Source organism: Chlamydotis macqueenii, chromosome Z (assembly GCF_036417535.1).
Source record: "Chlamydotis macqueenii isolate bChlMac1 chromosome Z, bChlMac1.mat, whole genome shotgun sequence".
Classification (NCBI taxonomy): domain Eukaryota; kingdom Metazoa; phylum Chordata; class Aves; order Otidiformes; family Otididae; genus Chlamydotis; species Chlamydotis macqueenii.
In genome coordinates this window covers 24,602,912-24,747,090 of record NC_141593.1, presented here as the reverse complement: position 1 = coordinate 24,747,090, position 144,179 = coordinate 24,602,912, and the positions used below count along the sequence as shown (strand labels likewise).

General features: G+C 41.0%; 2 protein-coding genes across 4 annotated transcripts; one reads left to right on the top strand and one right to left on the bottom strand.

Annotated features, from left to right (window-relative positions):
* The first annotated feature begins 27,182 nt into the window (after positions 1-27,182).
* On the top strand, positions 27,183-104,014 carry PDE8B (phosphodiesterase 8B). Its single transcript, XM_086770562.1, has 22 exons — positions 27,183-27,497; positions 58,625-58,684; positions 65,085-65,275; positions 66,586-66,645; positions 68,605-68,662; positions 73,036-73,124; positions 78,615-78,693; positions 79,219-79,359; positions 81,047-81,135; positions 81,809-81,869; positions 86,636-86,687; positions 89,627-89,704; positions 90,600-90,676; positions 91,898-92,062; positions 92,861-92,906; positions 93,338-93,473; positions 95,259-95,457; positions 96,415-96,632; positions 98,155-98,290; positions 101,394-101,561; positions 103,126-103,255; positions 103,789-104,014. The coding sequence occupies exons 1-22, from the start codon at positions 27,183-27,185 to the stop codon at positions 103,902-103,904; spliced, it is 2,664 nt and encodes an 887-aa protein (XP_086626688.1). The 3' UTR covers positions 103,905-104,014.
* WDR41 (WD repeat domain 41) lies at positions 102,877-132,899 on the bottom strand. Of its 3 annotated transcripts, XM_086770565.1 has the most exons (14): positions 132,735-132,899; positions 128,946-129,061; positions 124,350-124,398; positions 122,382-122,513; positions 122,003-122,065; positions 121,380-121,491; positions 119,930-119,992; positions 118,592-118,702; positions 117,080-117,264; positions 114,020-114,141; positions 112,940-113,028; positions 111,052-111,185; positions 109,022-109,222; positions 102,877-102,941 (listed from the first exon to the last, which is right to left on the bottom strand). In XM_086770565.1, the coding sequence occupies exons 1-13, from the start codon at positions 132,783-132,785 to the stop codon at positions 109,070-109,072; spliced, it is 1,380 nt and encodes a 459-aa protein (XP_086626691.1). In that variant the 5' UTR covers positions 132,786-132,899; the 3' UTR covers positions 102,877-102,941; positions 109,022-109,069. The 3 variants fall into 3 exon arrangements, with proteins under 3 accessions (XP_086626691.1, XP_086626689.1, XP_086626692.1); XM_086770563.1 differs by lacking the exon at positions 102,877-102,941 and having other exon boundaries at positions 107,995-109,222; XM_086770566.1 differs by lacking the exons at positions 102,877-102,941; positions 122,003-122,065; positions 122,382-122,513 and having other exon boundaries at positions 107,995-109,222.
* Positions 132,900-144,179: the final 11,280 nt, after the last annotated feature.

The window sequence follows — 144,179 nt, the reverse complement described above, 5'->3', positions numbered from 1 at the left end:
GAGCGTCCTTCCATGAAATGTTAACCCTTTTGTAAAGTCCTATTTACACATCAAAAACCCCAAAGGCATTTTTAGCTGATCTAAATTAGCATAGGCCTAGCTATGTGGTTTTGCACCACCTATTCTGTTTTACACTAAGCGCTCTCCTTCATATTAGCCATCTTACCTCTGGCTATTTAGAACTAGAATCTGTAGGTCTGTGGATTGGCACCTGTGGACGTGGCCAAACAATCCTCAGCGGCTCCAAAGCTCTGGAGGAAGATTTTCTTTTTAAGCGGGCCACTTTCTGCAGACCTACCCTTTAACATTGCTCAGTTTTGATGATTAGTCTCTTAAGATTTCTCAGGGTGAATAAATTGAACAAATTTATCTTCTAATAAAGCTGCCAGGACTCATGTTGCTGAGGTCCTCCAAAAACCTAACATCCCTTCAGACTGTTTACAGAAAATTGGGAGGAAGTGAATTGCAAGCAGGGATTTTGCACCTATGGTAGCCTGGATTCCATCACCTCCACAATACCTGGGAGCAAGTCCTGTCTGCCCTTAATTGAAGTGGGTTAGTTAGAGCACTGTAAGCCTGTATACAGACCTTACTTTGGGCTGAATGGCATATTTCAGCGTAAGTCTGCTTGTCTGACATCAACCTAATGAAAATAAGATGGGTTTAAACTAAGGGAACACTGATTTTTCACTGGCTTTTGCACTAAATCAGCTACATAGGTTTTAAATCACACTTTGAAAGAAGACTTTACAACTCTGCATGCAGGCAAGCCTTTAAGCTTCAATTTATTTGTGCAATGTACAGACCAGAGAGTACAAAGGGCATTGTTGTTCTCTCCCCAGCTCTGATCCACACATCTCTTTCTTTCTTCACTTGTTATTTTCTGCTGGACCCATGAGGTCATCTCTGTTTGACTGTTCATTTGTGACTGCAATAATAATTTTTTAGAAGATGTCACATGTGGTGAAAATACCTGTCCTAATACTGTTAACAGCATGGTGAAAGACAGGCTGATCTTCACCCAGCCAGGGCTGGAAGCAGACCCTGGAAGTGCTATTTTCTTTATCTGGGACTGATTTGAGTCTCAAGCCTATTTGCCAGCATGACATGCCATCAGGTTTCCAAAATACTCAGAGGAAGTGTTTGTACTTACAGCTGCACACTGATGAGTACCCTCTCTGATTCCCCTCCCCCAGCTCATTAACATGCATGTCTTCTCTTATTAGTGTTCGTCATTATGTGAACAGCTGGTAACTGTTCTGTTTTCCTTCTCATCAAAAAGAGGGCTTCACAGCCATGAGGAAAATTATTATTAGGTACAAGCAATTTTTAATACTGACTCCAGGTCCATTAATTTTTTCATTATCGTTATCATCATCATCATGGCAAGGGTGGGCAGGTAGGCTGTGGGCCTGATTCTTATCTCAATCGGAGAAGTATAAAGGGAGGGAAACTCTTCTGAAGGCAGCAGGATTACACCAATGCAAACCAGAGTAAGTGTGGATCAGAGTCAGACTGTCATTATATTTTTTTCATGGCTGCCTTTAAAATATGAGCAGTTTCTCTTACAAATCCATTTTAACTGTAATTAACTGTAATGAGGATTTTCTTTTTCTGCTTATATTTCTCAAATATATGCTCCACCAAAGATTTTAAATGACCCCTCTAGCTGCATATCTTATGATCAAGGTAAAAATTATTTCTCTCACGTATGTAAGGAGAAAATGAAAAAGTAAGAGATAATTGGAAACTAGACATATTTGCTAGGTTCCTCACTTTGATTTTTTCCTCGGTAGATGACTTGTTAAGATGGAATATGCATATTTAGTGGATCATGGCTATTCAGGACTCTGAGCAATAGTCAGGTCACAAGACTTTGTGAACTGTCTGAAATATTCCAGAATTTAGATCTCCACCTTCCAGATTGAAGACAGTTTTGGAGTGATATTTTACACTGGATTTTTCAGTTACTTAGGAGAGTAATTGTCTTCCATTCCTTTCATCCGGGATATAAAATCTTTTCCATTTTTCCTTCTCAAGCAGTAACCCAGAGAACACATTTATTTTCCACAAGAATCAATAGCAATATACTCAACAACAATTTTTTCCCTAGTGTAGGAAACTGAATTAGGTAAGGTGTGCTGGAGATGGATTGTGTTTTCCATACTCCCTATGGAGGAATAGAAAAGAGAGGGTGGAGGCAAGAGCCCTGGCACTAAGGAGGACAAGGCCTACTGAGGGTAACAGATGTCTTCAGCTGTATGATTTAACAGAGATGTGCCTCCATTCACATGTCCTCACACAGGCCAGGAGCCCTTCAGGATGTAGTCTGACAGAGCTGCCTTTGCCCTTCTGTGAAGCCACCGGTTTTTGTTAGTGCTGGCCAAATCCGGTCTTGCAGCAAGACAGGTTCCAAAGACAGGTACCTCAGCTTCAGGAAGCCTTGTCTTTCTTCAAGGAGCCCAGGCCTTGTCTTGATGCTCTCGTGTGTTAAGCCTACCCATAGTTATAGATATCTGTCTTCCTTGAAGCTGTTCTGTTTGTGTAGTCTGGTGCTGCCATGGAGGAGATTGCCCACAGTCCCTGAGGTAGGAGAATGTAAGAGCTGAAATTTTGTCTGGCACAACCTGTTTGGCTCTTGCTGATGACAAATGCCTTCTCTATGGGAAAGTCTTCAGGAGTAGTGCCTGGTAGTTCTGGAAATGTTGTAAGTATAGGAGATTTCCATAGGAAACAAAATCTCACACTATCTGGAATGAATGATTTTTTTTTCTACAGTAAAAATAATTGTAGCACCATACTTCTTGTATGTTGAACCCAACTGATAACAGACTGTAAGTAAAAAAAAAATTATTAAAAAGAGCAAACATGAAGCATATTTTATGCATATATAAAATTAATTTTAAAATTTTCCTGAAAAATATTGAATTATAAAGCTGTAATATGTGATCACTGTATGATTAGACCAGTTTTCACTCCTTTCCCAGGTTAAATAAAAGTGCAAAATAGTGAATAGCCTTGTCTTCAAACCAAACATGTTCAGTATGTATTGAGAGTTAAAATATACCATGGCACCACAGAGACTGGAAATCCGTTGGATTGACTTCTGTTCCCTCCATATCTTCCCTCTGTACTTTTATACAGGCTTATTATTCTTTGTTTGACTCTAATCTCCTATTCTTAAGAAAATGAGTTTAAAACAAATTGATAAAATACTTGTAAATGAACAGAAGCCTTTAACCAGTCAGATGACATTAAAATTAAGGAAATGCTGGGAACACAATGCCAGGAGATAAATAACTAAATTGTTTTTGACTGTTGAGTTACTTCCCTGTCTTCAAAATGGAAATGCACATACAGTGATTAATTGTTCAAACAAAGTCAATGACACATTACGTCTTCTGCTTATTTTTTTCCCTGTAGGATCACATTTTAATCTCTGAAGCTGTTTATTTTCAACCATGTACCACTAGAGGGTGCTCAGATAGCAGTATTACTGGGAATTTATAAATCATCCTTTCTGGGATTTTTGGCTTTTATGCAGTTAGTTGTGGCTTTAATTCTCATCTTCCTACTTGCTCTGGCTGATTTGCTTGCTTGCTTGCTTGTTTTCTCTCTGTCTCTTTATTCAGAGCTTCTGCAAGCTGAAAGACTCTTGCTGAATGAGTTAGTAGTTCATCATCTTGATGCTATTTTAATGGCATTTGTCATCATGGCACAAATAGTCTCAGTGCGTTGCTCCTCATATCATGGCCAAACATGGCTTACCACACTGCAAACGTGACACCAGCATTAAACAACAGCTTCCAAGTGATTAAAATACATGTGGTAGAATCCAGGAATCCTGGACCATTTCAGGCTAAGAAAACCTGTAGTACTTGGCTCTCTCCCTCCTCTCCCCCTTCCCAAACTAAGCATATTTGTATTCTCCAGACTTAACAATTTCCATTTCCTATTGTCCTGGTTGACTGGGAATGAGTGGCAAAAGCACCCCATAGTGACTGGCCCAGATGCTCCGTGCATTCTTGGCATAGATTACCTCAGGAGTGGGTATTTCAAAGACCCAAAAGGGCACTGGTGGGCTTTTGGTATAGCCACCGTGGAGATAGAGAAAAATAAACAGCTGTCCATCTTGCCCAGACTTTCAAAGGACCCTTCCATTGTGGGAAAGCTGAAGGTTGAAGAACAAAAAGTACCAATTGCTACTACCACGGTGCACCGGCGGCAATATCACACCAACCGAGACTCCATAATCCCTATCCTCAGGTTGATTCGTCAACTGGAGAGCCAGGGAGTGATCAGTAAGTCCCGCTCACCCTTTAACAGTCCCATATGGCCAGTGCGAAAATCTAATGGAGAATGGAGACTAACAGTGGACTACCGTGGCCTAAATGAGGTTACACCACCAATGAGTGCTGCTGTGCCAGACATGCTAGAACTTCAGTATGAACTTGAGTCAAAAGCAGCCAAGTGGTATGCCACCATCGATATTGCCAATGCGTTCTTCTCCGTTCCTTTGGCACCAGAATGCAGGCCACAGTTTGCTTTCACTTGGAGGGGTGTCCAGTACACCTGGAATCGACTGCCCCAGGGGTGGAAACAGCCCCACCATTTGCCATGGACTGATCCAGACTGTACTAGAAAAGGGTGGAGCTCCAGAACATCTGCAATATATTGATGACATCATCATATGGGGCAACACAGCAGAAGAAGTTTTTGAGAAAAGGGAGAAAATATTCCAAATCCTTCTGAAAGCTGGTTTTGCCATAAAACAAAGCAAAGTGAAAGGGCCTGCACAAGAGATCCAGTTTTTAGGAGTAAAATGGCAAGATGGACGTCATCACATTCCAAGGGATGTGGTCAACAAAATAACAGCTATGGCTCCACCGACTAACAAAAAGGAAACACAAGCCTTCTTCGGCATTGTGGGTTTCTGGAGGATGCATATTCCAAATTACAGTATGATTCTAAGCCCTCTCTCTGAAGTGACTTGAAAGAAGAACGATTTTAAATGGGGCCCTGAACAGCGACAAGCCTTTGAACAAATTAAACAGGAGATTGTTCATGCAGTAGCCCTTGGGCCAGTCTGAACAGGACAAGATGTGAAAAACATCCTCTACACCGCAGCCGGGGAGAATGGCCCTACCTGGAGTCTCTGGCAAAGAAGAGGAGAGACTCGAGGTCGACCCCTAGGCTTTTGGAGCCAGGGATATAGAGGATCCGAGGACCGCTATACTGCAACTGAAAAAGAGATACTGGCAGCATATGAAGGAGTTCGAGCTGCTTCAGAAGTGATTGGTACTGAAGCACAGCTCCTCCTGGCACCCCGACTGCCAGTGCTGGGCTGGATGTTCAAAGGGAAGGTCCCCTCTACACATCATGCAACTGATGCCACGTGGAGTAAATGGGTCGCGCTGATCACACAGCGAGCCCAAATAGGAAACCCCAATCGCCCAGGAATCTTGGAAGTAATCACAGATTGGCCAGAAGGCAAAGATTTTGGAATGCCGCCAGAGGAAGAGGTGACACGTGCTGGAAGAAGTCCCACCATACAACAACCTCCCAGAAAATGAGAGGCGATATGCTCTGTTCACTGATGGATCATGTCGTATTGTAGGAAAACATCGGAAGTGGAAAGCTGCTGTGTGGAGTCCTACACGACGAGCGGCAGAAGCCACTGAAGGCCAAGGTGAATCGAGTCAGTTTACAGAGGTGAAAGCCATCCAGCTGGCTTTAGACATTGCTGAACAGGAAAAATGGCCAAAGCTCTATCTCTACACTGATTCATGGATGGTCACAAATGCCCTGTGGGGGTGGTTAAAGCAATGGAAGCAGAGCAACTGGCAGCGTAGAGGCAAACCCATCTGGGCTGCCGCACTGTGGCAAGATATTGCCCGGTTAGAGAAGCTGGTTGTAAAAGTACGTCACGTAGATGCCCATGTACCCAAGAGTCGAGCCACTGAAGAACATCAAAACAACGAGCAAGTGGATCAGGCTGCTAAGATTAAAGTTTCCCAAGTGGACTTAGACTGGCAACACAGGGGTGAACTATTTTTAGCTCGGTGGGCCCATGACACCTCAGGCCATCAAGGAAGAGATGCAACATACAAATGGGCTCGTGATCGAGGGGTGGATTTAACCATGGACACTATTGCACAGGTTATCCACGACTGTGAGACATGCGCTGCAATTAAGCAAGCCAAGCGGCTAAAGCCTCTGTGGTATGGAGGACGATGGCTGAAATACAAGTATGGAGAGGCCTGGCAGATTGATTACATCACAGTCCCACAAACTCGTCAAGGTAAGCGCCATGTGCTTACAATGGTAGAAGCAACCACTGGGTGGCTAGAGACATATTCTGTACCCCATGCCACCGCCCAAAACACCATTCTGGGCCTTGAGAAGCAAGTTCTCTGGTGACATGGCACTCCAGACAGAATAGGGTCAGACAATGGGACTCATTTCTGAAACAACCTCATAGACACCTGGGCCAAAGAGCACGGCATTGAGTGGGTATATCACATCCCCTATCATGCACCAGCCTCTGGAAAGATTGAACGGTACAATGCACTGCTGAAAACTACACTGAAAGCAATGGGTGGTGGAACCTTCAAAAACTGGGACAAACATTTAGCAAAAGCTACTTGGTTAGTCAACACTCGGGGATCCATCAATCGAGCTGGCCCTGCCCAATCTGAAGTTTTACATACTGTAGATGCTGATAAAGTTCCTGTGGTGCATGTAAGGAATATGTTGGGGAAAACAGTCTGGGTTATTCCTCCTCTGGGCAAAGGCAAACCCATCTGTGGGATTGCTTTCGCTCAAGGACCTGGATGTACTTGGTGGGTGATGCGGGAGGATGGGGAAGTCCGATGTGTACTTCAAGGAGATTTGATTCTAGGTGAAAATAGCCAATAATTTGAACCGTATATAATCATGTCTGTAGTCCTTTTATGTTCTATCAGAGGTATTGCAGCAAGAATCACTCTCATCAGTGAAGAACAAGCTTTGATGAAACCGAGCGACGTGCAGCAGTGATGGAGTCAGAACTGGCGACCAACAACTTCCTCAAGATCAACATCTTCGACTTGCAGACCATGGACGTGATACACCAGCCGCGCCAGAGGTACCAGCTACGAGTTCCAGATGCAGTATGTAACAACTTCACACTACATACCATCTCTCCTGCCCTGAGAGACTGCTATCACAGATGGGGCCCAAAGTCATGGACTAAATGAACTCAACAGACTTTGGAGGGATAGCTCATAGATTGAGATAGTTATATCTGTGTGTATATCTATAAGCATGACATAAATGGTATGGAATAAGGGGTGGATACTGTCCTGGTTTCAGCAGGGATGGAGTTAATTTTCTTCTCAGTAGCCGGTGTGTTTTGGATTTTGCGTGTGAAGAATGTTGATAAAAACATTCTGATGATACGAGTTGTTGTGAATGAGACCAAGGACACTGTCTGGCTTTCTAAGTCTCGTTAACGTGCAGATGTGGGAAGCTGGGTGAAAGACAGACAGAATAATTGATCCAAACTGGCCAAAGAGAGTATTCCATGCCATAAACGTCATGCTCAGTATATAAGTGGGGGTTGCCCCTGGGAGGGGGTATTCCTTTTCTGTTCGGACATTCTTGTCGGGTATCCGTTCGGGCACCCTTGGCACCCTTTTCTTCTCTCTTGCTTGCTGGCATCGTTCCCTCTACCTTGCTAGCTCTCCCCCCACTTTGCTTGCTGCTCGGTGTCATTCCTGTGATTGCTGCTCAGGACGGGCTGCGTCGCTCATTCAGACATCGGGTGGTGAGAAATTGTACATTGTTCATTTTGTATACTTTGTATATATTAATATCCTTATATCCTGTTAGCTTTGTAGTTTTTAGTATTTTTAGTAAACTGTTTTTATCTCAACCCACGAGTTTTCCTTTCTTCCCAATTTCTCTCCCCCGTCCCACTGGGTAGGGGGAGGGTGAATAAGAAACTGTGTGGTGATCCGGGCTAAACCACCACACCTATACAAGCAGACATTCCATGTCCTAAAATTACTCACTTTGTCACCCATACTAAAAAGCCTAAGCAAACATACAGCACTTGCGTAAACCTCATGCATGAGGAGTGTTGCCGCTCTTCCAGTAAGTACATTTCACTGTGCTGTGTAATAGCACCATCCTGTGTTGAAAAACCTCTACCAGGTGGGAGCCTTTGAGGTGACTCTAAAAACCTTGCATGTAGACTGTTTATACACTCTCCAGGGTCAAGGAGAGGAAATTTTCTGTAATCAGGAGAGCTGAAATAGCTATCAACCAGCCTCACAGGTTGAACAAGGCTTTAGCAGTAATTAAGTAATCTGTGGAACACCACATACCTACACAGTGCCGACAAAACCCAAACAATGTTACATTTTTCCGTTTCTGCACCTGTCTACAGGATAGGTCAAGATGTGGTAAAGAACAATTATTTAATTAAAGGTAGGTTTGAGAGATTATAGCTTAAAAAATCCAAGCCAAACTTTCAGGGGATTCCTGGAATTAATGGATTGGAAGGAAAGAGAGCACCAGATGGACAAGAAGAAATGCATATGTGTGTAAGCAATTCACAACTTTCAGAGATGAATGGAACAAAGGAGATAAAGTCTCTGTAAAGAAAGGGGACAGGAGAAGAGCCTGACCACGCTGTGGATACAGAACTAAATGCCTTTGCTGTATACAGATCTGCAGAACTGTTGTGGATTAAATTGCTCCAGAGTAAACTGGAGTTTTTGCTTACTTGAACTAAGAATGCAATCTTTCAGGGATAAAGACAAGGAGTTTTCTTAGAGTTTCAGAGAAGTCCCTCCTGTTGATACTAGACTGTACCTCTGATCCTTTTCTCCATTGCCTCTCTGTAGGGCAGGGTATCACATTTTTTCAGGGAGGTTTTGTTGACCTTCTGCTGAAGCAAGCGTATCTGTGTAATGGTGGTCTTATTAACTACTAGCTGATGCTAAACTACTCCTTGTAGAAAGGATGATGAGAAGGCAATCTATCTGCCTTTGGTGTTTCCTATCAGTCTAATTTCAGAGCCATGTAAGTAAAACAGCAGCAATCACTGCAGGTGATTACCTTCTCACAATGAACAGGAGTATCATATGACTGCTGCTAGATTAATTTCAGATTGATCAGCCTGCTGCTCTTGGCCATGAGATAGGATGAGCATGCGATGATGGTGACAGATAGGAAGAATTGCTTTGGCGTAATTTTGCTTGTTTGGTTGTATTTGAGCATTCCTTGCTTCCAATTGATCTTTCTTGTACTGGTTGTGCTCAGGAGACCAAGCAAACCCAATTGCCTTGTGAGTGAGTGGTTGCTGTCACTATTTGCTCTTCCCACAGCATGTGGTACTCAGATAAATGGAGAACATAATCAGCCTTTAGAAGAACAATTTGGTGGAAGACAAAGAAGGCATAAGCCAGAGAGGTGATTTAAGGAGTCACCATTTAGTTATAGGAAAAATAGGTAGAGAAAGCAAACAGCATAGTCCAAATCTTGGAGGTGAGAGAAGGACAGTGAGAGAAGGCAGTAGTCTGAAAATCAGTTATTGCTGAGGAAAAGGAGTATTTTTTGAATGGAAGACCAAGATGTATCCCTGTAGGCAGGTGGAGGGAAAAGGCAAAAACTGTAAGAGAAACTGCTTAAAAAGAGAAGAGGAAAAAGATATAAAGGAAGGGAGAAGTAATGGGATTAATTTGGAAGTTGGAAGGGAAACTCAGGCAGGATAGTCTCTGCGAAAGCACATCTCTGGTACTGTCATAAGTCTAAGGCAATGTGATTTTTTTCCTTGAGTTTGTTTCCTTCTTTAGCTGAAGTTGTGGTATTCATTACAATCTGAAATTACCCACTATGGAAAAATTATCACTCTCATACAATGTACTGAGAAACCCACTATGTCATTCTAAAGGTCAGATTTTAAAACATATTTGAACTTGGTTTATTGATATGAGCCTGGAAACCTTACACACAGTGATTTCTGACTGCAAATAAAGAATATTTTACCTTCCTGACTTGTGGGTGAAAACAGTCTGGGTCAGCAAACAAGCTGCGAATAGCTATATTTTATTGCAAATGGTCTTGTACTGTAGATTACAATGGAGAATGAAAAAGCTTGGTTTTTCACATTTGGAGTTAATTACATTTTCCAGATGTTTTCCACAAGTTGGTAGGACTGCCCTCTGACTTGCGATTTTGTGTGCTCATTCTGTTATGGGAAAAGAGTTGAGGAGGAGTCATTAGCTTTCTTATCCTTTGTTCCTACATTGGAACCCTTCGCTCAACTGAATAGTGGCTTTCCCTTTGCCTACAACTTCTGTCAACAGTGTTTTGCTTTGGACATCTCACAGTCTGTGTGGTTTAGGGTATATAGGCTATAACATTTCCAACCCTAAGGGGTCTGTGAGCAGATCAACTGTCTGCCTCTCCTAAAGGAGGACATGCAATTGCTGCAACCTGAGCAGCTAGTAGACCTCAGGATGCTCTGCCATCTTCGCAGGAAGGAAGCAGATGTATACCTCTACTACACAGCCATGTAGAGCACACACAGGAGCACAAAACTCAGCACAATGGTAAAGAAGGAAGCAAGGTAGGTAGGAGCTGGTTGCCGCCACTCCAGCAATTCATCCACACCCCTGTGGAGTCTACAGGCTGGAGGAGCTCCAGGCTGCAACCAGCCTGGGAGCCCTTGGTTTGGCACAACAGCTACGGATATCACGTTGCCGCTTCATGAGTAGAACTGTTGGTATGTTCATTGATCCCCATCTCCCAGGCTTATGAATTTCAAGCCGCCTTCAGAACTGAGGGACCAAGGTGCTGTGCATGGGGTGTCTGTGCCTCTTTGTTGCTGCAACTCCAGCACTGTTCCTTGAACCCACAACAGCCTTTTGCACTCTCATTTGTCCTATGTGAAAGACTCCTCTGCCCTTTGTACAGGTGTAACACTACCTACTACCACAGCTGGGAAGAGAGACTAAGCTGTAGTGAAGACTCTTGGATGCTTCTTGGAGGGCAATACAAGTCATCTTCATTGCTTGTGGAAAAGAGCAGATTGCAGCTCTTGTGCCTCAGACAGGGCTGTGCAGCTCAGAGAAAAATGTGTAGTTCTGCCACTATGTCCCTTTAGGAACTGGTATGTTTTATTATGATTTTTTTTTAATGTTGCTGCTTTTCTATTCCTGCTCTGGAAATTGTTTTTCTCCAAGCCATATGTAACTACAGCAAACTTTGTAGGCATCATAAGATAAACGTAGGTATTACAATGAAGGATATACAATTTTATTGAGACACGAAGGAGAACAGTTAAGTGATTTTTTTTTTTCTGTCAGCTGCTGGATGTAGCAGATCATCACTATAAAATTTGCTAAAATTAAATTGCTCTAGACATTCCTAGAGTAACAGAATATTACCCTTTCTTGTATATGCTTACACTAATCCATCCACGTGTATAATAGAAAGCAAAAGGGGCCAAGAAGAGAGTCAAACTTTCTAAGCTAAGACTGTTTGTAGATAGCCATGACTTGCAGATCTGAATACCAGTATTTTGATGCAATGGCTCTGGATTAGACACTGTGGCATGGAAAAGAAAGGATTCTTCTGCTGCGTCTCTCTCCTTAGTTGTTCAGGCGCAATTGTGTTTGTGGGGGTTCATTGCACTATTGCAAAGAGATCAAAAGATCAGATTATTTCTGTACAATGAGCTGGGTAGTGGTTTTTCATAGGTATAACATTATAGAGATTTAAAATGCACCTGTTAAAATATTTGTATTCTAGCAGGTGCAGAAGCATCCATTTGTAAACATCATATTAACATGTGTTTTGCACAGGCATGCTGTCTTTCGTCCCATAACCCAAAGGAACTTTACAAATGTTAATGACTCATGTGAAGTTTGTATTCATCATAGCTGCCTTGGCATGAGCCCTTGCCTGTCCATCCATGCACAGGTGTTGCACAAGTATGCAGTCTGTGATGTAATCATCATATTTGACAAAGCATTGCTTACAATATAGTCCTTCCATGGAGTGCTTTAAAATAGTGGAATTTATGTTTGTGTGTTTGAAGTGTTACCCTGAGCATTTATAGGCACAAAGTAATTAATATTGTTTCATTCTTTTGTGCCCTGGCCAAGAAATGGGGTTCTGCCAAGTATTGTAGCTTCTGAAACCCATGCTCCTGTCTTTCCAGGAGCAAAGGTATCTTCAGTAAGTACACAGCCTGCCAAAATTAGTAGAAGAGGATGGCTAAGATGAATACTCCTAAAACTATTTTATAGCAAAATTTGTGTCAATGGATGCTCAACAGCAAATCCCCAATGCTATTAGTTAGTGTATGTTTGTGGGACACAGTAAAAAGAGTAGAGAACTTTGCTAGAGTTAGAGAATATTTTTATTTCATACTGATTTTAATACAAGTTTACTCTTCAATGCCTTATTTTTTTGAAGACACAGAAGTATAAGTCAGGAATTACAGGGTTTCTTCAACCTATTTTCCAATTAAAGAATGCCTCCTTCAGCTGATATTATTAGTGGCACAGTTTATTCCAGAATCAGGAGAGGACTATAGGATTCACCAGAGCCTTGTGTTGCCTAAGAGAAAAAGACCATGTCTTCATGTGAGCATCACAGACAAAAGGACCTGCACTTAGGTGTCCTAAGGGAGAAAAGATTTCATCTGAAGTACATAGTGAGGATCCATGTTCTAGATACAAATGTCTTTGTTCTGCTAAACTGGCTCCTTGAGTTGAACGTTTCAGTATCTTTAGTTCTTCACCAGCATGGTGTAGTGTTCTCTTCTGATTTGTTTAAAGTCTAGAGAGAAGTGATATCCATCATGAGTGTTTGCTTTGTGTGATGTTTGCGGCTTTCTGGCTTGTAGTTTATAAATTTTCCTGTGCTATTTCTATACTATTTTTGTAGTGCATTACTTTTTATTTATTTCATAAGAACATAAGGGTTCAATCAGACTACTGGTTGAGGACACTTTTAACAATACATTGATTGTCTACCAACCAAATTAACCACTCCAAGGCAAGACAAGAAGCTACTTGCAATTCATAGCATCAGCTGATATGTACTTAAAATATTATGGCATTGACTGTATACAAAGATTACACTATAAAAGATTAACTAGGGGCAATTAAATAAATGATACACTCTGAAGCTTATAGATAGCAACAGAATTAATGAAGGATCCTGCAGCCTTATACTCATGCTAGTAGTACCAACAAAGTCAAAAGCTATCAGGATTATCTGAAGCCTGCTGGAAACTCTTTGAACTGAGGCCTCTCACTCTTAAGTAACCAGTGACCATTTTGTGCCATCCCTTTGTTTCTGCAGGTCAGGATCCAGAATTGGGACTGGGAGTGACTCAACTCTCTTCTGATTTTTTTTTTTTTTTTTTTTTTAGTCAAAAAGTCCATGGAAATGTGTGGCAGTGTGAGACAGAATTAGCCCTTCATTTCCCCTGAAGGCTTTTGAGACAACATCAAGCAGGGGAAGAGGCTGGAAATACAATGTGTGTTCAAGAACCAGGCACCTAAAATGCAGCATAAATCCCACAGCTTTATCTTTTATATAAAACGGCAGTGAATTATTCAGGAATGCAAATCTATTACTATTGCTATTATTATTTATTACCATCATTATTATTGAATGACACTTCCTTCTCTGAAGAATGGTTCTTTCTTAGCCAGTGACAAAAGCAATCCTTTTTTGAGTACACATCACATGACAAATCTCCGTCAGGCAGTGTCCCATTCACCCAGCTGTGCTCTGCCAGAGAGTATTGTTAGATATCTATTTGCCTCAGCTTCTAACATCAACATCTAATGATTTTTTTTTTCTGTTTGTCCTTGTGATGACCTGAAAACCTGAGGAGAGATTAAACTTAAGCTAGTGTACAAGAACTGGATTAAAAAATTAATTAAACCATGCTATGTACTCCAATTTGGCTTGCAGTTTGGCAAATCATGGCCTTTTCAAGATTAATATTTGAACCTACATGTAGGTTATGTATGCTCAGAGACAAATATGGTTTGCTCATTTTAAACACAGCTGATTTTAGATTATTTCTTATCTGTTGAGATCTAGCAGCATTTTCAATGCTGGCCAAACAGAAATGAAAAAGAAAAAAAACTTCTGTCTCAGTGGCAAAGACACTACTACTTCTGCCTACCGTGAGATCAGAGGAGGAAGTTCTGATGAAATGAGAAATGAGAGAGGATGCCATTCATGGGGCTGAGTCTGTCTGCAAGACTAAGAATGTTTTATCATGTGCTTTGCTAATGCCAAACAAATGAATGGTTAGAGTTGGAAGGGATCTTCAAAGGTCATCTAGTCCAACCCCCCTGCAAGAAGCAGGGACATCTCCAACCAGATCAGATTGCTCAGAGCCTCATCCAGCCTGGCGTTGAACATTTCCAGAGATGGGGCATCCACCACCTCGCTGGGCAACCTGTTCCAGTGTTCTACAACTCGCATGGTAGAAGTTTTTTTTCCCTAATATCCAATCTAAATCTACCTCCCTCTATTTTAAAACCATTACCCCTCGTGCTATCATAACAGGCCCTACTGAACAGTCTCTCCCTGTCTTTCTTGTGGGCCCCCTTGAGGTACTGGAAGACCGCTATAAGGTTTCCCCAGAGCCTCCTCTTCTCCAGGCTGAACAGCCCCAACTCTCTTAGCCTGTCCTCATAGGAAAGGTGCTCCAGCCCTCTTATCATCTTTCCGGCCCTCCTCTGGACCTTCTCCAACTGGTCCATGTCCTTCTTGTGTTGGGGGCTCCAGAACTGGACACAGTACTCCAGGTGGGGTCTCACCAGGGCAGAGTACAGGGGAAGAATCACCTCCTTCAACCTGCTGGCCATGCCCCTCTTGATGCAGCCCAGTATGCGGTTGAGCGCATTGCCAGCTCATGTTGAGCTTCTCATCCACCAGCACTCCCAATGGTCAAGTGCAAACTTAATCTGAACTCTGGAGTCTACCTGAGCCTAGGACGACCAAGATCCGGTCCTTGCAGTTGGGGCAGTAAAGAATGTCTGGGCAAGAATGCCTCAGCCTGACCACCAGCAGGTACCTAGAGCTTGTCTTTTCATAAACTACATGTGGATGCTGTGAGCTGGAGCTACAGCCAGCCTGCAACCAGCTAAGGAGTCAGAAGTAGAGTATGGACTTTGCTGTACCTAGACGTACTGGTCTGCTGCTGGAGTTTGTCATTTGCTTCCATAGACTGGGGAATTCACTCAACAAAAGCAGTATTCTGGGTCTTATCTGAGGCATGTCTTCAATACCTCTTTCAAAATTCACAGAATCCGTGGAATGGGCATTTCACTTGTGTAAGAAACATGAACTCTGTTGCTATCATGGTGCAATTCAAGCACAGATGATGTATTAGGGACATGCACTCAGAGGGATATGCAAGCATCCACTTCCTTACTATTTATTTACTCACTACAAGAAAGACATTGAAGCCCTGGAACGTGTCCAGAGAAGGGCAACTGTCGTAGTTCAGCCCCGATCGGACCAGACTACGCAGTCTCTCTCTCACTCCCCCCACACTCCGAGAGAACAGGGAGAGAAAATATAAGGAAAAATGGCTCAAGGTTTGAGATAAGGACAGGGAGAAATCCTTAAAGTTACCGTCACAGGCAAAACAGACTCAACTTGGGGAAAACTATTCATTTATTACTACAAACAGCAGGATAATGAGACAGAGAACAAGATAACCTCCCCCCACCCCTCCCTCTTCCCAAGCTTAACATTATCTCTACTACCTTCCCCCCCCGAGCGGCACAGGGGGGAAGAGGGAATGGGGGTTGCAGTCAGTTCATCATATGTTGTTTTACGCCGCTGCTTCATGATCGGGGGAAGAACTCCTCACATTCCTCCCCTGCTCCATTGTGGGGTCCCTCCCACGGGCCACAGTCCTTTGTGGAACTGCTCTGGCGTGGGTCATCTCTTCCACGGGTGCAGTCTCTCCAGAACAGCTGTCCCAGCGGGCCCTCCACGGGCCACAGCTGCCTTCAGGCATCCACCTCCCCCGGTGCGGGGTCCTTCACGGGCTCCAAGTGGATCTCTGCTCCTCCGTGGACCTCCATGGGCTGCAGGGGGACAACCTGCTCCACCATGGTCGTCACCACAGGCTGCAGGGGAATCTTGGCCAGGAGCCGCATTACTCCTCCCCCTCCTTCTGAACTGACCTTGGTGTCTGCAGCCGTTCCTCACAACAGGCTGGTAGGTGTCTCTCAGGATCTTTTTTTTACATCTAATTCACTTCTCATCTCCTCTCCACTTCTTGCAGCCGGGCTGGACCGAGTCGGGCCCAGTCGGCTGCCTGGCGAGAGGCCAGAGGGTGAGGCCTGCAAGGCCCATGAGGCCTGCGCCTCCCCCTCTGCGCCTCTGCCCCCGCTCAGCTTCTTCACATCTTCTCTTCTCTCTCCTTTTTTTCTGTTTTCCCATTCTTAAATACGTTATCGCAGAGGCGTTATCACGGGACATTCTGCTACCAATCGGCTTGGCCTTGGCCAGCAGCAGGTCCGCCCTAGGCCCGGCCGAGTCCACTGAACAAAGGGGAGCGACTTCTAGCAGTTTCCTACAGAAGCTACCACCTTAGGCCCCCCCTCACTAACAAAACCACGACAGCAACAAAGCTGGTGAGGGGTCTGGAGCACAAGTCTTATGAGGAGCGGCTGAGAGAGTTGGGATTGTTTAGTCTGAAGAAGAGGAGGCTCAGGGGAGACCTCATTGCACTCTATAGCTTCCTGAAGGCAGGTTGTGATGAACAGGGGTTTGGCCTCTTCTTCCAGGCAACAAGCAGGACCCGAGGAAATGGCCACAAGTTGTACCAGAGGAGGTTTAGATTGGACTTGAGGAAAAACTTTTTCTCTCAAATAGTGGTCAGGCACTGGAACGGCCTGCCCAGGGAGGTGCTGGAGTCTGCGTCCCTGGCAGTGTTCAAGAGGCGGCTTGATGAGAAGCTACAGGATATGGTTTAGTAGCTGTGGCAGCAATGGTAGTGGGAAGACGGTTGGACTAGATGATCTTATAGGTCCCATCCAACCATGTGATTCTATGATTCTATGATTCTATATGATTGCAATAATGTGTCAGGAACAGGCTCCTCACAGACAGGTTTGCGGATGAGATAAATTTTAATGGCAGATTTATGCACAGCAAAGAAAATCGCAGAGGCAAAATGTCTGGAAAACGCCAAATGTTCAGAACCCAGCTGACTGTGTGCAAGAAAGAGCAAAGTGAACAGTGTAGGAAAGAAACAAGGGACTTCCAGAGTGATAAAAAATGTTGAAAATAACCTCCTTGACACTAACAGAAGAACATCCCAAGAAATTAGCATGAAAATGCAACCTGAAGGAGAGTTGAAGTCAATATACAGTACCCACTAGGAGGCACAATGTTTGCGTACTAGAATTTAAAGATGTTATTCAGGATGCTGGAGTGTACTTATGATGTTCTCAGACCACAGCAGAAGCAAATTAAGAATGATGAAATAGATTAATTTAAAAAAGAATAAAAAACTATAAAGTTCAAATGAAGGGCCTAATTCCATCCCTATTAAAATATAAACAGCCATATTGCCATTAAGGTCAGTGGGAGTAGAGTACCGAGCCTGAAGTGGGGTCCTCAGTGCATGCTACAATCTACATGCATGCAAAATGTACTAAAAAAACCCCAGACAATTTACTTTTCATTTTCCTTCTACATCTAAAAGAAAAGCAGGCAGAATAATCCCCTCGTTTGGGCTGTTTCTCCAGAAATAAAGACTGAGTTACTTTTTATCTTCTAAAGTTCTGCAGTTAGTGCCAGCAGCCCTGACGCAGGTCACAGGTGAATAAAAAGTGAGTGGGTCTGTGCCTGTGCTCTTTGCTCTGGAAAAGCCTTGCTGGCAGCACTGTAGCTGCAGGATGATGTCCTCCTTTCGGAGTGCATGCAAAATGCCGTTGTTGTGGTTTTGTTTAGCAAGGGGGAGCCTAAGGTGGTAGCTTCTGTAGGAAACTGCTAGAAGTCGCTCCTCTTTGTTCAGTGGACTTGACCGGGCCTAGGGCGGACCTGCTGCTGGCCAAGGCCAAGCCAATTGGTAGCAGAATGTCCCGTGATAACGCCTCTGCGATAATGTATTTAAGAAGAGGAAAACAGAAAAAAAAAAAAAAAGACAAGAGACAATGTGAAGAATCTGAGCAGGGGCAGAGGTGCAGAGGAGGAGGCGCAGGCCTCATGGGCCTTGCAGGCCTCACCCTCTGGCCTCTTGCCAGGCGGCTGGCTGGGCCTAACTCGGTCCGGCCTGGCTGCAAGAAGTGGAGAAGAGATGAGATGGATGATGTGAAAAGATTCTGAGAGGTGTCTGCCAGCCTGTTATGGAGAACTTTTCTTGTGAGAGGAACAGCTGCAGACGCCAAGGTCAGTTCAAAAGGAGGGGGAGGAGTAATGCAGCTCCTGGCCAAGATTCCCCTGCAGCCTGTGGTGAAGACCATGGTGGAGCAGGTTGTCCCCCTGCAGCCCATGGAGGTCCACGGAGGAGCAGAGATCCACTTGGAACCTGTGAAGGACCCCACATCAGGGGAGGTGGATGCCTGAAGGCAGCTGTGGGCTGTGGAGGGCCCACTGGGGCAGCCGTTCTGGAGAGACTGCACTCCGTGGAAGAGATGACCCACGCCGGAGCAGTTTCACGAAGGACTGTGGTGTATGGGTGGGACTCCACAACGGAGCAGGGGAGGAATGTGAGGAGTTCTTCCCCCGACCATGAAGCAGCGGCGTAAAACAACGCATGATGAACTGACTGCAACCCCCATTCCCTCTTCCCCCCTGTGCCACTCGGCGGGGGGAAGGTAGTAGAGATAATGTTAAGTTTGGGAAGAGGGAGGAGTGAGGGGAGGTTATCTTGTTCCCTGTCTCATAATCCTGCTGTTTGTAGTAATAAATGAATAGTTTTCCCCAAGTTGAGTCTCTTTTGCCCGTAACGGTAACTTTAAGGATTTTCTCCCTGTCCTTATCTCAAACCTCGAGCCGTTTTTCCTTAAATTATCTCTCCCTATTCTCTCGGAGGGTGGGGGAGTGAGAGAGACACTACGTAGTCTGGTCCCAATCGGGGCTGAACTACGACAGCCATTTGTCTGCCACATACAGAGTGTGGCTGTTAGTGATCAGACTGAGCCTTCTGCATTTCCTATGTCAGCTTCTCAGTGCTTGCAAAAAAAAAAAATGATGCTCTGGCTGGTCTCAGCATTCCTCTAGTGAATTTTCAAAAGCCACATCAGCTCGAAGGGCACAGTGCAAGGAGAAGTGCTGGGAAAGGTCTGTATGGGAACTGCAAAAAGTCTGTGTGGCTATATCCAAAACTAGTGCTGTGGGCACTTCTGAGCCATTGTGTGTGGATGAGTACCTTGCCCTAATCGCTATGCCGTGTCTGCATGAGATACTTCCTCCTCCTCTTGGGTCTTTGTTAGGAAGGCAGCTGCACAGAATGACAGGAGTAAGAGGCATGCTTTGATTAGTCCCTAATTGGTCAGCCTGGGGAAAGCAGGGTCCCAGGGCAGGCTGTGGTGCTCGCTTGTCTGATAATCCTTTGAAATAACTAGGCAAAGCTGGTTCTGAGGTTTGCTGTTAAAGGCTGGTTGACACCTGGGACTTGTGCAGAGGTGCTGAAGAGGAAAGGTTGTACCTCCTCTGAGACCATACCAGGCCTGCAGTCCCAGTCCAAGAACATGGCTATGTGCAGTTGAGGCTGTAGAAAATCTTCTGTCCACCTCATCCAAGCAGGACCCCAACCTTTGAAAGAGTGCCAAGGACATGAGCTCTCAGACAGCAGCTCTTGCAGATGTATGGCCACGAAAGGGGGGACGTTCTGACCTTCTGTTGAGAACATTTCCATATGTGTGCTCTCTAGGGTTTCTGGGGAGCTCAAGAAGCATTGTGTTTGCTGACTGTGTATCTTCTCCCCTAGAAGTAGGCCAGCTCTTCGCAGTCCCTGGCCTCAATCTGACATAACTTGCTGACCCACACTGGTTCTTCTTCTCCTCTCTAGAACTGATTTTCTGCACATGTTCAGTACTTTGAGTTTATTTTGTGTTGTGGTCTGTGGTTTTGTGGTTTTTTGGCTTGGCAGCTGCTGTAACTTGACCACTGCTTGTCCCACAGGTCCCAGTCATCTTTAATATTGCTCTACTTCTGTGACATTCACATGCTCTCCACTGTCTTGTGTGCAAGCCTTTGACTTTTTTTTGGGTAGGGATTGTTTTTCTTTGTTTGCTGAGTATCTTGTACAGCTTCCTTGTTGAGGCCTTGGGCACCACTACAGAGCAATGAGAGTTTTCAGAATATTAATGAACTCCCAAGAAATAGCAGTGCTCCAGAAGGAAAAACAGCAATAAATGTTGTTAAACCATGAAGGACAGAGCAACAAAGTGAGGTAATCAAGTCCAGTCAAGCCCAAAGGTGTAGTTCCCAAGATGACGTATTCCACCTGCCTGGTACTTGCGGTAAACTAGAATATCTCAAAGATGAAAATAAGTTGTTCGGAGCATGTCTCTGGTCCTACCTCTGGCCGTTGAGACTTGCTCCAGATCAGGGTCTTGCTGACCTCTTTCAACCCCAGGCAGTTTGTCTCCCCTCTCCTCGACCAAGGACCCAAAAGGTGCCAGTGATGAGCTATCTGCTCCCGGGGTGGGTTTACCACTCTCTGCAGGGGGATGTGAGGGTTTGCTTTTTCCCACAGGCTGTGCAACTGTCAGCACCTTGAGCCGCCCCAGGTTCACCTGACTTTCCCCGGGCAGTTTTTTCTCCTTTTCTAAATTTTCCCGACCGCGGCAGAAAATGACCTGCCGGGGGCACAGGCGGGGGCAGAGCCCGGGCGGCCGGGACAACTCGGGGAAACCGTTTCGCCCTCCTTCCCCAGCGGAGCCCAGGAGGCGCAACTCGTTCCCCGGGCGCGGGGCGGAGGGGCAGCTTCCGGGGGGGCGGACCCCGGGAGGCGGCGGGGGAGCTCCGGGGGGGCGGACCGGGAGGAGGGGTGGTGGCGGCGCCCGGTCCCGCCACGCTCACCTGGGCAGCGGCGCCGGAGCGCCAGTCCCGCTCCCCGCCGCTCCTCGGAGGATGAACGGGCCGGGGAGGGAGGTAAGGGGAGGCCGGCCGGGTCAGGGGAGGGGGGCAGAGGGGCGGCCCCGAGGGCTCCCCACTGTTCCGGGGCCCCCGCAGCTGGGGCTCAGCGGCGTCCGGTGCCGGCCCGCTCCGGGAGATCTCCCGCTCCCGGCGGCACCTCGGGGGCTGGGGGGATGTATCCGACCGCCGCTGCTGCTGCCAAACCTTTATCTGCCTGACTCCGCTCGGCTTTGCCAAGTACCACCCGGAGCGGGGGGCTGGAGTGGGGTGTATTGTGCAGGTATCCAGATATTCCCACGGAAGGGAATCAAGGGAGGAGAGTGGCGTTATTAAAGTAGCAACGAGCAAAGAACAAGCTTCTTGTGAGGAAACTACCTGAGGGACTTTTCAGCGCTGGTAGGAGAATCGCAGTCACTTTTCTATGAATGCTGCGGAGCACTTGGTTCAGTCTTACTCAAAGGTAAGTCAAAGGCTTGGGTGGACAGCAGAAGGCTAAGCCTGTTAAATGTGATGAGAGCACTGTTGTCCTAGGAAATTTGCTCATAACCAGAAGTATCTAGCCACTGTCCTGCCAAATTTGAGCTCCTCAAGGGGAATAATGCTAACATAGGATGCTACTGCTGGTGGCCGAAGCTTGTAGTTACTGTGTGTTTCTATACTTTACTCTTCCTCTTCAGTGCAGTGTAGTAAAGATTTGATGTGCCTCTTAAGAATGTGCTGATACGAACGACAGTGCCAAGTTGTCCCATTCTAGGGAAAATGACTGCAGGTGTCTATCCCCAGGAGGAAATCTGCATCCCTGGGACAGCTCATCACCTGTCAGCTGTAAGCAGCAGAAGCCCAGGGCTGCATCTTCTCCTGCCCCTGGGGAGACAGAAACAGCTGCAGGCAGAGGAGAGCGGGAGCCGCAGCTCTTCCTTGCTCGCACGCAAAGGGGTGGAGAAGGTAGAGAGTGGAGGAAGGCCCTTGCCCCTCCATGCACTCTCAACAAAATTTATGCCTCACTGCATGTACAGCAGCACAAACTGCTAGCGGAAAGGGTACCAGACTGAGTTCCCTCTTCAGCTCCGCACCCTTGAGTGAGCTTGGAAACAGGCTTCTCTGTGACTCAGTTTCCCCACTTGCAAAATATCCATAATGCAAAGTATTTTGTGAGCTTCTGGGGAAAGCTGAGATAGATGGCATTGTCCAAGCCAGTCAAAATGTGACTGCAAAAGAAGGAAAGAAGGCCAAAGTCAGTTTCTATGATGTGATTAGCAAGCAATCTCAGCAAACCCATTCTGTCTGAGCAATACCTACCTGAGGGTGTCTTATTGTAGATTGTTGCTATTGGGAGGCTGTTACTCACAGCACTCGCAGTATTTAGCATGCAAACACAGTATCACAAACCCATGGTAAGTTAAAACACAGTTTTGCTGCAACAACTGATTTTTCAAAGTTATGAAATGAAAGGAGTCTTGGGCAGGGGAAAAAAATAGGACTTGGTTTTGCTTTTTCATTGGGTAGGAGAAAGGTCATTGCTTTCACTGAAGTTACTCTTGATTCCATTGGTGAGAGAGTCAACAGGTTTGTGGACTGAAAAATACATTCTGCCTTCCTCAGGAAAAAGAAATAATCTTAATCTCTTGTATTTAATATCCTTCTGTTTGCCAAGCACCATCATTTTTTGTATTGTTGATGAGTAAAAGCACAAGGGTAGCATTTGATAATCTATTGTAGATTATCAGATTACTATAAAGGTGCATTTTTTTTTAGAGTCATACAGAGAAGACCTCTATTCTAGCTGCCATGATTATTATTTTTCTTATATCTATTTTAAGTTAAAAACATAGCATGTAGTCTGGGTAATTTAAATAATTTTTAGGTATTTGCTTTGCTCTAATCTGAGTATGCAGCATGTTAGTTTTTACTGTAGTTTAGAAATCTGTTGGACCGACATGAAAGGACTGAGAAACTGTTGAGCCTCCTCAAAGCCTAGTAAATTTTTTTTTTGTACGGGCTTATTTATACATTCTTAAACTGGTTTTACAGTAAATGAACCATGAATAGAGGTAACTGTCTTCAGTACTTGCTTGTCAAGTACCAGATTTTTAAGTCTCTGTAAAATGTGACCTCTGAAGTAGTATATTCTTACTGCAATGAACTGAGATTTACAGATGTTACTTCCAATAATGCCAACATAAACTTACTAATCTACTCCTAGCACAGAGTCTTAGTATTCAGGTCAGAATGAAGCCTATCACTGGCTTTGGAAGGGATATAAAGTTTGGAGGAGTATATTTTGCTCATTGTGGAGGGATTTGCAGGTGTAAACACCATAGAGAATGTGTATCCACTGTTTTTTACTGGGAAAAAAAAAATATGAGATGCTTCAAGGTTCCACTGGCAGCTTCCAGAATCCCTTAAATTCATCAAGCTGAAATTAGTCATTTGTAAGAATTTGGTTTCCTGTGAGCATAAAATTTGTTAGGATTTATACAGTTGCAACTCAAGCCACTGAAGGCTCTTTAGCAGTGGAAAAACTGGTGCATGTGAATATCTTCCAGAGGTCAGATGCACTGGCTTGATTCTGAGGCCATATTAAATACGCATTTCTGATGGCAGAGTCTGCTTCATGACCTCAGCTGTCCCTCCTGCAAGTCCGTGGTTGAACTAGTACATGCTGCTCACAGTAAAGCCTCCCACTTTAGCGGGCATCAGCCTGGGCAGACTACAGGAAGATGACTGCAGGAGCATGACCTGAGCATGCCGTAAGAGGTGGTGAAAATGTGCGTGCCTGTCTTATAAATAATCCCTTTTCCTTGCTGTCCAGTAAACCCATGGTTGTCTTCTCACAGGCAAGATGCAGGAAGAGTATCAATGTTAGGAAAATGGATCTTTAACTTTCCATTTCTTCACTTCCCATTTCAATGGCAGATGGTGATCCTTCCCCTCTGCACCCACCCTGTCCCACTCCAGCTTCTGCTCGTGCTCATCGTCACTTGCTTGTTCCATCTCTCTGAGTTGTCTCTGAGCACCATGCCTATGAGGAGAGGCTGAGAGAGCTGGCACTGCTCAGCCCAGAGAAGAGAAGGCTCAGGGGGGATCTCATCAAGGTGTATAAATACCTGAAGGGAGGGTGCAAAGAGGATGGAGCCAGGCTCTTTTCAGTGGTGCCCAGTGGCAGGTCCAGAGGCAGTGGGCACAGACTGAAACATGAGAGGTTTCCTCTGAACATCAGGAGTGAGATATGAGCATGACTGAGCACTGTAATAGGTTGCGCAAAGGGATGGTGGAATCTCCATCCTCGGAGATATTAAAAAACCATCTGGATATGTGCCCATCCTGAGCAATCGGCTCTAGGTGGCCCTTCTTGAGCCAGGGGAGTTGAACCAGATGAACCTTCCAGCCTCAACAATCCTATGATTCTGTGATTCTGCTGTCAGATAAAGCATTAAGTTACTTTCCCCGCTTCTCTTGCTTTTGAGCAGTCCATGTTTTTCCCCATCCTGCAGCCTTCACTCTTCTCAAGCACTCTGGCACTTTGCACAGGCAGCCTCATCCTCTTCAGTGGTGATCCTTCCCCATTATCCCAAAATCAATAGCACAGGGAGAGTTACTTGAGAGCTGCATTTAGCAAAGGTTCTCCAGAGCTGTGACTTCTTATTCCTACAACTTATTCTCTGACATCAACTCAAATGTTATATGTAAGCAAGGGAAATCCATGTGAGAATGGCCAGATACCTGCAATGCTGTCTGAAATTGATTGCAAAGTGGTCACAGAATTCAGAAGAAACAGGGCTTGGGTACTGGAATGTTAAGGAAACCCAGGTACTAACTGACTGATGAAATAACTTACCACTGGTACTGATTCAGATAAATGGACTGTGAAGAGCTAGCAACACAGTTTAGGGTGTGATGTGACATTTTTGCCAAGCTCAGTCTGCAAGGTCAAAATATTGTTTATGTTCACATCCTTTGTTAAAATTCTAGATGCTGCTGATACCTGGGGTGAGTAAATTCCTTTGAACAAAGTCTTGAAGTAGATATTCAACAACTCTTAGAGGTCTTCTGGGGCAACATCATTTACAGCTATGTATGGGTTCTGAGTGGCATTCCTGAGCTCCTGACTCTGCTGCAAATCACAGATGTGGCCTAGGGCAGGCAACTCAAATGCCCAACTTTGGTTTCCCAACTGTTAACAGAAATGAAGAGGGGCTTCAAAGTATTGCAAGGAATACATAGAACTGATTGCTCTTTTGTCATTAAATGCGGTTTAGGACATGTTCATCTGCAACTAAGTGCAGTATGCTGTGGGAGATTGAAAGGTCTCATCCGGAACTGCAGAGTAAGCAACAAGAAAGGCTGCACTGTTGGGTGATGAAGCATAGTCTGCTTCACTTTGCTCACACTGAACCTGTCTTTAAGATGTTCCTCAAAGGCAGCCACCAGTGGAGCAGTGTGGCAGCATGGAAACATGCAGCACATGCAGGATACAAGCTACAACTTAGTTTGTGAACATTGACAGCTAGTGGGGAAAAAATTACCCCAAGAAATTAGATTACTAGGGCCAACACAGGCTCTCTCTGGTAACTGCAAAACCATAGTTTGCCAAATAGGTTGGTGATCCAGCTCTTGATGGAGGAGTGAATGTCCATATTGCCATAATTACAATGACCCATGGACTGGATCAGCAGAGACCAGAGGCTAAAGGCTCAAACAGGTGTTGTTCCCCATCCTGCAGCCTTCACTCCTCTCAAGCACTCTTCACAGGCAGCCTCATCCTCTTCAGTGATGGTTCTTCCCCATTACCCCACAATCAACAGCACAGGGAGAGCTGATTTAAACTGAGGTGTTTTAGCTGTGAAGCCATCACTTCTGAATAAACTGGTCTCTAATCCATGAAAGCACTTCAGGAGTATTAGGAGCCAAAATAGCATGTTCAGAGCACTTTGTCTTTCAGCATCACGTTCCTTGCGCCAACTGTGCTTCGCATTTCTAGTGTTTTTACATTACTGACTGAAAACTAGGTGGAGAAACAGTGATCAAACATCAGGTAACACTCCAAGGAGAAGAAAAGGTGTATACGGCAGTGTTTGCTGGTAACTGGGTATCAGATAAATGCTTCATTAGGCAGGCAGCATACCGCTTCGATGACATTACCAATTCTTGAAGGATTTATAATGTGCAATTGAAAACAGAGAGATTTGAACTAAAACCTTGCAAAGACTTAAAAACCACATTTAGCTTTACACCTCGTGGATAGTTTCGCTGAGGTCAATGAAACTATTCACTGTGGAAAGTCAAGAAAGTGCGTAAATCTCTGCAGCATTAAACATTTTGCTTGGTTGCTTCCCCAGGGACTGGAAACAGGGATTGGCAGCTATCAGACCTATAGGCTGAAATAGCAGGTTTTTTTCTTTGGATATCGGCCTAATTGAAAAACAGCATTAAAAATCATGGAACAATCCTGGCCTTTTTTCCCAGCTTGCAGTGGGTGCTGTGTGGCTCCAAACTCCTTCCTGCAGTCCCCCCCACAACAACTGGGAGTTGCTTGCCCGTGGCGAAGAAATGTAGGCGCGTTTTGACTGTTGAAATAAGCATTTTAACTGCTTTTAAACAAACAAACAAAAAAAAGGTATTTGGCACAGTTGGGGGTGGATGTCGTGTTGTACCTACAGGAGGCTTGAAAGCAGACCCTCTGCCAGGGTTGGGAGGGGGCTGCACCACCTGTGATGCTTCTCCTCCTCCTCCTCCTCCTCTCTTTCTCCCCCCACCCCGCGGCTGAAGGACCCCGTGGCCGCAGGCGCCTCGTAAGGGGCTGTCGAGGAGGGGAAGGGGCTTAACGGGTCTGGGGTCCCCGGGGGCGGCGCAGGGGGACGGGCAGGGGTGCCAGGGAGGCGCTGCACGGGCGGGCGGGAACGGCCGGGGCAGCGCCGCCGGCGAGGGGTGGTACCGGTGCCGGTGCCGCCGCGGGGTGCGGGGTGCGCGGCGCGGGGGAGGCAGCCCCGCAGTCCGGGCGGGCGACGGTGCGGTGGGGCGGGGTGGGGAAGGGAAGGGAAGGGATGGGCTGCGCCCCCAGCATCCATGTCTCGCAGAGCGGCGTGATTTACTGCCGGGACTCGGACGAGTCCAACTCCCCCCACCAGACCACCACCATCTCGCAGGGCACAGCCACCCTGCACGGCCTCTTCATCAGGACAGACGCCGCCGATTCCATCCCCTCCGTCCTCGCCTACCAGAGCCGCCAGCCGCCGCCGCCGCCTTCCGCTGGCCCCCGCCGTACGGAGCACAGGGAGCCCGGCGCCTCCGCCCGGGCCAGGGCCACCCGCTGCTGCGGCATCGAGGCGGAGACCCAGACCGGCAGCCCCAGCGCCAAGGTACAGCGAGGCCGCCCCTCGGCCCTGGGTCCCCCCTGGCCGGGGCAGAGGGAGGACGGAGCCGCAGCATCCCCCACTCCCGACCCCCCCCCCGCCCCCGCCGCACCCCACTCCAGCGGAGGGAGGCGATAGTCGGCGGGCGGGATGCAGCTGCGGGTCCCCGCTGACTTCACCGCAGCTGCAGGCGGGCACAGCTGCGTGGGGCCGTGCTCAGGGGCCGTCTGGCCTGGAGCCCCCCACCCGAAACCCCAAGTCCCCCCGCCCCGCACCCGAAGCCCTGGGGTAGGTCCGAGGTGCCCCTGTGCTGAGACCGCTCCTGGGGTCGCAGCCTCGCGGGACAGGGTTCGTTTCCAGCTTCGTGGCTGACAGCAGGAAGGGGGCGTCTGGGAGAGGTGGTGGTGCGCCGGAATGAAGTCCCCCCCCACCACGCCCGCTTAAGTCTCAGCAGCAAAAAGCCCGTGCTTGCTGTTGGGTTTTCTTCATCCCCGCATCTGGTTAAAATGAACTGCTGCTGCCAGGCGCGGGTGTTCAGCTGAGAACCGAACCGCAGGGATACTCCCGGGTGGTGGCTGCCTCTGCAGGGTTGTCTCACCCCAAATCTGGAAGGCTTGGGTCACCTCTCAGTGGCTAAGGCAGGCACTGCTACAACCTGCTCATCAACATCTTCACTTAAGTTTAACACTTAAAAGAGGTGATTGCTCTGGATTTTTTTTTCTTTCTTTTTTCTTTTTTCTTTTTTTTTTTTTTCTTTTTAATACTAGGGTAGATTTTTCATTAATTTTCTTGAAAGTTTTTCAATAATTAAATTTTGCATTGTTGTCCTATTCCAAAGTTTATTATCAAAACAAACGGTATCATGATCCCCGCTGCACCTTAGGTTACTTTTCTGTTGTACCATGTCACAAAGTAATTCCATGGGTTTAAATATGTTCTGGTATTTTGCTAGAACATAATTAAGAAATTATAAGATTATATAGTCTTCTTCTGTAATTTAAAAAATCTGGAAATTGTCTGAGGAAAACATAAATGAGAGAGATCACAGAGGAAAAAACCCACCACCACAACCCATAGTTACTTTGTTCAAATGCTGAGAAACTTGCAAAATTGTCTGCAGTTACATTGGCTGTTTTACTCATTCAGAAGCAGAACCTGCATAATTAGTGATAGAGACAAAGTCTGAGCAGGACTGGAGTAAAAAAAATGTTACATTTCTTGTTTGTTTGTTTGTTTTTTTTAACATTTCAGAGTGGAACACTTAAGACAAAATATGATTTTTTTTAAGGTAGAGAAGAGTAAAATACAAATTCTTGCACAATTTTTAACTTGAGGTTTGAAAAAAGATTTTTTTTTAAGTGGTCATGCCCTTTTCTGTTCTTATTAATTGCTTGTTATTTGTTATTACATCATGCGCTTATATGACAATATATTTGTCAGCTTTCTGGTTATTAAAAGTGAAGGTATTTCAGATGTTTTTGAATTTCATAATTGACACTGTACTATTATTTCAGATAGTTTCAGTTCTTTTTGCAATTTTAGAGTCCCGAGCACCAAAGGGAAACAATGGGGTTCTTTTTATTCAACAACTGCTTCAATGATATAATAGAAATGTTTCCATTCTTAGAAGAGTTAAGATTTGTAAAATATTCAATACTCTTCTTAAACTGAGTTAGAGCCTTCATTCTTGTTGCTACTCTTGGCACGGTTTCCTACAGGTTAACATCATACTTGGCTATTTGTGTGACCAAAGCAAGGTTGGAGTATTACGGAACTATCATAAAGGCAAAATACTGCTTGATACCTTGTGGGCTGTAAGAAGTGGGGAAGTACGGAAACATATGCTATTTTACTAAGGTACTTGTGCAGAAACACTAAAGTGTTCCTTGCCCACGTTCCCTCCTTAATAAAATCAAACGCTATCATGAGAGCAAACTATTACTATCTCAAACCCTACATCAGCTTTACATGAAGATACAAGGCATTTAGCTTACATCACTGAAGCGTAACATTGAGCATGAGATGATACCAAGTGTGTAGTGGCTGCTTGACCCACTGCTCAACTATTGCTGCTTCTGAAGTGCAATGGTACCAGCTGTTTAGCAAGAAGTAAACAGCTCCTTGAACACTTCCTTGGGGATTTAAAAATATAATAAAAATTAACCTTACAAATACATCTTTTGATTATGGCCAAATACAAATCTTAAGCAAAAGTGCATGCATAAATATGCTTTTCTTGAATATCTTCGTACTTAAACATTAGCCAAATTTAAACACCAGCAGAACAAACAAGTTCTAAGGCTCTTGTCGATAACACATAGCCTAATGGGACCCCCTTGCCCCTTAGTCTTCTATTAATTGCTTTTTCTTATTTTATTTCTTGAAGTGACAAGACGGACACTGAATGTTATGGTTTCGTTCTTCTTATGCTGTATTCTTTGTGGAAGAGAAAAATCCATTTATGAACCTCTCTTGAAAGTCATTCACACTAGGAACAGTGTTTTCAGGCTTTTCTATAGCAAAATAATTATTAGAAGTGAAGCTCAGGAATAAGAAGGAATACAATGGAGCAGTATCTCTTGCAATGTTGGTCTGTGTTAAGTTCCAAGGTGGAAGCATTGAGGAGAAGTACGTGCCCTGATATGTCAAGTTTTTAGGATTATTTTTTTTTACATCTACGTGAAAGGATGCAGCTGACCAACACCAATACAAACTGCTATAGAGAGCATTGAGAAATCCAGATGCTGAGAGAGTTGCATCAGGTCCACAGGTCCTGGAGAAATGCAACCCTAACATTGCTTTGATTTAAAATACAGTTCTTCTCTTTAAAGCAGTATCACATGTAAGAAAAGTCACTGTACTTCTTGCATTTCTTGGTTTTTTTGAAGTGTACTACTGTTTAACTGGCTGCTAGTATGTTCTGTAGAACACAGAATGTACCAGGTGGATGGTAAACTTGGAAAATAAAGCTCTGTAATTTAGTGTGATGAGCATCCATTTCACAACTCAAAAGGACACCTAAGACATCAGAGTCCCCTTGAACGTACTCTGGGGCTGCAAAGCTGGCAGAAAAAAAATTTAGGCAGGCCAAAAATTGTTGAACTATGTTAAAGTGCAGAGCCTTTTTAATTTAGGCTCGTTGCTCTCTGAGAGGTGCTGGCCTGAATAACTCTTACCTTAAAGAAAATTGCTAGTAGAGAAGTGCTTTTCTTGGAGACTAAGTGCAGACTTCTTAAATGAATACACTAAAAGGACTTTTGCAAATATTTATTGCTCTGTATCTGATCTCTCCTTTTCTCTTTCAAATAGTGCAGGTAATCGTCCACAAGCACTGTGAGTGTGTTCTTAAGCAACACTTAGACAGAAGAAGTATTAGAGAATAGAGAAGTTTATTATTTCTTCAGAAAATAATAAACCACTTGGCAAAGGAAACAGCAGCCTGGTCAATTAAACTTGGTATTGAGTTGCACAACATTCTGTAATTCCAAACCTGTTCTGGGTGATAGGTGTTTATATCATTAAATACAAAATGCATCTTTTGGGGCTTTTTTTTATGCCTCCTTCCCCCACCTCTGCCACCTTAGTTTGTGTAGGAAAAGAGAAGCACTGGAAGCTTGTAAGAGAACAATGAGCCTCAACCATTTCAGGACCGAGAGTCAACAGGTGTCTCAAGACCACTGCACCCCAGTAAGTTCTCCAGTAAAAAGCTTCTTTGGAACATTTGCTTTTAATGTCCAAAATACTAAACAATTTTAGGTAAACACAGTGTTAGTAGCATCCATTTTCTAGTTGGTACCATTTGCTGTGTGTAAAATGAGGCTCTGAGATTTTACCTTCTGAGGAGCTTGATATGGATCTTTTGACAATCTCTAATAGTCCATGATCATACTGAATGCAGAACAGAGGGATTTCAAATAAAACTGGCCATGCAGCTGAAAGATATAATACAAGATCAGACGTTGTGCTGTATACCCTGGGGAATAGTGTATACTCTTGGGGTGCAGGAGATAGGTTTGAATTCTTGCAGCTGAGAATGTTTAATGATCACTGCATCATATAGGGTGTGATACAGAAAATGGGCCTATAGTTTTCCATTCCTCTCATTCAGGTGAGGAATAATCTAGTCATCTATCATGCTTTAAGTAGGGGTTTAGACAGCAGAGTAATTCAGCAGGTTTAGGTTGTGAATGTAAGCATCGCACCTGCTCTGTAGGTAGTCTAAGAGAGAGATAGGGCTACCAAACATCTCTTGTAGACATCTCCTTTCAGCTGGCTGGAGAGCCCCTTCAGCGCCTTGGACATCTATCACATTGATCTGATGAGCTTGCCCTATTTACTGTAATGAGCATTTAAGCACCTGACTAGCAAAAAATTCTTCTTCAACTTCTCAGTGAGTTTGTTACTTCAGACAGGTTGCTGTACCTTTTCTATATCCATGGCTTCCTAGGTGAGGTAGTTGTACCAGGCTGGATCATACAGCATAGGCACCCCTGAAGTAAGGAGTAATGCAAGAGCATGTCTTCAATAACTCAATAATGTCCTGTGAAGTAGTCCTGAATTTTGTGTAATGATACCTGTAGAAGTTAAAAGGAGTATTGTTTTTGAAATGCTGTGTGCTGATGGGTAAGCTTGTCAGATTAATGCAACCAGAGCTGGGGGCATTCATAAGCCTTAGTGCTATAGGCAAAAAAAGAAGAAGCAGAGTTGGGGATTTTGGTTTGTTTTTCTTTTTCTTTTTTTTTTTTTTTTTTTTTACATTAAAATCTTCATAGTACAAGGCAGACATGCTATTGGCATGACTACTCTGTTCTTATTTTGGATTATCTGTGTACTCCCTCAAAAGTGTTGTTGCTTGAAAGTTCAAGTCCAGGAGAGTGGTAAAAGTGTAATAGTCATGTCAAGAGAAAACAAAGACGGAAAAGAAACAATGCTTCTGGTTAAATTTCCCTCTTGCACTGCCTGCACTGCTGCCAGGTCTAGGGCAGCACTTTACTGTCCATGTAAATTACTCCCTGCCTGTATTTCCTGTCTGCCTGTTGGTCACTCTTACTTTTTTGAAAGATTAGAGTCTGTCTTAGTTACAGGGTTCTTCAGTGTAGCCCAAAGTGAAAGATGCATGATGTATGTGATATTTTTAGAATTCTCTTTAATGTACATGTAACTTCTCTAAAATTGCCTTCAGCAAAGGCTATATGTACCTGTGTGGTTGCTAGGAAATAGCATGTGAAGTGTTCTATGGTGTAGCAGAATTTAACTCTTTTTGGGGAGTGTTGTCATGGTAACCAAACTCAGTATTTTCTGGACTTCAAAATAAGTCAATGGTAGCAGGATTATGGCTTCAGAAAATCAACAGTTACATTTACTGATGTAAAGATAAGTGTACGGAGCATTGTGGAATGCAGCATGTGTGTTTGAAGGGCATCATTTGGTGGTTGAGGGCATGAGCTTGCAGTAATGACTGCCACCTGATGATCTCTCGTGTAGTACTGTCTTCCTCTGGCCCAGTCTACTAGATGCATTTCTAGCCCAGTAAGTCACTGGTCCTGCAGGGCAGCAACAGCAGACTGTCCCCTTGCTTGTCTGAAGGCATCTTCTTTGGGGCAGTTCTCACAGGCCACAAAGTACAAAGAGCTCATTCTACAGGAGCTCCCACGACTCCCCCAAACATTGGTGCTTTTGGGTTGTGCAGCTTGAGTCACCTTTCCTTTCGCATGAGGAAGAAGTCATACATTATTAATTCTGAGTAAGATGGCATGCTGCACAGCCTTCTGGAGGTAGTGTCTAATGCAGGTGACTTTCTTCACTTAGGAGGACCATTAGTCCATTTGCTCATGAGCTTCATTTTTCCCTTGCAGGTCAACCATTTGTGTCAACCACTGCCCCAGCCTGCATCCAGTTATTTATAAATGTCTTTCTCACCTGTGTTGTCAGCTATAAGAGAACAAAATGTATTAGAGACATTCTGTTCCTTTGGATTACCTCTGACTCTGTGAACAGACAGTTACTCTGGAGAATTGTTTAAACAATCCCTATATATCTCTACCCACTGCTTTGGCCATCCAATGCCAAATATTTCATATCTTGGATGTAGAAAGGATAGAGTTTAGATTTATGCTGAGAAGCCCCTCAGCTAAATGGTGCTACTTTACAATAAGTCTCAATATTCAGCTCTTAATAATGTGAGTCACTCACTTTGAAAATAGATAACTAATTTTGATGCAGATTTACAATTCATTGATCTCTTGCCCTGGATTCCTACTGCATCTGAAGAGGCAGCTTCCTTTCTAAAAGGACGGGAAAACTGGACCAGTGTCAGTTGGTTTCATAACATGGAAGAGTGGAGCAGGAATTGAAGGTGACCACAAAGATGATCAGAGGGCTGGAGCACCTCTCCTGTGAGGAGAGAGAGAGGAGAAGGAGAGGAGAAGAGGAGGCTCCAGGGAGACCTTATAGTGGCCTTCCAGTACCTAAAGGGGGCCTACAGGAAAGACGGGGAGAAAATCTTCAGCAGGGCCTGTTGAATAGGATGAGAAGTAATGGTTTTGAAAAAGAGGGAGGAAGATTCAGACTAGACATGAGGAAAAAATTTTTTACAATGAGGGTGGTGGAACACTGGAAGAGGTTGCCCAGAGAGGTGGTGGATGCCCCATCCTTGGAAACATTCAAGGCCCGGTTGGACGGGGCTCTGAGCAACTTCATCCAGTTGGAGATGTCCCTGCTTCTTGCAGGGGGGTTGGACTAGCTGACCTTTAAAGGTCCCTTCCAACCCAAACCATTTTATTCTACAATAATTGCAAAGATCTGGGCCACCTGGACTCCAGCACACAGAATTCACAGAGAACGCAGCCAATGTGAGCATGCATCTAGATATCATTAAATTGTGTTTAAATAAGAAATCCAAAGAAATAACAGTTAGCTGAGAGACTTGGCATTAGTAGGGTCAGTAATGTCCACTGCAAGGTAAGGCAATGAGCTGAAATGAGCAGAATGGAGTTTTGAAGCCATGTAGCTATTGGAAAACAAGCTATTCAACAGCTATTTATAAGCCTCAGACAAACTGTGCTCACAGCCACTTTGCATGTAGAGCTATAACCTGTTTGATTTAATTACAATTTGTTTGTTTGTATTTGTAGAGGTGTGGTCTGATTCCTTTCTTGTTTTATGTATGTTTTAATCAAATACACTTACCAGCAGCATATATTTTAGTGCTTTTAAAAAAATCTACTTAATCAAATGTAGAATTTGGCACGAGGTCTCTGAAGCTAGCTTTGGAACTGCTTCCAGTACTCCATTTTTCCTTTGCTCTTAGGTCAGCCATTTCGCCACAGGCACAGCAAAAGAGGCATTCTTCTTCCCCCATTGTAGATTTGGAAGGCTCTCTGAAGACACTGTGAACTTGAATGTTGTCAATTATCATCATTCTTCTGCGATTATGTTTAATAATCATTGTGTCCATTTATGAAATGCAACCTCTCAAGCCATTGTGGTAGCCATAAAACCAGGAAATCTCTTTTAGAAACGGAAGTGGAGGATGAGGCCTTATGTATTGTATGTGTTCATTTCCAACATGAACCAAATTTCTTTTGAAACTTCCTCCTGTCACAAAGAAAGCTGATTCCTAAACAGCTGTTTAATTATATGGGGAAAAATCACACGCTTTCAGAAAAAGGTGGTATATTCCATTTCAGAACAAAACCATTCATATGTGTTAAAAGGTTAGGGCCATGTTTATGTGCCAGGCACCGTTGTGATTTGTGGAAGAGGTGACTAAGTATCATATTGAACACCTTGCCATGGCCTCATTTCAGGCTACTTTCCTTTGCCTCAGATTGCAAAGCCAGGGAGGCAAGACATCAGAAAGTTTTGATTTCTTACATTCTCACAGACATGGTGCGGTGGGTGGTGGACACAGTGCAATGGGCTACAGCTGCTGGACAGCACTTCCATCCCCACAATGCTCTGGACGGCGACTGCAGTGCAGTGGCAAAAACTTGGGAGATGCTTGGCTCTTTGCCCTGGAGGTTTTTGCAGACATAAAAAAGGTCAACTAGAGTACTATGAGGGTGCAGTGGATGGTTAGAGAAAAGATGGATGAAGTGAAGATCTGAGATGGGCTAAGCAGAGTAAGACATCATTTTTCAAGTGAAAATAAAGTAATTAATCTAGCTTAAGTTGGGGTGGTTGTGGAAGAAGCATCTGTTACAGGCCGGAGAAGGCCAGGACAGAAACTTAAGCCAAAGAAATTGGGGCTGAAGGGGCACATGAGTAGAGAGGTGTTCTGGGGAAAGAAAAAAAAAAAAAATTATCTTGATGCCCCAGGATGCCCATGTCACAAAGTCTTGAGGAGATGTGATGTCTGAATCCAGTGATTTCTGTCCAGAACTTACAGCTACACAACAAAAATGTAGCTTGCAACTCAGGGCTAAGAAATTTTGTGGATTTTAGCAATCATCTTGAACGCGCTATTTCTGAAGTTTATTTGTCATAGTCTTTTTTCTCCTTCTCTGGAGTACTGCTCCAGACAAACCATGCTGGTATGTTGTGGTGTCATCATAGTTGGGGGAAGAATGCTGGTAGCTGAATCAGTGCTTTTAGTATAAGACAGGAAAAGGAGCTTCGTGGGAGTGTCTTGTTGTGCTGAAGAGAGCTTTGATAAAAGGGAGGAAAAGACCCCTCCATCCCCAAAACAAAACAAAAACCCACTCAAAACAAACCAAAAAAAAAACCCAACACCAAACCAAAACAAGAAAAATCCCAAACCACCAAGCAGGGTATAGCAATTAAAATTGTGATAATATGGAGTTATGTCTGGTGCAACTTTCTGAAATGACAGCAGGCACTCCTGTATTCCAGGCCTGGATACGATATTGCCAAGAGAGGACTGACACAGTGTATTAGCTCTGTGGGTCTGGTGCATGGGAGTGAATTTAATCTTTAATGGCAGGTGTTTTGTTTTTTAAAAAGAAACTTTGTATAAATGTTTTCACTTTCTTTGGTGCAACAGTTTCTTTGGTGCATTCTGGTGGTTTTGCTCATTTCAGTGTGGCAGAGCTGCCTTTTACCACTCTGGTCCTTCAGGTGGGCTTGGAGTATCAGAGTTTTTCTTTTGGGTATGAAGCCAGATGTTTAAGAAAGTGACATATCATAAAACTATCAATGGCATAAAAACTAGTGGGACTGATCAGTGTTAGACTCAACCAGAAAGTGTGAGGATATTGTAGTGAGATCCTGCAGTGAATTAGATCTGTGTGCTGCTCTGTATGAGGGCTTTGGCCCTCACAAAACTATGTGGAACGCAGTCTTGTATTTTTCAGTGTATTCCTGGGTTTTGTCCTAATACCTACCATTTTGTTCAACACATGCTTGTAGAGTTCAGGAAGGAAAACTAGCAGGTGGTAAGAAACTTTCTTAAAAATAGTTCAAACCAACAGTTTTAGACTTTGGGCTTACATTTGTTTATTTCTTTCCTACCTTACCAATTTGGAAGGTTCCTTTGTTGTCTGTTTGCAGATATGCATTAACTAGAACAGCTGATGCACATACAGATCTTTTTTGGCCCTCTGGCATTTTAGTGGCTTAGGGACCATCCGTACAGTTCAAAGAGTTCAGTAATGAATCATCTTCAAAGAAGGGAATGGTTTTCATGGGTTCCACCAGATTTATACAAGAGGCTATTTATAGATCAAGGATTTGTTTTTTGCCCTTAGAGCTATATGACTGCGGCCTCACCTTAGATTAGAAAAATCTGCTGTGCTGAAAGTAACTCCTTTAAGGCCATCCTTTCATGTTCATTTTATTGTTGTTTTTCATTTGATTGCAAATAGTCTGCAGATAGCTTAAAATTGAAAAGGGCTCTGTACTTTTGTAGCTCATGTGTAAAGTCTTGTCAGAGAACTTTGGTTCCCTGCCTGGTTAATCCAGATGGTTGCCTGAGAAAAGATGACCTTTAATTACCATGCTCATGCTTATTCTCTGGTGTCAATGCAGTTTAACTTTCAAAGTCTGAGATATGTTTATGTTTACAAATTGATATCTTATGATACACATGCGATTTTTGGCATATAGCATGTTAAACGGCAATTGTGTAAAGGCTGTCTTCAACATACCCTTGTTTTATTGAGGAACTCATGTGATATAGCTGCAAAGGATCCACTGGGACAAAATGACGGAAAATGGAGGCAACTTGCTCACAGTTGCAAGGTTTTTCAGTTTGTGTTACTGACGTTGTTAAATTGATACTAGACATGTGTGATCAACTTTGAGTTTGGGCTGGGGAGCTCCTCCTACAAGATCCTGTCATCAGGCAGATTTAGGAATATCTGAGTGGTACAGAGCAGCAATAAGCTTTCACGCATTTCAGAAAACTTTATAAGAAAGATCAAATTAACTGACTGTGGATGCACATTATGAGAACTTTTAACAGAGCTAGCTTCCTAACTGAATGCCAGAACATGAAGAAGAGAAATGAGCTTTTTTTTTTTAAGACTTACCAAGAAGTACTCTGGATTTTTTGTGTATGACTTCTTATCATTGAAGGAAGAACAGCATTTTATTTCAAAATCTAATGAAAGAGCTTAAAATACAAAACAGAATTCAATGACACAACAGTAAAAACTTTGTGCCTTTTTGTATTTCCAGCCTCAGTGCAGAAATGTGTAATTCATACATGTAATCTGGTAAAAATCATCAAATTCACCACTCCATATGTTGGGATGCAAATCTTGCTTCTGGAAAGAGTCTACTGACAGCAGTGAGATGAAGATTTAGCCCTTTTTCAGATAGGAAGATAGCAATGGGCAAAAGGCTATTCAAATTTTCTGAAAATTTCTCTAGGTTTTATTTTTAATTCAATAGAAATAAGTGATTGCACCCTGATATCTCTTCTTTGGTTAGTGGGCTGTGAGAGACCAAAAGAACTGGCATCATATTTCCCACACAGCCCTTAGCTATTTTATCTGTAACTGCTAGCTGGCCTGGGCAGTGCTGCTTCTCTGAATGCCTTGTTCCTAACTCTCCCTGATAAGTATTCAATATTTCTTGATGGGTGACAGAGGTAGTTGTATGACATAGGTGCAACACACCAGATTCACATCACTAGGAGACGTGATGTGATTGCTACCACTCCCTTTTGTTGATCTGCCACTCTCTCTCTTCCAGGACTTTTATTTTTCAGTCATTCTTTCAGCATAGAATCACTGAAGAGGATAGTTTGCCTTCTTTGGATGACGGGTGATAGTTTTTTATGTTTGCATGCATACTTGGTAAGTGCTTGTCTGCAGGTTGAGTGAGCCATCTTCTGGTATCTCCCCTCCAGTTTTGGTTTGTTTTCTTTTTTTCCCTCCATTTGACCAGTTGTGGAGGTGTTGCCATTGCTGAGAATGGGATCAAAGCAGGGTACATTTAAATATGTGGACTTCTTGGTTCATTTTGGTCACAGTTCACACCCTGTGTCTATCAGCTGCCAAGCCTCTTCATTCATTCTTTGATAATCAGTTACTTTTTTTTTTCTCACTCTGGAGGAGAGCAATTCTATCTGTCTATTCCAAGTACTATCAAAAGTGATGAGTATCTGACAACAGCAGGCATATCTTCTTTTCTGCTACCAGCATGTATGTCATGGACTGGAAAAAATCATGGCTCAGATGTGTAACTTAAAACAGTACTTTCATTGCTACTTATCACAAGATTAAGCATAAAACAGGGAAGATAGTCTACTGGGCATCCTTTCTAAACTTCCAAACTTTTGCTGCTTGTCTGCTTAGAAATTTGCTTGGCAACTGACTTGTATGCCAATGGGTAGTTTGTGAGAATTGGATTTCCTGCTTATTTGGAAATGTCATTTCAACAAGATAAATATTTCAAAGATAAAATTCTGGAAAGATGTTTCAGGTCAATCAGAACTTACTATAGTCAATCTCAGATTCTGTTTATATTTTTGTAAAAATATTCACCTGATTTACTGCTTCTTCAAAGGGTTTACTTCTCACAAATGAAAATTATCTGGTGGCTGGGGGGATCCAGCTGGAAAATTTCTAACTGTCTGGCATTGCTGATTTCAGTAACTTCACTTCATGCTGCACTTGGGAGGTCCAAAGACACATTACCATAGAAATACCCACAGTAGTTTTAAACCAACTTTAAATTATTAAAGCTTGAGGGCTAATGATTACAGCAATATGAGCTGTGAAACACACTGGGAGGCTGGATATATGCTTCAGCAGCTGGCTGCACTGACTACAGCTAACTACAGCCCAACGACGTATGCTTTTGAGGTTGGAAGCAGAGGACCAAGATCTTAAAGTTCTTGCTGAGATGCAACCAGTGTTGTATAAGGGGCCTGAGCAGGTACCTAAATACCTCAGCAGTGCCACTGTTGTAAAGGATGAGTAGGTAGCCTAGGACAGCTGGATCAGACCAACAAAGACCTGGTGGCTCCACAGATGGGATTGCAGTGCTTGCTGCTGCTCTCCATCCTCATTTGGTAACTGACTTGATTTTTTTACTTTTTGCAACGACTTATCTTGTGTCTTTGGTAGAGGTTGCCCTGTTAGATCAAAATTCAGGGTCAAAAATAGGTGTGATTATTTACTCTTCTTACCATCAGTCATAACATCATTTGTGTTATTACAGATTTGGCTTCACTGTCTGTGTTTGATGCTTGCAGATGTGTTCAATGAGCACATATGGAAATGGAAAATCATTGCCTTTGAAGGAGAAGATGAAGTGGAGCACTAAGGTGAAGAATTTAGCAAGCTATCTTGAAATAAATATGGTTTCTGACTTGATTTACATCTGAGTCCAAATCAGTCAAAAGAAGACAAGCAAGGTTTTAAATCACACTAGTAGGCTGTTACTCAATCTGTTGTCATTATGTTTCTTTTCATGGCCAACCTAGTCATATGAGGGAGTACATGAATGAAACGCTTACGTTATATTACTGTCAGCAAGAGAAAGGTAAAGCGAACAAGAGTCAATCATGTGTGTTCTGCTCTACGTAAAAATTCATGGAGACTTCTCTATTGCTGTACACATTTCAGTGACAAGCAATAATCTCAGATGGAAGTGTCTGCAGTCTACCTTTCAACAGCAGCATAGATAATCATTAAACCAAACAATCTTAAATAAGACAGACGCTCTTGCAGCTGTTTCATTTTCTCAGAATGAGTCTTTTCACTAGATCTCACTTGTAAATCCTTGCCAAGTTGAGTGTATTTATTCTACTCCTGTACACAGTTGCAGCATCTTCACTAGTCTTCCAAGGATAATAAAATAATTTGTGGCAGGTACCAGTAAAATTACTGTGTTCATAGTATAATCTAGTTACTTGAACCTGTGAAAAATTTCGTTAAAATTTATAGCAAGTGTCTTATGCAACAAAGGAAAAATCAATTAAAGTAACTGGCGTGCACGAGAAATGGAGGAGTAGTTCCTATTTGCTGTGAACATAGGTAAGGTTTCTATTCTGGCATCCTATTTTCACTTTCTTAGTATAGTAACATGATCAGCAGGTACAAAATCTTAAGTTTTCTTACATGTAGAAATAAGGTAATGTTTTTTCTGGTCTGATATAGACAAAGTTGGTTTGAGACTTCTGTGTCCCAGGACCTGAGATAGACTGATGTCTTTAATGCTGTAGCTTTTGCCTCCCCCAAGATGGCTGGCTGCAGAGAGAGTTCCTGCTTTGCGATGAGGATTCCTCATCACACCACCACAAAGGTTGTCTCAGTGTCGCCAAGTGGGAACAAGCTCCTAGTTGACTCCTTCTTGGCTGGAGGAATAGTTTCCAATCCAGAGATGAAGATCTCACTCTGAAGAAAAATAGGAAGTATGCATATAGTTGGTTGTAGTTATCCTCTGAAAACTTCCAAATGTATATTCCTTAGCTGGCTTATGGCAAGTGTTTTGAGGCTATCATATTTTGAACACGGTAAGAGTGACTGAATAATTTTAAAATATTTCTGCATACGTCATGACTGAAATTAAAACACCAGATTAGTGAATTACTTTTTTAATTTTTATTTTTAATGGCAAGGGATATTTGTTTGGGTGTTTTCATAAAGTGAAATATAAAAATGCCAGTTAATGCAAACATATTTAATGAGAACTTTTATGGGAAGAACTGTATCTGCAAATATATGTACCTCTCTAAGCTGTTAGAGGACTTAGAAAACAAGAAACTTCTGAAGCGTGAAATATTAAGTGTAACCCAGCACTCAGGCTGGGGGAATGGTACTTTTTCAGGATTTTTAATGTATTCATTGCACACTTAAAAAAAAATAATTATGATGAAATCATGGAATCATAGAATGGTTTGGGTTGGAAGGGACCTTTAAAGGTCAGCTAGTCCAACCCCCCTGCAAGGAGCAGGGACATCTCCAACCAGATCAGGTTGCTCAGAGCCCCATCCAACCTGGCCTTGAACATTTCAAGGGATGGGGCATCCACCACCTCTCTGGGCAACCTTTTCCAGTGTTCTACCATCCTCATTGTAATGAACTTCTTCCTAATATCTAATCTAAATCTCTCTCCCTCTAAATGGGTCAACAACGCACCTTTCTATAAACTTCTTGCAGTTCTTGTTACTAGCAAAATGACTTCTCACTTTCTTTCTCATCTTACTGCGAACATTTGCGGGGATTCCTTTCCTAAGGTCTCCCTAAAATCAAATCATTCTAATTTAGATCTGAGAAGCAGCATTCTCAGTTTCTGTAGGCAAAAAAAAAAAAAAAAGGCACTGGACAAGATACACCTAAGTAATCTATCACTTTTCTTTTAGAGTACACGAGGCAAACTCCTGCTTCAGAACAGAGCTTTCTGCAACATAAGTTCACCATGCTGACTGCTAAATTGCCTTAAAGGCTATCAAAGCTATTGTCTCAGACTTACTGTAGATTAAGGGATATGTTGATTCACATGAACTTTGAAAATATGACTTTATCTACCTTAATGACTTAAAAACGGCTTTACTTTATTTTCAATGAAAATTTTCTGAGTAATCTATACCTAATATATGGCAGTTTTTGTGAAAAACGTAATGACTGAAAATTACAGAATGTGTCAGACTGTGCCTTGCTTCATAGCTATAAATACAAAATGGAGGTAGTGTTCCATGGAGCATGAAACACCAGTTCACCGGGACACTGAAAAAATAAGTGAAAGAGAGATCTTTTGAGGATTAATAAATCAAAAATGACTTCTCTGTATTTTGGAAATCTCTGAGGACTGTGGTAGGGAATGGATGCAGGAGGTATCACACGTGCTTGCTCTGATCTTGTATGTGTTATCCAGTGCTGACCATTCTCAGAGACATGATGTTAGTCTGGTGGCTTGATCTGATCCAGGTCACTTGTTATATGTTTGCAATCCTGACCTCCGTTGATGCCTGACTTAGTGAAATATTTAAGTGCACAAGTAGAACCATCCAGCTGGACTGGAAAAACCAGAGCACCAGTTTGACTTTACATTTCTGCAGGGTCATTGCACTCAGAAGAAGTCTAAAACAGCCTTGGGGTGGTTGTAACTTGTGTCTGGCAGCTAAATATAGAACAGCTGGTTAGCTCTGTGTCGCTACAAAGGTCTAAAAAAGGAGTACAGGGAAAAGTGCTGTTTCCCCAAGAAGGGCTGCATATGTGAAAATTACTGATAATGTTATCTGAAGACTTGAGGCCAAAATTCTGTAAGGATGACTACTAATATATTTGCGATGTCATAACTGAAATAATCAGTGATGCTCTTGTGTTACTCAGTGCAGAGTAACTGGCTATCCATACTGCCTTATCACTTCATCACAAGGTTTCTGCAGATGTGACCAGTAAGCTAGTCAGACTGTTTTAAGTGTGCCCAGAAATGGGCTTTTTTATGTTCAATGACCATAACAATTACAGACATTTCATTACAAATGTATTTTGTTAGGATAACCCCCAAGCCTAATGTTTCTTATTCACTCTTGGGGAAGCATTTAAAGTTTAATCGTAACTTGCTGTATGAAGGAAAATGCAATTTTGGGAAAGGACTCTTGACTCAGAGAGCTGGCCCCTGCAATTGTAGGAAGCCACCTTCTATAACTGTTTTAATTTCATCAAGCCTTAAAAAATTTTATTTCTAGTCCTCTCTAACTTTACTGACGAGAGTCCTAAGCTGTCATTTCTGCTTTTTTGTTGTATTCAGCTAAGAAGCTTCTAACACATAGCAACATATATAAGTGCATGGTATGGCACTTCATATTTCAATTTCAGCCCATTTCTACAACTCCTGTCCTTGAGGTTCTGTGCTACCCTATCTACCTTACAGTTCTTTTAGTCACTCCATTTTCTGTAACTTTTTAAATAGCTTTGCCTTTGACGTTCTGACAAGTGCCTTTCAGCGGTTTTGAACAGGACAGATTTATTAAGTTTCCTTTCTCTAAAAAGTCACTTTTATTATTTTGTATGTTTTTATCAGTGCTTATACTAGCGTGACCCAGCAAGTTTGGTAAAATGATACTGAATTGCATCTTCTTTTCAATATACCTCAATGCCTTTATTCTTCCATACAATTCTGGCACAGATTAGCAGGAGTGCCAATATGATGGGCCTATGATTGCCCAGATTACTTCCCCTGCTCTCTTGGCAGGTCATTTCCCTCAGCTTATGTTAATAAAATGCTTCTCAACTTCTTTGAAAACTGACTGTGACTCAGCCATAAATTTATAGAAGTTACTACATTCTATATTGTGATATGCACTTGTGAGTAAGTACAATGTTAAGAGGAAATACGATGTGTTTCTGTGCAGAGCTCATCCAAAGACAGTTGTAAAATAAAGAGATATAAAGGGAGATATACAACAGAGAACTCTGGCAATATATTTTTCTGTTGTAATCTCATGGACTGTAGTGTTAGATTGTGAATAATTCATGCATAAGCAGTTCTGCAGTGGAGCTGTATTTGGTACTTGAGTCTAATCCACTAAAATGAAGAGATTGTGCCTTATAAAAGTTTTTTTTGGTAAAAGATTTTTCAGTGAATTCAAACTAAAATCTTTTATGACTTTCAGAGACAGTATTTATAGATAAAGATGATTAGAAAGTGTCAGGCTTTGAAACGTCCATGTGATTTCTTGGAGAGGAGATTAATATTCTCCTACAGTTCATGATATGTATATAGTTCCTGTTTCTTAATAGTTGCTTAATTCTGAAAAATGCTGAGCATTTGGGCCATGCTACCTTTAATTGTACAAGAAGCCTTTTTTGTCTCCAGTGATATCGCTCATAAAACAAAATTAAACTGATTGCTGAATTCAGGCTCTGGTGTACAGAATTTACCTTCCGCAATATAAGATGCATTGAAAATGGGCAGCTGTAACTATTTTTTAGCGAGAGAAAGTGTGGCAGAACTTCTGCTTTTAATTCTTGAGTGCAGAAGTTCATACAGTCCACGTGCAGAAGCCATGAGAGGTTGGCTGCTGAGACATTTGCAAAAGAGTTATGTTTCACTATCTGTGGAGTATATAAGAGTGTAATTTTTTTATCCACTCAGTATTTAGTTGGCAGTTGACAGATGCGTAATACACCCTAGAGATGGACAATCCTAATGGTGGACTAAAATTACTGTATTTTCTTCAAATAGGTGCCAGTATATAAAAAATGTAGTCGCAGTAAGAACTCTCTGTAGATCATTGTCATGACTCTCATAATGCTGGGTCTGGAAAGTGACAAGTTTGATTGTGCTTCTCCTTGCTATTACTGGAACAAAATGTCCCAAAATAGTCTTTTTCCAGAAAGCTTTTAATGATTTCCCTCATACTGTAGAAATAGTGATGAGTAATACAAAAATGCTTCTTGCTTATTGCGTAAGTAATAATGTGCTCTGGTGCAGCAGGCCAGCTGAAGAACTATGTAATGCCTTCTTTCCATACTTTTGCAGAGCATATTTGGATTGGAGATGTATGCAAAAGTCAAATGCTAACATAAGATGCTGATCCTACCAGCATTTGCATAAGTAGAGTAAGGCCAGTGAAATTAATATGATTTTATTCAAATTTTTAAGACTGGTTAATAAGTTTACAGGTTTGCTAGGGCAATTTTTACTTTTGCAAGGTATTAATACTTCAGGTACATCTAACACTCACTACTCTGTTCCTCTGGGTCAGAGCTTTCCCTTCCTCTGACCACTTAATGCATGCTACTATACTCACTGTGTATAAGTACTACTACTCTTCCTCACTCTTCATCTGTACTTGGGTAGGGCTTATAGAATCAGTCAGCCCATGTGCCCCATTATACAAGGTTTTATAAAAGTAAGAACTGATCTTTGCCTCTGAGATTTAGAACCTAGATAGCTAAGACAAGCTTCATAAACACTTTAGTCTTGAATGACAAAATACAGAGGGTAAAAATGCTGGGTTTGGGTAACATCCATGTGGCTCAGTTAGACGACACACCAGTGGGCAAGGCACAGTGCACATCCCAGAAGGTGATATTCAGATGCCAGCATTGAACTCTTACAATCACACTTTACTGCTGCTGTCTGGACTATCTGCAGCAGCTTTGTCAAAATTAACATAGAGACTTAAACTGAATTAAATGTGATAATGAATTATTCAGTCAGCATGAGAGCCACCAAGTTGTTTAGTATGATGAGAATTTGGCTTTCATTTTTGTTGTCTGTATAATTTTTAGTGTGAGACATTGCACAGACTTTCATGTTGATAATTTGTAGCTGCACAATAACAAGTGGTGTTGAGCTGGAAGCTTTGTTACTGGAGTCAGCATCACTCTTGGTACTTGAGATGCTATGGTCTGCTCTGGGAATGATTCCCCTGTCTGTATGTTTCTGATAAAAGGATCAATGGCAAAACAGTTCATTTTATAATATATTTTAATGCTGGTTTTGGATTTTAAAGTCATTATTAGATTGTAATGGAAAAAGTTCATACATATATCTGTTACCCTGAAAGTTTCAAAAGATTTAATTTTTGTTTTGTTGGTGGTTTTACTTTCTATTTGCAACTTGGAGTTGTTGGATTTTGTTTATTTGTTTTTAATAGAGTTTCTAAGTGTAATTCTAAGGCATATCTTGTGGATGCTAAAACTTTAATCAATCTAGTTGGCTTCAGCTGCCTCTCCTCAGACTTGAACAATCAAGACAGAAGAACTGCGAAGCAGGGGAGAGAGAACATTATGTCTTTGAAGAAAGTGAGGAATGTTCTTTATTAGAACTTTTACTAGAGCTTTTTTTTTTTGTTATTTTTTGTAAAATGTAGACCAAAGTTCACAGCTGAGTTTTTTTCTAAGTGAAAGACAATTCATGAAACTTCAAGAAATGACTAGCACTCATCTGAACATCTTTGTTCTGGGTATTTTGTTGTTGTTGTTTCCTGTTTTCCAGCAAGAGGAATACAGTATTGATTTTAGTCTGAGATAATATGTAGATGCCTTACTGTAGCTGACAAAATAAGACATAAATAGACCTCTGGAAGAAAATATTTCCGGCAATGCACACCTGGGATAAGACATAAGAGGAGGTGATACTAAGCCAGAGCTCTGATGGTGGCATCCATCATGCACCTCTGAAGAAGCCTGCCAACCACTCCAGCTTAAGGTTGATATTGATAGCTAGTAATATCTATATTGAATAGTGTGGGAGAAATAGTAGACTAAAAAAAAGTGCATATCTTGGGTCAAAAAATTGTCTTCCTCTTAACCCTTGGAGTAGAGTCCATAATACCTGTGTGTGCACTTGCAAATCAGTATTTGAGGTGCTACTTCCAACAGCTCTTAGATTATTGAGGGCATCATCTTAGTGGTTTTGAAGGCAAGAGAAAACCTGTGAATTCAGCTGAGTCTTGATTTGTTCACTTTCAGTAAAACACTGTAGCTTATGTTAGATAAACAGTGGACAAGACAACTAAATTTTTTTTCTTTCAGACAGAAATCAGGTAGATCATCTACTACTGTAACAGCAATGTTAAATTATTTGAGAACATACTTTTTTTCTTGTCAAAATCTCCCTGAACTAAAATAAGTCTCCAACAAGCACCAGCCAAAGCCAGCAATACATTGAATGAAGAGAAAGGAGAAAAATTGCCCTTTTCTAGTAGAAGTAGACTTGTGGAAAACTCTGAATATTTGCATATTAGAATATTTAACTTCTTCCTTTGCTAATTTCCAGGAGGAATTTCAAATACGATAAATGTCTTCCAGCAAACTGTTACTCATGTGATAGAGCCCTGGATGTATGCTCCCTACAATCCAGCACAGAAGTGGGACTTGAAATTTGTTGTGGCAGCACCTTCCATGTGAGGTGGAAGGAACGGAACAGTCTCTAGAGCAAATACTGACCAGGAAGCCCATCAGGTGTACACAGATAGCATCCAGATGTTTTTTCTTAGTGAGTGTTTGGGAGGCAAAGTTAATGTAACATTTTAAAATAATTGTTTGACAGCAGACTAACAGTATACTTCATTAGTTATGAATATTCACCTAGACCAAGAGCTGATAGAAGATCAGGATTACTTAGCTAGCAGCTTGCTGCAAATTGATGTTCTAGCTGTTTCCATTCATACTTACATGATCGTATTACCTAAATCTTCCAATACTGAAACTCACTTCATATATTTTGTATCAATTTTAATAGCCATGCCCAAGAATTTATCTACTGTATTGAACCATAGGTCTGCCAGTCCATTATCTTGTCTTGGGCAAGAGCAAAAGGCCTTTAAATCTTTCTGTGTCTGTAGTTTTGGATTTTGCTTTCTCCTAAAAAAACAGTGTGTGTATTTCTGAAACATTTCAGACTTAGTTGCTGTGTTTTTCCCTAAGATTGATGTAAGGAGATTTGCCTGGTTACTCCAAGTAATGTGTGTGACTCGTCCTCTTATAAAGTTGAAAATGGACAGTAATGACAACTGGGTTTACAGAAAGAGGTCTCAACATGTTCAGATTCACAAGTCTTGGGCAGATCCTGCTTACTTTGACAGATGTTTGGAAAAGTTTGTTTTCCTCACATCTCTTCACACTGCATGAACACAAATATAACTTATCTGTGAGTACTTAGTGAAGTGAAATGTGTGTGCTAACAAAAAAAAAATACACTTCCAGAGAAACTACTGTTGACAGAGTCAATATTCAAAATAAACCCAGTGTCATTGGGGACTGCATTCTGTAATTTGTTTTCTTTCCATAAGTCTAAAAAGGTTGCTGCTTGTGGCAGGAGTCTGTCTCTATTATCTGTGCGCCACTGGATTAAGATGTGGACATATATTTTTCTCAAAGAAGCCATCATATTTGAGCTTGCCACAACAGTTATACTGACAGTTACTTAAGTTTCATGTCTCTGGAGGAGTCCATAGTGTCTATTCAATGATCCTTTTTAAAAGCATTTTAAAGCTAAATTTGTTTCCATGTTTTCTAGAGAAAATGTGACAATTTGGTCTGAACGTACTTAATATTATAGATAGGGGAAAGGAGTGAAATAAAACAGGGCTACATTATGATGGCAGGTATTTCTTTTACACAGTAGTTCAGAAGTTAAAGCACTTGGCTAGACTAAAGATTTTAATTCCTTTCTTGTCAGTACAGGCTGGAAGGTGACTGCCTGAGCAGCAACCATGCTGAAAAGACCTAAGCAAAGGCGTGGTTGCCCTGATCTAGCATTGTGGTAGCATGACTTGGAGGGACTAGATGACCTTCAGCAGTACCTTCAAGCCAACAGTTTTGTGATTCTTTACTCTTTAGTGTTTTGCTGAGCATCTCTAGACATTAGTCAGGCTCTTCTTCCTATTCAGGTTTTGAGTATCTGGGGCAAGGGAAGGAAGTTCCCTAATGCTGTAGATCTTGAGGCACAGTAGATAGTCAGTGGATAAAAGTATGCTTTTAATTTGTGTGTCCTGCAGCTCTGTGAGCTTGAATACCTAGTCAAAATACTATGGGAGATCAATGAGTTAGATTTTTGCCATGACTTAACACCCTAATTAGGAAAAAATGCTGCAGGGTGGTTTTTTGCTTTTTGGATGTTTGGTGGGGTTTTTTGTTTTGTTTTGGGTTTTTTTCCCTTTTTGAACAAATTAACAGAATCTGTGGATAAGAAGCTGTTATCTTGAAAAGATACCTTGTCATAGCTGATCTGGTGTCTCAAATTTTGTATTGCTATTGTATAGAAATCCAGCCAATTCTAAGCAAGCATACCTCTAAACTTCTACTTAAACACAAGAATAAGGAACCTGCAATACGTAAGAGTAGCTTAGTAAAAAGAGGAATAAATACTTAGCTTTCCAATCAAAAAGTAGGAAATATGCCAATTGTGCTGTATTTTTCTTGTTTCTGTAGACTTGCATGTAAAACATAAACCAGAAAGCCCATTAAGGAATATTTTTTTCCTTACAGTAAAAACTGAATTTAGAGTGAGAAAGACAGGATGTGTCGAAGATATAGTTTCTCCAAATAAAAGTATTTTGCATCAGACTGTGATGCAGCATTCTATAATTTGATGTCTTCCTGGACGTGTATTTTACCTCTTTAAATTAATTTATAACATTTTTGTTATACTTAATTTTTTTTAATGTCACTGGCATAAAAACATCACTGACAGTGAGTACATTGATAATTATAACTATATCTTTTGAGAGTGTGCCCTTCTTAAGAAATGTGAGTAGCAAACAAGTCATCCAAGCCACCTCTCTGCTCACTCTGCTCTTGAAGAAGAGACATGTGAGTAGTAGATCTAGGGATGTGGGCCATTCATTGCTCTGCTGTAATGAGGTGGTGAAGGAGAAGGAAAGATTGCCAGGACCCAAGTTGGTATCTTGACCCAGGAGTTCACAACGAACATAAATCTGAAATTGCTTAACTACTAAGTAAGGTGTGTCACCTGTCCTTTAAACTGATCTCAATGTCAGAGGAGTGAAAATCTAATAATGACAGGTTAGTCTTCCATAGAAGGTATCAAAGATGACCTAGAAACTGCATTCTCTTTCCATACTGGGCCAGACACTATGTTTAGAGATAAAACATGGCACAAGTAGATGTGGTAGGTAATTGGATAATATGATGTGCTGGGGAAGAGTCAGAGTGTCTTTTTCTGTAAGGAAAGCGTAAGCTAAGCTATCAGCATCGAGCTTAGGTGGTATCGGGGACAGTGTCACTCTGTGCTTGCTCTGGTTTTGCGTTTTTCAGTTTATCGTCTGCTATTGGCCACTTCAGGAGACAGGATGTTGGGCCAAGATTGTCTCGTCTGACCAATTTTTGGTTACTCCTCACAGAGTTTCTAAAAAGGACATGGGAATGTATTTAGAAATCTCCCGAGAGATTTGTGGGTTTTTATTAAGGGTCATCCTAATAAACTGTATTCAACCAACTGTAACTTGGATACCAAAACTATATTGTGATAACATCAAGAACCAGGATCATGGTACTGGTGTTAGTAGGACCAATGTGCAGATCATGAGCCTTGAACTAATGTAAGAAAAATGTGTGTGGGGAGAAACTGTATGTACAAACCTGCAGGATTGCTTCCAGATTGTGTTGGAAGCCTTAGTCTGTGAATTATAGGAATAAAAGGGACATGGACTACTCTTTATGCATTGTGGGTTTTTTGTAGCCTACCTTCCTTTGATAGGTGTCAAAGAAGCTGCTGCTGCAAGCAGAATTGAGGACTCATCAACAACGGTAGTTTATATGTCAAATTTTACAAAATGATAGCCAAACTAGTCTCTTTTCTATTTGATTGTTCTACTTCCTATTATGATAATGCACTCATGGTTGATGAAAAGCTCAACATGAGCCAGCAATGTTGGGCTTGCAGCCCAGAAGGTCAAGCACATCCTGGTCTGCATCAAAAGAAGTGTGGTCAGCAGGTCGAGGGAGGTGATTCTGCCCCTCTACTCTGCTCTCATGAGACCTCACCTGGAGTACTGCATCCAGCTCTGGATCCCCCCAGCCTAAGAAGGACATGGACCTATTGGAGCAGGTCCAGAGGAGGGCCATGAAGATAGTCAGAGGGACAGAGCACCTCTCCTGTGAGGACAGGCTGAGAGAGTTGGGGCTGTTCAGCCTGGAGAAGAGAAGGCTCCAGGGAGACATTATGGTGGCCTTCCAGTACCTAAAGAGAGCTTATAAGAAAGATTGGGAGAAATTCTTTAGCAGGGCTTGTTGTGGTGGGACAAGGTGTAATGGTTTTAGACTAGAAGGAGGTAGATTTATACTGGATATAAGGAAGAATTTTTTTACAATGAGGGTGGTGGAACACTGGAACAGGTTACCCAGAGAGGTGATAGATGTCCCATCCCTGGAAACATTCAAGGTCAGGCTGGTTGGGGCTCTAAGCAACCTCATCTAGTTGAAGATGTCCCTGCTTCTTGCAGGGGGATGTAAACTAGATTACTTTTAAAGTTCCCTTCCAAGACGAACTATTCTACGATTCTATGATTTGATGGGTCAGGCTTCTATTATGGATGCTTGCAGAGTTTGCAGTGGCTAAGTCAACAACAATGAAACCTTATTTCTTCTAAATGGTGTGTGTGTTTGATAATTATTTTCAGTTAATAAAATAGCATGATCTTACATTAACCTTGAGGTTGAGCTATCCTACTATTTAATGCTCCTCCTTGAAAAGGTAGCGACTGGCTGGCGTGAGGGGAGCGGCTTCTGAAGCAAAGTTGGCAGCCCTCTAGCGGGAGTAAGGGAAATGTATGGTATCAGCAGGTGGGAAAGCAGAAGCACAAATCAACTGGAAGTCACAGCAAGGGGAGAATAAAAAATATGAACTTGACAACAGAGGTGACAGAGACCGGTAGTCCATGAGAGACCTGGGAAAGTAACTGTATTAGTGGATGGAGAGGACAAACTGAGACAGCTGGTCAAATGAATTGATCAGGGAAGGGTGGTGTCTGGAGAAGCCATGGAGGTCAGACCAAAAGCTATCTAGCTCAGTACCAAGTTTCCAGCAGGAGAAGTGTGTAGTGATCTATCCCATATATTCTCCCAGCCTTTCTCAGCTTATCACTTAGGGGCTACTTCAGTCAGAGGTGTCATCTTTGTGAAAAGAGCTCTTCATTTTTCTTCTGTAAATCTGTTCCTTCTTTAATACAAATAAATTGCTGGGCAGGTCAAGTGATATTCCCTTTAACAGTTGAAGCTAGAAAAGAAGCATGGAGAGACTTTAAACAGAGAAAGAGTGGCCAAGTGTTAAACTATAGAAAAATGCCAGTGGATGAGAGTGGAATGGACCAGAAGTGATAAAAAAGTAAAAGAAGAGGAGGAAGATGGACATATAGTTCTCCTAAGAAAGACAAAACAAAGAAAAGAAGGGGAAGAAGAGAGTAGTGTAACACTGCTGAACAGTAGAATTGGAGCTGGACACTCTGGTCAGGTGTGTTGTAGCACAAAGAGGAGGAGACACCAGCTCCAGGCCAGGGATGCTGGAGAACAGCTGTGGCCTTGTGTCTCTTAAGGGAAGGAGGAGCACCTCCTCCAAGCTCAGCAGAGGTGCATCCCGATGAAAAATAAGTTGGGCAAAAAGGCCAGGAGGCCAGCGTGGATGAGCAAGGAGCTCCTAGACCAACTAAAAGTAAAAAAGGAAGCCTATAGAGGGTGAAAGCGGGGACAGGTAGCCTGGGAGGATTACAAAGAGGCTGTGCGAGTGGCCAGGGATAAGGTAAGGATGGCCAAAGCCCTGGCAGAACTGAATCTGGCCAGGGATATAAAATGCTACAAGAAGAGCTTTTATAGGTACATAGGGGACAAAAGAAAGTCCAGGGAAAATGTAGGCCCCCTCCGGAAGGAAACTGGTGTCCTGGTTACCCAGGACATGGAGAAGGCTGAGGTTCTCAATGACTTTTTTGCCGCAGTCTTCACCAACAAGAGTTCCTGTCCCACCACCCAAGCTGTAGAAGGTGCAAGCAGGGACTGCAAGGATGAAGAAACACCCATTGTACTCAAAGAGCAGGTTCAGGATCATCTGAGGAACCTAAAGGTGCACAAGTCCATGGGACCTGATGAGATCCATCCGTGGGTCCTGAGCGAACTGGCGGATGAAGTTGCCAAGCCACTGGCTATCGTATTTGAGAAGTTGTGGTGGTCTGGTGAGGTCCCCGATGATTGGAAGAGAGGGAACATAACCCCAATTTTTAAAAAGGGGAATAAGGAAGACCCAGGTAACTACAGGCCGGTCAGCCTCACCTCTGTGCCTGGCAAGGTCATGGAGCAGATTCTCCTGGAAACCATGCTAAGGCACATGGAGAGCAAGGAGGTGGTTGGTGACAGCCAACATGGCTTCACCAAGGGCAGATCGTGCCTGACCAATTTGGTGGCCTTCTATGACGGGGTGATGGCATCGATGGACAAGGGACGAGCAACTGACATCATCTACCTGGACTTGTGCAAAGCTTTTGACACTGTCCCGCATGACATCCTTCTCTGTAAACTAGAGAGACATGGGTTTGATGGACGGACCACTCGGTGGATAAGGAGTTGGCTGGATGGCTGCACTCAGAGAGTGGTGGTCAACGGCTCGATGTCCATGTGGAGACTGGTCACGAGTGGCATCCCTCAGGTGTCCGTGCTGGGTCCAGCCCTCTTCAACATCTTTGTCAGCGACATGGACAGTGGGATAGAGCGCACCCTCAGCAAGTTCGCCGATGACACCGAGTTGTGTGGTACCGTTAACACGCTGGAAGGGAGGGATGCCATCCAGAGGCACCTTGACAGGCTGGAGAGGTGGGCCCGTGCCAAACTCATGAAGTTCAACCAAGCCAAGTGCAAGGTCCTGCACCTGGGTCATGGCAATCCCAGGCACAAATACAGGCTGGGCGGGGAATGGATTGAGAGCAGCCCTGAGGAGAAGGACTTAGGAGTGCTGGTGGGTGAGAAGCTTAACATGAGCAGGCAATGTGCCCTTGCGGCCCAGAAGGCCAATCGCATCCTGGGCTGCATCAAGAGGAGCGTGGCCAGCAGGTCGAGGGAGGGGATTCTCCCCCTCTACTCTGCCCTGGTGAGACCCCACCTAGAGTACTGTGTCCAGTTCTGGAGCCCCCAGCACAAGGACATGGACCAGTTGGAGAAGGTCCAGAGGAGGGCCACAAAGATGATAAAAAGGCTGGAGCACCTCTCTTATGAGGACAGGCTGAGAGAGTTGGGGCTGTTCAGCCTGGAGAAGAGGAGGCTCAGGGGAGACCTGATAGCGGTCTTCCAGTACCTCAAGGGGGCCTACAAGAAAGATGGGGAAAGGCTGTTTAGTAGGGCCTGTTGCAATAGGATGAGGGGTAATGGTTTTAAAATAGAGGGGGGCAGATTTAGATTGGAAATTAGGAAAAAATTTTTTACGATGCGAGTTATAGAACACTGGAACAGGTTGCCCAGAAAGGCGGTGAAAGCCCCATCCCTGGAAACGTTCAAGGCCAGGCTGGATGAGGCTCTGAGCAACCTGATCTAGTCGGGGATGTCCCTGCTTCTTGCAGGGGTGTTGGACTAGATGACCTTTGAAGGTCCCTTCCAACCCTAACCATTCTATGATTCTATGATTCTATGATAATTCAAACAAGGCTAAAACCAGTGTTAAGGTCACATGTGATTGTAACTCTTTTCAGGACTGCTGTTTGGCCAGGAAAAAAAAAAAAAAGGAGGGCATTTGATGTTGAAAATAGTGGTATAATCAAATATGGAAATGGTAATAGCCAAAGGATGGGCTGAGGTGCCAACCCTCACCAACAGTGTGGACTGCTTGGTTGGCTCTAGTTGCTGTTGTTTCTCTGGGTCAATGAGAAGTTATTCAAGATTTTGCTGTACTAATTAGTCATAAACTGCAGGGGCTGTAAGTTTGCAGGCATATTGGGGGGTAAAGATCTTTGCACTGGTCATTTAAAAAGGGTGGAACTTGAATAAAATTGTAAGTACATTTTTCTTAATGGTACTGCTATGGTAGTAAGATAATCAATGATCACTTATTTACATAAAAACACGGAATATAAGAAAGTACTACTGACTTTGTCTTTAATTGTTTTATTAATAGTTGATTCATGTGGGGATTGCCTAGGAGGTTAGAATGATACTGGAAATAATACTGAACAGTTTAAAATGTTAAAACAAAAATTTCTTCACTGTTTTTAAGTTTTTATTATTCCCAGATGGTTAGTTTATTTATGATTTCTTTGCTTCCAACCCTGTGTCTGTTCCTCTGCTCACTGAAATAAGGGATTTTCTCACTGACTTCTTTGGAACCAGGCTTGTCTTTACATGTTTTACTAGAAAAGTTTGTCATGAGCTACTGTACTAATTGATTTATGTTGCCGATCTATTAGCAGTCCTTCCTGACAGTCAATAAAATAATGAGATTTATTTAAAATGTAAATCATCAGCAATGAGATATTCACTTGTGTCAGGAAATGAGCAGAGGTATGGTTGTAGTATTACTAATACACAGCATCCACATGGTCAGATTTTTCTGGGAATTAGGAAGACATGGAATTAGTTCCTTCAGGCTGAGAAGAGATCCAGAGGACATTTCTGAAGGCCATGTCATTATTCTTGCTACCTCCTCCAGCTGTGTATTGAAAGAGAAAAGTGAGACAGTCAGTTGTACCCAGAGCAAGATCTAAGGGGCTGATTCAGCTTGTGAAACAAAACTCAGAACTCAAAATCCAAGAAGGTGGATTCCAGACACACTTTTTTCTGTATCTGATGAGAAGGCTTATTAACCCTTCCTATATTCAGGTGCATTACCAGTCTTAGTTTGAGGGTCCCATCTGTTTCCATGCATAGTATAAGTAGTGAAGTTGAACAGCTTAGGGACTACAGGTTATACATGGCAATCTTCATATATAGCAGCACCTTTTCTGCACCCCTGTGTGGTTCTGACCCTATCACGTCTGCACAGAGCAGGACAGGAACAAGTTCACCTACATCGAGGTACTCATGTTTTCTAATCCTCATGAAGCTTTCCTACTGTTAGCAAAGGGAGGAAAAACCTGAAACTGGGAGTAAGGGGAAAAGAAAGACTTTGATTTTCAGGTCCCTCTATTCAGATGTTTTCTATTCATAAGGCTGACACAGAAGCAGCAGGGAGAGAGACCCTGAGTCACAGTTATATTAAATTTTTGTTGTTGTTGTTTTAAAATACTCAGGCTAAGAGAAGTGGCTACCCTATAAAGGAATTTCTGTAAAGGCATTTATAGACTTGCTTACATCAATCTATGTCTCAGACACAGTTATTCCATCTTGGACAAAACAGAGTGATTAAAGCTGGATGTCCTCTGAAATAGTTGAAAAGTGGAAGGTATTCATCTACAATGTCAGTTCCCTGGTAGCATTAATAAATGGATAATAAAATAAATATCTGTGTCCTAACTGTCTTTTGTGAAGGATTCCCGACTGTTCATCAATACATTCTGGGACACTTGGAGCTGTGCATTGTAAAAAAAAGAAGTTTTTGTACTGATACTGCCCCAAGTCTGTTGTGTATTCTTACAGATTTGTCTAATGAAACTACTTAAAAACAAAATCAAGGTGAATCATGATTAAAAAATATTTTAAGAGTTTCCTATATGTGTGAATGTGCTGTCTTTCTTTTTTTGGTGGGGGGAAAGAGGAGTTGGGAGTTTTTCTCTAACCTTACTCATAACTCTTAGTTGATAATGGGTGCTAACTTTAATTTCTATTCTGATACACTTTCTGGCATTAAGTTACATTCAGCTGTGGCAGGAGCTCAAGTGGGAAGTTAAGCTTTTGTGTGAGAAAAGGAGAGGTTAACTACACTTATATTGGGGGCAGGTTTTGCTTCAGGAAACAGTGGCAAGCTTTGTAGTTTAATCTTTGGAGTACTGCCTGTTACCACCTTGACATACATTGTTGGGCTGAGAAGAATCAATGCTCAGTGGCCCATGAAAGTCCAACATGTAGTTGTAGCTATACATAATACCATTCTCTCACATGCAGGCAAGGCTGTTAATACTTAACACAGTATTGTATTTTCAGTATTGTATTTTCTAAGCAAAACTGTTGAATACCAGTAACTTCAGGCATTTTGGGTATTTATACACATTACTTCAAAAAAAATACTAAATTTAAGAATAAGGTAATACCTGGACAAAAGACTTAAACTAACAGGCACTGCAGAGAAAAATGCTGCAGAAATACGACTCCAGAATTCCTGGGTGTCAGGAAATGGTTCTACAATTGTAGTCTGCCTACAATTAGGGTTTTGTTCAAGTCATGTGTCTTGCAGGACAATCGCTTTAACTCGCCTACACCTGGAGTAACTGGCACCAGGAGAGCAGAGAATTTGCCCTTTTGGAGATTGCTAACTTGTAAATAATCCTCCATACGCATGAAGGGAGCAATATTTTAAGGGTTCAGAGACTCTTTTCCTTGACTACTTGCATCTGTGGGAGTACATAGGTATTGTTCCGTTGCTTAACAATCTTCTGTAGCTAATGGTCTGAAGTGAAACAAATCAGTAGTGTACAGGAGAAGTGTATTGAAATGTATTAAGACACAAAAAGTATTAAGGTAGTTCAACTCCTAGGAAACACGTCAACAAAGCAGCCACAGCCAATGTCTGCTGGCTTTCTTGCAGTAGCTTTAAATTATGATGTGCTCTCATGTCTTCTAAAAATGTCATGGCTCACATGGTAGCAATGTTTTTCCCTGCAAACTAGAGGCTATGGTTCTGGAAAACAATTTTAAATCTGCAATGCAAACAAGTTCGCTTATCCGAAAAGTAACTTTTTTCCTAACCAAATTCATTAAAAATTATTATTGAACATATGTCACCTTTAATACAAGTTCCGTATTACATTCAAATGAATAAAGCAATTTTTGGCCAGAAAAAAATAGCTTTCTGTAGTCTGAAGGAAAATATAAGTACTTCTGTGTAACCAAGCTTACCCTGTTGGGGAAAGAGGGGAAAGGAAGTGATGTTTCTTGTTTCCTTATTTAAAACTCTACAGTTTTTAACTTAGAGGCAAATAAAACAACATTAGTAGTTTGGCAAAATATGTTCGTAAAATATACACTTGAAAGCAACTAAATCAAGGCTGCTAAGTCATATGCCTGCCTGCCTTTGAGAGTCTTTCATGGTTCTTTTTTATCTTTCATTCTTGCACGTAAAATGCTATCTTGTTGAGAACTAGCCTGGAAAAAAATACATTTATTACTCTTCTTTAGCAGGCTTCAACTACAGAAGTACAAATTGGGCCCATGAGACTGACACAAGATCCAATTCAGGTAAGACGCTCTTTCAGTTTCTTGATAGAGTCAATTCAGCATTAATGGGTGAAGAAATTACGGTTCAACCCCTACAGTTAGGTGTAATGTTTTCATTTTATGTGTGCAAGGACTGTGAGATGCGTAATTGTTTTGGTTTATCTAATTGCTTGAGAAGAGATCTACAAGTAAATTAAATTGGTAAACAAGGTGCTTAAGTTTCCATCAATATCAAATTGTTCCTTTTATATGTCCTGTCAATAGGAGTGCGTGCATATGTGCATTAGCAGGGGAAAGAACTGCCTCTCTGGAAGTAGAAAACCGTTCAGTTCTGATATAGCACAGCAGAGAGCTCCATTACAAAGTTTAGCTACTTGGCAGGTTTTGCTGAGTTTTGCATGACAGGACAGAGAACTGTGCTTTTACAGGTCACGAGTCCAAGAAATCACACCACTTCCAACAAGACAGGTTGAACTTCAGCTTAAGGAGCAAAAGCTCTCACTCATACTTGCTTCTGTTTCTGTACATTTTGTTCCTGTGCCAGTTAACAGATGCCAAGTGATTTTTTTTTTTTTTTAGCTTATACTGTGCATTGGAGCTCTCAGATGATAGGAAATAATATCACCTTAGTCTTTAACATTGCTCTGGTGATAGAGCATTCACTTGAATTAAATTTTGGGGTCACTTAACTTTGTAAAACACAGAGACATTTAGTCATCTCTCACCTCTTCCAATTAGGGTTTGGTTTGGGGGTTTTTTTGGTACATCTGGCTACGAGAGGGAAAACCTACATGTGAAAGAAATGCTGTTCTCAAGGAAAATAAATAATGTATATATGCATCATAAAGCTTTGTATTTTTATTTCTATATTTGGCATTTAGTCTTAATGATCATTTATGTGATGAAACTGTTTATATTGTAAGACAACTGTGAAACAGTGCCTTCAGTAGTAGATGAGTCTTCTGTTTTGCAAGGAATTTCAACATAAAAGTGTGAAACTCTTCATAGAAAAATGTTTTTCAGACTGTCATCATCTTCAGAAAGATGGTGAAGAAGATACTTAACAAATACAAATACTCTCAATGCTTGTGTCAGGATTTTACTTTGTAGAAGCTGAACTTGATAAATTATCATAGTACCAGTGTTAGCTATTATAAATGAAGATTTTTCATACAAGAAGGGAAAGTGGTACTTTTTTTTGTTTTGTTTTTAAAAGTGTGTTTTGCTTTTATTTAGTGAGGGGTGGGGGCTGTGGTGACAGCTTCTGTAAGAAGCTGCTAGAAGTTGTTTTCCCTTTGTCTAGTGGACTCAGCCAGGCCTAGGGCTGACCCACTGCTGGCCAGGGCCAAGCCAGCTGGTGACAGAATGTTCAGTGGTAATACCTCTGCAATAATGTATTTAAGAAGGGGAAAACAGAAAAAAAAAAAAAAAAAGAAAAAAAGAAAAAAAAAAAGAGACAATTTGAAGAAGCTGAAGCTGAAAAGAGGGGGAGGCGCAAGCCTTGTGGGCCTTGCAGCCCTCACCCTCTGGCCTCCCACCGGGCAGCCGACTGGGCCTGACTGGGCCCAGCCCGGCTGCGAAAAGTGGAGAGGAGATGTGAAGACACCTGAGAGGTGTCTGCCTGAGCTAATTGTGAAGAATTTCTTGTGAGAGGAACGGCTGCAGATGCCAAGCTCAGAGAAGAAGGAGGGGGAGGAGTAATGCTGCTCCTGGCAGAGATTCCCCTGCAGCCCATGGTGCAGCCCATGGTGAGGCCAGCTGTGCCCCTGCAGCCCATGGAGGCCCACGGAGGAGCAGAGATCCACCTGCAGCCCGGGGAGGACCCCATGCCAGGGCAGATGGGTGCCTGAAGGAGGCTGTGGCCTGTGAAGAGTTCACGCTGGGGCAGCCAGTTCCTGAGGGACTGCACCCTGTGGAAAAAACAACCCACGCCGGAGCAGTTCATGAAGAACTGTAGCCCGTGGGAGGGACCCCACGATGGAGCAGGGAAGGAATGTGAGGAGCAGAGTAAAGCGGAAAGTGATGAACTGACCATAACCCCCATTCCCTATTCCCCCCTGTGCCGGTCAGGGGGGAAGGAGGTAGAGATAATGTTAAGCTTGGGAAGAGGGAGGAGTGGGGGGGACGTTATCTTGTTCTCTGTCTCATTATCTTGCTTTGGCTTTAATAATAAATAAATAGTTTTCCCCAAGTTGAGTCTGTTTTGCCCATAATGGTAACTTTAAGGATCTCTCCCTGTCTTTGTCTCAGAGCTCATGCCTTTTTCCTTGTATTATCTCTCCCAGTTTCCTCAGAGGGTGGGGGGAGTGAGAGAGAGACTGCATAGCCTGGTCCTGAGTGGGGCTAAACAGTGACAATGTTTGAGATTATTCTTGGTATCTTGTCAGGTATGGATGTTATTTTGTCCCTACATTACCCAAGTGAGAATCTATGGTGCTACCATGGAAGGCCTTAAGTAAGGCAGAAAGCAGACCTTAATTAAAACCATTAACTGAAGAGTTTTCCATAAAGACAGTACAATACACTAACTGATTTACAGTAAAGGAAAAACACTTTATGTAAACCCACTTCCTTTGTGGAACAAGCAACATTACCTCAGCTAATTTGGCAAATACTGCACATATCCACGCATTTTAAAAATGTGTGTTAATCTTTGATTCCATCTTGACAACAGAGTTATGTGTTTCTCTGTGTAGCGCAAACAGCTACTTGTCGTAGTTCAGCCCCGATCAGGACCAGACTACGCAGTCTCTCTCTCACTCCCCCCACCCTCCAAGAGAACAGGGAGAGAAAATATAAGGAAAAACGGCTCGAGGTTTGAGATAAGGACAGGGAGAAAATCCTTAAAGTTACCGTCACGGGCAAAACAGACTCGACTTGGAGAAAACTATGCATTTATTACTACAAACAGCAGGATAATGAGACAGAGAACAAGATAACCTCCCTCCACCCCTCCCTCTTCCCAAGCTTAACATTATCTCTACTACCTTCCCCTCCCGAGTGGCACGGGGGGGAATAGGGAATGGGGGTTGTGGTCAGTTCATCACATGTTTTACGCCACTGCTTCATGGTCGGGGGAAGAACTCCTCACATTCCTCCCCTGCTCCATCGTGGGGTCCCTCCCACGGGCCACAGTCCTTCGTGGAACTGCTCCGGCGTGGGTCATCACTTCCACGGGTGCAGTCCCTCTAGAACAGCTGTCCCAGCGGGCCCTCCACGGGCCACAGCTGCCTTCAGGCATCCACCTCCCCCGGTACAGGGTCCTTCATGGGCTCCAAGTGGATCTCTGCTCCTCCGTGGACCTCCATGGGCTGCAGGGGGACAACCTGCTCCACCATGGTCGTCACCACAGGCTGCAGGGGAATCTTGGCCAGGAGCCGCATTACTCCTCCCCCTCCTTTTGAACTGACCTTGGCGTCTGCAGCCGTTCCTCACAACAGGCTGGTAGATGTCTCTCAGGATCTTTTTTACATCTTATTCACTTCTCATCTCCTCTCCACTTCTTGCAGCCGGGCTGGACTGAGTCGGGCCCAGTCGGGTGCCTGGCAAGAGGCCAGAGGGTGAGGCCTGCAAGGCCCATGAGGCCTGCGCCTCCCCCTCTGCGCCTCTGCCCCCGCTCAGCTTCTTCACATCTTCTCTTCTCTCTTTTTTTTTCTGTTTTCCCCTTCTTAAATACGTTATCGCAGAGGCGTTATCACGGGACATTCTGCTGCCGATCGGCTCGGCCTTGGCCAGCAGCAGGTCTGCCCTAGGCCCAGACGAGTCCACTGAACAAAGGGGAGCGACTTCTAGCAGTTTCCTACAGAAGCTACCACCTTAGGCCCCCCCTCACTAACAAAACCACGACACTACTGCATATCACATTTTAAATGTCTATTTGTGGGTGCTTAATCGTATTCACAATTGTCTAATAAGTCAATTTAGTTTGTTAAAACAGTTGCCACCAGGCTTTTCTTAGTAATGTTTGTTTTATTCTTGTGCATGTTTTATGCTCTTATTTGGCACAGGGACACCTGTGCCAACGTGGAAATAGCCTGTATTTTTTGTCTAAGAGGTGACCTTACTTGTGACAGTGACCTGCCGTAAACCATTTAATAGATTCCACACTAGACTTTACGACCATCTGTGTTGGAGGACAAATCTGGTTTGGCTTGTACTAGATCATAACCCAGGTGCTGCCTACCTTAAGGGAAAAGGGGAAGAGTCCAAAGCAAAACTGCCAGCTTCGACCATCCAGATGCCCTCCCCACCTGCAGCTTGCATATCTGGTCCAATTTTGTACCCTTTTGCCTCTTATTTTATTTTGAGCTCTTTAAAGCAAATCTCTATCCGTTTTCTGTATTTGTGTGATAATCTGGGAACCAAGACGTGCAATAGTTGTCTGAAGCAAATCCTTAGGAAGAAGGTAAAAATTACAATGCATCACCAAAAAAATGGAAATGTCTCCACATGAGAAGTCCACAGCACTCCTAAACCAGGGCAAGGCTGAGTAGAAAGATTTTTTTTTTACAGTAACACTGATAAGTTACACACCAAAAAATAGCTACATGGGGTTTTTGCTAAGAAACAGATTGAATTCACACTTCTCCTTGACAGTGTGGTTTATATGGATTGTTATATTTTTATCTCAACTTTGAAAGCTTATTGTGCAATATACTTCTAGTTGCATTATGTTTTGATGGTTTATAGTAAGCTTCATATATATGTTATGAGAAATCATGGTAGTAATTCTTTAAAAAACCTTTTAAAGTTAATATTCACAGAAGGATTCACACACTGATAATTAACTACCAATAGGAGACTGGGTGGTTTAATTAAGCTCCATTATTTTACAGCTGGTAAATGATTGTGTTTTGCAATCCTTTATTTCCAAACTGGGAATGCTGAGAGAAGGAAGATACCAAAAAAGTGTCCTAAAAAAAGTTTTCTGACTGCATTGTGCCGATCAGACTAGGAACAAAATAAAACTAACAGCAGTTGGAACCAAACAGAAATTGTATCAGAGAAGGGACCTTCCCCAAGTATTAGACAAAGTCTGCAGCTCAACCATGTCACTGCTTTCCAACGCTTCGATGGCTGGAAAAAAATCAGGAGTTAGATAGAGTGACAACCTTTGATGTTAAGTGTCTTCTTATTGTTAACTGTGATTAAAAATACTCTTTCTGTTAAATTCAAAGTTCTTAAATTATTTCTTAATATTTATGGAAATTCTGAGCATATAATTTTCTTCCATTCTTTAATGAAGCCTTGACTGGTTCTCCTGCCACTGTAACATTAATTGATTTGTTTATTGTTTAGAATTCAACAACCCAGACAAATCAAGATAAGATAAAAGATACCATCACATTTTAGAGCTTCTAGAGTGATGGTGTTGAATTTCACAGGGTGACATCACAGCAGCATGAATGAAAGGTTATTGACCTTTCTTATGGGCATTTGGGGCAAAATTTTGCATATTTTGCTCGAACAGATGGTTTCAGTGAAGTCAGAGGATGACTTCTATTTGTGAAATAAATAGAATTTTGCTTTATACATAGATTATACTCTGCTTGTATTTCTCACTCTGTAATTTGTATGCTGATGATATATGTATTCTAGGGCAAGAATTTAAAAAAAAACTTATCTCCTAAACCCACTCTTTCTTTAACAAAAGAAGCACACAAATGCAGCTGTTTTCAGCCTATATTCTGTGCATCAGTTAGGAAACAGACTTCCTACAGCATCATTTTGATTTTTAGAACAGCACCTCAACACATATCCTACCTGATCTTGTGCGAGCAGTTCCTTAGGTGTTCAGTTTACGTTGTCAAAACTACTTCATATACCTATAATTAGGGACAATTCATTGGGTAAAAATTGTGATGTTTGAATTTATTTTTTCCCTACTCAGCCCTGTCCACACCTGCTCGTCTCTTTTTCTTTTCAGTTTTGAAAGAATATGGCTTAACTCCATTTTGTTGTACATTAGAGAAGGAACAATGAATAAAACTGTTATGTTAGTTGTTTGTCCCTGAACTGTGATAATTAATGACAGTTGCATTTCACACAGTTCATTACAATTAAAAGTGTTTGTAGGTGGGATGGCCTGATGAGAGTGGCAATGGTGTTTGTACATCTATTCACCTACTCTGGGTGGCTGCTGATGGAATTTGAGTATGATTACAAGAAATTCATCATCTGGCAGCTGTTTTGTCCTAAATATCAGTCCTATGTAGTTAACTGTTGTTTATCTATTGATAACCACTCTATCTAATCAGAAAGTTGTGCTACTGCATCAGTTGTTTTACAGTCTGTAGTTCAACGTTCCCGCTTTCGAAGCAGACTCAATCTTTCATGTAACAGAAGTGTTTGGTAAGATTTTCACCATGCAGAGAACTATTTTTATGTTTAATGTGGTGCCGCTGTTTTGCATGCTTTGCAGGTTTTGCTGATCTTTGCAAAAGAAGACAACCAAAGCGATGGCTTCTGGTGGGCTTGTGACAGAGCTGGATACAGGTGCAATATTGCCCGGACTCCAGAGTCAGCGCTTGATAGTTTTCTTGATAAACACCAGGAAATAGTTGTTATAGATCACAGGAACTCGAGATATTTTGATGCAGAAGATATCTGCAGGTATGCTGGAGATTTTATGCTTCCCTTGAACTTCAGAATATACTGTACAAACCCAAACCTTCTAATTTTAAAAACAAACAAACAAAAAAAAAAAAGCAAACCCAGAACTATAGTGAAATGGCAGTTGGAGACTGAGGCCAGGAGGTTTGCCTATGTGTGTAGGAGGAGTATGATATGAAAAATAGTTTTGATGTGGCTGCATTGTATAATTGTCTCTTTAGGTCATGGGTTTATATCAGAGCATAAACCAGAGCTGTTGTGAAATTCTTCCCTGCTGTCTGTGCCTGCTCCTTTCCTGGGTTACTGCTGCAGCAAAGTCTGAAGCTGTGGGGGTTCAAAGGAATGCATTTGTTTTTCTACTGCTTCAGACACTGCCAGCTCTTCACAAAAGTTCACATCACTCTTCTGGTCCAGGTGACTCTGTCTTAGCAGCTCTAAGGTTGCAAGCACTTAGTAATGGGAATCTTTGCTAAAATGTGCTGTTACAGCTGAAGTGTACATTTTGTACCATACACTATACCAGGCTTATCAGTCTATTGTGGGCTCAAATTTGCCATATTTATGAAAAGGAGCATTTTAAAGATCAAGTACTTGTGCAGGTGGAAGTTCTTCTAAAAGACCAACACATAAATATAAACACTATTTATTCAGGACAGCGTGACATGATTGAAAGAAGTTATCTTTAGCCAGTAGAAGGTGAATAGAGTGTTACTCTGATAGTCGGTCGTATTTTTTTCAGTTTCCCAATAATATTTAAAGTGGTAACATTTTGTTTAGTCAGCATTTTGTAAATGATAGTCTGTCGTATACATTTGCTATACTCTCTTTTCTTACTTGCTTGCTCCAAAAGCACTTCCCAAACTCTAACAAAAATTTTACAGTATCTAGAAGGACAATGGTAAATATGCGAGAAGATGGTGGAGATTCTTCTTTAACTTGGCTAATTAGTATTAAAAATGCATTGTAAAGACTGACCTTTCTCAACCTATACATTCAGGGCAGTCTGCCCCAAATAAGCTAAGTAAACAGGGCAAACCTTTGATAGGTTATAAGAGTGGATTTGAAGAGCTGCCATTCATGCCATGTGTTTTTGGAGCTCTTGCCTCTTCACCACATTGAGCAAAATCTGAGAAATCCGGTAGCAAAATGGAATGGGTTGTCTACATGGGGACAGGTAGGTTTTGGCAGTATGATATCCTATCTTCTGGTCTCAATGATGTCTTTCAATGCTGTTTTTTGTTTATATTGTCTGTGAAGATAGAGTAACATTGTGAAAACGTGATGGAACTGAGAGATTTTTGTTTCCTCAGGTCTATTCGTGCCACAAAACCATCAGAGCACACTGTAATACTTGCTGTGGTTCCACGCACGTAAGTATTACTGTCTTGTGAAAGACTTTTATTTTGCTTTGTAAGAATGTTACGTCTAATACTTAACTAATAAGAGAAAGTATCTTACTAGCAAGCCTCATAGAGTAAGTTTAATATTATTTTACCTGAAATAGGTTAGCGATATTTTATGTGGCTTACTTAAGTATTTGATAACTTTCCATTTATACAGACTACTACTATCCCTATCACCTTCAGAGGATCATAATGTAATGGCTTGTCTGCTAAGAAAAAAAACTAGAAATCTATTTTTTGGTTTCTAGACAAAAACAAAAACAAAAAAGCTGTGTATTACTTTCTAAAGGAAATAAATAATTCAAAACTAACACACTGTGGTTATTAGGGAGCTGGGTAATGGAGTAAATGGCGATCCTGCTGGTATTAAACTGACCAGAATGTTGTCCTGAAATGTATTCAGGCAGAATTCTTACTGACTTAAGTACATATTTATCAAATACCTTCAAAAAAGAGACCTTTCCTGTCTTTGTTAAAATACCTGCACACTACAGAATCCATTCTAATTTTATTAATTTCCTAGCTCAATTAAAATATTAGGAAATAGAGTGACAGGAAAAGAACTATTTCTGACAAGATTAGAAAAAAAGACTAAGTTTACTGCTGACCAAGATTTTACCACTTGCTTCACTTTTTACTTAATAAGAGTTTTTTAGATTCTTTCCAATAAAATATCACAGAAAGTCTTTTGTCCTCTTTATGCCTTGTTTTTGTAATGCCCTTGTTTGTCTCTGAAGACACACAGAACTTCTGTTGAGTATCTGTTAGGTTTGCCCTAGGAATAACTATGAGGTTCTAGTAATAGCTGAAAATACCTGTAAAAGAAGACTATAGCATCAATTTATGTAATACCATGATTTTATGTATGTGTTTTATGCAAGAGCATTCTTACCACATTCTTTATGTTTAGGTAACTATGCCAAATTGATGCCATCTAGTTCTTAAGTGTTGGTGACCATACAACACATCAGTTCTGTTTAGTAACTTTATCAGTGAACTGGGTGAGGGGATTAAGTGCACCCCAGTAAGTTTGCAGACAACACCAAGCTGGGTGGGAGCGTTGATCTGCTTGAGGGCAGGAAGGCTCTATGTAGGGATCTGGACCAGTTGGATTGATGGGCCAAGGCCAATTTTATGAGGTTCAACAAGGCTGAGTTCCGAGTCCTTCACTTGGGTCACAACAACCCCATGCAACGCTATAGGCTTGGAGTGGCTGGAAAGCTGCCCAGCAGAAAGGGAACTGGAGGTGTTGGTCAACAGACAGCTGAATATGAGCCAGCAGTGTGCCGAGGTGGCCAAGAAGGCCAATAGCATCTTGGATTGTATCAGAAATAGTGTGGCCTGCAGGACTAGGGAAGTGATTGTGCCCCAGTACTTGGCACTGCTGTGGCTGCACCTTGAATGCTGTGTTCAGTTTTGGGCTCCCCACTACAAGAAAGACATGAAGGTGCCAGAGAATATTCAAATAAGGGCAAGAAAGATGGTGAAGGGTCTGGAGAACAGGTCGTATGAGGAGTGGCTGAGGGAACTGAGATTATTTAGTTTGGAGAAAAGGAGGCTGAGGGGAAACCTCATGGCTCTCTACAACTACCTGAAAGAGGTTGTAGCGAGGTGAGTGTCGGTCTTGTCTTCCAGGTAACAAGTGGCAGGAGAAGAGGAAACGGCCTCAAGTGGCACCAGGAGAGGTTTAGATTGGATGTTAGGAAAAATTTCTTCACCAAAAGCATTATCAAGCACTGGAAGAGGCTGCCTAGGGAAGTGGTTAAGTCACCATCCCTGGAGGTATTTAAAGGACTTGTAGATGTCGTGCATAGGGACATGGTTTAGTGGTGGACTTGGCAGTGTTAGGTTAATAGTGGGACTTGATGATCTTAAGGGTCTTTTCCAACCTAAACAATTCTATGATTCTGTTATTTTGTTTTGTAGATCTCCTGACCAAGAAGAAACTTCTGTTCTTCCCCTTCTTAATGCAGGCTTTGATAGGGTATGTATAGATTACATATTTAAAATAGTAACAATGATTGCTTTGTAAATTACAGACACTTCTACTTCCTCAAATTGAAAACTATACATTTACTTCTGTCAAAAATTTATTGATGAGAAACCAGTGTCTGTTGATTGGGTATTCTTTTGTTTTCAATAGTATCCAAGTAGCATATGAAATAAGAGAATCTGTGATTTGCTAATCCTTTCAGAATAAGCAGGAATACTGATATTAATCTATTGTGATCTGGGTAGGTAGTGGGTGGGCTTTGTTTATGACTTCATTAAAACAACAATTATGAGGGACCCTGATTAATGTGTGCTGTGTATCACAGCATGCTGAGTAGTGACCTGAACATCTCTGTGTGCCTCAGACTGGTGGGATTCCTCTTCTAAAGGGACTACAAGCCTAGTCCAGTTCCTCCCAATGTGAATAAGAATTTTCCTTTTTTTTATGAGGTCTGTTGTATTAGCTTGCACCCATTCTTCTCAGAATAACATTAGAGGCTCTTCTGTACAGACAGCAGAAGGCAAGATAACTTTTCATACTGTTTCTCAAAACAGATTTGTTGGAGAGAGCTGAAAGGCAGGAATTCCTAGCTCTGAAAATCTAGGTTCAGTTGCTCACCCTCTTCCAACCTTTGTGTTAGTGGCTTTGGCTGGATATTAATGTTATGTTAATGTAATATAAATCAACTGTAGTAGTAAAGTTAACCATTCATAAGGAAGGTTATGTACTGAAACGATAGAAGCACATCAGTGGATGCTGTCCTTAGGGAGAATTAATTATATAGGGTTATGGCAATTAACTGTAATAAGGAAAATCAGAGAAAGAAGGGAATTAACCCAGCTGGAATCTCAAGCTTATATGCTCATACTGAGTCTAGTATCTGAGCTAACTCATATTTAGCAGAACATGCACCAGAGTTACCATTTGCAGATCATCTTCAAAAAGAGGTAATAGGTCTTGTCTCTCCTGCAATGGTACTGTGGCGGCAAAAGCATTAAGGGCAAAAGCATTTCTGAAGTGCTTAGATGCTCTGAGAATTGGAAAAGTTGAGGCTAAGAGAAAGGTCAGCGCAGAATGCCAGTGCTTTCTTAGTTTATTTTTTCATCTTTTTTTCAAAGAGGAGAAAAAAAAGAAGTTCTTAATATTTTTCAAAGAAATCTTTATTTCTTCTCAGTGTAGTGTTTCATTTAAAAACAATGCAATATTTTGTGGACTAGATTATAATTGTAGGTGTAGTACTGAGTAGAGCCTGAGGAGACAGGCCACTGCGTGGCTCTGAGACACATCTCAGTGGCACCCTCTGCCTAGGAAAATAAAATCTTTTTGCACCTGACAGCTATTCTAACTATTCTCTCTAGCTGTCCCAGATTTATCAGAGAGCTTCCGTGATATAGTAATTCCCTATTGGAATTCTTTTCAAGCCTTTAAAACACATCTGATGTCAAAGATCCTATTTTCACAGTGGGGTGGAAATAGAAATTATTTCTGCTTGGATGGGGATCAGTAGGGACTAAATCCATTAACACAAAAAACCCCACCCACTCACCCACCCACAAAGATTTAAAAATATCCTTCTTCAAATAGAGGGACAGTATTTGCAGGCAATCTCTTCCTCAGCAGCAAAATTAAATTTATTTTTGGAAAATCATATCTGTTCAAATTATAAGTTTCTCTTCATTATTTTTATTTTTACAGGCCAACCTTTCTGGTAGCTTTATTTTGTGTTATCTCTATTCATTGTATCAGCATTTGTCCTATTTTCGCTCATCACCTTCCTCCTCTTCCCTTGACAAGACACTGAATGCCAGAGTTCCATTTGGTAGTGACTGTCTTATAAATGCAACTCCAAATTGATTAGTAAAGAGTCTGAGCTTCTAGCCAATTCATCTGTCATCTTTTTGTAGAGTTTTGTAGCCAAAACTAGACTTTGTACATCAAGTCTGGATCTAAAGACTCTGCAGAAATCCTCTAATCTTTTAGGAGGAATAGTTTTGCAAATAACCATAATTTTTTTTCCTGCAGTGAATAGCTGATTATTCTGCTTTAAAATGTTCTGTTGCCTTCATGTTTACTTATGTTAGACTAATATCTTTCTATCTTTATGTGTACCTGTAATATATATGGTAAGTAGTTTTAAAGAAATCACTTTTAATTTCTTCTAATGAAATCAGTGATGATTGATCACTATCCATTGATAACTATTGATCACTATGATCACTAAAGTGTCTTATAAATAGAGAGAGATTTAGGGATTTTTTTTTTCTGTTGTCTATTCCTTTGGCATTTTTCTTTATGCTGAGTTATTTATGGTTTTTCTTCCTCCTTCTCAGGAAAGTCTGTTTTTTACATCTGATTTTTTTCCCCTATATCATTAACAGCTTTTGTGTTTGTGTATTAATGGTCTTGTTAATGCAGTACATTTATTATGCTGGGTTTTTTTCCTCTCAGCCTCATAAATCTAATAGTGATGGTCTACTTAGGATGGACTAATTTAAATGACCAATTTGGCTTCTTAACTGAATTTTAACTATGATTTAAATTAGCAAACAGGGGACCTTAATGTTTGCAGTTACTCAATTACAATCTTGTATTTTGAACTTTACTTCTTCTCCTAAACAAATGTTGATTGTCATTGAGTAGTTACTATTAACACTTTCTAGTTTGCAACAACAGAAGTCTTTAATAATAAACCTAATATTTCTTGCTAAACAAGAAGAATGATGCGTTCCTACTAGCTGGTGACTCTTGTGGCTTGTGTCAAGTTCTGTATAGGATGACATAGAATCAAATAATAATGAATAAAACATAATTTAAGAGTATATGTTAGTTATATCAAAATATTCTGTATAAATTCTTAAATTTTAAAAGAAAATATTGTTGTCTGCCTTCTAATATTTGTGAGTTAATAGATCTTCATCTTCTTGTGCCTCATTTAGATGCACAGATTAGAAAAAGGAAATGTTTCCTGCTTTTTTCAGGTCCCAAATGATTTCTCAACTTTGAGTGAGCCAGTGAATGAATGACATTACTACGATAAACTTAAATAAAGAGATTCAGTCCATCTGTAGAAGACTGTGCAACAGTTAAGAGCAGGTTTAGTACTTCAACAAGCTGCAATTCTTGGTTCTTAGCCAATGATTTGTGCCTAGATATTGGTTGATTTTTTTGTCAGTAAACAGCAGTGGTTACATTTTGACAGTAAACAGCACTACTTTAAATTTCAGTTCCTAAAGAGCTTTAGTATGTTCTAGTAAGTTTAGCTTGCAAAATAGGTTGCCATCATTGTTAAATTGTATATTATTAATATATTTGTTTTTACATTGTTTTAAATTTAGCATGAGCACATTTGAATATTTAAAAGAGTTTGTTAACTGTTGTCAACATGCCTTGTACTTTATTTACTTTTCTGAACTTCTGAATTCAGTGACAGCTCAGTGAGATTACTTGTGGAGTAAAGTTACTTCACCTTCTGAACTTCAGCTGCAATATTTTCCAGAAAACAAATGAAATGCCAAATATCATTCTTTTTTCCTTTTTTAGCATGAATGTTTTATGTCTCTAAGGTATTCCATTTCCATTCTGAATTAATGATAGATGTTTAAAATGAAACATCAAGGCAATACTGGTTTTGTGTGAGACTGTGTTTGGGGTTTCTTAGATTATCTATTTATAACTGGCTTGCTAAAACCAAACAGGAAAATTCACAGCTGAGATTTTAGCATATTTTTATACTTGCTTTTTATTTACATAGCCATATTTTCTTAAGAACTAGAAAATCATTCCTGGGGAAAAGGTGGTTACTGAACACAAAAGAAACAACTCAACCGTTTTATTTCTACAGAATCACAGGTTGGAAGGGACCTCTGGAGGTCATCTTGCCCAAGCAGCCTACTCAAGCAGGGCCACCTAAGGCAGGTTGCCCAGGACCATGCCCACACAACTTTTAAAGATCTCCAAGGATGGAGACTCCAGAACCTCCCTGGGTAACCTGTGCCAGTGCTCAGCCACCCTCACAGTAAAAAAAAAAAAGTGTTTCCTGATGTACAGAGGGAACCTCCTGTCTTTCTATTTGTGCCCATTGTCTCTGGTTATGTCACTGGGCACCACCGGAAAGAGGCCGGCTCTGCTTCTTACTCTTTCTTCAGATACTTATATACCTTGATGAGATCCCCCTTGAGCCTTCTTTTCTCCAGGCTGAGCAGTCCCATCTCTTTCCTTACAGGAGAGATGCTTAATCACCTTTGCGGCCCTTTGCTGGACTTGTGCCAGCTCCCTTTGTAAGGGTAGAGTTTTAGATGCAGGAACAGAAATAACATTTTAAAAGCATTCCAATCTATTTCATGCACTCTCGATTTGTCTTCCAGCAATTCATGGAGAATAGCAGCATAACTGCTTGTTACAATGAACTGGTTCAAATAGAACATGGGGAAGTGCGATCTCAGTTCAAATTACGGTATGTAGAAGTGTAAGAAACTGCAAACATCAACCGCATGGTCTACATAACTGTATCAGGTTACTTTCTTCCCAGCTATGCACATATGTGCTTTGCATCTGGATGTTAACTAATATAATACACCCTTATTTCCTTCTTCTGATATTTTGTAAAGGACAAATTTAAGTGCATTAGTAACTGGTACCCTCAGAAAGCTTGCTCTGTGTACGTATCATTCACTGGTGGTTTAAGTGATGGGTTTTGTTGATGCAAAATGCAGTACATGTCCTTTATTCTGATACTTGTGTCCTATATTGAATTTGGCAACATTCTAGCAGCCGTTACTACCAGCATTGCAGTCAGCGCAAGATCCTTTAGCAGAAATACTGCAGAACAAAAACTTCAGCTAATTTACTTGCAAGGGTAGCATTTTAAAAATGCTGTCTTGTGTGTAAGGTTTAAGGGTTGCAAATTCATATGATGGTAAAACTTCACTAAGTCACTCTTGATCACATGTGTGAGATTTCATATTTGATGGCTTGAGATAGACACAATCTTGATCCACCTCTTCATACTCTGGGTTTTTATTTTCTTGCTTGGGCAAAACTTGGCAGATCAGGAGCAGAGCTTTTTATCTTAGTGAGAAATTAAATTACTTTCATTCCCTGATCAGTCTTTCTTTAATGTAACTAATTTTATACTTTATATAGGTGCTTATAGATGCATGTAAATATGTGTGCATGTTTGCAATTCAACTATATTGAAAAAAAGCCCTTGAAGTTGAGTGTTATAAAGTAATTCTAAGTCCGACTACTAAGGACTATCACTTCTCTATAAGTTTCAGTGTCTCTGTTTAAGAAGTAGATTTTTTTAACATTTTATTTGCAAACTGATCCCAGAGTGATTTCATGTTCAAGTGACTATGTGTTTGTGCATGCAGAATGAAATTACAATAAAATTTTCAAGGAAAAAAAAATAGAATTTGGCCTCACATAATTTTTAATAGATGTTTTCCAAAACTCAGCAGGAAAATAAAGCAGCTGTGAAATTTTAGAAGTTAATTAGGTGTTATGATGGTCCTGACTTGATTTGTTGTTCAGCTGTAGATGCAATATGAAATGAGTGACTTCTGAATTAAGTCAGCATAGATCAGAAACATCAATTTTATATGGAAAGATTAAGCTGACGATCATACATGCAATGTTTGTAGTTTATATTTCATTTCAAGAACAAGATGCAAATACAGTTTGAGCATCTCTACATGAGCAGTATCAATTATAAATGCAGATAATTGAAACTCCAACACAGGGAGCATGATTCATATTGGCTACCATATTTTTCTGCAAGTTTATTTATAGCTATCACCAAAAAGGTCTTAAAATTCATTACAATTGGAAGGAAACAATGTCAGTCCCCAGTGGCATTTCATCTACTGACAGTTCTTTCATACATATTGTTTATGGAAAAAGCAGTATACCACCCATTTGTAATTGTGCTTGCTTTTGCTCTCTTGAATGTGGTTACATAAACTGTGAGCCTACTTCCTTTTAATTTGTGTAAATAATATTACATAAAATATATTTTGTGTTATCATGTCTTTTGTATATTGATAATACACATTATATATATTTTTGTGTGTGTATATGTGTTCACATCACCTCTGAACATGACTGGTTTGGGAACAACTGGTTTTGCAGCATTGCAAAATACTATGAAAAAAAATGGTGATGTTTGTGGGTTTGCCACTGCCAGTGCCAGTCCCAGAAGAGTGAAGTAGTTTAAAGAGTTTAATAGATGCAGGCCTAGGACAGTTAAATAGCTAAATACTCTTTGTCATGTAATAAGCCCAAGTAACACTTATAAGCAATATTTGTACTAACATCTAGGGGCATGATGTAGCCTTTTAAAAGACAAACTTTCTGAAAAGGCGTATTTGTAATTTGGAGAAGATGATGTCTTGCAATAGAGGATTTCTCTCTGATTGGGCAGGTGCTCTAAATGAATTTGCCATTAACAACTGATCAGAACTAGTGTCTGGTAATGCTATTTGTTTATAACTTGTTTTCATCCGTGTGGTTTAATTAAGTGGGGAAAAAAGTGTTGCACTGTATGTCTATCCCCCTGGGTCTCTGATCTGTTTGCAGGTCTTCTATACAGCTTTGTAAAAGTGAAAGGGAAGAGAGAATATTTCCAGAAATTTAGTTGATGGAATTAGAACCAGGATATTTCAGGTGTTTGGATACAAGAGAAACATGGTTAAAAAGTAGGACCAGCCCAAGAAAGCGGTATATAAGGTCACATCAGTGGTCAGAAGTGTCTTTCAGTTCCAAGCGAGGACTCCACTTCTCTGTGTAGCTTCTTCTGGTTTGAAGCTTTGTTGGACATCTGTGAGAGGTGTGTAATAATCAAAGAGGATATGGGCCATTTAAACTTGTAATTTTCCTGGCTAGTATTAAAATACTAGGGTTTGAATAGAGTAAACATAGCTGTGTGTTTTCTTGCAGAAAGTTTACGTAATAACATTTGTTAGCAGCTGGTGTACCAGATGGGCATCTATCACTGAAATAAATTAGTTGATCCATATAGCACAAAATAACACTATGAAGCTGGCTTGGACTGCTAGAAAATCACTTGTAAAATTACATCCGGAGCTCCTTTTATTGCATGAGCAGAAATACTACTGTCATCTTCTGTATACAATGTTTTTCCCTACATATCTTCATCTGCTCGGATGCGTGGCTATGTCTCTGTGTATATTTCTTTGTGTATCCTGTTTGGTTTTGAGTTACTTCCATGATGAGCAGCATTAGCAATATCCTGTATTTTTTAATTCTCTAGTCATTGATGTTAATTCAAACTGCACTATGCAGTCTGGAAGCAAGATTTTTCTTTTTGGTAATAACTGTATACAAGAATGTTTATGCTCCCTACAATGAGAGATATATAGAAGATAATTAGTTTGTGTTTAGTCCAAATCAAAGATGAAGTACTGATGTCTGTCAAAGCAAGTATACTGGGTTATTTCTTTTATTATGCAGTTGTCATGGTTTAACACCAGCCAGCAACTAAGGACCACACAGCTGCTCACCCACCCACCTATCCTCAGTGGGATGAGGGAGATAATAAAAAAAAAAAAACCAAACCTGTGGGTTGAGATAAAGACAGTTTAATAGGACAGCAAAGGAAGAGATAATACTACTAATAATAGTAATAATAAAAGAATATACAAAACAAGTGATGCTGTCGTAGTTTAGCCCCACTCAGGACCAAGCTATGCAGTCTGTCACTCACTCTGCCCACCCTCTGAGGGAATTGGGAAGAGATAATGTAACAAAAAGGCTCCAGGTTTGAGGTAAGGACAGGGAGAGATTCTTAAAGTTACCATTACAGGCAAATTGGGGAAATTCCTTGAAATTGGGGAAAACTATTTCTTTATTATTACTAATAAAAACAAAGAAGGATAATGAGAAAAAGAACAAACCAACTTCCCCCCATCCCTCCCTCTTTCCAGGCTTAACTTCATTTCAGTTATCTCTACCTCCTTACCCCAGCCCTGAGCGGCACAGGTGGGAATAGGGAATGGGGGTTACAGTCAGCTCATCACATGTCACTTTACGCTGCTTCTTCCTCCTCAGGGGAAGAACTCCTCACATTCCTCCTCTGCTCCAGCATGGGGTCCCTCCCACATGCTACAGTCCTTCATGAACTGCTCCAGCTTGGGTGGTTTTTCCATGGAGTGCAGTCCCTCAGGAACTAGCTGCCCCACCGTGGGCCCTCCATGGGCCACAGCCTCCTTAAGGCACCTGCCTGCCCCGGCGTGGGGTCCTCCCTGGGCTGCAGGGGGATCTCTGCTCCTCCGTGGGCCTCCATGGGCTGCAGGGGCACAGCCGGCCTCACCATGGGCTGCACCACGGGCTGCAGGGGAATTCTGGCCAGGAGCAGCATTACTCCTCCCCCTCCTTCTCTGACCTTGGCATATGCAGCCGTTCCTCTCACAAGAAATTCTTCACAACTGGCTCAGGCAGACGCCTCTCAGGTTCTCTTCACATCTCATCTCCTCCCCACTTCTTGCAGCCGGGCTGGGCCCAGTCGGCCGCCCAGCGGGAGGCCAGCAGGTGAGGGCTGCAAGGCCCACAGGGCTCTCACCTTCCTCTCTCTGCTCCCACTCCAGCTTCTTCATATCTTCTTTTTTTATTATTATTTTTCCCCTTCTTAAATACATTATGGCAGACGTATTACCACTGAACATTCTGTCACCGATTGGCTCGGCCCTGGCCAGCAGCGGGTCCACCCTAGACCCAGCAGAGTCCACTGGAAAAAGGGGAACCTTCTAGCAGCTTCTTGCAGAAGCTGCGACTGTAGCTCTACCACCCCTTTTATTTTTGAAAAAAAAAAAGCAAAAACCAACACAGATGCACAATGTGCACAATGCAACTCCTCACCATCCCCTGACTGATGCTGAGACTGCCTCCGAGCAGCAACTGATCCTCCAGTTGACTCCCCTCAACTTTATATGCTGAGCATATGGTATGGGATATCCCTTTGGCCAGTCTGAGTCAGCTGTCCTGGCTGCGTTCCCTCCCAGCTTCTTGTACACCACCAGCCCACTTACTAGCAGAACATGAGAAGCTGAAAGTCCTTGATTTAGTGTAAGCACTGCTCAGCAACAATGAAAACATCAGTGTATTATCAACATTACTCCCATACTAAATCCAAAACACAGCACTATACCAGCTACCAGGAATAAAATGAACTCTATCCCAGTCGAAATCAGGACACCTGTATGTATATATATATTTTTTTTCTTTCTAGTATTCAAAGCCTATACTGATATTAATCCCATCCTATGTTAAATATAATTTAAGCAATTTAAATTTTGTAGCAAGAAGGTAATGAGGTTTTCCCTCATTATACATATGCAAGAGTAGCCCTGAAAAAAATAGGAAATGAAGATCATTTTGCCTCTTAATAAAGATCAGCATATATGGAAACTTAGTCACTGACTTATTATCTGGAAGCAGGAAAATTGATATTTTTCTGACTAGGACTTTGAGATGGCTTAAATTGTTTCCTTTAATTACATTGTATTACAACTTCTTTGATATTTGCTGTATTTAATACTTTGTATATTTCTGTTGTGGTGAATTTTGTGTTCCATGTGTTTAATGATCACAAAACTTTCTATTCTGATGTAACAGCCGTTTGTTATTTTTACTGCTAATTGTTAGTTCCTACTGTCTAGAGCATGTTTGGAGAAAGAAATGTACTCTTAAGAGAATGCAGTACCCATGAGCAATTTTACAATGTGATCTGCAGTAAAAGCATGTTAACAACAGGGAAGTCTGAAGTTAAGTTTCCTGAAAAAGAATCATAATGGAGCTAGTGACACGGTTTAGTCAAAACAACATGCTACTTTGTGATTCATCTACCGATAATACAATATAATAATGTATTTATTGTGAGCAAAACATTCTAACAATAAAACTAACATGAATAATTTGCTTATTTCAGGGCTTGTAATGCAGTGTTCACAGCATTAGACCATTGTCAGGAAGCTATAGAAATAACCAGCGAAGATCATGTCATTCAGGTAGGGGAGGAAAAGTAAACTACTTTGTAGAACTTGGAGAGAGGAACCCCAAAGAGATCTTTGCTTGGTCGTTTCTGTTCTATTTCAGTATTTCAATTTTGTTGCCCATTAGAAAGCCCTGTGCAATGAACTGCCTTATTTCTGAACACTGCACATTGACGTCTGCTGAATTTTTAAGATTTTTCCTTCAGTAAGTTTATTTAGATGATAATTTTCAGTAAGGTAATATTGCTTGTGGTAAAATCAGCATGAAATCTTCAGCAGAACTAGATAATCTGTACAGTAAAGAGTTTTGTTCTGTTTCTATGTCTTCTGACAACAGCTTACATATTGCCTTCAAGCTTCTTACTTGAATAAAATGTTTCCCCATTACATAGTATTTTTAAATGAGAAACACTGAATTGTAGGGATGTGTGGTTATGGCTTTAGACATATGAATTATAACAGTTTGCTAGTTATATATAAGTAATTATACTTTAATTATGTTCTTTTTCATATTATCCTAAAGTACTTTTGTTTTGGTAGTATGTTAATCCAGCCTTTGAACAGATGATGGGATATCACAAGGGAGAGCTTATTGGCAAAGAACTTACTGAACTACCAAAAAGTGATAAAAACTGTGCTGATCTTTTAGACACTATCAACACATTTATTAAAAAAGGAAAGGTAAGCAAATAAAATAAGCTCATGCAAAATTGCAAATTGCATTAGATTTCTATTGTGCTTTATTTTTAATGCTCTAGGTTTAAGAACACAAGATGTGGTTTTCATAAGGGCATGTATAAGACTGGAATTCTGTTGCTCGGTAGCACAATAGCCTATGTCTCAGACAAGTGACTACGGATTTCTTTAGCTTTGCTTTTAGGACCTAACTGAGCTCCTCTACCAATCTGTCGGCTTAAGATCAATATAAGAACATTTTCTGTATTTCTTTTTTCCTTAGAGCCCATGGAGCTTGTGTTAGTCATAACATAACAATTTATCCCTCAGTCAGTCTCTCAGGTGGCTGCATCATCCAACCAAAAGGTTTAACTGTTCTAGCATAACTGCAGAGCCTCTGTTGACTGCATGCTTTAAGCACTGTGTGGCATAATCAGTTGTGACCTAGTATGTCAGCATCCACTGAGGTTTGTTTTTCTAACTACAGTTAGAATATCTGCAGTGCACTGCGAACTCCTGTTGTGGTGGTGTCAGGGTGCAAAAGCAGTACATGTCCTTGCCATGTGTTCCCCTAATACATGCAAGTCTCTTATCCCATCTCCATGGGTTGCAGAAGTACCTCTCACCCTTCCCTGTCTCACCCTCTGCTTTGTGACCTTTCGGGAGTTCCTGAATCTTTGAGTCACTTCCAGCAATGATCTGAGCTTTGGGGGTCACTGTCTGGAGTTGTTTGCAGGCCCACCTTCATTCATTAGCAGTACCTGCAGGCCACTCTTGCTTTGCTCCTTCTCATTTGTACAGGCTGCCCAGCCACTAGCAGCGCCTGCTTGAAGGCCCTGTGTCCATCCACTTTCTCTGTGACATGATCTGCTGCCAAGTAGTTCCCTCCTTAAAATCTCTTTTCTTTGAGGTCGTAAGGAAAGAGAAGCCTTCTACTTTATCTTCCTGTCTTCTCCAATTCATACTGGAGGATGTCTTTTATCTTTGCATCAGTGGATGGCTTAAGGATGGTGCATGAATGGCTCTTGGTTAGCCTGCAGTCCTCTTGATGCTTTCGTGTAGCAGTAGGGATAGAGGGAAAATTAGTGGCTGGTCAGAGAAATGGGTGTTTGCATGGGAGAACAAGATAAATGATGCCATGAAGAAATGGTTTCTTCCTCTTGCTGACCTGGAGTGCCTTGGATATCCATGGTCATGGGAAAACAGTCATGGAGTAAGAATAGGCTACTGGTTACCTGAAGTTAAGTTGAAGGACATCATTAGGTCAAGGGCTTCTGAAATTTAACATACGTGTCACTTGACAACTGACAACTTCAAAGCTGAATGGTGCTCAGCACAGAGTTTGCTTCTGCTGCTCACAAGGGAGACAGTCTCTGGATGTGTTGCAGCCACCACTGCTTATGGTGGTACCTAGAAAAAATGTTTGTAATCCCTCAAAGTAGATGATTCCTAAAGTTCTTTGTAAAAATTGTACACTCTCTCAAAAGATAAACATATTTACACTGTCTTTACATTAGCGAATGACTCTTAAAAGTGCTACTCTGTATTCATAAATTTTACACTATTTTTAAAAAATACAACCATGAAATAATATGTAATTATTTACTACATAAGGACTATGTAATAATAAATGAATATTTAACTGCAAGCTATATATTTTTAGATGCTGTCTCTGTTGTGTATGTATCCTTAGGAATGGCAAGGAGTTTATTATGCAAGAAGAAAATCAGGAGATCATATCCAGCAGCATGTGAAGATAACACCTGTGGTCGGTCAAGGAGGGTAACTAACTTGTCCAGAACATAATTGCTTTCTCATTTTTAGGGCCTTCTGTAGGCCTTTTTTAGGGCTTTCCCCATCTGTAAGTTTGACATGAACCTCCATACATTTAGTAGCAGGGTAAAGATATAACTGCTGACTTCAAGCAACATGGAAAGAATAAGCAAGGTTATGTTTACTGCTGATGTTTGTCCATTTTGATGTTGTCATATGCTGGCTAAAAGAACTGTAGAGTCATAACAGTTAATAGCGCTAGTGCTATAGGTATCTGCCAGCTGACGTTTAGGTTTATTATACCATGCATTTCTTCATGAAGTTATTCGATAGTATCCAGACTGTTACCCGGTCAGTTGGAAGGATCAGTAGCTGGGTGATCCCCTTATTTGTGTCTATGCTTGTAGGTGCTCGCAACTTTGCTGTGTAGTATGGGCAGGTTGCCAAAATCTACTTGCAGATGTGCGATCCTTCTGCAGGTGCAGAAGGATCAGGTGTTCTGGGACAAAAACACAGCTGTAATGCTGCAGGAGGGTTCATCACCCAGTTGTCTGTTTGGTGTCGGGTTTAGTATCTTGTTTCATGAGGGTGTGGAGACCTCTGCTTTAGAAAATAGCAGTGTATCACTTCACTCTTCTCTTTACCATTTGATACGGTAATAAGTGATTATTTCTATTGCTAGGAAAATAAGACACTTTGTGTCCCTCAAAAAGCTGCATTGTACCAATGAAAACAACAAACAGGTATTGTATTTCTTTCATGTCATAAATTTAATTGCTTTTAGTAAACTGATATTTTTGGGTTAGAAATTTATATTTTTTAAAAAAAGATGTGATCTATATTGTCTACAAGATTCTCATTAGTTATTGGAGCAAGCAAGAAAATGTCAGCATTTGCATGGGCTAGTCTCCTTTTGTGGGACTCCTGAGTAGAGGAAAAAAAGGCTTTAATCCTCTGGAGCATGGATGTCACAGCTGAGTCCGTGACACTGTTGAGCAACATAGGCAGTGGTCCAAAGGGAGTTCCGGAGCTTTTTTCTAGAGCTGCCCTTGCCAGTCTGATCTGGTGTTACTTATGTCTAAAAATGACCTATGTTCAATTGTCAAAAAGTTTCCCAAAGTGTGGTTCTTGAAGAAAGTGTAGGCTTCATGCAGGACCTGAGACATTGCATGCTCATGAGAAGACGTGCTGTGGAGGGCTGTAATCCAAGCCATAACCCAAGTAAGCCAGCAGTAGCAGCTGACCCCAGTCTCTGCAGTCCAGGCATGTGCCCACCTCAGCAGGTCCTGCACCAAAGCGGGCGGCATGGGGAGCTGTTTGTTGTCATCTGCTCCTGGTTCCCTCCTTCTGGAAGTGTATGAAGCAAATGATCATATCACATGCTTTGCTTCAAAAATACTCTAGTAAATGGCCTGCAGAGTAAAGAATTTTGGATTTTTTGAGCAGAGGAGTGAAATCTATCTTGTGTGTGATCTGTAAGTGAGGAGCATAGGAAGAAGGTGGCAACATTTTAGACTGAGGATGTGCTTGGGAAACATGGTATGTTTTCGTGTTTTGTAGGGGAGGAGTTATGTATCTTGGTTTATTTAGAATTGTAACGTGCTTTTATCCATTATGTGGGTAAAGACACTTGTGCATAAAAGATGTTTAGAAAGTCACTACTATTTCTAGTTGCCCTTTCTTCAGCATAACAGTACTGACTATTAACACATTGTTAGAAACTAGAAGTTCATAGGTGGTATTCTGTAAAATTTGGCTGTTGAAACCATGCCCCTTGCACAAATTTTTACGGGGACAGGTAGAAACAAGTCAAGAGAGAGATCTGCACACCTTTTTGAAGAAGTTTGAAGGCCTATCACTGGAAAACAAGGCTCATAATGTTTTAAACTAATCTCATCTTTGAACTAAAACATGGATTTTAGTATTAGCAGCTAAGTATCATTTACAATAAAAGGATGTTTCAAAATGCTCATGCTAGAGCCCAAGACAGCTTTGTAATAGAAGCAGTGCTAAAGTATTTCTTTTTGATTCCTTATTTAAGGAATCAAATCATCATTGTTACTGTTTCATTTGTAACTGCCTTGATGTTGATTTGAAAGTGTGATACGATATGATGTTTCTTCTATAATATACACACAGCTGAAACACTGGTACAGGAAGTGTGGATGTAATACTCTTAGTGCAAGAGAATCAGTACGAAACAATTACAAACTTGGAGTCATCTGTAAGAAACAGCAGTCAAAACCAAATAAAAGTCCTTCTCTTTTGAGTTTTTTGTTGCCTCATTCATTGAGCAGCCAATGAGCTTAAGAAACAAATTTTAGTTAGGGACTTGTGTCAAAGGCCACATTCATGTTCTCTGTACTACTGGCACTCTTGGAAAGCACCATCAAGTCACATTTTTTAGTATTGGTTCATAAGAAGTTATTGGTAAATAAAGCATTAACACAATGAGCTATAGGTCTGGGGAGCTTTAGGCATTTGGTGAGTGCAGAGAATAGGGTCTTTGAAGGGTTCTCCAAAGATGTAGATACCTGCCACAAAGGTGTGCCACAGCCTAGCAGAAAACATTGTCTGTGGAGATTTAAGGTCCACTGGGGGAAAAAAAAAAAAAAAAAAAAGATGATACAACAAAACTAGGTAATTATTTTGTTTCACTTCTGTGGTGGAAATACCTCCTGCCTGTAGTAGAGCAGTGGGTGCTCTTGCATTGCGTGAAAAATTCAAACAGTGTCTTGGAATTTTGAGGGTTTGGGGGTGGTTTTAGGTTGGACTTTTTTTTTTCATTTTAGATGTGCAGTGATGGTGACATATAGGAATATCTGTATTATATTCATAAGACGTCTTAGAGTTATTTTTGTAGCAATACTAATGTGATGGTATAAATCCTGATCAACATTTGGACATTGCCCTTTTCCTGAAATCCATGCCTGAATACTTGCAGCAGTAGAACTTTTCTCTGCCTTGATAAAATATTATGTTTCTTTTCAAGCCACAGATAATTCCCTATGGAAGGATAAAAGGAAATCAAACAGACTATTTATTTAGTTATAGAGCAATAAAAGCTGTCAGGATTCAAATTTTGATGCAAATGTTTAATGTTTCACTGCATCAACATAATTATGAAGGGCTTGATCTCAGCATTCAGACACTGTATGCAGATTTAGAAACATCCTTACATTATTATGCCTTGTTTCACCTTAAAAAATGTAAATGCTTTCTTTGTCATTACCAACAGCCTCCATAAGGGGTATCACAGTATGATTAGAGATCACTGTGTAAGAACCATCGTGAATTTCTGTGCCAGATTTATCACATACAAAAATTAAGCATGTTAGATTTATGCACAGAAAAAAAAATCTAAGAGTGTATAAAGTATTGTTACAGTGAAGATTTATGAACGGGGATTGACTTTCATGTAACTATTCCCATGTGATGAAGCCTAGGTAATGATTAATACTGCTTTTATCCATTAGAAACCTAATAGGATAAAGTCCAGTGTTTGCACATTCATAAATTTACAATAGCGGTGGTGTTTCTCCTCTAAGAACATATCAGCCCAAGATTAACTGCGTAACTGCCCTCATAACTTACGTTATGTGGCTCTTTTAGGACATGCTTGCAGAAGGGGTAAGAGAAGTACTCAGAACTGAAATGTGGTTTGTTTTATTTTTTTCAGTAAAGCATTTAGGGCACTGTACCAATATTTTCTTCCAGTTGTGCAGTAGACAGAGATATATCTCTGGGCTCTGAGGAAAGCTCCAGTTAGGGACCAGAATGAACAGTTCAGATGACTTGTGTCACATATCTGATGATCTTCCTCAATCTTACTCTGTTTGGATAAGATGATTTCTCTGAGAGTTCCTGCATGATTACAAGAGAGGTGCTTAAGCCTTTAAAATCAGTTTTCTGGATGAAAAGTTGTTCCTTACACATTCTTGAACAAGATTTATACGGAGCATGAGTGCAGGGTTTCCCCTTCCTTTTTGTTTTCATCTTATTCACTACAGAAAGACACTCCTGAATTTTTTTTTTTTCCTTTCCATTCTCTTCCCTTTCCCTTTCACCCTCTTCCCCTCCTCCCCTCAATACCAAAAAGGGAAGAAAGATGGAAGGTGTGCAAGAATGATGCAAAAGAGAATTTGTATCATTCCTTTTCTTTCTTTCCTGAATAACCCCTGTGAGGACCCTGCAGCATGCACTGTCACAAACTAATGCAGATGCTAAGAGTGTGTAAGTGCAACCTTGTCATACTCTCCTCTTAACTCCCAGGTTGCAACCATGGATTTCATGCTTCCATGAAATCAAAGTGCTTTGCTATAGGCAGGTGATGGATTTGGTCAGAGGAACTGATCACCATAGATTAGATGACAGCACTGGACTCCTAAATGTGATGTGTAATGAATTATGTATAAGTTCAGTGTCAAGCACTAAAGTTTATTTATCTGAAGTAGAGGGCATGTACATCTTCCCTAGTGACTACAGTGAAAAAAAAAAGAAGTAATGCATTATTTTTAGAGACTTTTTTTTTAGAGGTGTTTTTTTTTTAGAGATACTGAAAAGTGTCTTTATTAGCTATATGTAAATACATCATGTGCTGATTTTAAAGGGAAGACTTGAGGAACTGAAAGTTCTGCTCAGTTTTCCTGTTAACAGCAAAATACTTTCTTGTAACCACATAAGGTTACAGGAAGGGGTGAAGTGATTAGCAGATGTTAAACTGTTGTGTATTGGACAGACTCTGCTTTTGTTTCTGAGCAGGATAGAAAAGCAGAGGAGCATTTAATCTGTATTATTGTGGACCAAGCAATAAGTGCAAACTTTAAGATGATGGAAATATCCTATTTAAATTCTAACAAAGTTTGAAATATCTTTCAGTGAAGCTACCCAAGATGTTTCAGAAGCACAAAGAATTAAGATTTTATGTTTAACTTTTTCATTCATGAGAATGATTAAAAATTACTTGGAAATAAAGTTCTGATGGATGACACCTCCCTCTACCCTTCAGTTGTTGAAGAGGTTTTTTTTGTAACTGCATTTTTCTGAAGTTCAGTTTATCAGTGACCCATGCAAGGCTGCATGCAAAATTAGCTTAGATAGTACTAAGAAAATGGTTTTTAAATTACTGTACAGAGGGCAAAATGAACATTTTAGGATTTTTTTTCTTTTTTGTTTTTTATTCCTGGAATCTTTTAAGTTCATGTGCAATTTGCACTGAAAACACTGTCTAAAAATCAATGTCAGTTCTCTTGCAGAGAACTGGCATTAAACAGGAACTTAGTACATAAAAGGATTACAGTATCTGTGATTTTCTACATTGCATATCTCTTTACTTTCATATTAATTTTCTACATCTAATTACACCTAAAGAAGAGTCTTTGCCAAACACTTTCTTTTTAAGTAATTGAACAGAAAATTCTGGATAAGGACAGTGTTGAATGTAGCCCTTTTAAAATCTTTTTGTATTCTTTTTCCTTACATATATATTTCACTCTTGGTGCATCTTCAGCTCTACAAGAGTCACCGTGATGAGAAGTACACAGGAGACAATTCTCAGTCAGGTTAGAATACTGTCCTTTACTTTTACACATTGCTGTGCTTGAGGTTGTGGCCGGGTTCTTTGCTAGCATGAAATGTTGTCTCTTCCCTCTGTCGAGTTGGCAATCAGAGCAGATGGCCAATGACGGACGCCAGCTGCTCTGATGTTGCACCACAAATTGGATTTATAACCATCATTAATAATTCAGTCTCTTGTGTTGAGATGCATTGTTCTTCATTGTATTAAAATACTGTATCTGATCCTGAAGCTGGTGTACCTTGGCACCTCTATCGTGTTTGAAATTAAAGTGGAACTGTGCTGATTTGTGCCAGGAGATCTGCCCTAGCGTTTTCAAGTTTAGAACCTTTAAGCAGGCCATTGATTTGGCCGCAGCACAGGGCTAAGATAGTTGTCTGTGGTCTCCAGGCTAGAGCTAGTAGTGTCCAGTCAGCACTGAGCTGTTGCAGTGCGTCTGCAGAACCCTTGCCCTGTGTCTCGAGCAGGTTTGCTTACTTGCAGAGAGCATGCTCAAGCTCTCAGTAACTTCTGCAGATAGCTTCTGACTAAAGGTGTGGAGTATAAGGGGATAATCTCTTCTTCCAGCGCTGTTTGATGCTTGGAATAACACTTTTCCCAGAAGAAGGAGGCACTAAAGACCAATTCTAAGCTTGTGATTCTAGTGATCTGAGCCAGATGCAGCACTGCTGTCTTATTCTGAGTGAACAAGTTCTCATGCCCTGGTGCCTTCTGGCAGCAAGGCCCTTCCAGCTATGAAACACTGGACAATGTTGCTGTGCAATGTCAGGCAGCTTCTGGTTTTCACACGAGAGGAGGATGTAACACACCAAGAGCACGGGAAGTGACTGCTTGGAGATCCTCTACATTTTCAAGTAGCATAAGAATATGTACAAGCATTGGAGACCTTTGTGATGCCAAATAATAATGGGCAGGGGTGAGAAGAGACAATACATGCAATTTGCTGCTCTCATCACCGTTGCTGCCGTCAGAACTGATCCACAGTGTGTTAAACTGCTTGCTTCTGTGTCCCTGTGATAAACGCAGTTTTTCTTCCTCACTGTTTATTTCCTACAAAAGGGAAGGTGAGAATGCCCATGAATTAAGCTGAAGAACACTTGTTCCTAGTTAACACATTTTTAGTAACTTACTAATGTGTTTTACAGATTATGTGAGGCATTTAGGTTTGCTCATTATTGTGACAGATTTCAGGAAGACTGGGAAGCCACATCCTATGACGCCCTGTTGATGACTATGGTGTAGTGAAAGCAGGCAGTCTTAGAGTCAAGTGTACAGATGTGATGTAGGTTATCCTTCCCTGCGGTCCATGATTGTGCTCAAGAATAAACTCCCATAGCCTTGGGCATATACCACTATGTGATGAGGGTAGAAAAATAATCCATGTGTATTATGCTTTTCATTATGGTGTGATTTGTAACAAATCTGCATGGGGAGACATTCCGCTTGACAAATGAAGGAAATTTTTTTACTTAGGCATTTAAATATTTGTAGTGTGGCACAGAGTAACTTTTATGCACCTGTGACTCTCTAGATGGCACTATCAAAGTTTCCAACTTGCTAGTTGGTATTTAACACAAGGAGAGTTGTCTTGTCAGCTACCGCCACTAGCAGCTCTGTTTATATGTAAATATTTGCTCCCAGTCAAGTGCTTTATGTTAAACTCCTTCAAATGTTAATGTAGGAAAGGGGTTTGAAAGAGGAGTCCTATCAAATAAATAAATAAAATAATTTAACGTGCATTAGTTATGACCTGCTCTTAGGTGTCAACAGAGGAAAATGCGTTCATTTTCTCCAGTCTGGACTACAACAAAATAAGAAGATCCAAGCTGCCTTGTAAATCTGTGGTAAAGAAAATAATTAAGATAGAAACTGTGTTTCAATTATTTTTAAGATGGATATATTTTTAATTCTGGAGAATTGTATACTAACATTTTATTTTGCCTAAGACAGGCTGCATATATCCTGTCTCGTAACATGGTTATGCAAATTGGTCCTTGTCTTGAGAAAATACATTTTATGATATTTCTGATTCTTCATATGGTATTTATCTCGTTTTGAAAGCTTGCTAGGGTCTCTGATCTTTGAGTAGCACTTCAGATACTGTGGGAATAGATACTATAGAGACTGTTGCAAAGAGGTGCATAGGTGCACGGTGGCTGGTTTTGAACATAAGGGAGAGTGCAAACTGTAACAGTTTGGAGGAAAATGAAATTTTCCTAATTTTTTTTTAAGCTTTTTCCAGCCATTTCATCCAGCTTTAACATTTTTCTGGATGTCGTAATTTCTCTTGCTTTAGCAAATAGCAGTTTCAAGAATGTCAGCTTGATGTGTGGTTAATTTTCACAGCAATGGAATTGATTGTTTATATTCATTCCTAGGATGTTGGAATTTTCTTAAACACAGGCTATAAACAATTATTGTAATTAAAAGTAAAAGCTATCTGAGTCTGAATTGTACTTGGGCTGGAAGAGTGAAGGCTGCAATGGGATTTTTCTCACTTCACTAAATTTCTAGGCAGTTAGACTCAGGCTTGTTCAGTGGTCGGTGGAGGGCAAAAGGGACTTGGAGGAGGGGCGCCCACGTGCCTGAAACATCTCTCCTAAAGCAGGATCTTTGACCTTTTCCTTAGACAAGGACAGCCTGAAAGGCTGCTGCTTTTAGGCAGCTAAAGTCAGGTGAAGCAAGTCTCCTGTTCCATAAGGTGTCTTGACTTCCTTGCAAAACAGCTTTCCAGGTGACTTTAGACAAGTTGCTGTAAATGATAGACACAGAGTCCCTTGTTCTGATGTGCAGACATTACAGTATTTCCCCCACTTATGTGGTATTGTTAAGATCATTTAATTAAATGTTCAGAATTTTAGATGAAGAAGATTCTGTAGATGTCTTACTTGATGCATTTTTAAAGCTTTTGTTTTATATTTACAGAATCTCATTCCTTCAAATGCAAGAACAGAAGGAAAGACTCAATTGATGTTAAGTCAATAACATCTCAAAGTAGTGATGGTAAGAAAGTAAACTGTCGAGAATTACATTATAAATAAAGAGTAGACTTGCCCTAGGCAATAAAAATGCAGAGTGAAAGAGGAACTATACAGATTCACAGCTGGTTAAACAGAGATTACTCCATTTGTTTATAACTTCTCTAAAATTTATTTATTCTGGTTTGCAAAACAACATCCCAGCATGAGTACCAACATCACTATGTGATGCATGGCAGTGCACAGAGCCTTCACAGAGAGGAGGAATGGCTGTGCCATGGGATGGGGGCAGCCTGCTGAAAGAGTCTGTGGTGAAGCTTTAGTTCTACCTCTCTTAGGAAGCCGCAGCTCATGTTCCCCAACCAGTATTTTGGGTTCATCAGTGTGGGACATGAAGGGATCTATTGCTGCTGGTTACTTTAGCACAGTACTTCTGCTCCTGACCCCACTTGTGACTGCTTGCTGGGGCTGAGATGCTGATGACAGAGATTTGTTTCTGCCCCAGTATGCAGTGAGAGAAGCACAGCTTATGGGTAACAGGAATGGGTTTCATTAGGGCAGCTGTGTCACTGAGATGAGGGACATACACACACATGCTCTCACAGGAGGAGCCATGTCTGACAGAGATCCACTGCAAACAAAGAGAAAGTGGCAGGTACTGGGCATGAAATGTAATATAACTTAAGTATAGCGTCATTTCAGTATAGCTGATGTGACAGGTGGAAAAACGGACAGTAGAAGTGAGGAGTGGCTGCAAAGGAGGTAGACAGCAGTGTGACAGATGAAACAGTAAAGCAGGAACTTGCAGGAGGGGAGATATAGGAGAAATGGGAGATGAGGCTGGATTCTGTAGTGCTGTGACTGCCTTCTGCAGTCTTTAAATGCTGTCATCTGATTTACAATCCTCTCTCTAATGATAGCTCAAAGTTTACAGACCCGACGGTACCCTTCCGTGGCAAGGATCCATTCAATGACGATAGAAGCTCCTATCACAAAGGTGAGTCCTAAGCACTCTCTTTTCCACAAACCGAGAGTCTGGAGCTGTTCTCATAAGGAAGGATATAGTTTGTGGCAGGAGAGTCCAGAGTTTCCTGCACCTTGTATTTAACAAAATAATTTTAACTTTTTTTCTTACCACATTCTGCATTTCATCATCTCATTCCAAATCCTAGTCATAAGGAAGAATATTTAAAAAGGGGGAAAGGGTGTCCTTGCTAGATGCACTGCCTGTGGCAGGAAGGAGTCCCTGCCCTGTTGGGCCATGCATGTGTAGGAGGACATGTGCTTCCAGTCTCACCTTTACTTTTACCATTGATATTTATAGGATAGCAAGCAGAGGAGGGAGCACCTGCACCATATTCTGTGATCTCACTTTGCTGCAATCTTTTCTTCACTGTCAGTGTTATACAAACTCTGCTGTCACAAACCAGACAATCACTTGTCCCACAAACCAGAGCATCTATCATCTCCCACTCTCAAACAATTTTTTCCTCTCTCCCCATCTTCTCTTCCTGGCATCAAGCTCTTTACTTCCCAGCACCACCATGCCTGTTAAAGCAGCTGACTCCTTTCCTTTTCCTTTTTCCCAAGCATACCCACAAGCAGGCCTGTAGTGCCTCCCCAGCAGCTTCTGGTTGCTGGAGAAGACAGCACGGGGGCTTTCTGCCTCTCAGTCCTGGCAGTGCCAGGAGTAATCCTTGGTGCTGCTGTGTCACTGCTGCATTCCCAGATTGCAGCTGAGACACAAGGTGAAGAGCCACCCTCTTCTCCCTCAGCTGTTTCTGCTCTCTGTCCTTTGTTTTCACATTGAGAAAATTAAGGCTTTATATCCAATATCAGGATATCTAAGCCACATCCAGGAGTTCATTTGCTTGTTTTTTCCCTCTAGGGTCTGAATGATTGCTTCTGAGCAGCCCCGGTTGTACTGAAGGACGGGGACATGGCTAGTTTTTGGTCTGCCCACTTGCAACTATTTCAGATATTTCACACACTTCTGCTTTCACTTCCCAGGAGTTTGCCAGTTATAAATAGCAGAGGGATGCCAGGGAATCTGAGCACAAATTTACATTTTCAGAGTTGTACTTCAGCAGCTGGGGGGAATTACATAGCATTTGCTAAATGGGAAGTAGAATAATCAAGCCAAGAATAAAGATTTTGTAATAAGAAAAAACAAAGTGCCATTCACTCTTCCTCACCTGCCTCCTTAATCTGCTTTCAGGTTATTAACATAATTAATGCTGCCCAAGAAAACAGCCCTATCACAGTAGCAGAGGCCTTGGACAGAGTTCTGGAAATCCTACGGACAACAGAACTTTACTCCCCTCAGCTAGGTACCAAAGATGAAGATCCTCACACAAGTGATCTTGTTGGAGGTCTGATGACAGTGAGTAAAAGAAGTAAAGATGAAATTGCTGCTACTAGTGTCCTGCATCACAGTTCAGTGCTCTGCTGTGCCAAAATTTCACAAGCAGTGGGAAGGGGACTTGTAATTCATCACTATTTCACTTAAGTGTTTTGGCCTCTCTAGCAACAGGAGGCAGCAAGATGTTGTAAGATACAGCCACATCTCAGTCCACTGAGTGCATTCATCCTTATAGATAAGTGAATGTGGTTGCCACTAGAAACTATGTCATCCAATCTGATTTGTCTCAAGGAGATACCCCTTAGAAACTCTAGAAGCCCAGATGGGATTAGAGGAATTGCTTTACAGCTGGTCCAGTGTAAGAGCGAAGTTACTTTAATCAGGTTCTGACTTTGGTCCTGTAACAGCAGCAACACTGTCTACCAGAGACAGACTGCCTAGATTTCATCATGGCTTACCTCATTTCTTAACATACACTGAGCTAACCCTTGTCAAAATAATATAAAGAAAATGAAAAATAAATGATAGTGGTTAATTTGAAAGGTGAAATCCTGCAGGTGCCAATGACGGGGTCAAGGAGGGCAATACACTGTATAGTTAATAATGTCATTTCTGGAGATCTCATACTAGTGTTCCTTGGATCCTTTCATGTCTGTTTTGAAAGACCTTAAAACAAGGATGATGCTTATAGTGCTACAATAAAGAGCAGTGCTTTTAGGTCCCAGGAATAGTACCTACAGAGAAAGTGCATATAGTAATTTTGCAGATAATGATGCAGCGATACTCTGCCTAAAACGTACAAAAAACTTGCTTTTTCAGGATGGCTTGAGAAGACTGTCAGGAAACGACTGTGTGTTTTCTAAAAGTAAGCCACCATTTTAAACTTCCCTTTGCATGTGTGACTTCTGTACATGCCAGTGACACAGAGCTCCAAGCTCATTTGCAGTGGGATGTATGTATTTGGAAATGGTTGTCTAAGTGATTGTAAAACAAGTGCTAGACTGCCTCCATTTTGGAGTTGAAGCAGGTTCAAGTAATTAAAATAATGCATTTCAAAATGTAGAAAATCAGACTAGGAAAAAATGAAATTGTCAATCAAAGAAAGGTTCACTGTTCTTTTTGGTTTATGTCCAAATCATCTGTAATATTATAAACCGTATAAATTATAGTCCTGTACAGACTTTTTCATGTAAGGAAAAGAGTTGTTTTTCTTGAAAAAGACTTGTTTTCTAAATGGAATTTTGCAGGGGGGGAATGACCCAGAAATATTGTGATTTCCAAATTCAATTTCAACAGATATGAACCTGAGCCATAGTCACCTTTCAGTGCCAAACACGATCAATGATGTTCCGCCCTGTATTGCACAGCTCCTGGATAATGAGGAAAGCTGGGACTTCAATATTTTTGAGTTGGAGGCTGTTACAAATAAAAGGTACTGGACTCCTTTCCCTGGGTGCCTGCAAGAAAAAAAAATTTGTTGAGTAGCTGTAGCAGAAAGTGCTTTGCTCTAGAAAAAAAAAAATTAAAGGAAAATAGAGCAAGTCTGTGAGAGGTCGTTTTCTTTTTGTGTCTGTTGATACCATTTGTGCTGTTGAAAAAGCCAGGCACACACCATGGTCAAGATGCTTGCACAGGCCATGGAGAGCCCTGTGCAGATTGTTGTCTTCCCTAAGAGAATCTGCAGCCCTCCAGGATTGTCTCCCATTCCACTTTAACCTTGCTTGACTCCCATCCACTCTGTCCAGGTGTTTGGCACAGTTTGGTGCTGTTAGGTGCTGCATGTCTTATGGATGCCCCTTTTTCCTGCTGATGCACAAATGGTCATGTTGGAAAAAGCAAGCCTCTCCTCTCCCTCACCTAAATCACCCTATGATTTAGGAAGCTCTGAGGCAACCGTGGGTTTTGAGTATAGGGTTAAAAAACTGGGTTGAAGGATAAATCAGTGACAGAATCAAGAGCCTGAGATTTTAAAGCTTGTAATAAAAGAAGACACCAGTAGTTTTGAGGCCACACAGACAACAAAAATAAACATGTCATCCACAGAGAAAAGTGATTTTCATTCCAAGATGCAAAGAATCAGAGAGGAGACTACCAGGTCTCTTGTATTTTTTTGAAGAAAATTGCCATTTTTGGAATTTGCATTTGCCTAGTTTTAATTTGCAGATGTTGACTTTTAGTTATGTCTTTCTCAGCTCAGGAACCCTATCCATCATCTTGTAGGAGTGAAGAATGTGACTGATAGATAGGACTTTGTCAGAGGCAACACAAAGTAAATGACAAGCCAGAGTGGATTTGTATTTAACAACCAACAAGATGAGAGATTTTACCCTACTTATGGTTTCACACACAGGCTAGTTGCTCTCTTCCCCAGTATTATATTCATCACACCTCAAATTCCCTCTCCAGCAGGGAGATCATTGCTGGTAGGATTCAGGACATGCTGCTTCAGTTTAGTCCAGCCCATACCACTTGAAGCAAGAAAGTAGCGGGCTTCTGCCTGAGAGTTCAGAAGTTCAATTTTAGACGTCAACGCCCTTCACATACACACCCCCAGTTATCTGCTTTCTGTTAGCATTTGGAATTCAAGGGCAAAGGAGGCGGGGCAGGTACCAATGGCGGACTTCTGCCTCACCTCTAGAAAGTGATCCAGTCTTCCTTAAAGCTAGAAGAGTTCACATGAAATAGTAACCTGATACTAAGAGCTGCTCTGAGAGGCATCAATATACTTTGTGTATTGCCAACCTTAAATAGTCAGGAAGTAGAAATCTGGACCCCCTGAAGTTACGGGATTATTTGAAGCAGTAAACATTTGACATTTTTTGTCTTAGAGCTTTTTAGCCTTTAGGATGTACCCATGTCATGTTCAAAAACTACCTTTTCTCCTCAGAAAAAAAAAAAAGGGATTGACTAGAGACACAAAAGATCTGAGACTTTAAGAATTTATTCTGAAGCCACAAGAACTGGTGGAACTCTAGTGGGACTGAACCATTTTTATAAAACATATTAAAATAATGTCTGAAAGGATGGTAGATGTAATAATTTGTAACTTTGGCCAAACTCTTAAGAGGTTGTAGATGTGCAATTTTAAAATGTTTAACATTCTCCCTCCCCACCTTTTATTTTTAAGGTCTTGGTTTCTTTGCCAAAACTGTCACTCTTTAGAATGTCAGAAGTTCCTATTTTACAGTGGTGCTTTTTTTCTTCTATTATTTTTCAGGCCATTAGTGTATTTGGGCTTGAAAGTTTTTGCCCGCTTTGGAGTCTCTGAGTTTTTAAACTGTTCGGAAGCAACACTGCGAGCATGGCTGCAGGTGATTGAAGCCAACTACCACTCCTCCAACTCATACCACAACTCCACACACGCAGCAGATGTCCTGCATGCTACCGCCTTCTTTCTCAGCAAGGAAAGAGTTAAGGTATAACCATCAAGTAGGAGTCCTTTAGGCTAGGATTTCAGTGTGTTTGTCATTTTATGTGCATCACTCAAAAGTTAGATGTTAGATAATGGTCCTGGCTTCATAAAGTTGCTGTGCCCTTGAAGTCTTTTCCTGTGATGCCTGCAGGCCCACACAGTTTCTCTAAAGTCTGTTTATACAACTAAGGAGTTTACATTTTGTAAGTAGCAACAACAGGGGGAAAAACCTGGCTTTTTACTATCTCTTGGTAACTGGCTGTTGTAACAGCTCTTAATAGAGCTTTGCAAAAGCTTCAGAAAGGGAGGTGCTGATCTCTTATTTCTGGTACCCAGTGACAGGACACATGGGAATGGTTCAAAGCAGCTCCTGGGGGGTTAAACTGGACATTATGAAGCATTTCTTTACCAAGAGGGTGGTCAAATACTGGAACAGGCTTCCTAGAGAGGTGGTCAATGCCCCAAGCCTGTCAGTGTTGAAGGGGCATTTGCCCTTTATAAAATGCTTTAACTTCTGGTCAGCCCTGAAGTGGTCGGGCAGTTGGGCTACATGACCATTGCAGGCCCCTTCCAACTGAAATATCCTATCCTATCCTATCCTATCCTATCCAACACACAAGCTGTGTAGGAGCAGAGCCAGTACAGAGTCATTCAGGCAAGCACATAAAGTGGAAGGACACCACTAGAGGATCCATCCACCATTAGAGGATTTAATGCAAAGACATTGCTTAGGTGACAGCAAGGTTAAAAGCTTCATTAAGGGGAAGGAGGATTTAGGTAATAGTGAGAGGGGGAATTTTGGAGTAGGTAACCTGTGGGTGCAGTGAGCAGAGAACAATTGCAAGGAAGTAGAATCTCTGCACTCAAGCTTACACTTGCTTATTTGTATATACCTGGAAATGATCAGAAATTATTTACTGTAATTTTTGTACAATGTTATAATTTTTCTCTCTTCCTGTAGGGAAGCCTTGACCATTTAGATGAGGTGGCTGCTTTAATAGCTGCCACTATTCATGACGTAGACCACCCTGGAAGGACCAACTCTTTCCTGTGCAATGCAGGCAGTGAATTAGCTGTCCTTTACAACGATACGGCTGTGTTAGAGAGTCATCACACAGCACTGGCGTTTCAGCTCACAACTAAAGACACTAAATGCAACATTTTCAAGAATATTGATCGGTGGGTCTGCTGGAGGAGTGTGGATTGCGTGTCTGGGGATTTTAGTTTGGGGTAGATTGAGAGCTTACCTTCTAAACCAGAAAATATAACTTGAACAGAGTTTAATATTTAAACTCTTCCAGAATCCTATGCAGACATGATTTTTAAAAAGGCTTTAGTTTCCCCCTGACCCTGTCCTCCAATTTGTATTTTTTGGAAGAATATAGAGAAGTTTGATAATCTTTTAAAGATTACATTGGCATAGTCTAGATGCCAGCCTCGAGGCTGCATCGTGACCCACTGCCTTTTCATTGCAGGAGCCTGGAAATGAATTTTTTGGGACACATATTTCCACCTCAGCAGCCAGCCATTGCATGTTATGGATGCATGTGGCCCCATGCTTGCTGGCACTGCTGCATTCACACAAGAAGGAAAGGGGTGGTAGTAGAAGGAGCTGAAGTGCTGGGAGAGTTGGACGCACCCTGCTGCTGGGCATGCACGTAGCCTGGGACATCCCATTGCATCAGCCTAGCTTCTGCAGGGACGGGGTGGGAGAGAAAGGGATCTGAAAGGGAAAGGGCCTGACCCAAAACAGGTACTGGATTTGTCTACTCCTCTTAACACTGTTGATTTTTGAAAAACCTGAGATTCTAGTTCCAAGCTAACAGATTGAAAATGTGTCCCTGCCATTTCTGAAGAAGTTATCTTTGCATTACGGCATTATGAAACTGCATTGTCAATTATTATTGACTTCAGATGATTAGATTTCATTAGGTAAAAATTATAGAAATAAGGCAACACAGGAATTCAGAGCTGGAGGAACCTGGAGAGGCATGATCTAGTCCATTCCTCCAGCCCTAGACCATTCATAACTCTGAAGGTGTCAGCTCACGTGGATGAGCCCTTGAGCAGAGTTTCTGAGTTTGCAGCACTGCCTGGGCAGGGATGAGGAGCAGACAGAGCTCTGTCTGGCAGGCTTGTGAGCAGGAACTTGTGAGAGCCTACCTGGAGTACTGCATCAGCTCTGGAGCCCCCAACATAAGAAGGACATGGACCTGTTGGAGCAGTTCCAGAGGAGGGACACAAAGATGATCAGTGGGCTGGAGCACCTCTTCTATGAGGACAGGCTGAGAGAGTTGGGGCTGTTCAGCCTGGAGAAGAGGAGGCTCCGGGGAGACCTTATAGTGGCCTTCCAGTACCTAAAGGGGGCCTACAGGAAAGATGGGGAGAAGCTCTTCAGTAGGGCCTGCTGTGACAGGATGAGGGGTAATGGTTTTAAAATAGAGGGAGGCAGATTCAGATTGGACATTAGGAAAAAATTGTTTGCAATGAGTATGGTAGAACACTGGAACAGGTTGCCCAGAGAGGTGGTGGATGCCCCATCCCTGGAAACATTCAAGGCCAGGTTGGATGGGGCTCTGAGCAACCTGATCTGGCTGGAGATGTCCCTGCTCCTTGCAGGGGGGTTGGACTAGATTACTTTTAAACGTCCCTTCCAACCCAAACTATTCTATGATTCTCTAATTCTATTTTTCTTTCCTAGAAATCACTACCGGACGTTGCGCCAGGCCATTATTGATATGGTTTTGGCAACAGAAATGACAAAACACTTTGAGCATGTGAACAAATTTGTGAACAGCATCAACAAGCCAATGGCATCTGAGGAGATCAGCTCACATGTAAGTGCTTGCAGGACTTCATGCCTTCAGGCATTTCAATGAAGTTCTTCCGAGATAACTTTAAGTATAATTTTCATTCATTGTATTAATTTGCACTGTGGTAATGCCCAAAAGACACAACTGGATTTGTGTCTGGCTCTGCTCTTAGCTCATTTAAACACTTTATATGCCTTGGTTTCAAAGCCATCTAGTGTTCAGAAAACATGCAGGTGGGTGCTTTTGTACATGCAGAATTCTGTGCACGGAGCCAGGCCAGCACTTGTGCCTACAGGCCTGCCTCCAAACAGTGGAATTTGCCTAAGCCTGGGGTTTCAACTGAGGAACCTGCCCTGATGGTTTTGTGTCTACGTAATCTGTAGCCTTCAAGCCACAAAGTATAATGCCATTGCGTCCTGACACCTCGCCACCCATTCCTGATTGTACCAAGAGATGTCTGAGCCTTTACTCCTGTCAGTTATACATCCTAATGTTCCATCACCACCAAGCATATATCTCATAAGACCCTTCTGAGTTTCCCAGCCCCGGCTCCTCTTTTCTTTCTCTTGTTGTCTGTTGAGGTTGAGCGCTTAGTGCCTGACAGGGTTCTCCAGGGCACTGTTACTCACCTAAGCAAAGCCCATCTTATGACAGCTTAGCAAAAATAGTGCTTTGCTAGAAACATTGAAAAAAAATCAGACCAAATTGAAGTTCAGTGATATAAAAAATAAATAAAAGTAGCTTCTGTCAGTTTATTGTAACTGGATTTTTTGCACTGTAGACTGTCATGGGTGCAGAAACCAGTCAGGAACTGTGGGGTTTATGACTTCAGGGACAGTAGAACTGACCTGCTTCTAGGGACCACTGAGCTCCATTTTTCCAACAGTTTGAGCTGGAAATCACAAATGCTGCTGAACTTCACTGGCTCTGTGGACACTTTGCACTGTGCTCCCCAGCACTTCCAAGCTCTGGAGGGCTCACCAGACATGGCACTGGGTCTGAATTAGCCTGATGATCTTCAATGTCAGAAGTCCCAAGGCAGAGAAAGACATGGTTTGGGCAGCACCAGAGGACCCATCACTGTTTCTGCACTGCGCTCTCAGCACATCACCTGGTGCTGTGTTCCATGGTTTTACCCCTGTGGCATGGGCTAACCCAGGACAGCAGGGATCCCACTTTAGATGAAAGCCCAGAGGAAAAGAAGGTCCACATCAGTAGGCAGCGTGGAATTACCTGCTCTCAGGTTTCCCTGTACTTACATGTGGACCAGATAGCAGCTTGCTCCACCAGTTTCTGAAAAAGCCCTCTGAGGTGTCACTGGGAAACGTGAGTACTCACAGTACTGCATTTCTCCGTCTGACAGCTTACGCATTTTTCTGGAATGTTGCCTGCATCTCCACCTTTTTCAAATCTCTTCAGTGTTCTAGCATCTCCACACTGGCCTGTAGGGTTTACAGTCACAAGACTCACTGAAACCGCCACATTTCAAAGCTCTGAACATATTTCTGAGAATCTCCCTTTTATCCCATGAATACATTTGTTTCAGCACTTCCTAAAGAGCTTTTAAATGTTCTCCATACGTTCTACTGCAATCAGCTTTTCTAACCTATAGAAAAACATGTATTTGACACACTTTTATCTTACTGGTTTATAGCAGAGGCTGTTTTAAAATGTGCAAGACTTGGAGGGCAATAGACGTGGAGTACAGAACCACTTGTATCACAGACTTGGTTTTTTCCCCAGTATTGGGTTGTTCTGTTCCTTGTTGTTAATGGCGGCTCTTCCTATTTTTGATCTTGAACGGCAGTTAAGAAGTGGAGTTAATTTGGCAGCTCTTTGCTGGGCTACCCATGCTGAAAGAAAAATTAACTGCTAAACATAAAGTTAAAAGATTAATGCCTGAATCAGCAAGAGTCACTGCAAAATATCTCCCCATAAACCACAAAGACATTAATTTAGCTGTGGTGGTAAAAAGTATTTATGTTCAATTTTGACTTAAGAGTTGAATTTAGCAGTGAAAGGAGGCCATAATTACACAAATATATTATTTTGAGAATAGTGTTAATGCCATGGTGAGCTGAGGTAGAGGCTTTTTATTACTCAATAAGGAACATAATATACCTGTGCCCTTCTAAACTCTTCAAGACCCAGAAGATGAGGCCACAGCAGACTTGTAACAATTACTCTGTCCCCTCCGCCCACTATCAAGAGCAGCCGATAGCAGTTTGACATTTTACTGTCTAGCAAGCAGAGACTTTTTGAAGTCAGTCTGCCACTCCCACATTTTCCTGTTAATCTCATAGGTTATCTGAGATTTCATCCTAGCTGCTAACTAAGACCAAAAAGTATTCCACACCAAGCGTTCAAAATCCAGCACAAAAGCTGCCGTTTTATTTGCAAACACACTGCAACCATCGAATGAAGTGGTGGAGTCACCATCCCTGGAGGTGTTCAAAGAACACCTAGATGTGACACTTCAGGGCACAGTTTACAGGACATGGTGGTGTTAGGTTGATGGTTGGACTTAGTGATCTTGGAGGTCTTTTCCAACCTTAAAGATTCTATGATTCGGTGATGATTCTATGAATGGTACAGACCTGCTTTTCTGCCTGTAAAAGAAATATTCAGTTGTGCAAGTTGGTTTAACCCCCTGGGCCTGCCTCAGTTTTGTCATCTAGGAATGAAAACCGAATGCTAGAAGCTCACTTAAAGGATGTAGTCCACTACCAGCACTACCCCCAAATTTAAACACTCATCAGTGAGGATGGTTTCATCAGCTTGCATTTGGTGGATATGTCCCCTATCCTGGTCCTGTTCCAAGAGGACGAGGCTGGGAGGCAGAGAAGGGTAACTCACTGATAAAGAGGGTGTCACTCCTTTATTTCACAAACTTTGCTATTAATTCTGAGAATCTCCACAACTGTCATATGTAAGGTAGTTACTGAGCAAGGCTGCAGTTCTCAGACATCACTTTCTCCTCCAAATTCTTGGTGCTCTGCATGAAATTAGAAGGCATCAGGCTGGTTGCCCGCTTGCTGCCTAAGTGCAATAGAGCTGATAATGATGCCGTTGCTCCTGCTAGCTGGGATGCTGGCCACTAGCCCCTGTAACCAACTCTCTTTTACAGAGCGAAGGCAGCGACTGTGACTGTACAGCAAACATAATGAATTTTCCAGATAACCAGACACTGATCAAGCGCATGATGATTAAATGTGCAGATGTAGCAAATCCATGTCGCCCCCTAGAGCTATGTATCGAATGGGCAGGGAGGATTTCAGAGGAGTATTTTGCACAGGTATGTATATTTTTAATTTCACTATTATGTTACGTAAGAAAGTGCACATCAGCTGGTCTGCTGTTCCACCCGGGGTCTGCCTGGCATCACTACAGAGTCCAGATGTATGCTTTTTGTCTCCAGTCAGAACTAGCCCCTCACTTTCATGCAGAAGAATTCACCCCAGTAAAAGTTAGCTAATTTGCTTACCGTGAAGCCTGCGATACAGAACAGTGGAAAGGCGGTTTTACACTTTCAACTTTCTCCATCTGGCCAAAACAAACTATTTGATTAGCCTCAGACTATTTAATTGGCTGAAATTCAATACTGTCACCATTCTAGTCTCTAGTCCCAATACATTCCTTGAAGACAGCATGAAGATCCATGACTGATAAAGTCCTCAAGTGAATCATCAGGCTGGCCCTTTCTCTTCTAAAATGGCACTCTAACTATTGTCACGGGACGCAGACGATGTGGCAGGTCAGTACTGCAGGCACACGTGGGCAGTGTAAATGCTTATCACATGGGATCTATCCAGACAGAACTGGAAGCTCAACTTCCTTTCGTAATGTTCAGTTTTTCTAACACAAATGCACCAGCTTCCTGAAACACTTTTCTAGTTCATTATTTGAATAACTGATAGATTCTTAGCTTTCATTTGCCACTAATGGTGTGGAAATCACCAGCTATGACTGCAGAGACAGAAAAGTGGGCATGCCTGCCAGCCAAATTCAGATCATACATGTGATAGCTATTACTGCAATAAAATAGTAGTTAGTGCCTGAGATATGTCTGAATTTCATTTTAATCACAGTGAATAAATTTGATCACTTCCTAGGTAAGATCAAGGATCACTTATCTCCCTAGCAGTCAAAATATCATGAGCTAGCTTTAAACTGCCAATCTTGGGCACTAGCCTACCAGCAGCAACATGAGGTGCTGGTAACTGTTCTGCTCTTCATTCACCTCATCTGGTAGTTTTGTGGACTGCTCTGCTGACAATTCCAGCATTAGGTGCTGCCTATACTAGTTAAAATGGGGGGGGTGGGGGGGCGAGTTTGTAATTAAATTCTAAGACTGTTGAGGCGATTGGCTCCTGCACCACACCGAGCACAATAAAACCAGCCCTCTTACAGCTGTGGACACAGAGTTAAAGGGCACACCCTTACTTCTATTCATCCTATAACCTGATACAAGCAGAGAAAGTAGCCCTCTTACTTAAAAGACAAATGGTTTGAAACAGCCACTAGAGATGTGGAAAAAGGAGAAATCAAGTCTGTCCTCTGCTAAAGGACTCTGCAACCCCATTTTCCATTTTTACTGGTGTGCCCTAATTACCAGATTAGAGCAGTCTGTTTCGGCAGAGCTAAGAGCAATCACAGCACTACAGTAATAGAGGACCTGTGAAAGGGAAGAGATGTTGATTTCAGTCCCTGTTCCAGACAAAATAAAGTACATGAAACTAAGGAAGTTCTAAGGTTTGTCTCAACTCTCCTACTGCAATTCATCTAATCCCTTCGCCTTCACTGCTCCAGCATGAAAGCCAGCAAAGCTCTAGGGGCTAACTGGAGTTTTGTTTTCTTAGACTGATGAAGAGAAGAGACAGGGTCTGCCCGTTGTAATGCCAGTATTTGATAGAAACACCTGCAGCATCCCCAAGTCTCAAATTTCCTTCATTGATTATTTTATAACAGATATGTTCGATGCATGGGATGGTAAGTACTTCTTTTTTTCTTCCTTGCTCTGAGGCAGAATTCCTACAGACAAAAATGAATAATCTCAAGAAGGCTGTGAGTCCCTTTTTTTTAGGGGCAGTACCCATATATATGCAGTACAGCAGAGGATCTCAGCAATCATGCTGCTGAAGCTCATTTCACTGCACACAACGCTTTCTGAAAGTTGAGCGCTTACCAGACAATCTATGTAAAGCAGGAAGGAATAATGGCTGAAAACTAAACTTTTTTTTTCATATAGGTCTTTTTTTCTTTTAGCACTGTATTTCTTCTGAGCAGCAGAAATGGAGATTACAGTGATAGCATGCTAGCATAATTCAATAAAATCATCATATTTTAAGAAAGATATTTGCTTGAAAGATAAACAGGCTGGGAAAAAAATCTTTCCCCTTTTAGCATTAGCTTACAGTTGAAGGAACAAAAAACAGTAGGAAAATGCCAATTTCAGAGGAAGCTGGGCTGTTCTTCTGTCCATTCTGTATACATAGTACAACTGTTCCTCCTGTTCATTTCAGCATTTGCACATCTGCCTGTTTTGATGCAACACTTGGCTAATAACTACAAACACTGGAAAACACTGGATGAGTTAAAGTGCAGGAGTCTCAGGCTCCCATCAGAAAACAACAACTGACACTAAGGGAAGATAAACAGACCTCTTGATCTACCAGTTTCACTGTGAATCACTGACTTGGCTACAAGGGGGATGCTGTTTCCTTTCCAGTGAAATAAAGACTGTGTGGCAAGAAGGAAATATTTTATTCATCACTTTTAAGCTTCTCTGAATCCTACAGAAAAAAATGTTTTCAAAAAGATTAATAAGTGCTCTTTGGAAATAACATTTTGTGGCAGAAAATGTACTTCTGAAACTGATTTCTAATATTGAATATGCATTTGTCAAATCTTGTAATTGATACAACTGTATTTGCTAACACTTCATACAACCATTTCTCAGACAGTGGGGTAAATCTAGTCACCAGTAGAGTAAGAATAGGTTGACAAATAAGCATTAAAACTTATCTAGCATAAATTTGCTCCAATTCTGTCAATGTTTTTCAGCTCTCTGAACCAGAGTTCTAAAAAGAACATATACAGTAGAACAAGTAAATCTTGATAAACTGGATACAGTAAAACACAAACCCTACACCATTTACAACCTCATTATTATTACAGAGACTCTCTCTCAGAACACCACCTGTTCTCTCTTCTTTCTTTCCAATAAAAAATCTTGGTAGGACTCACATTCCCTTAAAATTGGTCATATAATGGAGGAAAATAAGCATGTTCTGTACAAATGGTGCCATCCACACCAGGTTTCTCTGCAGATGAAAACATCTCACAGATGTTTCTCTGCCATCCTGGCACTGTTACCAGGCACTGTTTCATCAAATTTTGCACAAAAACCATTGTGGCACTTGATCAACATCCTTTTTTATAAAGTGGTGTTTGTACGCATGGTCAATTTTATTAAACTGATCTAAATTTTATTATAAGTCCATATATTGTGCTACTTACTTCTGGGATGTATTTGTCCCTTTTTAAAAAAAAAAGTTTCCAGGTTATAATTTATAATAACATTGTAATTTGTACTGCTTTTTGCCTCCTAATAAAATGCTGATTTGTTTTGGGATGTAAAAAATATTTCAAAATAAGTAAGTTAGAAATCAAGCATAATTTTTCATTAGTTTTAAGATATTAAATTTATGCTAAAGCTTCCAAGGCACATCTTTTTGTACATCTCATTTTAGTCACATGCAGAACATGAACATGACTTCAAGTTTTAGACTATTCTCAAACTATTCAGTTAATAAATACTAGCAGAACTGCTGATTTTTAGCACTGTGCACTCCAGGCTGCAGGCAAGAGCGACAAAGCTGTGGCTTCAGTTGACGCAGCAGTCCACTACTCATTAAAAGAAAAGGTCTTGAGACATACTCTTTACCTCCCCGATGCTGTATCAAGAATTGAACCCAGCAAAGGTTAAAAAACAAACAAACAAAAAAAAAAAAACACACAACACACAGAGTTCAGACTGCTGTAGAAGAAAACTGACAATGATTGTTGTTTACTGCAGGTAGCTTACATAATGTGCCAACCTTTTTTGTACGTTTTGTACCAAGTTCTGAAAACAAAAGGAAACATTCATAAAATGTAAGTGCAGAGAAATATATATAAGTTATATTTTTGTTAGAATTGTATTAGAACCTTACTTTTGTCATAGCTAAGGCAGGTTGCTGTGTATTAAAATGCTGTATTGGTGTGTATATTTGAAGAATGGTGTTTCTGGTGAAGTATGTTTATTCATTCTTTTTTGTTATATATTGCAACATTCTTCAATGGATTTTTATTCAGATAAGTTGAACCTCTGTTTTTTATACTGTAAACTGTTTGCCTTTATCATTCTTTTATTTAGCACTAATGCTGTCAGTGGTTGTACCTTAACTATTCTGATGACTGCTCACTGTTGCTTGCATTAGAGAAAAGAACTTCACAAGATTTAAAGCTTTGTCATCTTCAATTTAATTTGTTAAATATAGCAACATTGTAAGACCACATCCATGTAATGCACTTCAATTCATTATTTTTGTCACACTTCTGTCACAAGGAAGAAAATGTGAATGGTGGATGGAACCTAAGAAATAAAGTTCAGCCTCAGTTCTGGTTCACGAGTTAAGGAAATCAGTTTATTTGTTGCAAGATCCTGTTTTTCTTCCCACAGTCAGAGATGAAGAAAAAAAGTAATTCATATGGCGAGATGTCCTCTATAAGAGCAAAATAAATCAGCACAGATTAATAGTCATGTGCCAGTTGTGTCAGATCTCTTAGAATCTAATCTATCCGGTTCACTAACAGCTGCTTGCTTCATGCTATTGCCAGTGCACAGATACGTAAAACAGCCACCTCAGAGCTGAACAAGTATTAAGGGTACATCTGATAAACACATTTATTTTCATGATACGAACATACAGAATTCTGCATTAACTGAAAGAGGGAAAGAGAAATTCAAAAGGACACAAGGTGAAAGTAAAATTTCTAATCTAGTCACCCTAATTCTGCTCACTGCGCTTCTCAACAGCAAGCGACAAACTCTCATTTAACAGGAGTGGGCTAGTATAGCCTTACTGTGTTCACTGTCATGCTCAGAGTTCATTTGTAAAACAAAGAATTCCATTTAATACTTTCAACTCAACCATCTTTAAAGGAAGAGACCCTTGGGAGATCTATTACCAATGGAGCGTATCTGAGAACAACGGCACTTTTGATAGATATTTATACATGCATGTAAGAATACTTAAGGCTGAATTACATATCTGCAAAACGCACAGTGAGTTTTGTGACTAGAATGATTCAGTTAAATAGGTCTGTTTCTCTACCAGGTATTCACTTAAAAGCAATCACATAAAAATGAAATAGTTGTTCTCGTGGTGTAGGAAGAAGATATAATAGAAAGATTATATTCCTTCTCTCCAGTTACAAATGAGAGCAGCAGCCTCTCTAAAAAACTAAGTTTTAAAGCTTTTCACTGTAAAGTTTCAGTAACAATGTGTAAACACACATACTTTATACACAACTAAACAGTTATTTCTCAATTGAAAAAAGGAAAAAAGAGGTAAAGAGAAACTGATCTCCCCAGCTTGTACTGGAGTAGCCAAAAATGCAACACTTGCTGAATGAAGACAAGTTGAAACAATGCAGACTGACAGGTAGAAAGGCTTAATATGCCTTAGACCCCCAAGTTTAAAAAGATATACTCAAAGGCTTGTTATCCACGTCTTTCCTATGCTGATCTGTAGTATAGTCAGCCTGAGGAAAGAACACACAGCTCAAGATTTAATGCTGACTTAACCTTTCTGAATTGAAAGGGTAATTTAACAATGTCTCCATCTGATTTGTGGTTTTGAAATATTTTATTTTTGAAATATAAGGAAAAATTTTTTTACATTTAAGGTGGTGGAATACTGGAGCAGGTTGCCCAGAGAGGTGGTGGATGCCCCATCCCTGAAACATTCAAGGCCAGTTTGGACAGAGCAACCTGATCTGGTTGGAGATGTCCCTGCTCCTTGCAGGGAGGTTGGACCAGGTGACCTTTAAATGTCCCTTCCAACCCAAACCATTCTATGATTTCGTTTTGAGCTCTACACTAAGATAGGATTAGCTGTACAAGGTGATGGAAGTGAGGAAAAAAATACAGCCCAAAATTTTACTGTCCCTCTGCCCTGCCTTCCAGGGAAGATTATGGTCAGACTCAAGAGGCAAAGGTTGGCTTCTGGGTGGTAGTGGGAAGGCAAGTGTCCATGGGGGCTGGTGGAAGCAAGTCTAAAAGGCTCCTTGATCTCTTCTAGGATGCTGGAGCTTCCTCCTTTTGCTTCTGCTTTTGTCAGGATCTGTTTAGCTCTTTGATTTCATTGCATTACTGCAGTCACTGGATCTTAAGTCTGGAATTACAGCCCTGTAGTCTCCTGCACTGAAAACAGTTCTCATTGATTCAAAGGGAAGAGATGGCACTGAAAGGTGCATGAGATTTACTCCTAAGCTGTTTAAGTGCTTGATCTTCTGACTAGTCCTGAGGACAGTGACACCCTCTTCTACATGGCTTTACACCCACTAACTTCCCAAACTAACCCCTTCCTTAGCTCTTCTCTGTTCGTACAGTAATTTACCACTTAAATCCCCTTCTTATATCATCCTCCCTCTCACTTTCTTTGTATCAGTTTTAGGTTTAACTTTTTTTTTTTTTTTGCTGTAGGGTTTTTATTGTTTTGGGTTTGGGTCTTTGTTTTAGCTTAGGGTTTTTTCTTACTCCTGTCTAGCTTGCAGATTACTGCTGCTATCTCAGACTTGAAAAAGGCATTGTGTACTTAAAGGCTTTTTATTTTGAAACTTTAAAATACTATTTATCCTTACAAACCTGGTGCAGATTTCTCTGCAAACTTCAGACAAGAATTTAGTATTCATCTGGCAGAAGTGTTTGCTAGTATGGAACACATGAACTGTTACTGCTTAAGAAAGTATTTTACATCCTGAAAATCCATGCTAAGGCCAGTGCTTTTTATTAGATAAAAATTAATTTGATGAATGCACTATGGAAAGATTAAGCTAAACCAATCACACTTCATGCTAGACATGATAATTGTGCTGTATAAACTCCAGTAGTGTAGGTTAGCTCACAGTAAAACTGCAGCAAGCAATGAATATCTATATACATTACTTTGCCAAAAACTAACTGACGAACTAGTATTGCCTACTTTTCCTTCTTTCTGTTACCCTTGGGGCAGGATAGTGATTTCAAATGCAAAAATTCTATTTGAGAACTGTTTCTCTGGGGTTTTTTTTCAGAAGTAGATCTGAGCCACCAGTGACTACAGTTTAGCTTCAAGAAACAGGCCACATAAAGCAGAAAGCCTCAGATTCTTTTCTGTGCCTCCTTTCTGCACATAACACTGTGGAATACCCCCAACTGCTTTAGTTACAATCCATCTAAGGGTTTTCCACAAATCTTAATTTTGACATCCACTCATGACATTTTTAAATATTAGGAATAATATTAGAAGCTATTTAATAAGTCATCATTATCTTCAGTCTTTCAAGAGAACACCATTTCTACTGACAGAGTAAGCCAGGCAAGTTTCAACATGCACATTCTCCTCTGAGAAGAGTAGAACCAACTAAAAAAATTCCAATGTAATACATGACATTACGTGTAAACCTTACTGGTAGTCACATTCCCAGTAGCTCAGACTTTCCACTCACATTTAACACACATCCAGTTTATACGTATGTAGCCTGTGTTCCAGCAATTTAAAATTTGAGTTGCAAATCACCACTTTGCGCCAACTTTTGAAATAGTGTTAAACTGCGGAGTCTAGATTCTCGTTCACCATCCTTCCACAAAATAATGAGGTGGTCAGCAGAGCATGTAGCCAGTCCCAGTTCACCAAAGTACAGGAACATCTGCAATGAAACCATTACTATTACCATGATCTTGACATGAGACTGTCAGCTTGCTTAAGTTTCAGTGTACAGCTGGACTAAACAAATACATGTGTCCAAAATGGTTCTGCTTGAATACAGGTATGCAAAATTACAATGTACACTTTCTACATGTTTGAGATGTCATAAAATCCCTACATTAAAACAACTCTTAAACAGCACTTCACACTGAAAGATCTCAGTTTAGAAAAAGCAGTAAAGTCTTACAGATAGGGAAGCTAAGGAACAGAATATCAAAGAAACTTGTTCCAAGTCCACGTGGAAGAGTGAGTGACTTGTGCGAACTCTGATTTCCTGGTTTCTGCTTAGAAATAGAAGCCACTGTTCTGCTCGCTTGGGTACACTGTCCCCTTGCCACACAACACCACAGGCTACCATCACCAGGTCTGGAATGATCAAACAGTAAACAACTGTGACACACATCAGCATGTGCCTGGTCACACACAGAAAGCCAAACTGGCAAGAACTGTGACACAGAAGAAAAGTACAGCAGCAGTGGAGGGACTTTGCAAAAGCAATGGAGCTGACAAGTCATGTCATCTCTGACTTGAGAGACCTACACAAGGCTGCCTACAATTAGCCACTAATTGCAGTTCAATAAAATGGAACTATGTCACGTGATGCCACTATCACAGGCTTGCAGTGTCCTGACTCTTCAGCTTGTCAAAGGGATCGGCCCAGGAGAAGCATTCAGGCCAAGGACTGTGCTACAGCCCACCTGATCTGGGAACCATCACTTACTAGCTATGTGGTTCCAACAGAAATATTCTGACCAAGCCCACATCTTCAACCATCACATTTCATCACCACTCAACATCTACAGCCTCAACTGCTTTAGAGTTTAAAAATGGAATTTTCCTTACGTACAATGTTACAGGAAATCACATCGACCACACCATTTCAGTTACTCTTTGGCTCTGCAGCATCCTATCAAAGGCCCAACATACGCCTCACTTTTTTTGCTGTGCCTCTTGCTGAATTACACACTATATCCTCTTTCTCAGAGAGCAACTTTCCATCCTGATAGTAGGGCCTCTTTCAACAGTTCTTCAGAATGAAAGATGACAGAGAGGGACAGAAAGCCTTGCAGAAACCCTGTAGCAGAAAGGTTCACCTTAGCTATTAGTGAAAAGTTTTCAGCTTTTGGCAGCAGTAGTTACAAAATCAATTCTTGTGAATACTTGTGGGCAAAACTACTCCAGAACCACATTGTCCCTTCTAGCTGCCCTTCCCCCTGGTCCTGCTAAGAATGAAAGTCCACTGCAAGAAAGTTATTTATCACTCCAGTAAGTTTGTCAAACACAAAAAGGTGTGGAGGGAAAATGCCATTTAAAACAAAAACACACTCTAAAAGCGCAGAATGGTACCTGATCTAAAACTAAAAGACGTCCTATAAAGCTCACAGCACAGAGGGCTAAGAAATTCCTGAATGGGTTTTGTTTTATTTGCCCTTGTTTAGACTGCAAACTTAAGATGAAATCTGGAACAAACACACAGTTTTATTGTTTGCAGTCTACAAAGAAAACTTATACTCCATCAAATTATCTGTAGCATGCATGTATATATCTGTACACAGAATCCTCAGGCATCGGTGAGTATTTGAGTTGTCATTAGAACTTTAAGTCAGTATGTACTATTCTTTTCACACTGCACTAAACATACCACACAATCAACCTGTTTCCAGCCTCCAGAGCTAGGTAGTCAAAAATTACAGCTGTTTAAGAAACACTGCCAAAATTACATTAGTAAGTGAAATTCACTTTTTCTTGTTCTTACTAAAGCTGACCTACCTGCACAGCTGATGAATGACCAATCAAATCACCAACCAGCTCCAAGATATGCATAGGTGTATTCTCCTGCATCTTCTTAGCAGCTTGGTTTGCCTGCTTATTTGCCCTTCCAAATCCCCACATGTTGAAAAACCCTGAAAAAAAAAAAAAAATCACAAATACAATTCATTTTCTCTAGCCAAAGAGAGAACTACAGGAGTTATTTAAATTTAAAAGGAGGACAGTCTGCAGGGCAAAATGACAGAAGCATTGTACCACGCAGCATTTCTACATCTGTGTTATTTATCTTGAGCAGGAAAGGAAACATAGCTACTTGGTCTTTTGTCCTTACTAGACATAATGTAGCAAACACGTTGAATTACTTACTTGGATGACACAATATATGGATTTAGCAAGAAATCAAAGGACTGCCTAAATGAACTGAGTGGCAAAGGTAGATGCAGGACAGTGATGATGAGCTTTGCTCTGTCCTCCTAAACTGTTACTTGTGCAAAGAGGAGAAATGAGGTGCCAGTCTCTCCCCTGCATGTCTAAGGCATTAGAGTGCTGGCATACAGCTAATAAGCAGGGTTCTGATGCTGAATTGCCTGGTTTTACACTGCCCACTGGCCTTCTCCTTCAGATTTCAAGCTATCGGCCAAACTGGAGTGTAAAGAGGGTACTCCACATGTTCCACTCAGCAAGAAAATACACATCTGTGCCACAGCCACCAGAAGAACTGTGTAATAATACTGAAAGAAGAAAGAAAGTTGGGTTCTGTACGCAATGCAGTTTCTTCCTGACCCTTCCCTCAGCCCTATCAGAACACAAAACACAAAGTGTGCTAGACCATGGCCCAAGGGGGATAACTGCAGAGATGAACAACTACTCAGGGGATTCCTTAGAATAAAAAATAGAGCAAATCAACAGCAGATCACCTATCTCACTATTGCACATAGTTTCTTTCAAATGCCTGCAATCGTAGAAGTCATACATTTCCAATGTGAAACCAAATACCACTTGCGCAGTAAGAAGCAGAACAGTGTAGATCAGCTGTCACCAGCAACACTGAAGACAGAAAATCCTGAAAAAGTGTTTCTGCATCAACCCAGACAGCAAAAAGATATTTGCAAAAATTACCATCAACAGGTGAACAGCCAGGTAGACAAGATACATCAAGAAAATTATTCACAGCTCAAATTAAAAAAAGTCATACGAGTAACAGCTCATTTTGTGTCCAGTCCATAATATCAATTATACTGTCTAGAGCACCTGTCCAAGACTACAAGTATCAGTGACTAGGGAAGCTGAAGAGCAGCAAGCACTACACAGGCAATGTCTGAACTTGGGGAATATGATTCCTAAAATACTAGCAACTAGCCCTGAGGACTGTGAAGCCTGGAGTTACTATGTAAGGGAGGTTGGGTACAGTCTCAAAGTGAGTCCCAATGTAATTCCAAGTTCAAGGAAAAGATATGGAATCCCCCTCTTTTTTTTTTTCTTTTGCGCCAGCTGCTGATCTGCAAGCTTCTTTTTAACTTTCTTCACAAGGTCCTGCAACTATTTACTCTTGCACGGTAGAGGATCCAGCACAAGGAGAAGTGAATCAAAGTTTGCCAGGAGAGGTCACTAAATTTTGTTAAACCTGCTGATAAAACTGTAAACTCTAAATAAGCTCTATGGAATAGAACTACTTCAGTTGCACCTCCTAACTTCCCATAACAGATCTGGGAGAGCTTGTACACCCACGCCTTCTTCAGCTTCCCTCCCACACCTGTTATCAGCTGATTGAACACAAGACACGATTTCTTCTTACAAAGCCTGTAAGCACCTCTCTATTCTATGGTGAATATTGGGTTTCCCATTACCCTTTTTAAGTGTTCTTTCCTCCCCTCCACTACTAGCAAACCTGTTGGAACTGGTTCAGCTGGCAGCTGCTGCTTTTCTCGGAGCTCCCAAATGCGCACACTGCCATCTTCTGAACAGGAGATCAGCTGCCTGTAAAAACAACAGTAAGCAACACTAGTGTGGATACCCACCTGCACAAGTCACCTGGTGATGTTTCTATAGGAGAGACAGCAAGTGCCTCAGGTTCTACACAAGTTTGCTAGAACTCCCAAATGTAGCAGGACATTCAGATTTCCACACAAAATAAGGTGCATTTATAGCAGGACAAACTATAATGGACATGCAAAATAGGTGGAAAAAATACACATTTTCAATCCCATTTTAAAAGCATACCACTCTGTCAAACAAAACATAACAAGTCTAGGCTCTGCAAATACAGTTGCACAAACTGGCTTCTGTAAGCTCACTTTCATTATGCAAAACCACATTTTTTGTTATGGAAAAATAAGAAAAGGAAAGATACTCCTTTCTGTTACATGTTTAGAACAATCTGGAAGAGCACATGCACTTACAAGATCAAGGCCCTAATTTTCTCTTCTGAGAGACTTTTGCTCCATTGAACAAGAGTATAAAAGGATCTAAAAACACAACTATTAGATTATATATAGTCAGCAAATTGTCCAATTTAGCAGTCAAAGTAAGTTCCAGCTAGAAATTCAGCACTAATGACAAAGGCTGGAAGTTACTAATTTTTGTTACAACATTTTAACTATTACAAAACATTTAGTGAAAAACATTTACTGAATAGGCCATATGCCTTTGCTTTATAGAAGTAAAACACCATGAAGCTGTATTTTCACAATGTAGACAAAAGTACTTTATCAAGTTTGATTTTGAAAACAGACAGGATATTTCACTTTGACCCTATGCATCGAGCATACTGTATTACAGTTATTTCACATTGAATTACAATTATGCATTTTCAACATCAGATCAACAAGCTCTGCCTAATAAAAGCATATCAAACTATAGATCAAGTTCCTACCCTAAAAATTAGATGTAGCTTTGCAGACTGTCTCCAGCCACCCTTCCCAGCTCTGCGTTTCTTTACTGCGTTAACAAAATGTAGTGTGACTCGTACCTGTTTGGAACCTTCTCAATGTGCAGTACAGAGGAGTCGTGAGCAGTTCTCTGGGAGGCAATCACACGCTTCATTTGAAGATTATATACGTATATGCCTTTCCCAACAGCAGCAAACACACACTGGAAAGAAAATTCAATGGAACAACTTACAGAAACAGACACTGAAAGATCACCCTGCATGTAATAGATTTCCAGCAGTACTATGACATCATCTAGGCCGCATTATCTAGCTTGTTTCTGTACTCGCGTTACTGCTTTATCTCAAACATACGGAATTAGAAACTTATACAAAAAATACGGATTTATTTTTAGGAAATTAGAGATATGCTCCTACACTCTGAGCTGTTGTTTCATTTCTGTATTTTCATCCTGTATCTTACAGTCTAAGCAGAAACTAAGAATACCAACAAATAACCCATTTCTTCAACTAAAAATTTATGTTCTTACACCAAAATAATGTTTTATGGTTGACAAACCCTTGTTTTATCAAGAAAGACTGAGAATACAGGAAGCTGTTCTGCATTTTTACCTTTTTTTTTTAATTTAACTGAAGCTGCACAAAGAGGTCTTGCTCAAGCATTTGGGCTCTATTAAATGTAGAAAAGGAACTCTCTCACAGAAAAGTATTACACAATATTGCAAAGATCTGGAACCATTTTGCATCCAATGCTGTTCTTCAGGAAGGTGCAGGGGCTCCGTCTCATAACCATCACAGCGCTAAAAAGCCACAAACAGTTTACAGATCATCGGACCTGGACCCACTCAAGACTTGTAGTGATTTTAGAGAGGACAAACATACAATTGCATGTACGTATGCACGACAAACATTTGGTACCAAACAGAAGAATGCAAAATGCTTCCATTCAATACATATTTGGGTTTTTGAACATAGTTTGTTTAGGTGATCGTATGCTGCATTTTTCCCTGAATGGCCTGCTTCCATCTACATAGCCTAAATATTGTCTTCTATTACCAATATTTTGTAAAACTGGTAACCCAGTGTCTTTGATTAAGATCTCCTATATTTATTCAACGGTGGTTTGACACTGTTCAAAACTCTTTCTCCAGGTTTTCATTGGGTTTTGGGCCTTTTTTAGTTGTTGCTTTTTTTCTCTTTTCTTATGCACATCTGTGGTGGGAGCTCCAATAGGTCTGAAACTAACCTCAGATTTCTGATATTCGTCCACCAAATAAAGGGAAAAACACTGAATCCATTTTCACTACTTTCCTAGTTTTGTGTGAGGCTCAATTCAGTGGCCTTCCACCTCACTCTTCCATTCCTACATCTAAGTCTTTTCTACCTTACAGTCTTCCACCTTGAGATAGTCTCTTGAGTTTCATATATTCTTATAGCTTTGCAAAAGATGCTCTACACAGTTTGTGGCAGGGTTTTGTTTTGTTTTGGTTTTTTTTTAACACAAGGGCCAGGAAAACCCTGGTATTCTCAAACTCAAATAAAGTAACAGATGAAGAAGCATAAATTGCACGCGCACGCACACATGTGCACACACAGTGTCAACTACAGAAGGACATCTTCTCCAACTACCTCACTACCAAGCCTGCTGACAAAGTTCCTAATAGAGAAAATACCAGGGTTTTTTTTTTGTTTTGGTTTTTGTTTGTTTGTGTGGGGTTTTTTTTAAGATGAAGAACAGTGTTCTGCTTTTAGATAACAGGTAACAAAGTAATTCATTATAGGAATACATTTCTTCACCACTTTCTAAGAAGGAACTTTAGAATACAGACAGCTCTGCCCTAAAAAGCACCCTCTATTTCAGGATGTAAGTGAAATATTCTATTCTACGATTCTGTGATTCTATGATGTAATGCTAGAATCACTTTTCCTTCCCACCATTCAAAAGTCTCAAAATAAATAAAATTCTGCAGCAATTTGTTCAGTTTAGTTCCTTGAATGGAAGAAAGTCCTGTTAACTGCTCTGAACTTCCCCAAATTCTTGCCTTAAAGCACATCTTGTGTAGCTTTCAAGAAGGCAGTCAGAATGTTTTGAAGTCAAATTACAGAACTTCTCCTGAACAGGATTGGCTTTTTGCTCCTTCTAGAACTAAGCACCTACAACAAAACCACTGAAAATTCTGCCTTTAGAGACATCTACATCTCTTTCCCCACCACATGCACCTCCCCCAGTATTTCTCTTACTAGTGTTTTAGGAATGCTCTTTTCACAAGTAGACAAGAACGCCAGGTGACTACTTGGCCCTCAGCCTACAGTCAGGCTTTTCCATAGCTTTTATTCTGTTACAGCTTGTATCTATGAATCCATTTCCAGGAATCCCTTCCTTAATCATTCACCAGCAACAGACCTACAGCCCCCAAACCAGAATCCCACTGTATCCCAACTATGAACCATCTTTTTTGTTTGCCACTAACTGTTGGTAACATTTCACAGAAGTAAACAACAACCTGAGAATTTTCAGTGTTTCCTGAACAATAATTGGCTCCTGCCTGAGTATTCTGACCAAAAACTCTTGGATTATCTCCAAAGCATGTTTACAGTAGACTAGATTTTGGGCTTATATTCATGCTTAGTACACTTGAGTATAGCCCACCTGAACAAAAGCAGCTATATTTATTTACTACAAAGCACAGACACATGCCTACTCTTTAATTCACTTCGTAATACCTTCAGCTATAGCTGTTCAAGAGGCACCTTATTGTGGAAAATTAATTTCCAGAACCATGCAATATAAAAGATGTATGCCATCAAAACACACACTTCCTATTTATTTTTCTCTAGCAGTACTTTTATTTTTTCATAGTGGTACTGTAAACAACGGATAAATATTCATCTGTCAAAAGAAATGTTGTTGTGACAGTCCATTATGTTCGTTTCCATATCATCAACATAGTATAACCTCCAGTTAGCTCAATGACCAAAGTTTTATATAAAACCTGTTGACTGTATAAAAATAGCTGTGCACATTTTCAAGAAGCCTCTCACATTACAACAAGTGAACTGAAAACACAAAACACTTGGCTTTCTGTGGTAAGGTCACACTAGCTCACTTGACGTAGTTTACTCTTTTTCAAAGCTTTTTACCTCCTCATCAGATGTTAAGTGTTGAACTGAAGTTTCATTTGGGCTTTGGGATAACTTTATTTCCGGCTGTGCATCCGGATGGACAGAGAAGTCCCAGAAGTTGCACTCAGATGCCTCTTTTGTCCAGTCAAGTGCATCCCAAACTATTAACTCACCCACATGAGAACCTGTCACAAAAGTCAAGTCTAGAGGGGAAAAGAAAAAAAAAAAACACACACACATAGAAATCAGATTATATTAAAAAAAATTACATTTCACACAAGGTTACAACCCCAGAAAGTTAAGAGACCCCATTTTCGAATGAAGCTATGTAGAATGTACAGCATGTAACTTACTGGACAAAATCCTCACCCCTTGAGTAAATACTTGTTTGACTACCTAGCAAAGCTTAGATGAGCAAAAGGAGACTTGCTTTCTCTTGGAAAATTAAAACTAGGAAGGAGAGCATTCACTGGCTGTGTCTATACAGATACCATACTGTGTTTTTAAGCCCAATATTTCTTCCCCTTCTGAATCAAAAAGGAGAAAATAATGGCAACAGGAAACCCCAGAAACAATTATCATAGAATCCAAGTTTTCTTCTTTCCAGCTTTGTTGGGGGCGACAAATATCAGAAGCCATGGATTGAAAAATAAGGGACTTTCTAAGAGAAGGAAAGCAAGATCGAGGACACCTGGTGGTAGGAAAAAGATAAGGGACACCTGGTAGTGGTTAGAGGAACTATGGGTATAAAAGCACTGACACAGTCACAGTAGTTGGCTCTCTGCCTAGCATGTGGTAAGGTCTGAGACTATGCTCTAACACCTGGACTATGCCCCAACAACTATGCACCAACACAGCTTCTTGTTACCTCTGTATCACAGTCCCTTCGAGCCAACCAGGCTGACATAAATAAGCCCAAGGACAAATATACACAAAAATTGCACCAGGAATAACATGTCCTGGGCTCTGGGGGTGCTCCATAAAAAAAAAGACAGGGAAGAACAAAGTAGAAGGGGTTGGTACCTGTAGCAGAGTAGACAGAATTTCAAGTAATAGCTTAGTATTGCCCTAATGAGCAGCTGAGATTGCCTAATCTTCCAGAGTCTCCAAATAATGGATTGATACGCAGACCCACTTCTGCACACCCAGAACTCTCTGTTACCTTGGGACTACAACTGCGAAGGATGTGGCATTGTATGTTCCAGTTTAAGAATCAGAAGGAACAAGAAAAAATAGCATTTTAAACTTTCCCAGTAGGAAGAAGACTCAGAGTTCCATTCCCATCAATGACATTGCCTCTTCAAGCCTTCTCTACATTGTAACCTGCCTGGTTTCATTTAACTCTTAATCCATAAATAAAATCATTATACTTTCATATTTCACTACCTTCGCAACTACACAGGAAGGTATATCTACTAGGTACGAAGTTTCACTCCAGTTAAAAGTTTGGTCCCCACAAGAACTCGACAGCTGAAATATCTATTCCACTGGTAACTAACAAAGCCAGTAACATCATAAAATGACTCTTACCATTGACACTGACTAATGACAAAATGTTATCCTGATGGTCAACAAGGCGTTTTACTTCAAGGACATTCCAACCTTCAGACTCATCATTAGAAGGAATCAACCTAAAAATTACTTCAAAGATAAGAGAAATTGTCTAAATAACCTTTATCATTCAGACTAAAATGTAGTCATGCTTAAATAAAAGAGATCATTTTCAGAAAGACACAAGCTACAACATATTAGTATAAGTAAGAGAGCACAAGATGTGCAAAGCCACTTATGACCACTCATAACACCAAAAAAGGTGAAAAAAATATTTCAGTGTTATTATTAAGGCCTCTTACTACAGCAACTATAGGATAAACAGTTCAGTCTAGCAACTCTGAAATTCAGAGAACTGGTCAACATCAGAAGTTACAAAAAGCAGAAGTGAAAAGTATTAGAAATCTTTATGGGAAAGTAAACTAAAAGTAAAACATATTTCTCAATGGCTCATCTGACTGAAAACTTATTCAAAAGGATGCAATATTCTCTAATAAGGCAATCAAAATCTCAAGGAATTAAGATTTTACTTTAACCAGTCTTGGAATTTCTTTTATGATATCTCAAGGGCACTACAAAAGAACTGCGGGAAGTTCAGATGGGAGTTCACATTATATATCAATGTCTAAGCACAAGACAACTATTTTTAATTTGCTCCTGATTCTTTGATCAGAATATCAGATTGCTATTTTTCAGCTGTGTTTAATCATGCTGAGCAAAGTTTGTTGTTTTGCTGATTCAGCATGCTACTTTTTCTCCTGGGATTTTTTCCATACTTTGAAATTTCAGTAATTTTATAAAATATTCTTATTTAAAAGACCACTGACCACTAGCTGATGATTTACAGTTTGCATATATAGAAAAGGCTGTCTCCAGCTGAGCAACAGAAAGCATCACATTGTCTCATTATAGCTTTGGACAGTATAATGAGACCAGCAACATCTCGTACTCCTGATCTTGGGATAAGGAGGCTCTAGAGAAGCCTAGTATCTGAGAGCTCAGATAATGAGTTCAGACCCTCTCCAGAAGAACAAACATAGACCACCACAATCAGATCTGGACAGGTGACAAAAACAGCAATAACAATAACAAAGAACATAGAAAAGTTTTGTCATGCAGATCGCACCAAAATTCCTAAATGAGATTAGTATTGTCTGCCTCTTTGTCAAATAAGGGAAAAAGGAAGAAGGTTTCTAATCACAAACTAACATCATTTACTTTTGCTATACAATTCCAGCAGCATGCTCTTTACGCATATGTCTGATAAGCAGTTGTTATAGAGGAACATGAACATTTACAGGAATGCAACATACTCACTTAGTTCTTTGCCAACAGCTGCTGCAACACAGTTTTTAGGCAATTCAACCAAAGCACTGATACCTTTGAAAAAACACAGGAGATAAGGGAGAAAAGGATACTTATTGGCCATAAGAAAACACAGCAAACTGTTAATTTCTTACTAATACAGTTCTTCATAATCTTCCTTCCACTTTTAAGTTATTATCAAAATAAAAGTATATTGCCTGAAGTGAAAGTCAAACAGCATTGAAAGTGAACAGATTACCTCAGATGAAGGTAGAGTCAGGAGTTTTGGTCCCGAATACAGCAGAATTCTGAACATCAAACTTGAGGTGAAGCTGGGAATCAGTAACTTTTTTATTTTAAATACACTTAAGATTTTTATGTCCTAATGCTGGACAATATCAAGGACACTGTGGTAAATATTGAGACTCCAAACATATGCAGTACCAAAGTTACTAGATACTGATACCACCACAGTATGCATGATACTAAAATACTGTGCAGAGCTAGCTGAAGAAGAATAGGGCACAAGATAAAATGTCCATTTTGCTGTTATTCCTGCACAGAATTCCTCCAGTCTGTGCTGCCACACCATCAAGTGAAAATTACCCAAGGAAAAAGCAATCTGCCTCTTTCCCCACAAAAGAAGCAAGAGATTAGGAGATAAGAGAGGGCTTGTGCTGCACATCTCATTGACCCTTTGTACAAAAGTTTCAATAGCACCTCATGCTAAGCACTTACAGCACCACTTCCAACTGGCATTTGGCATGATATTTCATACTGAACCAAAATAAGTATTAATATCCTCAAAGATTCAGAAGGCTTTACCTATCACTACTCCATTCTATGATAAAAATGCGGAAAATATTGGTTCCAACTCTGAATTTGATTCACAGCTTCATAGGTATCTTTGTAAAGCATGGCAATAATGTGCAACAATTTTATTTGCATGGAGAGATAATATATAAGCTTATTAATAGAAAATCATTATTGACATTGAGATCTGATTACATTTACTGTATCTCTAGCAAAATCTGTATTTTCTACATCAAAAGTATTGATTCTTAATAATAATTAAAAAAAAAAATATTTATTGCTCTACTACTGCAAAGCTTTACTTAGGAATAATAAAACTCCCACTCCTTAATAGAGAAACCTAGTCAAAGGATCTGGTTCACGTTACAGCAAACATGTACAAATCAGCATCCAAGGTCTAGCCCTAGAAGTCCAAGCTAATGTACAGTTATTGAGATTTGACATATTCTAAAACTCACACAGCACAGGAGATTAAAAGCAGTCTTAATTCTGAAATTATTATGCCTGACATTTAAAAAAATAGAAAGTGGCTCTAATATATAATGTTACCATTGGAATTAAAGAGAATTTGCCAAGTTGGTTTTGCATCATTATACAGATCCATTTTACTTGCACTTTAACAGCCATAATGAGTCATTTACATTTTTACCTGCATCAGTAAGATGACTAGTCTTACACAAGAGATCTAATTTTCGGTTCCAAACACATAGATCACTCCCTCCAGACAACCATACATCCAGTCTTTGAAGAACTGTCAAACACTGCAGAACAAAAATCAGATATATGTCCCCTGCAAAAGTTCTACAGGGAATTTTTCAGTGAAATGATCATGAGCTTTAGGAAGATAAAGCTATAAGTACTAAGAAATACAGCATTAAGGTGTCACTTTCTCGGGAAATACAGATTTAATTATGTAATATATGTTACATTTTTCCAACAATAATGCAAAAACTGATTTTTCAGTGATTTTTTTCCTACTATTAATCACAAAGAACTAGTTTGACTGGAGGTTAACTTTTCCAACATAGTAACAAAACCAAGCCATAAAATGACCTTTGTTCTACATCCTTTCAAAGAGAAAATTGAGGTATTAAGAGTCCCAAAAACAAATGAAGAATTGTGCCCACTTCTCAGCCACTCATTGTTTATCTGTTCTTAAATCAAACATTGCTGTTCATTTTAAAACACCTCCCCATATAGTCCATGAGCCATACATAATATATTATTGTATACAACAAAACAACAGACATACCTAGGGTTTCCTCATCTTACCTTTACAGTAGAATGGAAACATGACACTTTCTGAACCTGTCTGCCACTAGTGCAGTCCCAAACCTGACTTCATTCATTAAGGAAATGGAAAGATTTTTAAATATTACAAAGACAACTGCTGTGTTTGTAACTAAATGACACAGTGGGAAACAGGTATGTAGAAACCCAGTCTTCTAAACCGTGACTGTCTTTTCAATGGAAGAACTGCATGTACTTGTAAGCAGTAACTAGTACAATCCTAGTGTAATACAATTATACTTATTGAATATCACCAGTCAATAAATTTAAACAACGTGCAGACTGTCTCAAGGCTACCTTTAAAAATAAAAAACAACCAAAAGCCCATAGACATTTGAATCTTCTCCAGATCTAAGGATACAATAACTGTTCTATCAGCTGATGCTGTTAAAATCAAACTTTTTTTTTCTTCAGAACCATCTGATGAAGAAAATGGTGCTATAGCTGTAATTTTGTGTGTGTGTCCATGAAGTTCAAAAAGTTTTTCTCCAGTCTGAAAAATAAAACCATGGAAAATTAAGGTAAAATCTGGAAAATGCCTACTGTAGCATATGACATAGGTACCAAATGACTTTCAAAAGCAAGATTTTCTAAGAATCTAAAATCTCCCTTCCTAAACTAATTTATGGATTTACTTCTTACTACTTTCAATACTGTTCAAGATCTTACCCAGAATTAATAACATATTAAATATAAATGTAAAGGAGTACTACATAACAAAAATTACTCCAAGAGTAAAAATAACCTCTAAAAGCCCTTAAGAGCTATGTTGCATATTAAACTCATTTCATTTTAATGAAAATATTGGCCATTCATCCTTTTTAACAGATAGGACAGTAATTCAGATTTGTTGACAAACTTTTTCTTGAAAAAGTATTTTTTTATTTCAATTATTAGAAAAACTTGACCTATATTTATGGCATACACAGTACTGCCAATAAAACTGATAGTTTTATTTAGTATGTACATTATCTACAGCATCAAGCTGATGGTTTAGATAACTGCAGCCACTTCTGCTCTGTTCAGTTAGAGGACAAAACCCTACAAACAAACACGCAGAAGCATACTGGTATTTTAATCATGCAATTAAAATACAGGCTAGTTTTAACTATAAACTTCTTTACACTTGTAGGTTAAGTTTTTTTAATTAAAATTACAAAATATTAGCTTTAACAAAAACATAATAAAAACCCTACAGAAGTAGAAAATGGAACTCAGTTCCTAAGCTGGATATCTAAATGAGTTTTATATTCACAAACTGCTCAGAATACTGAGTATATATACTCACATACACAATTTTGAATATTCAGAAACAACTTCCTTTTCCAAATTACAGAATTATAAAAGGCCTTCAACAACAGCAAAGCACTAACTGAAACTGCTCAAAACAGGGGAAGAGTTTGAAGTTCCCCCAGCCATATTTTAAAATTACACCATCATAAATGTCACATATAAATTTTTCAGAAGGTTTCCAAAAAAGTTTACAGTCCAAGATTTCTTTCTTCCTAAATTTGAATGCTTGATATTCACAGTTTAGATAGCACAGTATGTCTCCCTTCTAGACTTCCTGTTGAACAATCTAACTTGTATACTAACACAGGTCTAATGCGCAACACTTCTCTGTAATTTCATCAGTGATACAGAGAGAGCAGAAGAGCAGAATAGTGGGTATTAAACTTACAGAACACTATTTCTGTGATAAATCTAATGTCCTAGTAAAGTTTTCAAAAGTTTATAAAAGCGTTCAAAAGCACAGCAAGCAAGTAAGGCCTTATTTGTGCTCTACATGAAATGTTTAACTTACACCGACTTTGGTGTCTTTCCAGTACAGTTTTGTGTTAGCTGTCCATTATCTCTAACCAGTTAGAATACAAACAGATATTGCTAATAGAGCCACTGAAATGTACTTAAAACTTAAGTATACATATTAATCTTGATAGGACTGGGACCTTGCCATGTATTTGTTGAGCTACTAGTGAACATTTCAGTGCCTACAGCAAACACCAAATGTATTTTTAAAGAAGAATTAAAGCCTGAAGTTCATACATGCTTCTGCTTTTCACACCATAATTTTATCTCAAATCTCTCTAAAAATCACTATATCTTCCCAAAACATTCTAACTTGGGTTGACATAACTTTTACTTCCCTAGCTCTCCTTTGTAAACTAAGATTTGATAGACTCCCTCCCTCCACTTTTACATTTTCAAACAGTAGCTCTGCAGTATTCTTATTTATTCTGCTTTTTTGCTACTAGACATTTCTAACTCCTCTCCCCAACTTTTACTCTCTCCAGAGCACACAAGCTACTCCCCCAAAAAATGAGCTAACCTGAGCGTTCCACAGAAATATGATTCCATCATCTCCTGCAGACGCAAATCTGAAATGGAAAAAAAAAAAAAACAAAGCTGTGAAAACTTCAACATAGCATAATGTAATGGAAAAGCAGTAAACAGTTACCCAAGAAAAATAATTACAAAACATATAAGACTCTTGCTTTAAAGAATAAATACACATTCATAAATCCCAATTACAGTTTATAAGCTGAGGTCAGTACATTTAAACAGGTGTTTATCAACACATACTTAATATAAGAACAAGGTTGAAGAATTGCCAATACATACTATTACAATAAGCTCTTCAAATAGATACCATTAAAATAAGGAGTTGGCTGGATGGCCGCACTCAGAGAGTGGTGGTCAACGGCTCAATGTCCAAGTGGAGACCGGTGACAAGTGGTGTCCCTCAGGGGTTCGTGTTGGGCCTGGCCCTGTTCAACATCTTTGTCAGCAACATGGACAGTGGGACAGAGTGCACCCTCAGCAAGTTCGCTGACAACACCAAGCTCTGTGGTGCTGTTGACACGCTGGAGGGGAGGGATGCCATACAAAGGGACCTTGACAGGCTGGAGAGGTGGGCCCGTGCAGACCTCATGAAGTTCAACCAGACCAAGTGCAAGGTCCTGCACCTGGGTCATGGCAATCCCAGGCACAAATACAGGCTGGGCAGAGAATGGATTGAGAGCAGCCCTGTGGAGGACTTGGGAGTGATGGTAGATGAGAAGCTCAACACGAGCAGGCAATGCGCTCTTGCAGCCCAGAAGGCCAACCACATCCTGGGCTGCATCAAGAGGAGCATGGTCAGCAGGTCAAGGGAGGTGATCCTCCCCCTCTGCTCTCCTCTGGTGAGACCCCACCTGGAGTACTGCGTCCAGCTCTAGAGCCCCCAACATAAGAAAGACATGGACCAGTTGCAGAGGGTCCAGAGGAGGGCCATGAAGATGGTCACAGGGCTGGAGCACCTCTCTTATGAGGACAGGCTGAGAGAGTTGGGGCTGTTCAGCCTGCAGAAGAGGAGGCTCCGGGGAGACCTGATAGCAGTCTTCCAGTACCTCAAGGGGGCCTACAGGAAAGATGGAGAGAGACTCTTCAGTAGGGCCTGTTGTGACAGGACGAGGGGTAATGGTTTCATAATAGAGGGAGGTAGATTTAGATTAGACATTAGGAAAAAAAATTTTTACACTGAGGGTTTTAGAACACTGGAACAGGTTGCCCAGAGAGGCGGTAGATGCCCCATCCCTGGAAACATTCAAGGCCAGTTGGACAGGGCTCTGAGCAACCTGATCTAGTTGAAGATGTTCCTGCTCCTTGCAGGGGGCTTGGACTAGATGACCTCTGAAGGTCCCTTCCAACCCTAACCATTCAAGGATTCTATGATTCTATTCATGTTTACAAATATTTTCCTGAACTACAACACCTTTCTCTTAGATTCTTTGCAGTTACAATGTTCATGAAACTGGCTAACAGAATAAGTTTTCAGGTATAAAGCCACAGGGATTTTTCCCCACTCTTTCTTCCACATATCCTCCTGCTTTATTCTATTATAGTTAAAAAAAAAAAAAAGTAAGCTGTACTTTCTTCAAAGCCCCTTCTTTCAAAACATTGAAGTAAAAAACAAGGTTCCATGCACACTTCTGATAACAATACTTTCTTGTCTTCAGTTGCCTTTTCAGTTCTATTACACCTTGTTTTGTCATAATGCCAAGAACTTAAAATAGCAAGACTCTTATAATTCAGCAATAACCCTTTGAATTCCAGTTCCTTTCTTGAGTAATATTGGAGCTGTGCGCCACGTGAACAAAATTCTGAGAGGAAAACTGGTGTCTGAAGGAAGGCATAAGTGTAATTAATTCATCAACACAGAAGTTCAATAGAGTGCTGTTTTGTATATTTTTCTCCTCGTCTTCTAATTAGGACTTCTGTTTAAATATAAAGGTATATTGTAGTCAGTTACCCTACAGTTACATTCTGTTCACCAAGGTGGAGATTCATGGGTCACCTGATTCTTTTCCAGTCATGATCCTGAAGGAGCAAGGAATGGTCAAATGAGCATAAAAAAAAAAAGCTATTCTTAAAATGTGTTATGAACTCTGTTTATTTTAATGTGTCAGGTGCTAGAGTATTACATGCCATTTTATCTCAGTCCATTTTCTGAAACACTCTTGCTGAAGCTTAGGCTTCTTTAGAGATCTTCCAATCAATATGACCCTCACTTCATGTCCAAAAAATACAAGAGAAGAAAAAAAAAAAAACAGCTTTCTGTTACATTTATACAGGATTTATTTAGTATCTTCAAAAAACAATCTGAGAAAATTTTCCACTCACTGGTTTTAGCTGAGCCACTGAGAAAACAAGAAAATCCTTCTGCAAAATTCTCAATAAGATGATATTATCTAAAGACCTGAAGCGTGAAACTTGGCTTACAATAGTTGACAAAAAGCACACAATGGAATAGCTGCAGAAACCAAATAAAAACATTTCAGAAGCTGTGTAACAATATTAATTTTATTGAAAAGAATCAAGTGAAAAATATTATCAGCTGTTTAACAATCCAGAAACTACCATATTCTAGATAAATAAAACCTTAGAATTACTGTCCAGTGAAGCAACTAGTAAACTCCTCAAACTTTCAGAATATTAACCAGCTATATAACTTACTCCTTATCCATATGCTATTTTATAATCTATCTTCAATGTGGCCATCCAGGCTTTAGTTTTACACTGATTATTGTTAGTTTAGCTTCAATAATTTACCTGCTACCATACAACAAACTCCAAAACGGTAAAAGATTTATTTGCATTGGACAGTGCCTGCAATCTAAGAATACTCTGATATTTCTACAAAGACAAATTACGTCTATTCAGTATATGTTTGGGGAAAAAGGTACTTTGAGGAAAGGTTATCTTAACAACTTGTCTGGGAAAAAAAAGGATTGAAAAAAATCCCACAAGGATCTTCCGTTTTTATATGAATCTTCTGGTGGATTACTATAAAGTAGAAAAATAAACTTTATGGTAATGTATGTACATTTTCTTTTATATATATATAAATTTATATATATATATAATTTATGACATTAAGAATGCAGACTGACAAGCTAAAAAATCTCCATGGAGTCTTCTGTGATTTTTTTTTTTAATACATGTATTTACAAAATCATTAGAAAAAAAAGATTCTGCGGGCATTCCAAATTTGGAAGAGACTACCTGCCCAATCAATGTGCACGGGGAAGGAGAGAATCCGCCTTCATAAAACACCTGCTGTACACTGCAAGGATATAAAGCAAACTCCCATGCACATTAAGTTTGTGTAGCATATTGATGAATACATTAGAAATCCCCTTCTGAGCCTAATCCATAAAAGACAAAAGCTACTGCACCTTTTTAACACAGACACTCTCATCTGTTAGATATGTTCATACTTCTAAAGGTTTTCTATTGAATTCTCCACATTAGCCAAGAGTCACTACAATTACTGACTAAAGGCTCCACAACCTTACTTTTAAGGCAGAGAAATATTTCCTCTCCTGCAGGACTGTTAAATTAGAGAACATGTAAGGCTAATTTAGACAAAGCTAGGATAGAAGCCAGGTCATAACGTAAAACCACCATAATTTGTTCTCTCAAACAAAGTGCCAATGGTCAACGCAGTCACTTCACTTCTGCTTCATAACAAGTTTTCCAGTTTTTAGATAACTCCATCCTCAGAGTTCACAATAAAGTTGGACCTAGCTACAAGGAACTAAGAACAGAACAGATAAAGATTGTCTGCGAATATACAAAAAAAAGTCCACAAAGCTAAAAGTTGGAAGAGAGAAACAAAGGAACTGTCAGGTTTCGAAGAAGTACAGCAAGTTGAACAAGATCAAATTGAAGGAGATATGTAAAGCAAAGATTAGGCATGTCTTGAATATTACTAAGTAGTAATTCTGAATAAAGTGGTCAAAATTTCAAAATTTGAGAAGTTCAGGAAAAAAAAGTTGCATCAACTGAAGCTCTAGTGAATTAAGCACTAGATTTTCAGAAGGAAGCATAACAAAAGATTGGAAAGAAAGGAACAGCCACATTCAATATTGTTGAGAATGTCAGGCTCAATTGCTGCAGTGTAGCTGTAGGAGTAGATTACATTCTTGCATACAACTACTAGGTGAAATAACAGCTGTCCTCAATTCAAAAACATAACACATATGCATCCCCTCGGAACAGAAACAGACACCAGTGCATATTGTCCTGGGAGAAAGTGTACATATGCATGTACAAAAGGGAATGTTCAACCAGCAACAGCTTGAAAAAGAAGGGCTTAATTAGCCAAAGGCATTTCTTTCAAACAAATGAATTTGTACCAGGAAACATAACTCCATCACTATCATTTTCTCATGAAAGTATAACTTACAAGAGAAGTCAAAAGATGCAGTAACATACAAAGGAAAGGGAGTGTTCAGCCCTTACCTTCTTTAACTCCAGGCTCTTCCCGCCCTCCCACATCAAAAATAAAAGGAGAGGATTAATAATATTACTAAATTTTCATAAACATTCTCAGAAGTATTGACAAGGATGCTGTGAAACAATGTGAAATGCAATTTCATACCTGCAGTCATCTATTTGCACTAGAAATCGCACTATATCTTGATGACCTTTCAAGACAAGGAGCTCCGTGTAAGGATTCTGTATTTGTTCTTCACCAATAGTCTGTACAGATGATTTCTAAAAGGCATACAAAAGAAATTAAATTTATTTTGTACTGACATAATTATTTTCATCAGGTCTTTGTAATGTCTTACAATCTACGTATAGGCTCATGCATGAATGTACAGTTACATTTGAAGTTAAATTAAGTTTCTGAAATATAATTTTACCTTAATGAAAATCATTACAAAACATCCTTTCTTATTATTTCAAGTAAATAATATCCTTCTATAGCATGTATTTTAAATTATAATATAGTATTTTCTTTTTAACAACAACATTTTGTATGTCTTTAATCACTGCTACACCAAGACAAAAACCTAGTTTACTCATGAGCTGTCATGTGGAGCCAGCTTCATGACTCAATTCACCATACATCCAGTTTTTCATTAAATTACACCTCTTCCAAGAGGTCTGTGAACCTCTCATATCCTTCATCTATCGTTCAATTTTTAAATCCTATATAAGGACAACATATTTAAAATAAATAAGAATAAATGCTGTTCTGTGACATAATATATAAATCATTCCTTGGGACTCTATTCACAAAATACCAAAGCAAATAACTTTAAAAAAACATAGAGAATGATTAATCATTTAATACAAGAGCACCTGCAATTACCCCCAACTAGACTATTAATTAAAAGAACAATCAATCACTCAGAGCAAGCTGATCACCAGAAAGGGTCAACAAAATATTGCACAGGACTGCTGTTTTGAGGCACAATAGTTCTGCTAATCTCAATCATCAGTTTGTTTCAACAGAAGACAACTATTTTTTTGTATTTACGGTCTTCCACAGTCTGGAACGACTTGCTACCAGACATTATTTAAAAAATAAAAAATTTAAATAGCTCAGTAGTAACTTGGTGACAGTACTCTCCCCCTAGATTTATTTTACACAACAGTCAATATAATCTGTCTCATCTGTGAGGACTTCAACATAACCTACACTGTAAAATAGCAACTACTGAACAATATACAACATGCAGCATACATGAGAGGCAATGACATGAATGACAAACATATTATCCTCGGAAACTTCAACATCTTCTTGCAGGAATAACAAATTATTTTCTGTCACTTCTGTATTGATACTATGATACTATTCTTCAGAAGTTAAGAATGACAAAGTTAATAAAGACGGAAAGAAATCTGTGTTTATTTTTTAAATGAAGAGGTTGTCAAAATGCTAGTTCTTGTGATTTTATCTTTGTTTTGTGCTATCTGATGCATTTCATGAAGCAACTGTTCCTCATTTTATGCAATTATGTGAGAATAGCAGTTCCCATTTAAAATAGTGCAAGTAGCATCTGCATGGTCATAAAGAAAAGTTGGACAAATATGTAAACTTGGAGTTCAGCTGTCAAAAGTTAATCAAAACAGTCCCTAAAAAAAATTTAGAGTTCTAAAAATCCTAAGCAAATCTCAGCATCGCTGGATGACTTCAGCAGTACTGTAGTCAGAAGAGATCTGTTTACTAATAGAAACATACATTCACAAAACAATTGTAACACAGCCTTGAAAAAGTCAGAATTTGTAACAATATCCCAGTTCTATATTCTATTGTCACTTCCTATTCAGTCAAGACAGTGCTACTTCTTTTGAACAATGTGTCTAATCTTATTTTTTCTTAAGAATTCCTGGGAATATTGAAAGGTACAGGGCTGATGAAGTACTACAGATAACAAGAAAATAACAGGTTTTTCCCCCAGTACTATCACATAACCAGCTATGTTTTTTTTCAGATCTTCATTAATATTTACTGAAGTGTTTGGTTGCATGTGCATTCTTTCTCTGAATAAATCTATTTTTTTATTAATTGAATCACCAAGTTTTTCAAAGAGAAAGCTAGACGCCAATGCCAATGGTATCCATTTGCAACTCACATGTTTTATGCAGGACCTGTAAGCATCACAAAATAATCAGTAAAAAACCCTCAGCTTCCGAACTTCCTATAATTCCTGTGATCTGAAGCATTTAAAAGTGCGATTTTTGAAAGCAGTTCACAAAAAATATGGATAGAACAGTACACAGACATACTCATATATGTATCGTTGAGCATGATAAATTAGCTTATTCGGACCATGATGCTACTGCAGTTAGACTGCTTCCATTACCAGAGCCACTCTGCTTAAGACACATACCATGGCTATCAATGGAAGAGATTCAGGAGCTTAAGCCTAAATTATTTCCAATCACATAGGAAAAAAAAAAAAAGAAATGGGTAAGGAGAAATTTCCATTTCATGAATTCAGGACAGATTTGCCAGAGGCTTTCTCTATTCACCCAGTGCAATTTCACTCTAATACATGTGGCCTTTTTGCGGCTGGCTGAAGCCATAGCACATGAAACAAAAACTAAGTTCATTGCTCACACACTGCTGTGGACTTCCTTATCTATTAAAGAAGACTACAGAGAGAATTAATGGTTATGAAGATGATCTTTAGATGAAACATTACACAATGCAGGAAAAAAAAAAAGGAATAAAAATAGTCTGGGGACTAACCCTTATCAATACTCATTATTTGTTTTTTCCACAGAGAAGCAAAATTATCACCATCACTCAGCAAACCAGTGGTAGCAATGAGAACAGAAGTCCTGTGGATCAGGTATAACCAAGCTACAGATGGCAGCATGAAAGAACTGGACCACACCTTGACTCACACTCATGCTTTGTGGAGTAACAGTGTAACTAAACCATAGCTAAAGTTTAAACTTTGGAGATGGACTCACACCAATGTAGTTTTCTAGCGCATCTTAGAAAGCTGTTGCATATTTCCCATCTTCCTCTTCAAAACAACTGCACAGAAACCTGCTAAATATGGCTGCAATACAACCAATATTTTGACTAATGACAAAGGTCAGAAGCATTCCCGAACACTGTCATTCCAAACTGGTACAGACTCCAACTTCCACCAAAGTAACTACTGGCATTTGAAACCACCCATGACATTGTCATGCCTTACTCATGTACAGCAGATGAAAAACAATTACTTCCTCATATTTGTCTAGATTACAAAAGCACTAAGTGTAAGCACTCCAGTAATAGTGTTAATTAACTCTTGTTAAGTCCAGGCTGAGAACTTCAGCAGAGTCTTAGGGACAAGAAAATCACAACAATCTCTCCCTCAGATCCAGCAAAACTCTTTTCCCCAGTAAGGCAACAGGAAGGATGTCTGTGTTCAGCGCACTACATAGACCAAGTTCGTTTTTTGGAGAAGAAACTGAGAAGAAACGCCAGAAGACTACTACAAACTACAACTAGGCCAACATAAATAATAAGTTACTGCCTACAATTTACATTCTCGACCTGGGGGTCCCGAGGGCAGGACTCCGTATGCTTGCCAGCAATACGACATAACCCCCACGCAAACCCCACGGGCTTGGCTGTTTGTTTCCGTGGGGTTTTTTTCTCCCCTCCCCTCCCCTCCCCTCCCCTCCCCTCCCCTCCTTCGCTTCACGGGAGCTGATAATCCCTTCTAACAGCCAGACGGCCGGACAGGCTGCTAGCCGGCCCTGAAGGCCTCCGGAGCCCCACGCCCTGCCCCGGGTCCGGCCGGCAGCCCCGGACTGCGGGGACAGCGCTCCGCTCCCTGCTCCCCGCCCAACGACCCTAAACCTCCCCCTGGCCCCGCCTCCCGCCGCCAGCTGCTCTGCCCTCTTCCCCCGCGCCCGCCCGCCGCCCTACCTCCGCCAGGCCCTGCGGCTCCCGGCCGCCGCCGATCAGCCACCGCAGCATCGGCAGCGGCACCCGCGTTCCCCCCCCCGCCACCGGCGGCTCCCGACGGCAGCGAGAAGGCCCCTCGCCGCCCGCTGTGGCTCGGCGGGATGGCCCACGGGCGGGAGCACCCACGGGCGGCAGCACCCGCCGACGGACAGGCCTTCTTAATCGAGCTCCGCGCGGAGAGCAGCCCGCCAGCGGGCGGGGCCTAGAGGGGCCTTAGCAATCGATCGCCGAGTGGGCGCCGTGCGGCCGCCGGGGGGCGCTGTGAGGGGGCGGCGGTGGGGCGTGGAGCGTGGGGGGGCGGAGGGGGGCTGGGGTTGGGCCGCGGGCGGGTTCTGCAGTTTAACTGCAAAGCGTGTTAGCCGTATAACGGACAAATAAAGTATTTGCTAGCTTCTTACTTGCTGTCTTCCAATTTCTGACAAAATTCGTTCTACAACAAAATAATAATTATTACTGTTTTCATAGAATCGTAGAATCATAAAATCTTTAAGGTTGGAAAAGACCTCCAAGATCATCAAGTCCAACCATCAACCTAACACCACCAACTGTAGCAGCCTTTTCCAGTGCTTGACCACTCTTTCAGTAAAGAAATTTTTCCTAATATCCAGTCTAAACCTCCCCTGCCACAACTTAAGGCCATTTCCCGTCGTGCTGTCGCTAGTTACTTGGGAGAAGAGACCAGCACCCACCTCCCTACAGCCTCCTTTCAGGGAGCTGTAGAGAGCGATGAGGTCTCCCCTCAGCCTCCTCTTCTGCAGACTAAACAAACCCAGTTCCCTCGCTGCTCCTCATAAGACTTGTTCTCCAGACCCTTCAGCAGCTCTGTTGCCCTTCTCTGGACACGCTCCAGCAACTCAACGTCCTTCTTGTACTGAGGGGCCCAAAACTGCACATAGTATTCAAGGTGCGGCCTCACCAGTGCCGAGTACAGAGGCATTTTGTGACCATCTTACCTGTTTCCTGAAGTAAATGACCACCAAAATTTTCTGTATATAACAGATTTCCCTTGGCTGTGACTGTTTTCATTCTCCCTCGCTGAACCTCCTTTGGGTCTGCAGTGTCCTGGGGCAACAAATACAAACGAAGCTGCACCATCGGCCTAAATGAGAGCCTCACATAATTCACAGTCCTGCTCCTCCTCTCTCCTTAACACGATCTTGGCAGCCTTTTTGAATTTTAGGTGCACATGAAGCAAGATCACAAAACCCAACCCAAAAGGCCTCACAAACCCTGTTCCTGAGCAGACAAAGGTAACAAAAAAAGCTTCCACGTGTACAAACACGTCCAACAGGCACTGCGCCATACACCTGAGTCTACACACTTTGCTTGTCCTGTTGCCTTTTCGTCCACCTTGTTTCAAGTGATCAACATCACGCGGTATCACGAGATACCTGAGATTCCCCAAATACCTAGGGCAGGAGATAATGGTGACTTGCTAAAACCTGCACTTCTAGTAGTGACCAGCCTCTGTGTGGAAAGTGTGGGATGCATCCTAGGTCTAGGATGAAATGCTGCTATAGTGACATACTTTTGACAGGTATTGGTGGCGTGCAACCTGAATATTGCCATTTGCTAACTTCTGTGAATTCTTTGCAGCTTCTCAGCAAATTAAATTTGATGACAGCCACAAACCAGTTTTAGAGCAGGAGAGGTTTACTCCTACTTTAGCATATCGTGCTTTTCCCTTTCAGTTCGGCTGTGCTGGATTCCCAGCTCCAACGTGCTGTTCCCGCAGACTAAGGGCACAGCCAGTGAGATTACTTTGTGTGTGCAGCTACGTCTGCCAGGGTTTCCATGGTAATATTTTGTCATCACCAATCTGATCTTTGGCAATCTCCCTAAGTAATTTGGTATCTTCTCCAAACTAGCAAGTGCTGACTCATTTCATTGCATTTCATTTATTGGAAGAAAAGACTGCACAGCATGACACTCCTTGCAGTTGCATGACCTGTGATCCTCAAATACAGTATCCATAGTGATACCTTCAAAAAAGAAAAGGAGAGGGAAGAGCACTTACTACACCAGATGTACGGACAGGGAATGCTGCTTACTCAGTTCAGCAACATGAGTAAGGATCTCATTTCTTCTTTAGTGCAGTGAGGAAAATACACTGCTTGACTTTTCCTCTCCTTTCCTGCCATACTTCCTTATTTTAACTTACACTGCTGTGTCATAATTCACACACCTGGAAGAGACAGGATAGAAAAAATGCAGTGTGGTACTACACCAAACAACATGTTTGTAGATAAATACAGAGCTTTGACCTTCATGGCAGCATCTGGAGGCTGTAGGTGTTGTACTGTCTTTGTAAACACTGTGCTGGAATGCACTCTTCAAAACAGGAGCTGGAAATGCACCAGGTTCCTGTGTGGTGAACATGGAGCCTTGCATAACTTTGATGGTGTATTGGGTTTGTGTGGCAAGGTTTTGATAGCAGGAGAGCTACCGAGTTGGCTTCTGTGAGATGTCAAAAGCTTCCCCCATGTCCACCAGAGCCAATGCCAGCCAGCTCCAAGACAGGCCCAACGCTGGCCAAGGCCAAGGCCATCAGTGACACTGGTAGCACCCTGTGATAAGATGTTTAAGAAGGGAAAAAAAAATGCTGCATGACAGTAGCCAGGAGAGAGGAGTGAGAATATGTGAGAGAAACAGCCCTGCAAACACCAAAGCCAGTGAAGAAGGAGAGGGAGAAGGTACTCCAGGTGCTGGAGCAGAGATTCCCCTGCAGCCCGTGGTGCAGCCCATGGTGAGGCCGGCTGTGCCCCTGCAGCCCATGGAGGCCCGCGGAGGAGCAGAGATCCACCCGCAGCCCACGGAGGCCTATAGAGGACCAGAGATGCACCTGCAGCCTGTGGAGGACCTCATGCCAGAGCAGTTAGGTGCCCAAAGGAGGCTATGACCCCATGAAGAGCCCACACTGGAGCAGGCTTCTGGCAGGACCTCTGGCCCCGTCGAGAGAGGAGCCTATGCTTCAGTAGGTTTACTGGCAGGACTTGTGACCCCATGGGGGACCCACGCTGGAGCAGTCTGTGCCTGAAGGACTACATCCCATGGAAGGGATCTGTGCTGGAGCAGTTCATGAAGCACTGCTGCCCGTAGAAAGGAGTCCTGTGGAGAACTGTCTCCTGTGGATCCCACATTGGGAAGAGTGTGAGGAGTCCTCCCCCTGAGGAGGAAGGAGCAGCAGAGACAATGTGTGATTGAGTGATCTCAACCCTCATTCCCCATCCCCCTGCACCGCAGGGGTGGAGGAGGTAGATAAAAGAGGACGTAAAGTTGAAGAAGGGAGGGGTGGGGAGGAAGGTATTTTAAGATTTTATTTTTGTTTCTTATTACCCTACTCTAATTTGATGGGTAATAAATTAAACTAATTTCCCAAAGTCAAGTCTATTTTGCCCGTGATGGTATTGGTGGGTGATCTCTCCCTGTTCTTTTCTTAACCCACAATCTTTTCATTATATTTTCTCTCCCCTGTCCTGCTGAGGAGGGGAGTGATAGAGCAGCTTGGTGGGCACCTGGCGTCCAGTCGAGGTCAACCCACCACAGATGGACTTCAGGAGAATGCCTTTTGTCTTGTTAATTAGACCTGACTTCAGAGCTCTGCTTCTAAGCATCTTTGAATCCCTTCTTTAAACTAACAAGGCAGTCTGCTTCCAGCTTTTTTTTTTTCTTCCATTTTCCATTTCTGGAAGCACTGACGTTGCTTCTCCATTTGCAAATTGCTGAAGCCTATTACAGTTTGCTCAACTTCCACAAATTAAATTTTGCTATAGATTATATTCATTGTGTAGAGTAGCTAGGAACAAGTAAACAGTTTACGATCGGTCTTATTTTAAGAATTACTTGGAGAGATTTTTACAACGAAGGAACTAGATAATGATATTTTAAGAGTGACTTCTCTAAATCAGGCTGTATACCTTTGAGATATGGTTAGTTGTGATTCAGTTTCAAAATCCATGCCTGGTCTGGACAGTATTTTCCCTTATGTCTAATAAATACAACAGTTGAAAAGTGCCTGCAAGGATTTCACAATCTACCAGGATCAAATACAATCCAAAACAATTTACATATTAAAGAAATAGTTAGGAGCAGAGTAGTCCAGCCAACAGATGATATTTCAATGGGCAGCGTACGTTATACTCCTCCACGACTAGCATATATACGTTAAAAATCCATCCTGCTGTTCCTTATGTTCAGTGGTGGTGAAATCCACTGCCTTGGGAAATGGCTAACCTTGCGTTCCCCAGGTCAGGTGAGTGATACAAATGCTCAGACATTGGTCATTCCTGCAGAGAAGTTATCCCTTTCAATCCGTAGGCCCTCTTAGAGGTATGGCATGGCCCAGGACGATGCGGGATAGCACAGCTAGGTGTCAGTTGTATCATCCTGCTGTTTAAGGCCATGCTGTCTAACTAGCTCTCGCTTATTGACTGAAGGTGATTAAAAGTGCTGAGAAAAAAAACAGACCTTGTGGCTCTTGCCACTTCAAGGTTGCTGTGGCAGACCTGCAACGTGCCACCAGGGCAAGCTGGGAGCATTCCTTCAGGCATTCAGATTTTATTACATCACTGCCTATCTTACATCCAACCATCAGCATATAGAGATTTAGGAGGGGGGTGGGAGATAATCCAGCAAGGCCACCCAAGCACATAGAATGCCTCCTCCTTGCCAGAGTCCAGGTTGTGCTAGGCCTGGGATACTAGCTTGATTTAGGTGAGCCTGGATCTAGGCTCCACAAGGAACTTGGTAAGGAATGGAAGTTCAGCCATGAGTGGTAATTGACTTGACACTGTATACTGAGAGTGTTTCTGCAGCACTAGTCACAGTGCTGTCTCTGAGAGCAAAAATGCTTCCCCTGCGCACAAAGGTTTGGCTGCTTCCATCAAGAGTTGCTGGAGTTGCCCATGGGCCAAAGAAGTGCACGGATTCAGGTTCATAAATGCAAATAAACAATTTTGGATTTTACGAGATTTTTAGAGCTGCAAGAAAAGGCTTTGGCCACCTCTGCCAGTCAATGGCTTCAGCTACCCCTGAGGCCACATTAGAAACTCATGTATTGCCCAGTTATACAGAATCCCCTTTGCATGCTGCCTTCTTTCTCTGTTGCTCAGGTGATCCACGGTACGGGCAAATACACAATAACTCTTCCCCTACAGATAGATGTCCTTCATGATTCACTTTGACACAAGGACCACATGGCATAGGACGGCCAGGTTCCCTGGGCTTTGGCCCTGGAGCAGCTCACTCAACAGAAGGATCTGGCAGTCGGTATCAGTGCTTTTGGGTCTTATAACTGTGGTGGTGTTCATTATATAAGCTGAGATGGAGTCAAGTAGTGCACTGCTCCCATCCACCCCTTCATGGAGAGTTTCGGAAGTCTGGGGTAGAGAAGGGTGTTGCATTGTTCCTGACTTGTTAAAATTCTCAGGGAAATGGGATTACCTCTCTCCCCGTGACTTTAGATTTAACATCTAAGTGTGCAAAGTTTGTATTAAGTTCTCCTGTCTGGTCAGAATCATAAAAGCTCACCAAAAGTGCAGATGAATACTAACAGTGGAGAGAGGTTACCCAGATGTTTCTAAAAGCAATAATTTGTATTTAGTTATAGAATCATAGAATCATAGAATGGTTAGGGTTGGAAGGGACCTTCAAAGGTCATCTAGTCCAACCCCCCTGCAAGGAGCAGGGACATCCCTGACTAGGTCAGGTTGCTCAGAGCCTCATCCAGCCTGGCCTTGAACGTTTCCAGAGATGGGGCCTCCACCACCTTTCTGGGCAACCTGTTCCAGTGTTCTATAACTCGCATCGTAAAAAATTTTTTCCTAATTTCTAATCTAAATCTACCCCCCTCTATTTTAAAACCATTACCTCTGGTCCTATTGCAACAGGCCCTATTAAACAGCCTTTCCCCATCTTTCTTGTAGGCCCCCTTGAGGTACTGGAAGACTGCTATCAGGTCTCCCCGGAGCCTCCTCTTCTGCAGGCTGAACAGCCCCAACTCTCTCAGCCTGTAGTTGTAGCCTCTAGTTGTAATTACTGGCAAAGATTCAGGCCACTTTTGCCACACTGAGTTCACGATCCCCTAATTTGAAGTCAAGAGAAAACTTAGTCTATACTTATTGAATGGATTAGAAATGTGGTCTGCATCTTTCCATTTTCAATGCTTTGATTTGCTGCATTACACAGGGGGTTTTTGTGCTTGAATGATTACCTTTTTGCCTCCAAAAACTCTGTGGCCTTGTCTGTAATATGGCTGATGTAATCTAGCACTTTCTAGTACATGTTGTGAATAAATATGCTTATTTTTGTGTACCTTGTGTTTGTTTTACATTTATTTGTGAAAGGAGTGGAGTACCCTACATAAAGCCATATAGTGGTGTTTCCCTTTGCAAAGTAAATTCATTTGCTTCTTCAGTGCCCATTTTTTCCATTACATTCTTGCTGAAGGACTAAGAAAGTGGGTACTATAAAATGGAGCAACACCTTCATGAGTTCCTAGAAGTCCAACTGTACTTTGTGAATAAAATGGAGCGAACAATTGTTTTTTTATCTGACAGTACACACCACAAGCTGCTCTGATCTTAAGTGGAGTGTGATGGCGATATAAGCCCCCAGGTGGCATTCTAACCTTGTTTTTCTAAATCATTTATTTTCATAAGGAATGGATCTGATTCTTTTGTTTAAAAAGAAATTTTCCTCACCCTCGTGGTAGATTTGAACAAAGAAATTAAAGCCGTACTCTGATCCATATTTTTTTTTTAAGTTTCCAATTTGTATATGTTTGGGTAATTCAAATGCAGTAGCCTAAAACCCAGCTTGAAATCTGATAGACATTTAATGGAATTATGTAAATTACACTATCTTCCAGATATTAAAGTCCGTAAGCTGATGATGTCCTACAACACCTATTCAATAAAAGATACCACTCAAATTTTAAATATGACAATTACAATAAAATTAGTTACATTTCAACAACTTTATGAGAAAAGTGTAAATCCAATTATGACTAATACTTTACAACACATGGCTATTAACTGGTGCTGGGTCATGGTGAAATCCAGGTAGAATTTGATATTATGGCTACATGAAATCAGGGGGATTCTGGTGGGATTTCCATTCCCTTCCAGGAGTAAAAACAGGCAGCCCTCTGCAAAGAGCATGACCTGCACCTCCTAACTTAGGCTTCTAGTTTAGGTGCTGAGGGTGCTGATGGTTCATGGGATGACTCCTATGGAGATTGATCTGGACTACTCCAGGTAGCTCCTCATGCAAGTTGTTCCCTGCTGAAACATTTCTCTCCCTATCACCTTCACGGTTCAAAGGCTGTGGTCTGGTGTGTCTCTTGTATTTTTTTCCTTTTCAACCGTCTCCGGCCCAGTCATTACTTTGCTGGTGAACACCGATGTGCTTTCTCCCACACTATCTTGAATGTGTGAGAGGTGTGCCCACAAGAAAACCTCACTTCCCCTCCTCAAATCCTTTCTTCCAACTTTCCTTTGCAATGAAACCCACAACTTCCTTAGAAACCACTGGGCTGATGTGCTGCATGTTGTCCTTATGGCATTGACCAAAACTGATGCCTAATCACGTGCATCATGGGACAGCCCATCTGCTTCACCTTGCAATTTCTTCACTTGTATTTGGATTATAAGCTCTTTGAAACTTGAACCATTTTAGTTTGTATTTATGCAGCACTGAGACACATGAGATCTTTGTCCCTCTTTAATATTCCAGTGGGATACAGCAGCACAAATACACAGTAATCATATTTAAGAAAGTAAACAGAGCTAATTTAAATTACTGCTTAAAATATATTGGTATGTAATAGGTCATCAATAAAAACATACCTACACAGTGCCCTAGATATATTTCAGAGTGTACTTAGGAGGAGATATTAAGTCAGAGTCTCATCAACCACACTTTCTAAAACAGCAAAACCCAAATTGCTGCAGCAGTGTAAGACTGTGGATAGCCAGCAGTCACAGAAGGCAAGTCTAAAATTCAAATTTTCATTTGTCTTGTTGTGTTTAAGCCCTAAAACTCTCAACAGCACATCTGAAACTTCGTTTTACTATATTTTTAGGGACTAAGCTGTAGTTCATATGTGAAAAACTTATTTGAATTTAAACAGATTTTTAAACAAAGCCATGTGTATTTGTGCAGAAAGACTTATGAATAACCCTTTTTAGACCGTCTTGTACTCTGCATCTGACAAGTTTCTGTTTAGTTATCTTCCTATTTGTCAATCACCTTTTTCACCCTGTGTTTTCTAGTGGCATTTAGGTATGGCTATGGTCAAGTGTTAAGCATAGACTTATAATTTGAACAGCCTTTCCCCTTCACAGCAGGTGCAAAATGGTCACAGGGTATTCTTTTCTTCTCCAATTCAGAAATGGTTGAGAGATTCCTTTGCCCTTACAAAAAAAAAAAAAAAAACCATTCCTCATAAGAGGAAAAATACAGCCAGACAGCTGATCATAGTAAAGTTTCATGCCTGCAGCAAAGAGGTTGAAATTAGGAAAAGCCTTACTGCCTTAGCTGTAGTGAATGCTCTGGTGGCTACAGCAGAAGCCTTCAGTACCTACAGCACATTAAGTCACCACACTGAGAGGACGGGCCACTTCTCGGTGTCCTCTGGGGCCTTGCCAAAGTTGTAGAATGTCCTTTACTGTTAATTGTTTAATTCTCTTTTGGTGACACTCAGTTCCTGGCCATATGAATACATTGGCAGTGTGATGTGACTGTGCAGCTAACCTATGCAACCGCAATGGTGAGATATTTCTAATACAGATATGGATTATAAAGACCAATGCACAGGATGCTAGCAAGGCCTCACTCACTGTATTATGTACAACTTTGGTCCCACAGTCAGGAAAGATTAATTCACACCCGTATGTGAGCAGGGAGCAGTCACTGTAACCCCCAAGGCTGATCACACTACATGGCACCAGAAATTCAGCTCAGCCAAACACAAGTGGAAAAGGGAGAACAGCTCTGCCTAGTGTATCGCGGAGACACTTACTAGAAGACGGCTCAGAAATGAGAAGGATTTTTGGTCAAAAGTGAGGTTTTGGTGGCAAAAAGCCCCTAAGTGGGTGTGCGATGGCATATGGGCAGCCTCAGAAAGGGCCTGTTAGGACAGAGGTGGTGGTTGTTCTGAGAAATGCCTTTCTGTGCTCCTGTCCTCATGCACCAGGCTGGCACAAGGCCACTAGGTACCCACTGCAGCTATACAATTAGACGGGATTAAAAGATGCATATATATCTTGCTCTTCTCTCTAAACTGAGAGAGGAGGTGATGGGGAAATTTCACTGTGTATTTGCCAAGGTCCAATCTGGCAAAGTATTTCCATGCCATTTCCCATGTGCACTGTTTGAACTGACTCACCAAAATATTAAAAGACAAGTTTGTGTTTAAGCACGTTGCTCAAATTCTATGTAGGCCATATATTGATAACTGGTTTTCATGTGGCATACTCATTCCACTATTCAAGAGGAATCTTATCACTCAGAAAAACAGATTAAAACCAAATTCTTGAAAACAGTTTAATTCATTCCAGTCAAGTTACTAGGAAGCAGGCATAAATATCTGAAGGAGTAAAAGCTCTGTCATAAAAGGTGATATCTGAGTCTGACTGTAAAGTCCAGGACTCCAGTTAAGAAATACATTGGAGGGTATCTTACATGAGCACCATATACTGAGGTTTTTTCTTTCACATTTCAGTCTGCACAGTTTGAAATAAAATGTCATTCAACTTTACATAATAAGTTCAAACAAAAATTATAATTGATGAGCCATAATGATTTAGAAGATTAGCTAGGGAACAGTTCTTTTCTACGTGTACCATGGTTAAAAAATATTACTATATTAATTCATACTATGTCATTAAATAAAATGGTTTTCTAATTCTGACTCCCTTCTCTGTATGAAACTACTGAAATGCCACAAAAAGACAGCAGTATTAGGCCATATCCTTTGCCCCCTTTTCATACAAATTCTCCCTTGAAGTAATGAGTAAGGTTAAGTCAGGAGAGGGCCCCATTTTCTTTGGCCTTGATCTCATAAATCCTTGCACATTGTACAGCTGGAAGCTTAAGAATGTTACTTTCAAGGCCAATTTTGTGGCAGAAGAGCCTGGATGGTGTAGCATAGTGTGTTTGAGTGCCAGCTCACCAGCTGTGTCATCTGTCCTGTTGCTGTGCTGGCTTTCCTCACCTCCTCCAGTAGGAAATTTGCCTTGGTTCTTTTCCAGAGAAAGTGCAGGCAGATGCTGCATCTAGGTGGCAGGGAAAGTTAGGCGAAAGCTACAATATTCTGCTTAGTGTGTGAATTATTCCCAAGAGCTTATTCTCTTACACTATTCCTTCATGAAAAGAATGACCAAAAAAAAGGCACAAAACCAGCTAAGATGGGTGATCGATGGGACCAGGAGCCCTGGTCACAAGAACGAAGCCAGTGTAAAAGCAACACGAATTTCAGGAGAATCAGTTCCCCTGTCTAAAAACAGATCCTCAGAATTGTACTCCTCCTTCTCCCTTGGCTTTCTTCTTAGAATAGGACAGGCTGTGTTGACACCAACCCTGGGCCAGGTTATCTCTTTTTTTAATACTGCTTTCTTGAGGAGTGCGCTGGTGTCCATGATGTTTTTGCTTGAACAACATTTTAATAGGCTTTCGGTTCTTTTTACATGTTTCCTCTTCTTTCCTCCTAGACATTCTTCCTACAAAAGTCCAGCTCTTCAGAAAAAAAGTTTTAGGCCAGAAGGAGATACTGTGTTCAGTAACTCTCCTCTTCTATGCAACACAGATCAGAAAATTTCATCCAACCATTTCTGTCACAAGCTTCCATGCCAAGTACAGCAGGGCTTCATAAAGCCAACTCTTCTCCATGTAGGGATCTCACATGACAGAATCTGGCACATATGTGGTCAAGGTCCAGGACTTGATTCACCTCACCACTTAAAAATGTTTAAAGCATCTTGAAATTTGGCTGGCTCTAACATAGAATCAGAGAATCATAGAATGGTTAGGGTTGGAAGGGACCTTCAAAGGTCATCTAGTCCAATCCCCCTGCAAGGAGCAGGGACATCCCCAACTAGATCAGGTTGCTCAGAGCCTCATCCAGCCTGGCCTTGAACGCTTCCAGGGATGGCGTATCCACCACCTCTCTGGGCAACCTGTTCCAGTGTTCTACAAACCTCAGTGTAAAAAAATTTTTCCTAATATCCAATCTAAATCTACCTCCCTCTATTTTGAAACCATTACCCCTCGTCCTATCACAACAGGCCCTACTGAACAGCCTCTCCCCATCTTTCTTGTAAGCCCCCTTGAGGTACTGGAAGACCGCTATCAGGTCTCCCCGGAGCCTCCTCTTCTGCAGGCTGAACAGCCCCAGCTCTCTCATCC

Coding starts and splice junctions, on each gene's coding strand:
- WDR41 (XM_086770565.1), bottom strand. CDS start 132,785: ATGCTGCGGTGGCTGATCGGCGGCGGCCGGGAGCCGCAGGGCCTGGCG. Junction 119,993..121,379: donor TAGTCATCTTACTGATGCAG/GTAAAAATGTAA, acceptor GTTTTTTCAAAG/GTATCAGTGCTTTGGTTGAA. Junction 111,186..112,939: donor AGCTGAACCAGTTCCAACAG/GTTTGCTAGTAG, acceptor TTTTTTTTTCAG/GGTTTTTCAACATGTGGGGA.
- PDE8B (XM_086770562.1), top strand. CDS start 27,183: ATGGGCTGCGCCCCCAGCATCCATGTCTCGCAGAGCGGCGTGATTTAC. Junction 95,458..96,414: donor TCAGCAAGGAAAGAGTTAAG/GTATAACCATCA, acceptor CTCTTCCTGTAG/GGAAGCCTTGACCATTTAGA. Junction 101,562..103,125: donor CAGAGGAGTATTTTGCACAG/GTATGTATATTT, acceptor TTGTTTTCTTAG/ACTGATGAAGAGAAGAGACA.